This window comes from Pelmatolapia mariae, linkage group LG10_11 (genome assembly GCF_036321145.2).
Source record: "Pelmatolapia mariae isolate MD_Pm_ZW linkage group LG10_11, Pm_UMD_F_2, whole genome shotgun sequence".
Lineage (NCBI taxonomy): Eukaryota > Metazoa > Chordata > Actinopteri > Cichliformes > Cichlidae > Pelmatolapia > Pelmatolapia mariae.
This window is the reverse complement of record NC_086236.1, coordinates 36,657,910-36,796,875: the sequence shown is the minus strand read 5'-3', so window position 1 is coordinate 36,796,875 and position 138,966 is coordinate 36,657,910. Positions and strand designations below refer to the sequence as shown.

Here is a 138,966-nt window from a genome sequence, read left to right as displayed (position 1 = left end):
GTCTGGGCTTGGTATATCTAGGTCAGCTAAATTGGCTGCACCTGCTGTAATCAGCCCTTACACACACAGACACAGAGAGAGCTATGGGTTTTCTTCAGTGTATTTCTCACATTCAGGATTCCCCTCGAACAAATGGCCATAATTTCCCAACCATAGGGGCTACAACGCTCATTGTGACACCATTTTGTTCAGAAGAGATGGGGGAATCTGCAGGTCTTCTTTCTTTCAGAGATAGAATATACATTTTTGAAGATATATGACTTGTAATACACTGTAACTGAGTAGAGGCAAAGCAAAACTGCCTTGACTTGCCCTCAAACAACATTTTGTAACTCTAAATCTATTTGGAGTATCGATATCATTCTTTCACCGTAAGACACAGCAGGCTTCGGTGAACAGTCAGGAAATTTTCAGGTCTCAGGTCTAACATTTTTTTGTTCAGAAGAGATGGGGGAATCGTCAAGTGTTTTCTTTTTTTTTTTTTTTTTTTAAATATGAATAATTAATAATAATAATAATAATGCATTGGATTTATATAGTGCTTTTCAAGGCACCCAAAGCGCTTTACAATGACATTATTCATTCACGCTCACATTCACACACTGGTGGAGGCAAGCTACAGTTGTAGCCACAGCTGCCCAGGGGCAGACTGACAGAAGCGTGGCTTCCATATCGCGCCATCGGCCCCTCTGGCCAACACCAGTAGGCGGTAGGGTAAAGTGTCTTGCCCAAGGACACAACGACCAGGACAGAGAGGCCGGGGATCGAACCGGCGACCTTCCAGTTACAGGTGCCCTATGATTTAGCAGAAATGCTGTATTTATCACAAATCTCATAAAAAAGCAGAAAAAGTATGATTTAGCAGAAATGCTGTATTTAGCACAAATCTCATAAAAAAGCAGAAAAAGTATGATTTAGCAGAAATGCTGTATTTAGCACAAATCTTACAAAATAGCAGAAAAAGTATGATTTAGCAGAAATGCTGTATTTAGCACAAATCTCACAAAATAGCAGAAAAAGTATGATTTAGCAGAAATGCTGTATTTAGAACAAATCTCATAAAAAAGCAGAAAAAGTATGATTTAGCAGAAATGCTGTATTTAGCACAAATCTTACAAAATAGCAGAAAAAGTATGATTTAGCAGAAATGCTGTATTTAGCACAAATCTCACAAAATAGCAGAAAAAGTATGATTTAGCAGAACTGCTGTATTTAGCACAAATGCTGAAACATAGCAGTAGTGCTATTACTTAGCACAATAGTAATAACTGAAATAGAAAAATTGGAAAAGCAAATGGACAGCTGAACAAATGCTGAACATGCTAAGGGTCCCTCAAATGTGATTGTTAAATGAAAATAAATCTGTAAAAAAAAGTATAACAGTCACACAATCACAAAGATGGACAAATATAGAAACACACAAGCACAGAGAGGCACACACAGGATCAAATTCAGTCAACCAGTCTAAATATATTGAATTTAAATCATACAATAAGATGCTCCCATAAAAAGGCTCTCTCTCTCTCTCTCTGTGTCAAACACACACACACACACACACACACACACACACACACACACACACAGGGAGAGAAAACCAAGTTTCTAGGTCAGTCAAGCAGCCTGGGAGCTGCTAAATTTGAATCCACCAATCAGAGAGGCTCTGTGCTTTTTCCCGCCAAAACAGGTGCACCTCTTTTTACACACACGCAGCACAGAGACAGGATTTCTGCAGTCTATTTCTCATAGTCAGGACTCCCCTCAAACAAATGGCCATAATTTCCTAACCGTAGGGGCTAGAACGGTCATTCTTACACCGTTTTGTTCAGAAGAGATGGGGGAATCTTAATGTGTTGACAATTTATCATTAAAATATGAATTATTAAAGATATTTGACTTCTAATGCACCATAACTGAGTAGAGGCAAAGCCAAAACTGCATTGACTTGCCCTCAAACAACGCTTTCTAACTCAAAATCTATTTGGAGTGTCGATATCATTCTTTCACCGTAAGAGACAGCAGGCTTTGGTGAACAATCCTGGAAATTTTCAGGTCTCTGTGTAAATCCAAAAAAAAGATATGACGAGAGAAAAAAGTGCCTCATTTCCAGAGTTTGAAATCTGAAGAAATCTGAGCGAGGGACAAATTTCCTACCCTCAAACAAACCCAATTCATGGCAAAATGGTAATAGATGAGAAAAAAATTCTTGAATTGTGAGCGTCAGGAGTGTCTGAAGATATATTGGCACAAGCCTCATGTCTTAACTTCGCTTCGTTCGGGAGATATGACGATTCAAAAATGCCTCTCATTACAGAAATCAAGCGGTGATTTTGAACAAATGCTCCATTGACTTTCTATGGAGATTTTTGAGAGTTTGTGTTGCTCTGGGGAGATTTGCCAAAATTCTATAAATCCCACAACAATGACAGTGACATTTTCTGAAAGCCAGCAAAAATACCTACGTTTTGATGTATAATTTGTGTGGGTTGAGTCAAAATTGAACGAGTAACAAGAAGTTGTTCGGACATGAAGAGAAGACTGCAAAACTTACAGTGGCTCACTGAAAGCCAAGTGCATAGCAACCATAACAACGCATGTATTTTGTGAAAAATCACAAAAATGAAACTCAAAACTTAAAGAGGGATAAGATGAAAATTGTAACAGATATGAAAAAGCTGAATCATACAAGAATAGCAGAAAAATTTGTGAACATTTTAAAGTTTGAATGGTTGTTCTAGGTAAAAGTATGAGGAAGTAGTTAAGTTTCAAAAACAAGCAAGTTTTAGCAGAATTTTGGAAGTTTTCCATTCATTTCAATGGGACAAAAAAAAGCATTAAAAGCTTAATATTTTAAAAAGTATAATAGCAAAAAATACCAAAAGATATAGCACACATTAGCAGAAATAGCAGAATAGTTTAAAATTTGAATGGTGAAAATCGGCTGAAAATTGTGGAAGTAGTTAAGTGCCAAAAAACCTACAAAAATTGGCAACTAGAATAATAATAAAGTATAAAGAATAAAGAGAAACAGGAAAACAATAGTGTGGATGCATAAAGCATCCACACAATAAACATGAACATGTGCTGAAACAGATTGTGATACTGTTAATAATGGTGTGTGTTTTTTATTTTTGGCTCAAATAAGTGTAATAGAACAGACACAAAGTTTCAAACTTTCAAAGTTTTATTTTCATATGGACAATACAGAAACACATTTCCCTGTACAGTGAAATTCTCTGTATATATGTACACATATACAAAAGTCCACATTTTTCACCCCCGTTTCAAAATCCTCTGCATTTACACTTTGTGTAATCTGTTTGGGTTTAATTTTGCCAGGGTTTAAAGTTTTTGAACCTTTGGATCTCTAATTTGATATTCTAATGATGACTTTAATTCCTCGTGTCTCATCTGTTTGTCTCATGATATTCTTGTTTCTCTGTTACTTTGAAAGGTGGCTTTCTCTCATGTCTGGTGTCAGTTTTACTTCCTTCTCTGTGGTTATCGTGGTTGTCTTCACCTGTGTGGGGCTCAGAAGGACACAAAGAAAAAATGTGTATGTAAATCAGTTTAGGCACAATGGTTCTCATTCTCATTAAGCCCTCAGTGTATAAATAGTCCTGTCTCACTCTTTGTTATTGTCAGATTGTTTGTTATGATTCCCATTTGTATTTGTTACACTTCTGGACTTTGTTCATGTTTAAAGGTTATCATCAACCTACATAAAGTGGCTTGTCTTTTTTATCCAGTTTTATCCCCAGTGCTCTTAATGTGGAGAATAACTATCCAACACTCATAAACTGTGATGCTGAATACAAACACCAAAAAATTGCTTTCCAGTGCTTAGATAGTAATTTAGGCACAATATCCCGCACACACCTCGATTAACAGTCTTCCACCTTTAACATTGTTTAAAAAAAATAGATAAAATCACGTTTAAATATACAAATAAATGATGCTGTATACCTGTGTAAAAACTGCAAAAGAATTGATATAGATGGAACTTTTGTAAGTGTCAGGGACCAAGCAGTAAGGCATAAAGGACACAGGTGTTTAATTCAAAAAAGGGGTTTGAATGACCCAAAAGTATGAAAAGATATTTAACAAAGACAGAAAACTTAAACAGGCAGACCAATAAAAGAGGTCAACTCAATAAACTAAACTCAAGATAACAATTACCAAATCCTCAAACAAACATAAGACAAACTGACCTCCTGAAATGACACACGGGGGGAACTTAAATACTGGCTTAGCTAAACCAAATGACACACCAGGGGGTGTGTCACATGACCAACTAATACAAAACAATTAAACAAACTTGAAACACGCCCCAGGCAATGAAGCATGTGGTATCATCCAATTAGGCTGTTAGTGGTACTTCAGCTCTCACAGCCTTTTGCCAGACAGGAAGGAGAAGCCAGACCCCCGGTAACTCAAACAAAGAAAGATGTATTAATATATCATAAAACAGAACTTTGACCTTGCAGTGTTAAGATGTGTGCAGCCATATAAACGTTGGAAGGTGTGATGGAAAAATAAATAAATAAACAATATTCAAAAATTCAAGGAGCTTTATTGTCATTCGCATCACATGTTAATATGAGGTGGTACGAAATTATGTACACACGGTCCCGGAGTGAAAAGAAACAAAATAATGAAAAAACAGATTTTTTTTTTTAAAGTAATAAATAAACAGTTGGGTTTTTTTGTTTTGTTTTGTTTTGTTTTGTTTTGTTTAACAAAAAGACAATTGGACAATAAGTAGGATATATTTAAAGTAGTGACTGCAAAGTAAAGTGAATCAAATGGTGGTGAGGTGTGGAGCTTACCACGTGTGGCTTGCCATCACAGCAAGCTAAGATAAAGATTTAGTTTTCCGAAATTTGGGAAATTCTTTTGCAACAGCAGTTCATTTATTTATTTAAAGTTTTTGTCTAAAGTGCTTTTTTTTTTAACAAAGCAAGGGATTTTCATTGCATTTCTAAACATACCAGTTTTCTTGAAAATAAAATATTCTAAATTAGCTCTCCAAACAACGAACCTTTTTATTGAGCCATAGCAAGAACCACTGCTGTGCAATGATGTGCTTTAACTCTGGAAAGCTCAAAACTTGTAAAATAAAGTTAAACTGAAAGTTACCTTCCAATTTCCACACAGTAGAAACAAAACAAAAAACGTCACAGTTATCAGCAACAGGTTCCCTGAGCAGAAACGTTGGCAAACTTAAAATATCTCCTGAAAACGGCAGCTCTCCGTGGATACTAAACTTGAGAGCGTGGGTGGGAAACCGTCCAGAAGTGGTGGCTCATCATTTGCGACCTCTCGAAAACTCAGAAGTTGATGTTTTTGAACCGTAGCGGTGAGTGAGAGGAAGGACGCTAGCATCAACTAGCTAGCCGATCGTCACGGCAACGCTACAAGAGCGTCTCTCAGCATGGGCCCGAAAAAAGTTCTGTCAGCCGAGGAAGGTGACGATATTAAGAAGTCGCTGGAGTTTATGACAGAGGAGATTTCTACTGTCAAACTGCAGCAGAAAGCCATCCTGGACCTGGTCGAGGAAGTTAAGGCTCTCCGCATCCAGAACGCCGAGAAGGATCGGCAGCTGGCGTACCTGGAGAACAGAGTGGCGGATTTGGAGCAGTACACCCGGATGAACGATGTTATCATCACGGGGCTTCGCATCAAACCTCGGTCATACGCCCGGGCGGTCGCCGCTGACAATGTAGGAGGGCCAGGAGAGGAAGATGTCAACTCCACGGAGCATCAAGTGGTTACCTTTCTACGGTCCAAAGGTGTGGAAGTGGATTATAACAACATTGAGGCTTGCCACCCTCTACCCCGAAAAAATGACAGTGACAAACCAGCCATCATTGTGAGATTTGCAAACAGAAAACACAAAACAGCACTGTTAAAACAAGGAAGGAAACTGAAAGGATCCGATGTCTTCATGAATGAACATCTGATAAAAAGAAATGCGGACATTGCCAGGAAAGCACGTTACTTGAAGAAACAGGGAAAAATTCAAAATACATGGACCACCAACTGCAAAGTATTCATTAAACTCAATGGAACACCGGAACAAGCCAAAGTGTTGGTCATCAGAAATATGGAGGAGCTGGACAAATACTGAGGTTCAACTTACTCTGGAGGTATGAATACACATGTGACGTGACACACAACACAACACATGGCACAGTCCAAAAGAACTTCATCTGCATCCGGCAACAATATCAATATAACTCATTGGAATTCTCTTTATGATAATATGGAACTGAGAACATTTCGATACACAGACCATAATGCTCTAGACTTACAAAAGGATATAGACCCGGAAAATAATTTCTTTTACAACATCAGCAGTAACTGCTGCTACTTCACTGATGAACAGTTTAAACACACCATCAACACGGAAAATAAATTATCAATAATCCATTTTAATAGCAGAAGTCTGTATGCCAACTTCAACAATATAAAGGAATATCTAAATGAGTTGACAAATCCATTTGGAATCATTGCCATTTCTGAAACATGGATCAATGCTGAGAAAGGACTGGACTTTGGACTGGAGGGATATGATGTGAATTTTGTAAATAGAAAGAACAAGAGTGGAGGGGGAGTAGCTGTGTATGTGGATAAAAACCTAAATTACAAGGTGGTAGAAAGTATGACAACTGTAATTGATAATTTATTAGAATGTATAACAATTGAAATTTATAAGGAAAAAGAGAAAAATGTAATAATTAGCTGTATATATAGAACACCTGGCTCTAGTATTCAAGTATTTAATGATTTCATAGTGGAAATATTCTCTAAAACAAATCAAAAAGTTATGTTTATCTGTGGTGATTTTAATATTGACCTGTTGAATCCGAAAAAGCATAAAATGACCGACGAATTCCTAAACACTATGTACAGTTTGAGTTTACATCCTAAAATAACCAGGCCTAGCAGAATTACACCACATTGTGCCACCTTACTTGACAATATTTTCACTAACAATATGGAAAACAACATTGTGAGCGGAATATTAATTAATGACATCAGTGATCACCTGCCAGTTTTTGCAGTTTATGACACTAATTATAAGAAAAATCAGCATGAAGAACAACTGAGATACAGACGTGTAAGGACAGAAGAAACTATGAATGCACTTAAGAACGATCTATTAAATCAGGACTGGGACAATGTGTACAAAGAAACTGATATTGATATTGCATATGGCATATTTTTAAGAATATTCATGGAATTGCACGATAAAAACTGTCCAACAATAAAATACAACAGAAAGCACAAATATTCAGATAGACCATGGATCACTAAGGGTTTACAAAATGCATGTAAAAAGAAAAATACACTCTATAGGGAATTCCTAAAACAAAGAACAAAAGATGCTGAAAATAAATATAAAAAATACAAAAATAAGTTGACCGATATTATACGTGTATGTAGAAAGGAGTATTATAGTAAAATATTGAACAATAATAAACATAATATGAAGGGAATATGGGATGTTTTAAATGGTATCATTAAAAATAATTCTGGACAACAAAGTTATCCTCAATACTTTATCGACAATGGCAATATTATGGAAAACACTGCTGATGTGGTCAACAGCTTTAATCATTATTTTGTAAATATTGGACCAAAACTGGCAGAACAAATTCCTGAGTCACTGCCATCAGTGGACTGTAGTGAAAGCCTGATTGATAGGAACCCTAACTCAATGTTCCTCACATCAGTGGAGGAAAAAGAAATAATTGACATTGTACACATGTGTAAATATAAAACATCTACTGATTGTAATGATATTGACATGAAAATCGTCAAGAAGGTCATTGAAGGAATTGTAGGACCTCTAACATATATTTGCAACTTATCATTTCAGACGGGAAAAGTGCCAAACAAAATGAAAATAGCTAAAGTTGTGCCGCTGTATAAAACTGGGGATAGACACCACTTCACAAATTACAGGCCTGTTTCTTTACTACCACAATTCTCCAAAATACTAGAAAACCTGTTTAATAAACGATTAGACAAATTCTTAGATAAACATAAATTACTCTCTGACAGTCAATATGGATTCAGATCAAAAAGATCAACATCTCTGGCATTAATCGAATCAATTGAGGAGATTACGAATGCTATAGATCAGAAACAGTATGCAGCTGGAGTATTTCTGGATCTCAAGAAAGCATTCGACACAATCAATCATGACATATTAGTTAATAAACTGGAACGGTACGGGATCAGGGGGGTTGTACTGCAGTGGGTGAAAAATTATTTAAGTGACAGGAAACAATTTGTGAAGCTGGGTGTCCATTCCTCATCATGCTTGGACATTGCTTGTGGTGTTCCACAAGGCTCTGTACTGGGTCCAAAATTATTTATTATTTATATAAATGATATTTGTAAGGCATCTGATATATTAAAATTAGTATTATTTGCAGATGACACAAATATTTTTTGTTCTGGGGGGAATCTAAAGGAGCTGCAGGATACAATTACTTCAGAAATGTGCAAAATTAAAAAATGGCTTAACAGGAACAAACTATCGCTAAATCTAAGTAAAACTAAAATAATCTTATTTGGGAATTCCCTTAGAAATGCACAAGTGCAGATTCAGTTAGATGGTGTGGAAATTGAAAGAGTACTTGAACATAAGTTTCTTGGTGTGATTGTAGATGATAAATTAAACTGGAAGTCTCATATAAATCATATACATAACAAAATTTCAAGAAGTATCTCAATCTTGAGTAAAGTAAAACACATTCTGGACCACAAATCACTCCACATTCTCTATTGTTCCCTGATTGCACCGTATTTGAATTACTGTGCAGAGGTTTGGGGCAATACTTACAAATGTTCGCTATCATCAATCTTTATATTACAAAAAAGGGCCATAAGGATAATCCATAAAACTGGTTACAGAGATCATACAAATCCACTATTCTTAAAATCAAAAATTCTAAAGTTCACAGATCTGGTTCATTTTCTCACTGCACAAATTATATATAAAGCAATAAACAACCTGCTTCCTGACAATATTCTAAAAATGTTTTCTAAAAGGAAACGGGGATACAATTTGAGGGGGGAATTAAATTTAAAACATCCTCGTATCCGTACAACATCAAAAAGTTTTTGCATCTCTGTGTGTGGAGTGAAGCTGTGGAACAGACTAAGTAAAGATATGAAGCAATGTCCGAGCATGGCGCAGTTTAAAAAGCGGTTTAAGGATATGGTTTTTACAGGGTACAGGGAAGAGGTAGAGATTTGACAGGGTGTTCTTGTCTAATATTTTCATGTATGTGCGGGTGCACGGGTATATTGCTATGGGTATATATATATATTTGTAGGTTGTGTATCCTTCAGGTGTTAATGGGGTTAGTGAAAATGTGTATATGTGCGTATGTGTATATACGTATGTATGGATAGATAGAAACATATATGTATATATAAAAAAAAAATAAAAATAAAAAATAAAAAAAGAAAAAATACACATGACATAATGTAATTGCAAGGAGGTATTTCTGTAGTCTATTGATACTAGATAGTGGAAAAGGGGTGGGATTAAATAAGCTTATGCTTCTTCCTGCTCCTTTTTGAACATGAAAGTTATTTGGAGTTGTGGTTGCTCGTTTTCCTTTTGTTTTGCTTTGTTCATTTGTCTCTTTTAATTCTATTTTGTTGTACTTTTTCAACATGTTCAAAATAAAGATTCAATCAAATCAAATCAAATCAAATCACAGCATTTCTAAATATGAAGAACTGGAGCGAGAAGTATCGTCAGGAAATTCAAAGAGAGCCACACAGGACAGAACAAGCCTGGCAGAGGTAGGAAGATTTCAAAGACTCTGGAAAAAAAAACTAGTGTCAAGATACTGATGACTTAGCCATGCTGGGAATTGTAGTCTCGAAGAAGACAGTCACTGGAACCCTGCACAGGAATGGTCTGTGAGGTTGCAGACAAAGACAAACACTTATGTAGAAGAGACATCTTCAAGCTGAAGTATGCTAAGGACAACCTGGAGAAAGAGTATGCATACTGGAAGTGCGCCCTTTGGCCATAGAGGCGCTGTCTATATTTGGAGAACAAATGAAGTCGAGTACAACCCACAGTGAAACTCAGTGGTGGGAGTATTATGCTGGGAGGGTGCTTCTGTGTCTCTGGAATTGGGAAACTCATCGAGGTGGAAAGAATCTGTGATTCTGAAAGAAAAGCTCAAGCAGTCGGCAGCAAAACTTGGCCTGATTTGTCTTTCAACACGACAACAATCCAAAACTTACACACATGCATACATCGATCTTGGTGAAGAGCTACCTCCAGAAGACTAATGGGAATGTTACTCACGTGCACACCTGACCTCCTAACCTGACCTGGCCTGAAGAAAGCCCTGACCTGAATCCCACTGAAAATCTGTGGGGTGAACCGGAGACCAAGGTCCATGTCAGAAGACATTCTGTAAATGGTAAGGTGTTCAAGGCATTTGCATGAAAATGTAATGGTGTAGAAGCACAAAGCAGCATAATATAGAAATAGAGAGCTCTACTGAAAGCCACAGCTGAATAGTGACATTTGTCCGTACAGTACATAGACAGTGGCGAACCTTTGTCTCTTTTAAGCATATGATCAAATTAAACTAACTTATTTAGCAGCTAAAGCTGGAAAGAGCAATAACTTCTGACAACAAAAAATCAGCATTATTGTTATATCATTAATCGATCCACTTTTGATTGTGTTTCATGGTAATTAATTTCAGCTAATTATAACCGTGGGCAGCACGGTGGCACGGTGGTTAGCACTGTTACCGCACAGCAAGAAGGTCCTGAGTTCCACCATCAGGCCGGAGCCTGTCTGTGTGGAGTTTGCATGTCCTCCTCGTGTTTGCATGGGTTCCTCCCACCATCCAAAGACATGCAGTTTGTGGGGATAAGTTAATTGATTAATCCAAATTGCCCATAGGTGTGAGTGCGAATGGTTGTCTGTCTCTGTGTGTTAGCCCTGCGACAGACTGGCGACCTGTCCAGGGTGTACCCCGCCTCTCGCCCTATGACAGCTGGGATAGGCTCCAGCGACCCCCTGAAAAGGATAAGCGAAAGCGAATGGATGGATGATATAAAGGTGGTATATAAGTTGCTTACCTGCAATTCAAATGTGTGATATTTGACATAATGTGTTTTAAACAGAGCAACCAAATGCATACATCTGAAACTTGAACACTGAAATATTCATCAGGAAAGACCTGTTGTGGCAACCAAGACATCCACACTCGATCCCGGGGGAAAATAAAGGCCCTGAAAAGACATCATTTAACCAATTCAATTTTATTTGATTTTAAAGCACCAAAGCACAAAATCAGTCATCTCATGGTGCTTTGTGTTGTAAGATAAACCTGCCCTGCAATAATACAGAGAACACCCCAACAATCAGATGACCCGCTTTGTGCAAGCACTTGGTGACAGTGGGAAGGAAAAACTCCTTTTCAGCAGGAAGAACCAGTCTCAGGGAGGGGCACGCAGCACCCGCGACCAGTTGGGGTGAGGGAAGGACGACACGACAAAAAACACACTGTGGAATTAAATACAGCGTGGTGTGTAGGCACAGAGGAAGTGTAAAAAAGGTATTGTAGGATTACTGTAGGATCTACCTACAATATAAAGCGCCTGGAGGCGACTGTTGTTGTGATTTGGCGCTTTGTAAATCAAATTGAATTGAATCGAAAGTGACTGAAACCCGCCCACTGAATGAACAATGGCCTATGAGGTCAGTTTCCTGATCATTAATATGCAAATTGTCATGACCTTTGACCCTGCATCCAGATGAACAGAATTAACTTTTTGGGAAGATCTGGTGTTGTAACCCTCAGTTAAGCACATTCATATTTGGACAATAATAAAAAATCTATACTAAATATTCAAGTTACAATTGTATAATGAATACTGACTAGTCTTGATTAGTAGCTTTAACTTGACCCTTCAAATAGCAAATGACAACTGAAACCAGGCCTGACAAAACACCACAAACAGGAAAGGTAAGTAAGTAAGTAAGTAAGTAAAATTGTATTTATATAGCACATTTCTAGATAAAAAGACCACAAAGTGCTTCACAAAGTATAAAACAAAAACAGACAAAAGTTAACAAAATGCAATTCTAAAAAGATGTGTTTTTAGTTGTTTTTTAAGAGTGAGCACTGAGTCCGCAGATCTTAAGTTCTGAGGAAGAGAGTTCCACAGTCTGGCGGCCACAGTGGCAAAAGCTCTATCACCCTTGGTTTTCAGCCTTGTATGCTGAATAACAAGTAGGCCCTGATCACATGACCTCAGGGACCTCCTAGGGACATAGGGCTGTAAAAGTTCAACGATGTAGGCTGGTGCTTGTCCTTGAAGAGCTTTAAAGGTCAGAACCAGTATCTTAAAATGGACTCTGAATTCAACGGGGAGCCAGTGCAGCTGTATAAGCAACGGTGTTACATGAGAGTACTTAGATGTTTTTGTCAGAAGCCTTGCTGCAGCATTTTGGACAATCTGCAGACGCTCCAGGGAGTTTTTGTTTAGACATGTAAACAGTGAATTACAAAAGATTCTCAAGTATTAAAAAAGAAGCATTTTATTTCTGATTTAATTTGTCTGCTTTGAGCTCCTGAAAACAGAGGACTGTATAAAAAACAGTTGGGTTTGTTGCATGATTCATGTTATATTTTTGTCACCAAACTGTGTTTCTCCTTTCAGTAACATTCTTTCTTTTAATAACATCACAATTAGTAAATGTGATATCTGTTGTGGTAGCCTGCAGAATTCCTCCTTCAGCAAAATGTTGAAAATTGTATCATTGTCCAAATATTTAGAGATTTCATACTGTTAACCATGGTGTGTGTGTGTGCATAAATGCTGGTTTGCAGTCAGCAGAGCCATCCTAAATATCATTACTTATAGCCGTGCACAACTCATTTTGACTGTGCTGTTGCTAATAGTTTTGTTTTTTTGTGGCTTATGCAACAACTCTCTGTATATTTTATATATTTTATTTTATTGTTTACTCTATTTAATTTGTAAAATATGTATACACACACACACACACACACACACACGTAGAAAAACATATTTAGTATACACATCCAGTAATGCATATACTCTTATATATTGTACATATATTTATTACTCTCAGATTTAGCCATTCTTATATTTTGCTTGTTTTACGTTATTGTATTTTTGCACAACTTTGTTGCTTGTGAAGCTCGCACACAAGAATTTCACTCGCATGTACTGTACCAGTGTACCTGCACATGTGATGTGACAATAAAAGTGATTTGATTTGAAATTAAGGAATATGAGCTTAATCACAAACAGTTGTGTAAAAATTATTTTGCCCTGGAAGGACATCAGAGACCTGATCTGAGCCCATTCTGCTGCGGTTTGAATAACCACGGTGTGGTTGGGATAACTGTGGGCCAGGTTTTATCAGCCTAACATCAGTGGCTATTCTCTCTGGTGCTCTTATGCTGACTTGGAGCTGATCTCAGCCATTAAATTATAAAGCCTTGTTAAAAGTACTCCCAGGAAAGAACAGGAAAGAGGCTAAATGAAAGCAGCAGGAGAGGCAGAGCTTTTAGTGTCTGAAATGACTCAATTCCAAAAACACTGTATAGTAACCTTCTTATCAGAGCAGCTTTTATCATCCCACATCTGTCAAACTCCCTAGTGTACATCTGGCTTTTGAGGGGAAATAATAGGTTGATAAAGCAATTCCCTTCCTACAGTGAGAGAACTTTAATATATATGCTGTTAATCTTGTTCTTCTGCCTGGTGCTTCGGGGCCGCTGGGCAGCCATTAGTTTATTCACAGCTGTGGCTGCCCGCCTGCTTCTGTTCACCTGCAGCTTAAGGCAACAGATATGATCTACAGTTTGATGAATTAGGAAAACCAAAGCCAACGAGGAAAGTGCTGCTGAAGTTCTCATAGTGGATTTTACTGCACTTACATCCCTTTGGTTCCTTAGCCTGTGATTTCACTTCAGATATCAGGATTAAAGGCCAGGACCATAAAAGTACAACACATGCACCTATTTCGATTGAGCAGCGATTCAAGGAGTGATCAGACACCTAAACAGCAGACGGAACACGTTCTGCTTTTATTAGCATCAGCAAAGTCCTTGCATAAAGATCTACCATTAAATTTAGCAGCTGTCCTCTTCAAGGTTGGCTCCTTGTGAAGTGTTTATGTGTGTTTAGTTATTTAGCTAGTTAGTATATTGTATATTGCAAAGCTGGGAGAAGCTTTGTTGTAATCCTTGTTTGCTGTGACACAGAGGGTCATTTTGCTTCTTTATGCCCTAAATAAATAAAAATATAGCAAATATTATAATGGGTCAGAGAATAAAATTGCCTTTGGTGTAGCTGCTAATAATTCAGAGTAATCTGAAAGGGGACATTAAGGACCAAGAAGATGCTGTAAGGGACTCCTGCTAGGCTAGGGCCTGATCGCTAATAATGTCTGTAGATATTTGTGTTATGAAAATGCAGATCCTTTGTGCGTAAGGAATAGGAAACCTCCAGGTTCTGTTTGTTGGCCCATTAGCATTTTGTTAGCTTCTTAACATGCCCCTGCATTCAAACAGTGATTGATGGACAGACTAAGCTATCTGTTCTTCGTATTTCCTTAGCCCGAGGAAGTCATGCGTCTTCAGTAATGCGTGGTACATGTGTAAGCTTTCATATTTCTGTGTTAATGTGACCATAAACCTGAAAAGGAAGTAGTCTATGTAAAGATGAAGGTTACACTTGTACTCTATGAATATTTGTTAAAATAACCTTGATTCACTTGAGATTTAAAACCTCTCTTTTTTAATGAGTATTGGATAGTAAGTCTTAAATTATAAAGCTGTTTGTTAATAACAACACTACACACTGAGCTGATGGAGATTCCTGCACCTGAGCCCCTTTACAGATAGCGCCGCTTTTGACTCTTTTCCTGTTAAAAAGCTTTTGTCTCCTCTAAAGTCTGCCTTGGCGTTGCCTTGACACTGTATGAGCATGAAGTCAGCCATTGTGGTAAAAGGAGGTTAATGTAGTGCGGCTGTGAGAGCTGTTCCCCAGCTCTGTCGTGCTCTCTGTAATTGTGTTATTGCACTATGGAATTGTCAGCGGACTTGTACTGCCCCAGTCAAGACATCTGAGCCAAGTCTATGGAGGGAGGTTAACTTGACATATAAATTGCTATCTGCCAAGATGAATGGGGCTCGCCAGAGAGCAGATGAGGAGAGCAGTGACCTGACATTGCTTCTGACAGACTCCGTATATCCCCAGTCATCTTTCTCCCCTCCTTTCTCTGTACACGGTGCTGCTGCTGCTTCCTCTGATGTCTTACTGCAGCTGCCAGAGATTCTGTGGTAGTGCAGTCCTCCCATGCATGCTATTTATGCATGTGTGCATGCACAGCAACATACCTGCACACCTTGAAGTGACTGTGGCTTTTATATTACGAAATAACAGTTTTTTCGCACAAGTCACATGCAAAACATTAAAATTAATGGAATCTGGTCAAACTAAATTTACTTTATTCAGTTTATAACAAGCGTAATTTCCTTAATGATTAATTATTTTCAACAAATAAACCTTTAATTTTACATGTTTCTGTTGCATTTTTTCATAATTATTGCTTCATTTTATGAGGACAAAGGATCATTTTGTAGAGTGAAAAGCACCAAATATATTTACTGTGAGATATCTTGATGATATCTGTTCCCTTTAGCAAAGATGAGCTTAGTTATGACACTGGTCGAGTTGTGTTATACTTGTTGCCTGCATGCATCAATAATATTGAACATTACTCCACTGTAATACTGAAAACATAGTGGAGTAATGGGCTGATTAATGGCTTGATGGTTAAGTGCTGAGGTTGTGACTCACGCTCCTGAATTTGTGGTATTTTGAGACTTTATTGTCTGTAAAGAAAAAAAGATCAATAAATAAATAATATATAAATAATAATTTGACAGTAAATATATGGTTCACTGGGTGAATGGGTTAAATGCAGAGGAGTACTTTCCCTACAGGGACTAACACATAACACATACACATTATGGCAACTTCCATCTAGCTGGGATATTATTATCAGGTTTTTAAGACTAAATGACAGCGGGATGCTATTATTATTATTATTATTATTATTATTATTATTATTATTATTATTGAGGAAGCTCTGCTAAAATCCTGTCATGTTGTTGTGGCCAACTGTTTCCCACCTGTTTGTTTTTTGGTGTCTTTAAACTATTTTAAAGATAAAAATGTGGAGGTGAATAAAGTTTACCCTTAAACTACTGGTAATTTAAAAAAAAAAAAAGGTAGTTGCTACATGTATCCACACACCTTACATATACTACATTTTAATAAAACGTGACTGACCAAATTGTATTTACTACTTATTCTAGTAGTCTAAGGAGCTTGGAAAGAGAGGCGTCTGGACTTCTTTAAGTTGCGTGACGACGATTCACGTCTCATCCGAGAAGTTTCTTCAGTTCGAGGGTCTGAGTACTGAGTTGTGCATTCCTTTACCCAGAGATCTCCTAAAGAGTTGTAATCATTTACATCCTTCCATGTAGACATAAAAGTGAATATTATATTAAATGCAGAGCATTCAAAGACACTGGAGGACAGACCTACCCTCCTACCTTACAACAGCTTCTGTTTGTTTCGTTACTGTTTTCTTTAATGTCCAGCAGGTGGCGCTGTATGATAAGTGATGAAAGGAAGCCTGGGCCCAGCGCTGATGTATGACTGTTTTTGCAACACACTGCAAGACAAGGCAAAGACACACAGTAGATACTATGAGAGCATGTGTGTTTATGAATCCCATAAATTTCTAACTGCTTATTGAAACTCAACATTAACTACAGTAATGCCGTTTGGTCAATATGAGCATATAGTATAAGTCTCTGATGCAAGGACAGCAGATTCTTATTATGATGAGCTGTCTTGAACAAGCATCACAACACTTGGAGTGATTTACTGGTTTGCGGAGCACCTGGAGTGATTACATCCGTAATATTCGCCTGAGAGGGAGAGAGTCCTGTGCTCCCAGTACATCTCCAGTCCACGCTGGCAGCCACTAAGGTTAAAGAGTCATTCCACATTGACCTCTGCGTCACTGCTTATTCAGAACATCCACCTGTCCTCCACCTCCTCCTCTTTAGGTCTGGTAGGCACTCGCACAGCTTTGTCCCTGTGCCCGTGGCACAGCTGCACACTTTCTGTTCTGTTCCTCTTTCATCTTAATAGATGAGCTTCTGCCCAGCGACTACAGGAAAATAAATAAACAAATAAAACACCCTTATCGGCCGCGACACGGCTCCTCAATTGTCAATCTGATCGATGTGTGCAGCCCGGATCTAGGCCACTGCATTAGTTGCAGAGGCTCCTGGCCGCTCGCCGCGGATGCACATCACTGCTCACATCTTGTTGCTGTTTTGTTGTAATTGTTTTGTTATTGCGGCTCAGACTGGCTATAGCACGCTGTCCATTTAAATGTTCGAATAGCACCAGACAGCCTAATGCTCACGACCTAGTACATTTGTTCAATGTCATCGTGGAACATCCACCTACAAAGTATTTAGCTGTACTTACTGAAATGGTTTATTAACCTTTTGTAAACACCCTGTCTAACATCTATCTTCGGCCTAACATTTATCAGCTATTTATAAGCTGTCAGAGTTAAGAAAGTGACCTGAAGCAGGCATCACAATGAGCTCCAACGCAGACTAAAGCTGCTGCAGTCCTTTAAGAGGCACCATGATGTTTTCTATCAATGGCATGTAATGTCTCAGCAGAGGTCCTCCTCCTTTCTCTGTTTTTCTCGGGGGCAAAAGCCTGAGCCGCCACGCCAGTCCCAATAAATCCTCAGCTGAGAGTGGCGGCAGCAGCAGCAGCAGGCCTGCATTCTTCAGGAGCTAGCACTTCCCCTAATCTGCCCTGGAGTGTTGGAGCAACAGTTGGCCTGCCTGGCGGGGATAGAGGGAAAGGGATAGAAGAGGAGAGTGGAGGAGAGGAGGGGAGGGGGCTCCCTGGTGACAAGAGCGTGATGTGTTTGTGAAAACACTGGGAATGTTGGAATTGGATATGTTCAGACTCTCCCCTAAGTGGGCCTGGAGAGATGCAGAGGCTTATTTTTGGCAGATGTGTTCATTTACTGTCCTAAACACAGAGACAAAAAGAGCGCATTAGCCTACCTGCCACACTTTCCTTTTTTTCATGATGCGTGACACTTTGACCCCACTCTGGTGTGTGTTTGTGTTGGAGAAAGCAAAAGAAGGAAAGAGATGACGGGAAAAAAAAGGAGAGGCATTGGACTACAAAATGCCTTGCAGATGTGTGCAGCAATGGAGCCGCTTGTGTCAGCCAGGAGACTTTGTTGGCAACAGGAAGATTGTAACTCTGTGCCGTGAATGAGTTTGAAAGGTTTCGTATAAAACACGCAATTCGTGAAACGTATTTGCACGTCTTTAAGCGCATCCTTGCTGAGAAGGCGATCAACAGACTGATTGTGCGACAGACCTGGTCAATGCAAGGTTTGGATAGCTGACACAGCCCGTGCAGCCTTTATAGAGGAGAACAGGCCCCCGTGAATGAATTCCTCTCTGCTGGTCTCTAGTTTCAATTGATTGCTTTAATTTGGCCTATAATGAGTGGGAGGCCTCCCGCCTGCAATTAATGCATGAGTATATGTGTGTGAGTGTGTGAGTGTGTATACTTGTAGGTTGTGTTTAATTACTGCAGTGGATGGATGCTGTGTGTCCCAGCAGGATCCTGCAGGAATGGAAAGATCCACAACTGTGTTGGCATCCACTGACACCTCAGCCCACACTGCATCGGTGCCAGGTCTTAATGCCTTCCAGTCTGACGGAGGAAGCCAGGTTTTTTCGTTAGCGCCACGAATCCCTGTGTTTGACCTTGTCAACTGAGCTCTGAAAAATCCGGAGACAAAAATTTTTCAGAGGAACTCCGGGATAAGGTGTGTGGTCATGAAAATTCTACATGACTGACTAAAAACAAGCAATTTTGGTTTAGCAGGCAACGATCGATAGATAAAGAGCTTTTCCACAAGACTCGTTCACCCGTTCATTTATGGGTGAATAAAGTGCTTTAAATCTTGAAACTCAGGACTTAGTATCTTACCCAAAGATACTTTGGCGATTCGAGCAGCCAGGGATCAAACTATCAATACTTCGATTAGTAGACAACCTGTTCTGCCTCTGGAGTCACGGGCATCCCAAGGTCTGTAACATGTTTATCAAAGTAAAAGGGAAAGAGAAAAACTACCGAGTATTTCGAGGTACTACTCTACTACTTTAAGTGTTCGCTGTTGCCTTTCAACATTAATCCCGCAGCAAACGTTTTTGGTATGTGAAAATATAGTGGAGTAAAGGTGTGCTTGCCTCTGTGTTTGTCGTAATGCAAGCTTTTCTTTCCTATGGTTTGGTGGAGTGCATGTGAGTGAGTGCATGTGTTTCCGAAACTGTCGTCCGGGATCTAGAAAGAAACTAAGAGCGCACTATAGTGCGGGAGGTGGCGGAGGTGGTAGTACTATATTTTATTCCAGTTCACTGCGAGAGTCTGTGCTCTACATTTGCTCGTCTCTGTTTTACCATCCAAGCGTCTCGTTCAGAGACATGCGAACAGACGCGTGCAGAGCAGAGGAGAGAGATTTGAGGTGAAGACAAGTGTTCTTCAGAGTAAGACCTCTCAACGCCAAGTTTTATCATCCGTGTTTTTGAAATACAAGGCAGGAGGAAGCAGCATGTGGATCAACCTCAGCGTGTCATAGCCAATCACTGCATTTCACAGCTCTAGCAAGGGCTAATATTTGTGGCTGGGTTTGTTTTGTTGGCTCTGTACTGTACACAGCTTCTCTGGTTATAAATGAAAAGGAAGAGAAAGGACGATGAAATGGATCCCATATAACCCATTTAATACTTGTACTCTGCTACATTTTAACTGGAAATGTGCTTTGTAGGTCACAGTTTTTAATCTGAAAGCTCCGTTGAGTTTATTTTTATATTAGGATGGTTGTGTCATTGTCCCAATAATTAAGAACCTTTCTTTATGACACAACAGTGGGCGCATGATAACATTATAGAGATTAAAGCACAGCAAAAACAAATAAACACCCTTGTCACCCTCCCTCTGCCTCTCATTTGTCTCCCCATCTCTGTGTTTATGTTTTAATACAATCATGCTTGCTCATCAGCAGAGGAGGCCAGACATCTCTTCTTTCTGGGCAACAGCAGCGGCGGCGGCTCCCCTGGGGCACAGCGGGGGCGGCGGTGGGCTTGGTTTGTTGTGTGCCGCTGCTGTCAGTCTGTAGTGAATGCAAATGAGACTGCTCCCTCTGATAAATTCTCTGTGTACTCCCAGATGCTAACTCGAACTCTCACTATCACCCCTCTCCCTCCCCATTTCTCGTCCCGTCTATCTCAAGGTCCTCGGGCTGCGCACGGCGTCCTCCACCTTTGTTTAAATCACGATGACAAGATGCACTTAGCACTCAACTGTCACACACACGCATCCAGTCCACGGTGGCTTTGTTACACTAGAGGCATGCTGATTGCTAAAAGATAATTTTGAAAGTTTCTGGTTTTTGTTGCAGGTGACTCTTTAAAGCAGGGATCCCAGTATGCAGTGCACCTTTTGTTCTTATCACTATTGATTATTAGACACAAGGGGTGCTTCTGGTTCAAGGGCTGGAGGGTCCGCTTATAGATAACAGGAGTAAGACCATTACCACCACACCACGCCTCTTTACCTTCAAATGAGTCTTTGATTGGATTTGAATTTGAATTTAAATGCTCCGATTAGCTGAGAGAGAGAGTACACGTCTCAAGCACCAATATCCTGTCGTTGTATGTGGAAAATACATTCAGTTTATTTATGCTTCATTAATAACAGAGTGTAATTATTTGTCAAAATCTCCAGTAGGACTAACCTCAACCTCAGCTTAATTATGTTTGATTTGTTTCATGCTAATTTGAAGTATGAAGCAAACTTCTTAATGGTGTTTCGGGTTTGATTGTGCTCAAGCTCCTGATGGATGCCATTTGTTTTTTCCCCAAGTCATTAAGCAAATAATCTTCTGTTGATTGCCCCACGCTAATTACACTCGCCAATGCTGGAGGCTTCCGCGCAGTATTGAACAAAACAGCTGCACAGGTACGGCTGAAGAGGCTTTAGCTGAGCTGTCTGCCTCTCCATATTTTTGGCATTGTTCATAAAGGTGACTTATTGTTTCCAGCAAAAGCAGGAATCATACAGCATCTTTTATTCACGGCTCCTCAGCACTGGTGACATGACTGACCTTGCATCCTAATGTATAAGCTGATCCCAGCAGACCAGCGTGTCTGGAAAGATTTCAAAAAGAAACAGACACAACAGTATTATCAACTATTTATGGGCCGCACAGACCCCGAAATACAACGTGAGACAAGAAAACAGCGGTGGAGATGAAAAAACGTTGTTTTCCCTCAGCTGCTGGTTATTGAAAGCATACATCATAAAATTTGAAAAAGTACAGAAGCAGCGTTTTCACTGAGGCTACGCACATTTATCTGAATATATTAAATGTGGATGAATTTGAACATGTACAGTATGTCTGTGTGTCACTCTAAACGTCTGTCAGCTCTTAACTCTGAAAGCCAAGTGATTTGAACCCTTCAGTAAAGGAAAAAGATCCGCTGTGCTTCCCAAGAAGTTGAGTCAGCTTTAAAATCTGATCCTGTCCTTGTACCGAGTGTGTTCCTCCACACTGTTCTCACAGGCCTGCAAAATGATAGTATTAAGAGTGACCTCCAGTCATACCTGCAGCTGCTTCTGGAGACCTATCGCATTTGCAAATGAAACGGAGACGGAATAAAAAGAAAGGTTGTGAAGCATCAGCATTCAGGTCAGTGAAGTTGTAAACTCAGTGCTAGAAATAACTAGAGTGTCGTAGAGCTGGGGACTGCACGATAACAGTGGTGTCAAAATACTTTTCAATGCACACACAGCAGCTACTTTATTAGGTACACCTGCCCAGCTGCTTGTTAACACACATTGCACAGCATCGTCTCAGTACGTGGTCAAGACAACCTCCTGAAGCTCAACCCGAGCATCAGAATGGGGAACGGCGATTTAAAGGACTTTGAACGTGGCATGGTTGTCAGTGCCTGACAGGCTGATCTGAGTATTTCAGCAACTGCTGATCTTCTGGAATTTCCCCACACAACCATCTCTGGGGTTCACAGAGATCTGAGTGGGTAAAATGCCTCGTTGATGCCAGACAGCAGAGCAGCACGTCCTCAGTGCTTCGACTTGGTCCAATGACCGTTTTGCTGACCATCGCTTTATGAGTGTGCTCACTCACCGTGCTGTTGTCTCTCCATCGCTCCACTCATTTGCTCAGATTGAATAGTTAATTTGTTATCATGCTAGGTGGTGAGTGTGGAGCCTCTGCAACTTTAGTTGATAGAGAAAACATTTTTTCTCAGAGGCCCTAGGTTTCTAGTAGTTTTCCAGTGTACTGAAAATAATGAGTCCTTTGTGCTCAAGTTACACACCTCAGAGGGAAATCCTTCAAAGAGAGACTCGGTGACATCGAGGGAAATAATTTAGCTCGCGGTGAAATCATTTTCAGTCAGAATCAGCTGTGACGTGTCTCCTGTGTCGTCATAGCAACATCACAGTGCCTTTACATCGGGTGGTTGCCCTATTACGCCACTTTCTAAAAAATGTGGCTGTTTGCATTGAATTCTGATTGATACATATTTCATATATAACACTGGACCATTACTGTAGTGGCAACTAACATATACTGTTTACCCAGAAAGGATTTCAGGATTAAAGACAACAAAATGTAACTTGAAAGTGAAAAAACCCCCAATGAAAACAGGTCACTAACACATTTTTAGTCCATATGACACACACACAAACACTGTGTGTTTGTGTGTGTGTCATATGTTTACAAAATTCTGGATAGTGGATGCCTTATGTGGACTCTGAATCCATCTTTCTGTGTAAAACACTCAGCATCTTTTTGTGTGTCTGTGGTTATTTCAGCACACTTACTGGCAGCCAATTATCTTCTTTCATACAGTTCACACTAAAGGCAGACATATCAAACATTATACATGCACCACACATCATACATCTGTCCACTGCTCTATGGCTATAGCGTTACTTCTGTAAGAATGCTTGTTATTGCCCTTGGCCTCAGCTGTGGTGGTAGATATCAGAGATAACAGCTTTCTCTCTCTCCTCCACAGTCCTCGGGGACAAACACAGACTGATGAGCCTGGCCCTGGAGAACAGTGGCTACCAGGATAGTTAACATTCCTGTTAGTGTAGCTTACCTCTGTTTCAGATAAGCACTACTTAGTGTATTTATATTGTAAGATGAATCGCATGCACTGGAATGGATTTGGAATGCATCCCAAAGACTGAGGATAATGCCTCCATGCAGATTAACTTGTTGTGCAAAGGGATGCTGGCATCTACAGCACTCCTGCACTGCTTTATAAATAGTCCGAGGTTGTGCATATGTTTGCAAATGAGCCCGCACAGCAAAAATTGAGCAAATTAAGTGTGTGTGTGTGGTATGTGTGTATTCCAGTGAACTTGTGCCTGCACGTTTGTCTTTGCACCTGTGTGTGTGTATATGTATGCATGTGTGTGGATGATTTTTCTTGCCCGACTGGGTTTGTATAACTGAATGTTGTTGCCTCTGAGACCTGGCCCATCCAGTGCCTCCAGCTATGGGCTTTAACCCAAGCTGCTGTGAGCTGTGTGACCCACCACATCAAATGCAGCACACACACACACACACACACACACACACACACACACACACACACACACACACACACACACACACACACACACACACACACACACAGATACAGACACACACACACACACACGTATCTCTGAACACACATCCTCAGCTTTAATTTATGCAATCAGCGCGCTCGATTTACATACATTAGCGTGGATCATACATGTTGAGGCTTCTTGCAAGGTCACTGCTGCAAAGCTCCCCTGTCTGAACGGATGATACCATGTATGATAGCTGCAACAGTATATCACCGGTTTATCTCAGGAGCTGTAACGAGATTTGACACTGCACTGCGCTATATGCTACTATCCCTGCGCTGTCCCCGCTGCCTGCTGTAAACGCTCAAGACACGTGACATGCATAGACCTCATTATCATATAATTGCAGGGCACAGCAGCGAGGACATCTCTTTTTGCACAAGAGCCCTTAATGCTAAACAATAGGCCCTCTGTTTCCTCTGTGGACGTATGTAATGGCATGTGTGCTGGTGAGTGCTCGTGAGAGTGGGCTGGACCCAGTGATGTCTCTCTCATCTACCTCTCTCCTTTCCTTATCCCTCCCTCTCTCTGAAGTGGTTAATATGCATGTCCGTGGACAGGGAACCATGTTCCTTTGGCTTCTGTCTTCCACTCTCAGCACGGCTCCCTGCAGGATTGGACATAGTGATAGCAGCAGGTCCAGCCCCACTTTCCTCTTTGTATCAGGCCACTGGAAAAGCTATGGATAATTCACCTCTCCTCACTCCCCTGTCTAACTGAGATGGATGCAGATGAGCCTTTCTGTACCTCTCGGTGTGTATGTGCATGCGTGTGCAGGAGGCGGTGTGCCTTAAGCAAGAAATGGATTGGTCTGTGTCTTTAGACTGGGCCCTGGTGAGGCAGGCGGAGAGTATAATCTGATTTAAAGCATGTCAAGGATTGTGAATAATTTCCTCATTACCCCCACCCCTCCCGTCATTTTCAGGGCATATTTAATTTAACAAGAAGAGGGCGGTTTGCACTCATGTGGTTTTGTGTGTGTGTGTGTATTTGTGCGTGTGCCACATCTGCTGAAGACTCCCTCATATCTTCCTGCTCAAGGAGGAAAGAATCACTCGCTCTCTCTCTCCGTCTCTCACTTTGCCTCCCTCTCCGACCCCCTGAGAGCTACAGCTGTCACAGTGTCACTTTTCCCATCCATAATTGAGGACTGTGCACTGCACAAAGCCCATGAAACCATGTCAACCACTTCCAGTTGCTCCTGTTAAATAATCAGGCAGAACCAAAAGTGCCAGGGGGAAATATGCACATGCAGCTGCCTGTATCGCTGACTTGTGTAATCAGTTCTCAACTTACTCCTTTCCCCCAATCCACTCCCCCCCCCAAAACCAAGATTGTTCGCTCACCTCTGAGCCAAATCCTGTTCTAGACTCCAATACAAGATTGCTAAAAGTGCCTTTAATGAGCCTGAACACCAGCTTTCATTGGTTCTCAGGATTGAAGGTGGGCGTGGCTTACTCTGAGCACTGTTTTATGTAATGTGTTTCCTCGATTTACCCTCTACATGTCTACACTTTCTCTTCCTTTGCATCCAACTCACCCGTGCGTCACACCCAAGCAGCTCCCCTGCTTACATAACTGTCTGCTGCCTTACCTGCCTTTGTTGTCACCCTGCTGTGGTAAGCTATTGTTTTTTCCAGCCATTTCCGACTATTTGTATCTGGTTAAACTCTGGATTTGGATCCTCCTCCTTCTGTTTTGTTCTACACCACATGACCATGACAGAGTCTAGGTTGAGCTTGACAACAGCCTAAGAGACACTAAGAGAAAGGTTTTGTGTAAGAAACATGTGAAAAACTGAGGCTACATGCTGCTAATTAAATGCGCTCAGCCACAGATCATCAGAATTCCTGTATCAAAGCAGAAATTCTCGCATTTTGCGCATTTTGTGTCTGCACTGCCTTGTGCTGCACTACCTTGTGCTGCACTGTCTTGTGTGTCTGCACCGCCTTGTGTGTCTGCACTGCCTTGTGCTGCACTGCCTTGTGCTGCACTGTCTTGTGTGTCTGCACCATCTTGTGTCTGCACTGCCTTGTGCTGCACTGTCTTGTGTGTCTGCACTGCCTTGTGTTGCACTGCCTTGTGTGTCTGCACCATCTTGTGTCTGCACCATCTTGTGTCTGCACTGCCTTGTGTTGCACTGCCTTGTGTGTCTGCACCATCTTGTGTCTGCACCATCTTGTGTCTGCACTGCCTTGTGCTGCTCTGCCTTGTGTGTCTGCACTGCCTTGTGTCTGCACTGCCTTGTGCTGCACTGTCTTGTGTGTCTGCACCGCCTTGTGTGTCTGCACTGCCTTGTGCTGCACTGCCTTGTGTGTCTGCACTGCCTTGTGTCTGCACCATCTTGTGTCTGCACTGCCTTGTGTCTGCACCATCTTGTGTCTGCACTGTCTTGTGTGTCTGCACTGCCTTGTGCTGCACTGCCTTGTGCTGCACTGTCTTGTGTGTCTGCACCATCTTGTGTCTGCACTGCCTTGTGCTGCACTGTCTTGTGTGTCTGCACTGCCTTGTGTTGCACTGCCTTGTGTGTCTGCACCATCTTGTGTCTGCACCATCTTGTGTCTGCACTGCCTTGTGTTGCACTGCCTTGTGTGTCTGCACCATCTTGTGTCTGCACCATCTTGTGTCTGCACTGCCTTGTGCTGCTCTGCCTTGTGTGTCTGCACTGCCTTGTGTCTGCACTGCCTTGTGCTGCACTGTCTTGTGTGTCTGCACCGCCTTGTGTGTCTGCACTGCCTTGTGCTGCACTGCCTTGTGTGTCTGCACTGCCTTGTGTCTGCACCATCTTGTGTCTGCACTGCCTTGTGTCTGCACCATCTTGTGTCTGCACTGTCTTGTGTGTCTGCACTGCCTTGTGTCTGTATTGGTCTGTTCTATCAGGTGTTGCACTGTTTTGTTTTCTTTTGTTTTTTGCTCTTTATGTACTCCTGTGTTGATTGTCTTGGATGGTCTTGGAGGAACACTGTGCTCTTCCACTGCACATGGCTGAAATGACAATAAAGCCACTTGACTTGAAAATGGCTAAAAACAAAAAGGTGCTGCTGGTTAAGTCAGTTTATTGCAAACCATTTAAGACTTTCTTGGGCCAAACAACCAATACTGTCATCCCTTAAGCCATATAACCAGCACTGCTAAATATGAGCAAGGGATGGAATCTGTGTTCAACATCAAATGTCTTCACTGTGACAGCACGAACAGAAATGAAAGTGGGAGTAGATTAGATTGAATTTTCCTTCAGACTAGAGCACCAACACAGGCGTTTGTCATGTTTCAAATGAACCCTGTGATAATTAGATCACTTTCATTAGTGGCACACATGGACATGGGCTTTTTCCATTTCTTTTTTGTCTCTGTGTCTTCTCTCCCTGTCTGCATCCCTTTTGATTTCTGTGTTCCTATTTTCTCCACCACCGCCCCTCTTCTCTCACCTGACCCCTCCTCTCTTTCTGTTCTCTGATGGCAGGTTTTTCACCGGCATCTCCCAGTGTCAGGAATCAAAGCAGGCGCAAAGATCTCAGGAAGGTATACGGCATGCTGTGAAACAGGCGCCAAGCTTCCACTTCCCTAACCACCACCCATTCCTGGATTCTAGTTTAATTGAGCATCACCACCTTTACTGTGGAACTCCAGTGACTCACACAGCTCATAGGATACAGCATCCATTAGAATAACACCCACCCCGATGATTATTAGACACACACTTTACTCTCACAGTGAGGTATGTTATTGAAGTTCATGTGGAGACAGGAAGGTGTGTGTGGTAGTGATGGGAGGGGGTTGGCTAAGATGCAGTGCAGTGTAGTTTGACATGAAAGCGAAATCCCCAACCACTTCAAAACTACAGAGAACAGCTTACATTTAGAAAATAGGCAGTGCTACAGGACAGGAATTAAAATGATACCATAGCCCGCATGCAGAAATTACCCCGTAAGAGTGTGTCTGCATTGTGTGATCAAAAGAGTCATCTGGAACTGTACACCCTCTACAGCAGTATAGTAAGCCTTTGTAATAAAAGATCTGTAATTACGGTGTAGTGAAGAGTCGTGGTAACCTCCCACTCTCCAGGCTTTGACAGCTGGGAAACATGGATTTCTTTATATAACATAGCGCTTTGATTCAAGCTCTATATAGGCTGTGAGATATAGTGTGCACGGCCCAATCAAGAGTTACAATCGGTGGGCTGAACACTGGAAAAGCATGGCGTGGGGATGCCTCTTCATTGTGCCTGAGAAAACCAGTAGTCAGCCATTGGAATATTGACTATAATTGATATAATTTTCAAAAAAGTCTAAAAAAAAAAGATTACCATGCATGGCCAGTGTCTTTGGCTGCTGCTTTTACCCCTGCTGAAATATTTGTCTTTTTCAAACAGGTTTAATTTAAACCATAAACTCTATATAAAACTTAAAGGAAGCCACCATGATGGCTGCGATTGGTTAGTGAAGTCCTGCTATGAAGCACCAAGCTGAGTTTTTCCACATTTTTTTGATATCTTAGTGTTTTGAAATTGGGTATAACAAGGAAGCAGTGGCTCTAACTGGGAAACCAAGAAACACTGTAGGGACACATAGTGTGGCCACTCTACATTATACCCTGCTTTAGCCTTTTTTGATCAGTGAAGACTATAATTTACAAAATGATCATCATGTTGAATACAAGAGACTTCAAACAGGAGCTTGAGACTTGAGGTCTTAGATCAAGAGAGCCAAAGGCCGTTTTCCTATAGACTTCCATGGACCCACAGATCTTTTCACAGCCAGAAGTATCAGCATTTGCTGGCCATTAAAAAGAAAATTCATCTGCTTGTTTAACTTTTTATTAACACATTCATGTGTATCACATCTTTATGCTTAGTTCTTAAAGCCTTAAAATGTAACAACAGTCCAGGCTCACAGTTTGCCAGACACCAAATGAATGCTTCATAAACGAATCACTCTGAGGCTAACTAAGATTTGAACGGGTACATCAAGATGAGGATCAGACATGTTTTTTTTAATGGTGAGTAATCCAAACCATGCAGCAGCATATTAATGACAAACCTCATGTTGTGGAGGGGTCATCTCAGGTGGTTCCCCGACTGAAGTTTCGCCTGTTTTCAGCATCTTTTTCCTCCCGTATGATAGCATTTGTCTGTGCCACATCGAGGACCCTCACATGAACTTTCATTAAGGGGAAAAATGTTAATGTTCATCCTCAATCATCGCTCTTTTTATATTATCCTAATCACAGGTCTGTACATGGCTGCCAGGTAGCACATCATTATGTGCCAGCCAGCCAGCCTAAATAACCCTACAAATATTGTCTATTTGTTCTGTCTTCGTTTATGAAGTGACAGCAGAGCTGTACACTTCAGTTTTTTGGGGGGGGAACTCTCTCAGTCGAACATGGTATATCACCTTTCGATAGAAACTAGCAAGCTAACTTCCTGCTGACTTCAGACTCCATTAAAGTTTAGCACGGTTGCCTGGATGTTTAACTTTATTGTAACACCTGGAAGAGCAGCTACACATTTTATTGAAGACGAAAGAAACTGTGTCATTTTAAACTCAGTGTTTGTTAGAGTTTGGAATCCCAGAAATAGCTAATGAAGTCAGACTTAAGAGGTGGCTAGCACTAGCATATGGCTTCAGTTACAGCTCTGTATACTTGTTACATACAATATACAGGAAGATCCATAACATTTAATTTAATTTTAGTTCAGTTTAGTTTGGTAGTATCTCCAGTAACTACAACAGCTGAACATTCTGGGGTCCACAAAACCTTTACGTTGTACCATTGTGACAAAGTGGGTGAGAACACCATTTGCCCAGCTGCCAGAAGCTTGCTATTCTTAGTTAACATTCTTGTTCTGATTTAGCCATACCTTATTTTTATTCTGTAGTTTGCAAACATTTATTATCCCGGATTTGTTTGTTTTGCACTTTTACAGATTACGCAATATAACATCTTAGTTTAAATCAACGCTGACAAGTTTAAGTTAACCTTTTATTTATTCCAACCGTTTACTTGGTTTAAACTCACCTGACTTACCTTTGTTCCAGGAACAAAAAGAAGAAGAACCAGGTCAGTGTAGCTGAGTGCTCTTGACATTAATTTTTGTTGGTTTAAGTTCAGTTATGTTTATTTGTACCAAGTTAGCTTTGGAGTTATTGAGGGTTTTTTTGTTTTGTTTTGTTTTGTTTTTTACATTTTGTAAATATTTTTGGTCACAATGATGACAAATAAATCACTTGCTACACTGGACAGCATCTGTCTCCTTTCTTCAGCCACTTTGGTCAAGCTATCTCACAACCATAATAACTTGCAACCCCAATGCAAAAAGGTTGGGACACTGTACAATGTAAATAAAACACAGAATAAAATGATTTGAAATCCATATTCACTCATATCCATATTCTATTTACAGTAGAGGATATGAAACATACCAAATGTTTAAAAAGAGAAAATGTACCATTTTAGGAAAAATATCAGCTCATTTTGAGATGAGATGAGATATTCAACATCTTTACACTGAGAAACATTATTCTGCCATTTTTCCCTCAACTTGTAGACACAGTTTTTGGCAGATTGGTGAATCTCTGTTCTCTGAGAAAGATGCTCTTTTTATGCCCATACATGTTACTGACCTGTTGCCAGTTAGCTGTAAAACGTTTCTCTAGCTGTTTCTTTTTAATATCACTTTACACCCATGCAGGCAAGATAGGCTCTTTCCAGTACAACAATAAAAAAGAATAATAAATAGTATTTTAGTGACTTCACTTATAAGTTAGAAAATGCTCAATAAACTTAAAATGATTAATCATCAAATTAACGTTAGTATTTGTATGAACTAGGAGTTCATGAGTAGGAAAAAAAGAATTAATCTAAAGTGAAAATTAAACCTGCTTTGGGTCAGTGGCAGATTTTGTTTCACAAAATAAATCTAATATTACCTGTTATGCTTCACAAGCTTAGTATTTGTCAGTAACATGGCTGCCTTTGTTTATCAGACTCACCTGGAAGTTTCTGTCACAGCCCCACGAGGGGGAATTTTTTCAGAGCAATTGAAGGCGATGCTTTCATGCACCTTTTCTGTGAGTCATTATTCATGCACCACAGCAGCTCCTCAAAACTGAATCAGCAGACTGTTTGCTGTATGAACTTTCTTCTCTCAACCACCGGCTGCAGTAGAGAACATCTATCTGAGCTTTCCTGATGCTTTAATAACAACTTTGACCTCACTGCTTCTTTTGACATTACTAAAAGGTGCTGCTGTCCTTGTGCAGTGAATTCCTCTATGATCTACTTCAGCATGTAACCTGAATGATGATGGGCTCCTGGGTCACAGTGCCTCGCTGCCAAGCTAGTGCTTTTTCGTTGTTTGTGTTGACACATGCGGGACTGGAAAAGGTCAACGTCTTCTCCCGTAGAGAGAAACAAGCGAACCTCTGGATGATAACTCCTGCATATCTATGAGCTATAGAGAGCGGCAGCGAGTCGCTTCTGTGGATTTATTGACTAGCTTACGAGTCTAAATGGGGTGTCGTAATTGTGTGGAGATGAAGGAATCCAAGCCGGCTGTAATATGTTAATGCGGTGGGAGAGAGGCAGAAGAAAAGACTGTTGAGTAGTATTTGTGTTTTCCTGCAACTCAGTCTGCATTCTATGAAAGCAGTGAGCTTCAGGGTTTTGACTCTGTGCGTGTACTAACGAGAACCTTCCACAGCTTTGATTGCCTCTGAGCACAGCTTTGTCTGTGTGACTGATTAGCAGACTCCGCAAGCACTACGTCGTTGGACTGACTGCATTTGAGGTTCTTTTAAAGAATCTCAATTCATTCAATTTTTGCATTTCTGGAGTCACGTTTGTTCGACTCTGCAGGACAGAGGGAGCTTTCTATTAAGCTGATGAATCCGTACAGAACAGGGCCCCTTTAAAGCAGCAGGCTCCACTGAGTCAGGCTCTCTTTGTGAATGCTGCCCTACCTTCCCCGCTCAGACCTCAGAATTTTTGTTCTTTCAGCAATGGCTCGAAGGCAGCAGCTGTCTTCAAGCCTGCCAGTCTTCATTACCGGCTGAAATGGAGTAAATTGATTGGAAAGATTTTGTTATTTTTCTCCGAGTGAAAGAGCTTACTCCCTTGGAACTGATCTCAGTCTGTTCATACGTGTTTGAATGAAGTATATATTGTGTAATTGTGCATGCACATGTGCAGAGAGTGGATAAAATAATAAGACCAATTGAGAATAAAGGCCAATGCAATAAAGCAGCTCTGAAATAAAACCACCGGGCAGTTGGTACACCGTTTAGCTTTAGGCATAGCGAAAGCAACAGTAAAAAAGCCACATGTTTGTTGGTGAAAGAATATAAAAACCTCCATGGGGGTTCATATCAGAAGAAAATACGTGAATCTGGGCTTTTTGTGCAGACGCCAACCAGTATGGCCTTGTTTGAATAACCCTGGTAGCCCTGTGGGGACATATTTGTGGAGATGCTTGTGCACCCTCCTCCAAAGACATTTTTTTAACTTGATAAAGGAGGAACATATGCACACAGAGTCTGTGCAAACCTGCCAGTCCTCTTACAATACAAAACCTGTTGCTATAGTAAAAATCTGAAAAAACCCTGGAACTGAAATGTCAGTGTCGTCACCAAAGCAGCATCACATTGGCCCGTCTCTGATACACAGGTGTGTAGATTCGGTGTGGAGTCTGGTGTGCTCTGCACTGCAGGGTGGATTGAATGTAGCATTGATTAAGAGAAGCAGACTGCGTGGTGCGTCACATGCTGCGCTCAGAGACAAATATGTGCACAGAGCATGAACAAATATTCTCCTTCACCGAACATTGCTTCACAACCAAGCGATTGCCGTGTTCAGCGTGTGGGACTGCATGGAGCTGATGCTGTGGTGATGTTGCAGATCGCTGTAGATCAGGAGGCTGCGGAGCTCATACGTAAGCGTTATTTAGAGGTCAAACTGCACATCAGGAGTGGTGCCGCGGGGGCCTTGCATGGCACGATTATAATCTGACTCAAGTGTTTATTCAGACCATGGGGATAATACGTGAATATCACATAACAACGTCCAGCGCTTGCTTTTTTACAGCTTATTCTGTGCTCGTGCAGTACCCTTGGGTGAACATTTCTCATCCTAACAAGGCAGTTTATGGGGGATTATTTTGCCTCACACGGGGATGCTTTCTAGCCGTGATGTGTGTCAGGATTGTTCTTAATGACTTCCTTGTGTTTTCAATGGCCCGCCAGTCAGTGTGTCCTTGACTTTGTCAGCTGCTTAGTTGCCTGGAGCACATAAAGAGAATGGGATCGCTGGTGTGTGTGCGAGTCTGTCATGTGAGGTCTTAACAACAAATACAGAGGACAGCCTATAGGAAGTGTGTATGCATGCATAGTGTACACACAGGTCTGTTTTTGTGTGCAGTCAGTGCAGCAAGCCTGTCCTCCACCACAGCACGGGCCCCAGCTCTGTTCTTCAGACATCTTGTGCATCTCTGGTGAGTAATCAGGTAATTGATCATAGAGACAGGTAATTATTCCTGTGCCAAGCTCACTGGCAAATGAAAAGTCTGACAAAAAAAAGCATCCGTCTCTCCCAGCGCAGCCTGCAGGAAGAGGACAAGGGAAGAGTAAAAATGGGAGTCTGGGAGGATAGATGGCCAAACGAAAAGGCTTTAAATCACAAGGAAGGGCTTTTTTCCCCTTTCTTTTTTTTAAGGCCTTTTAGTTTTGGTGTATTGGAGAGGTGTGTGTTCCAGATGTTCCTGACCCACAACCCAAGATACAGTGTCAAACATGGAGATTAAAGAGGTGAATTCCAATGTGACTCAGAAGGGATTCCTTTTAGGTCAGTTGAAAATACATTTTCTTTCCAACAAGTTCCCGTGGTCACACTTTACAAGTTTGAATGGAAGCCTGAAATCGCAATGGCAGCAATCCATTTACCGCTGTGATTGGAACATTTATGTATTGTAAGTTCCTCGGGCCTGCACGCTGTGGGTTATAAAAGGTGAGCTGCTGTTGGCATGACAAAGTGCTTAGAGGCAGAATTTGATGTCCTCGCTCCCTACATCTGTGATCTAGATTGCTTGCTTCATTGGTGTCATTTAGGTTTGTTCTGGAGCAGTGAGTAAACCAATCTTCTTACATACACCCCTGTCTGCAGTTTGTCTTGATTTATGAACAGGGAATAACCCAACCGAACTTGAGGCTCATTTGTCAGCTGTCATTAAGATGTACTGGTAAGGTGTTTTCCTGTTACAAATACCCCCTCCTCAGTCACTTTGCTGCTGCTGCTGCCCGTGGGCCCGTGCTGTGGAGGAAGAAGAGCAGAAGAGTCTTGCTGGCTCTCCAGCTGCGTGTTGCTCACAAAGAAGAGAAGGCTATTATGTCCAGTTTTTCTGCCGTAATTGCATTACCGTCTACACCAGAAGATCTTGCTCCCTGCACGGCAATCACTCATTCTTATTTTTCATCTCTGCGAGTGAGCGTGCAGTGGTTCCCTGAGCCAAAACCTTGCTTCACTCCTTGCTTCCACCCCTCTAGTGCTCACAGAAGTGGTTGCGCTCTTGTGGGCTGAAACTCCCACCAGAGACAGACACCGATTTGGCTCCAGGATGAATCTCGATGTACGCGGAATTAAAATGCCAAGTCTAGCATGAAACTCTAGGGCCATGGGAGACTAATCAGTTGTTGAAAGGTAAATAAATCAATAAATCAATAAAGGCACATGTCTGACGTCTGACCGCTACTAAGAGCTTAGTTGCAAAACAGAAAAGTCCCTGAATTTTTTTGTTATGAATCTCTTTGGTTGAAGGTTGGAGAGAAGTGGAGGAAGAAACATTGCCACCAGTGAAGGGAAGGAAGCACGAATGAGGCTGACTGAGCCGGCGAGCCTGAGAGAGACACATTTGCTGGTCTGTCATTAAATATGTATTTCCTTTAGTGAAAGTCCATCTAAACACACTCCCTGAAGTGACATTTAGCTGCAGTCCTCCAAGCTGCTAGACACTAGACACATGCAGACAGAGAAGAAGAGGTGGGAGTGCATGTTTCACAGGAATAAGCAGCAGAGGCTTTGAAAAAGCTGTCCAGAGGGGAAAACCAGAGCAGACAATCCCAATGACGGAGCTCTAATTCGATGTGTTAATGTTAAATATTCAAAAAGTAAAAAATGAATGAAAACCCGAAATATGAATGAGAGCATTGTTAACCATACACAGTCTGCTTTTCCATGAAAGCAAAACTGAAAGTACTGTTTCAGTAAGTGAAGCACAGGTGACTGCTAAGACTGTGCATACCCACAAAGCTAGCTGTCATTAAAACACGAGTCTAATTATAGCATTCAAATTGAACCCATGCTCAAAAGTCAGTGTATTAGAGGCTCTTAGTGGGTTCATTTACCCTCTGAGGTCCAGTCAGAATATGTAATTTTGTTTTTTAATAAAGTGCTCTCCCACGTCTTGGCAAACAGACGTTCTTTGATGTATTTTGACAGCAGCATTTCTGAGGCCATAGAAACTCAAACTTCTTTCAGGAGTCATCATTATTCAAGAACCACGTACACGAAGCACACCATAGAAAATGCAGAGAGAAAAAAATCTCCTCCAGCATCACTCTCAGAAGCCCGGAGGGAAGAAACTAGAAGAGATGCTGTTTTGAGAAACAAGCACGACTCTGTTATCCTTGGCCCGATCCTTGTTCTGTTGCTCTCTCAAACTATGCACGAAACAGCAACAGGTTGAAATCAGCTTTTTGGGGAATTACAAAATACAAATGTTTGTTTTCTTTTGTTCATAAAACAAATATATTTCATTTTGGGGGAACATTGATTTACCAAGAAGTGCTAGAATGGTCAGCGGATAACTAGAACCAAAAGGGTTCATTAAAAAAAAGAAAAGACGTTTAATCATACTACATACCACATGATTAACCCCGATCAGTCCTTACAGTGAGGGACTGCGCCCCGTTTGGCAAATAATCTTCACTTTTAGGTCCTCGTGAGGAGAGAGGTGGAAGAACACCGTAAACCCTAAGAAGACTGAGGAATCAATCCCAGCCACTGACACATCTAATCTCTGTCTTATCTCATGTGAAGAGTGTCAGTGCTGCTGCTTAAGGCTAAAGCTAGCACAAAGAGAGCAGACAGGTTTTTGTCAGAGCAATGAGAGTCAGCATTAAGTAGTGGAATAGCACCGGGTGCCATTCAGTGCCAATAACAACAAATCACTAACACAACAGTTAGAGGACTTTGCTGGTTTTCACACTGGAGAACAGCATAGATGATTCACTATTCATTTCTTAAACTCATAGTAGCAAAAGGGAATGTCCTCCTAATATTTCAGTCGTGTCTCTTCTTGGGTATTTCAGCATTAATGAGAAGTGCACAACTATGAAAACCAGGTTTAGACACATTCCTTCATCGAACCAGCAAACGTAAAATGTTGCTTTTCTTTAAGTAACTTTAATAAACAGCTGCAGGGTATCTGAGCGTGGTTTTATGTCTTCACAGGTTTCAGTGAGATCATACATAGTCTCCCTCTCTCAGCTGATTGGTGGAGGTTTGCACCCTTCTTGTTTTTAATCATTGATGCGTGCTCAAAGTGAACCCAGCATCTTACGGAGTTTTTCTCTTACCAGAATCATAATATTTTTTTTCTTAACTGCTTATACAGTTTAAACTGTGGGGCGACTGGAGGCTTTCCCAGCTGTCACAGGGCAAGAGGCGGGGTTCACCTGGCAGCTAGCCTATCAGAGGGCTAACAGAAAGAGAGAAGGACGGTGATTAACATTACATCTACAGCCAATTTAACCCACACAATTTTAACCCTCATCACAGGAATGCCAGCGTCTACTGAACTATGAATTAAATGCAAAAATAATGAGATTATTATTATTATTAGGAATCATTTGAAATAAAAGAATCTTTCCCACTGCACTATATTTGGGTACAGGTTTGTCTGTTTTGGATGATATATTACAGTTGTTGTTGTTTATGTTGTTTCTGTTGTACAGAAATCGTACATAGATAATAAAACAATAGATTTTTCTGCTTTTCTGGCTGTTTGACTTCAATTGAACTGACAAAATTTTACTTTAATACTTTCATATCTGTGCAGAGCGTTACAAGGTGTGTAGTTGGCCAACCTGGTGAAACTTTGACCGACTAAATGTTTGTTATTAACAGTTTAGGGGCCACTGCAGTGTCATTTCCAAATGATTGTTCTTAACCTACAAAATTGCAAGTGCAAGCTGATTTTGTGCTGCAATGATTTTGAGTGTAACCCATTTAAAAGTGATTACATGCAAAATAATTGAATAATGTCCACTTGACCTAAAAAAAAAAAAAAAAAAAAAAAAGAAAGAAAGAAAGAAAGAAAGAAAGAAAGAAAGAAAGAAAGAAAAGCCTTCGTAGAGCTCCAGGAACACATGTTGTAAAATATTTAAAGCTCTCTGCTCTCACTTCTGATTCTGCTTACAGCCACACACTCCTGTAGTGTTCCTCACTTATCCCTGTCTTAATTTAATTCCTGGATATATGGGAATGGTCTGTGCACTTGTCTGGTCTGTTTAGTACATGATGTGTTGTATATGTTTGATCTAATTATGCATTTTTTTCTTCTTCCTTTTCTGAAGAATTTGGCGAAATACAGCAATTTATAATAAATCTGCCAGTATCTCAAAAAGGGGCCACAGAGGTTTTTAAATGTGGTCTCATGGTCGGGTCCTGTCTGACTCTCAGGGGGAGCGCACCTCGATGAGCACAGGCAGCAGCCGTCCACCGAGCTGCTTGCTTCCCTTCTGTGACTGACGGCTGAGAGAAACATAAAAAATTCATTTACAAATGCACAGAGCACCCATCTTTTGTCTGATCCCACAAGCTTTTCAAATATACGTAATAACAGTGTAATTAGATGATACTTAAAGCAGGTCTTTGGTGCTTTAATGTGGCACATTGTCTCCCAAAACATATCTACCTGTAATTGTGCAGTTACAACTATATTTAGATGTGTTTGTTTACTATGTACCAGCGTGAAGGATCCTGAAATTTCAGATTAGCTGAACTGACCGTAACTTACTACAAGAACAAATTACAAACATGAATCAAAACTAAAAGCAAGAACCGTGCACAGAAATCAGCTCTGAAAGAACATGAAACCAAGGCAGAAAACGAAACTCAAAGATTAATACACAAAGCCCCAACAACCGCACAACCATGACACAATGCAACCATGTTTTCTTTGTTTAATTTGTTTTGTTTTCTCTGCTGGCTGACATTAAAACTAATTTCAGCAGAGGACACTCTTGTCTTTTGAGCCCCGTGCAAAATAAATACCGAACAGGGGATGGTCTGAATGACACGCTGCATGGATGCTCTTTTATCTAAAACATAAGATGAAGAAGCTCTTTTGTTTCTTGTAGTGCTTTGATAAAAACATACAGGATATGACTTACAATCAAAGATCCTGGGGAAACCCTTCTGTGCATCGTCCTCTTTTCTGTCATTCCACAAAGGAAGGTAAAGGTCCTGTGATGTATTTAAACTCACACCTCCTACTCATGTGTCACTGGGGCCAACTCACCAGGTCACACAGCACCTTGGATCCAAGAAAAAAGGGCAAAGTGAAGGTGTGTACCTTGTGCACATGCGCAGTGGTTATTAGCTGTCTTTAGAACATCAATACAGAGTCCCTGCGGCTGTTTCTAATTAATAAGGACACAAAGTGAATACAGCAACCTTATCATCTGCCATCTATTACATGGAAACTGCAGTAAATATGCTGCTGTTGACTGCTCCACCTTTGAGGGAAGTTAACTTGCAAAGTTGGAGCAACAGAGCAGTTTTGCGTGTCAGTGGCAGTGGTTCAGTCAAAGCTGCAGTCATGATAATGAATTGAACTCAACCAGCTGCGCCCTTCCCAAGTTTTGTAAGTGGTATCATGAAAGCATTCAAACATGTAAGGGCATATCTGATTTGCAAAGCAAATACCCTCAGTCAAACAGCCGCTTTCAGTTGTTCGTAAGTAGAGTGTATTAAAAAGCATTTAACATAGAATTACGTCACTTACAATTATGTATACAGACTTTTTTTTTTTTTTTTTACAGCTACACGCTGCAGATAAACTGACAGAAAGCTAGGTTATGCATGCATGATTTGACATGCAAACCCTTAGAGAGTGTCATTACTGTAAACATGATGGAATTTTCACAACTGACTTATCCGCGCATTGAAACAATATGTTAAACTATGTTGCCAGTAAAACAGAAACATGAAAAAATGATTCCAAGCTGAGATTCAGAGCTTCTGCTGAGAAACTTCCTCTGAGTGCAGGACGTGGTGCAAGCTGATCACACACATTATGCCAAGCATATTGCCCCTCAGAACAAGACAGTCTACACAGTAAATGTAAGACGCAGATGCAAACATGCATAATGTATGAGCGCGCAAGTGTTCACTTGCAATGTGAGTGCACCATGTTGAAAGTATTTATGACATATTGCGACATGAATAATGTTCCTAGACGCACATATGTGTGCACATATTTGCATCCACATACACATGCATCTTTGCACACACACACACACACACACACACACACACACACACACACACACACACACACACACACACACACACACACAGATAGCTGTCTCTTGGCGGCTTCTAACCTGAATCTAACTACTCACTTAGGTTTCACTGAGCAAGCAAAAACACATATAGTATTATTAGCTTATTAAAAGGGGGCTCACAATAAGCTGTTGGTTTTTTGTTACTATTGTTATGCTGTTGTTAACAACTACAACAGGTTTAGTGTACTCCATCTATTGATTACTGAACAGCAGAGACTGTTTACAGAGACCATGGGTTCTGCTTTTGGTAAACTTATTGATCAGTAACTAGTATGTTCAAATAAACCAGGCTCCTGAACATCTATAAAATGTTGCCGACTGTATCATGCTGGATAGGTTGTGTACTGTTGCTTGTTACACAGGAGATTCACGCATGAGTGGAATTGTTTGAAACGTACTTGTGTGAATGCCACAGTTGTCTGTAAAAAGTCCTAAATATTTGTTTTTAAAAATAACAGTAATTGTAGCTATAATTTTGTGCATGACAAAAACTTGGTGATGTCATTTCCTGTAAAATCTGGAGTGGAACGTCAGTCTTTCAGAATTATTGTATTTATAATTTTTTCTTTATTTATGACCATATGGATTCCAAAGCTTCTCAGTTGTTTTTAAACATCATGTTTACTGATATATTGTTGCCTTTCTTAAACGTCCTTTCAGTTAAACTGCTGGTGGAAGGTTTCTTTGTATCCTAATTGTTAATTGTTAAGTCTGGAAATCTGTTACATTATAACAAATTATACACAAAAATTGACAACTTTGAAAGTATTCATAAATTTGTTACTAGTGTAAATGACAGGCATTCTTACATGTTTATACTGGATTTGATCCCATTTGTTTTATAATCTACTTGTGAGGTGACTTGATCATTTCAGACGTTGACATTTATGAGCTGGAAAATGAATTGAGACTTGGAACGTGCACATCAAGTGATTCGAACAAGTACAGGTTGCTTTTTTTTTTTTTTTTAGAAATGGAGGACGGTGATACTCATCGATTACAGCACCACTGTAATTTAACCATTTCTGCCAGTGTTTCATTTTTCCAGCACGATCAGCTAACGTAATGAGCTCAGTGCGGGAAGGTGAGGGGTGGTGAGGGTGGGGGTGTCGATGTGCTTTTGGTGTTGGGGCTGATAGGCAATGTTCCCTCTAAGCTGCGCACGTGCGCAATTGCGCACTGCTGGCACGGTCTCTGCGCACAGAAAATCTGTGTTGCGCACAAAAAAAATCTAACCTGAATTGAAATTAAAATAAATACGTTAACAATTCTGTTTTGCAGTGTTAGTCAGTAAGTCATTGGCTGCTCCTGTATGTGTTTAGAACGATGCCACCTTATCCCATAGTCCAGCCAATGATGCGATTCACATTCGTATATACGCAGCTAATCAACGTGGTTGACAGGCTATGACAGCGTCCTTATGTGCCAACACCGGTGTTTTAGCGAGCAAAGCGGCGTGGCTGATGTGGAGTGAAGCCACGTTGATGACAACGTGTACAACCATTGGAGATGTGAGCAGGACAGACGGAACAATTGACGGAAAAAAGTGTGGACTTTATACCAGTTTTTAAATTGTGTTGATAGGCCACGTAAAACCAGAGTTATGATTAAAAAAAATATATGCAATGTTTGGTTTTCATCCTGAATACTGTCGTTGTTTATATTTACTGCGGGAAGAAACGGTAAAAACGGCGTTTTATAAGGAAAACGCTCGAAAGCACTCTCCGCATGTGAGCAAAAACAAAACCAACCCCCAACCTTTCCTATTGGTCGAAAAAAGTACCATGTCGACCAATCAAAAAATGATATGGCAATGTGGCATCTAGTTGTTAAGAAACAGGGGGAAGTTTTAGGAGTGATGGCGGTGTTTTGAGATGTGAGAGATTTGCGACGTTTAGCGCAAATCTTGTGTAGTTAGTGTGTTGTGTAGTCAATAGTTTTGTTGTGTGTGTCAGAACAATGAGGCGACTGCTGAATGTTACAGGTGTTACAGGAGTGATACATCTCCTGTTGTCAGGCCTGCAGGTATCAGGCTGTTGTTCTCCTTTATCTCATAGTGGACAGAAATTATTTTTTGGAGTGGCACAAATAATTTGTGTGGCATCAAATCTGATGCAGAACAGCTGATTGTTCTGTAAATAGTTTGAAATGTTTATTTAAAAACGCCTTGGCTGCATTAAAAAAAAGCTGCAAAAAACTTTGTTGTTTGCCAAACTGAGTTACTTTTTTGAAGAAGTAACTATATAATTAATTGCCCAGCATTGGTCATTGTATCTTGTATTTTGCAGACAGAGAGTTACAGGACTCTCTCCCAGACCACAGACTCATAATACAAGTCAGAGCTTTATGAAAAAAAAGAAAGAAAGAAAGTTGTGTTTTTAAAATTGGAATTCAAGTTATTTTTACTTCCAATAGTGTTAACATACTTCACAGGTCATGAACAAGATTCTTTTACATTTTCATTGTAAGTGGGCTAAAGCAGTTAATTAAAAGTAGTCTAACATAAATGTAAATGCTGTAATCTGATTATTTTAATAAACCATGTAACTTGGATGGATTAGATGCTGGCGTGACCACAGTGCACACGTCTGATGTTGCTCACAGTGGTCCAAGGGACGCTCAGGGAGTTTGTGTGTTCGCTCAGACACATGAAAAATTAGAGGGAACATTGCTGATAGGGTGATCGGATCCTATCACGAGGACTCGAAAGCCTGCTGGGTGGTAAACGGGCCTCTATATCAATCAGCTGACTAGAAGGGGGAAACACATGGGCTCTGGAGCCTCCTCCATCCCACACACAGCATCCAATTAAACAATTATGGAATGAGGCTGCTCTAATTGGAAACATGGCCGGTCCTGCCGCACAAGAGCCTCCACTGCATCAACAGTCCTTCAGACACCCTACTCCACGCCTCTCAGCATGCCCTTGAGTTGAACTCTCCGCTCTGTCTTGCTGTCACCCTCGTGTTCCTGTTCTCTCTTTCTGTCTGCTTCTGTTTTCAGTTTTAATTGCAGTAGTCCATATGGACGCTGGGAAAACTGCAGTGTCTGCAAGCCTGTATGGACTGTATTTCCTGTGGCTGCTGTGTCCTTTATTTAACGCATAACCTTCCATAATCTGAGACTAGGAGTTCAGGATTGCACTGCAGCTAAATCTGGGTGCAATCATTTGCATGTGTCCTTCTGAAGGTTTTTGTTGCTTGTTTATAGGAGTGGCTTTTGTAAACTGGAATAATCACGACGCGTAGCGTGAATGCTTCTTCCCTGGATGCGGCCCGTCCCTCAGTGTCACGGTGGAGAAAAATGACAAAGTGACGTGTCACAGAAGAATGCTGGGCATGTTGTAGCCAGTCGCACAGGTCAGCCTCCTGACAGCGGCCAGTTTTATGGCTTTGCTGACTGCTGCTTTTAATGGTGTAATTGTGACAATGATCTCATTCTCTCCCTCTCTCCGCCTGATCTCGAGGAGCTCTGTGCTTCCCAGTGGCTGGCAGTCAGGAGGGAGAGGTGGGGGTTCACATTTCATTAGCTTTCAATTCATATTGAATTTATTAATCCCATGCTGGTTCTGCAGGCTCGAAGGCTGCTTAAAGGGGGGGGGAATATCTTCGATATAAACACCTTTTCCTCCATCTGCTTGCAATGTGTGCACAAAACTGTATGAAAGGGGGGGGGGGGGTAAAGGAGCCAAGGAAGGCGGGAATGGAGAGGCAGAATAACAACGACAGCCTCACAACAAGGACTCGTGAAAAGACTGCAGCGGCAAAAAGTGTGTCAGATCATTTACCAGCAGGGATGCACGACTTCGCCTTTTTAAAGGCAGCAGCCCTGCAGAAAGGCTCTTGTCTAGTCAGCACTGCAACAAAGGCACAGCCACGGCTTTATTTGTGTGCCTGGAATGTTCCTGTGTGCTCAGGGGCAGCACCCGAACAACTAACCCTCGGCTCCATCAAGGGAGGGAGCGCGGCGCTAACCTCAGCTAGACCTCACCCCAGATAGAGAAGCCAAGCATTGTTGCAGCAACCGAGCTGACAAGCACTTCACACTATTTAGCTCCAGAAGTGACTCAACAAAGGGCAGCTCTCTGCCTAACTGTCTCTGAGTAACGCTGTTTGACGTCGCGCTGTTTCTGAAGAGACTCTGTGTTGTATCACACGGTCCTGTTACAAAGCACAGTATAGAGCTGGAAGTGAGCAGGTGTCAGCTGACAAAAAGCAAGTTTATCCATCCCTTGTGCAAACAGTCTAAAAGCATACACTTTTCTCAGCTAAAACACTTGTAGTTCACGATCAGCTATTCATGATCCCCTCACTCAGCAAGCCTTTACACACTACTGCCCGGATAGAGGCTTTGAGGGCACGGAGCCAACTGCTCTGCATCCTCAGCACTCTGCAGCCCTTTCAAGCTAATAACAAGAAGGCTGTCTCGTGTTATCATTAAAAAAACAAAAAAAGCCTTTCAATTTAGCTTTGCTTTATGTTCTTCTGTTAGTGGGAGGGGCTGCTGGGAAGCTCCCATTCAAACTCAGGCCAAGTTTAAGTCGAGCTGTGTAGCAGCAGGATAGTGGAGTAAAGCAGTTTGGTAACATGAAACGCAATTTGTTTGTCTGTCATTCCAGAGCTTGCTGATTTGGGTGCGGCCTGATTGAGCTTGAAAATCTTCCTTGAACACCTATCAGTCAGCTCGTGCGTTACATGCTGTACTTTCTCGTTCCACACGTACCTGATCTGCAGGCCTCGAGCTCTCTCCGCCAACCATTAGTCTCACGTATTTCGTTTCATTCTTTCACTTTCCTTATGGGATCTTTCACCCCACTGAAAAGGTGCACGGCTTATTCTGCATCATGACTGCATCTTTGCAAAGATCTAAAAGAGCAAACGCACAGTGAACCCCTTTATAAAGACTGCACACTGCACACTCTGTTCACCATTGACAGGAAACTTGTTCAACAAAACTCATTTTAATAATGAATTCTAAATACGTCTGGACACAAACCAAACAAGGGCCAATTAAATGCTGCAGTGCACGATGAGTCCTCCACCTCACGGGTCAGGTTTTATGTCTTTATTTTCATTGCCTGCATCATTATGTTTTATGTTGCGGTTCGTGTTAGATTTATCCCCTTCTGTCTGTGATTCAGCCTCATCAGCACACAGTTGTAGTGTTTTAGTTTACATGCATTTACTTGTCTGTTTCCTCCTTATATGGCTAATTCTTTCAGATGAATGAAGTAACACATGCAAATGTTTTAAGCCACCTCGATTTTATGTTCTCCCTCAGTGTGGATTATGAAGAGGGTGATTACCATCTCAGAATATTAAATTTCACACACAACCTCTGCACGCCTGACGTCTTTCTTCTTCTGTGTCAATAACTTTGCAGTCGGTGCCATATGTCATCCTTTGAGTGAATGAACAGAGTTCTCACTATTTTCGAAAGTGTTTCTCTATCTAGTGGCTAATTATGAGCACTCGGGGAAGGAGCCAAGGAAGGAAGGAAGCAGGGGGAGCAAAGACAACATATATCTCCATGTGCATTAACATGGCGGCTGGGAGGGGGTGGCTTTATTTGAACGTGGCACAGTTGTTGACCCTCTTCATAACTAACCTCTGCAGAGGCTAAGAGTGGGATATTACCACTTAGCCTCCGTAAACACAAGTTACACTGTTGAACTCTGGACCTCGGAGTTGTGCTCTTAACTGCTGGGTGCCTCGGCCGTGTCTGCCCGTGAAGGGGAAAACCTCTTCCTGCCTGGGTGGTCACTTTCATTGATTTACAGAAAGCTTTTCAAATATTTCACATGACTGTTATGATCTTTCAGTAGCAGCATTGTTTGTCTTGTTTCTTGTCTCATGCCTAAGGCCATAGGACATACTCGAGAACAAGAGCAAACGCACACACACACAAAGCAGAAAGCATACCAAAGGCTTGTGTTACATTTCTGCACTCTGTTTTCTCATCTTCAGTGTTTCATGATTTATCGTTTCAGCATGTTTAATGATAATCAAGGCTATTTTTCCATCCAGTACTGTAATGTTTTTCCTGTCTTATCTGACCGCAGGCCCTCATTAAATCCAGCCAATGTTTTTCTTCTGGCTAAATTTAACAGATTTTATGTTCACTTTTTCACGCAGGATTTAGAGACACTGGGGAACTTTGACAAATGCTCCTACAGCAGACTGGCAGGGACCACAGAGCATGTCAAATCAAATGTCAAAGAAGCAGTCGGCCAAATTCAAACTATCCTAAACTCTCCTTTCCCCAATATGCTTTTGCGCTGCTGGGATAGAATATATATGACAGAAAGTCTCTGTGGGGCTCAGATAAGAGGGAGCTGGAGATAAGTGAGAGAAAACTATCGGCAGATATGATCGCAATCTGTTACCCACATTAGTTTCTCTGGTATGACAACTGTGCTCATCGACTTCACTATTAGATGGGTTTTTTTTTTCATTTCTGTTAAACAGTCTTATACAGATGGTATCATGCCACAATTGTTTTTCGTATCAAGGAGTGATGATAAAGCGTGGGAAGCTCTGGAAGTGAGATTAACATCCATTCCTATGGGGAGATTTAAGGTTTAAAAAGCTACGCAGTCCTTTAGGATCAGATGAAAGACAAAGCTGATTTTGCAGAGCTTTGGGGAGTGCACAGAACGAGCTAAAACTCATGTTATATATATTGCATCTGTAATGCATTTAAGGGCTTGAACAATTAACATAGCTTTGCTAAATGCTGGATTTTTAAAAATGACAAACAGCTCTCTAAACAGTGAACAAATATAATTTTGGTTCAGGCACAAATCAAACAGATGTGAGCAAAGTGTGAAAGATGGAAACAGAAGATATGATCAAAGAGAATGTCACTTGCTTCAAGTGTGTACAGTTTTCATGTTCTGCAGGTGATCTTAGTGAAAATTTCTCCTCATAAGGTCTTGGAACAAATCGATTTCTTCACATGTTCTCTTCAGGCTACCGCACTGTGACTCCATCAGTGTTTCAGCAGCAGCCAGCTGCTTCTGGTCTCAGGATCATCACCGCTTTTCTGTTTCCCTGTTCTCACTGTAAGTCTTGTGAACAGCAGATGTCACTTATACTTATCCTGGGCACACAGGAAATGAACTGCTGCAGGCAGTTTTCAGGTCTGAATTATGTAAGCGTATTATTGCAGGCTTATACAAAAGTCCACAAATGCTGTAATAATGTCATAAACATAGGAATTTTGGAAAAACAGAGACATGTTCTTATGTTGGGATCAAAGGAAACAATACGTGATATGATGAGATATATGATTATTCCAAAATGTGCACTTAGGAACTGCAATTCCTTGTGGATGAATCCCTGTATAACAGAAACAAAAGGGGCTGGCTACCCAACCATCGGCCATTCATTTCTTTAAAGAAATTATGACTAAAGACAGCTTACACTGTAATCTAATTAGGAACAGCCAACTGCAAAAAACGCAGTATTAGTATTCCATGAACCTACACTGCTTAGAAGGAGTAGACGACTTAAGGATTAAAAAGGAAACAAACATTACTCTGGCTGAGTTAAATTTTTTTAAGGTGACCAGTAATATGGGTTTGAATACATTTATTAAAAATTGATTGTTAAAAACATTATGTAGAGATGCAGATGACAACTACCATATACATAGTGATGCAGAAACAAAGGCTCTCTAAAAACAGATAACCTTAAGCTTGATGCACACTACAATACACATAAGACAGGGACAAATGAGTTAACTGGGTTTATTTTGCATACTGTTTGCAGCACTAATTGAAATCCTTTTAATTTGGCCCAGCACCAACTTGGATACTGGCTGGATGAGATCAGAGGTGCAGGATTTAGCAGTCTATCTAGATGTCAATCTACTCTGTACTTCAGACAATTTAAAGTGGAAGTTCTTTAAAGCTTTTCTTACAGAGAAGAATTTGAAAAGAACATACAGTAATTACCCTGGTCTGTGTACTGTAGTTGGTGGTACTCAAATGCAACTTTTACTCTCATTTGGAAGGTAAATATTTAACAGCCACACTGTGGTTCAGTATTTTGGCACTGGTGCATATCTCAGATATCACCCCCTGAACCCTATCAGGGCTCCCTGTCAGATGGTGTGATGAGTAGAGATGTGGTCATTGACTAGAAGGTCTGATTCAGGCCCCTGAGGCTACAAACATCCGTCCTGATAAGGCATCTTTGATCAACCTGTTGGCTTGTTTATGTGTGCTGCTCTCAGCCATTTGCAAAACAAAGAAATAACAGAACGGTTCAAATTGTCAGCGTTTTCCTAATCAAATGGGAACAGTTAAGGTGGAATGATTGATGCTAATAATGACACAAAACATTTAGAAATGTATTAATATTATCATATTATTATACTGCCATGAATTTATGTTTTTACCCTAAAACAATCTCTAAACAGTAAATATCTGCATGTTCTGAAGTGTGATCAGGTGCTGACACACGTGAATACTGACTCGGTGTCAAATTCACTACAAAAGCTCCTTGGCCTTTTTATAGTGAGCGATGTATTTGCTTGGATCTTACGGGTTATCTTATTTCAAATCTGATGAAACACCCTACAGTGTAACTTTACTCTCTCTTTGATTTTGAATTTGTATAAATAAACAGCATCCTTACCGACACACTTTAGGAAGACTGTGTGGAACATCCTCTGCTATATTGCAACGGCATCAACAACGATTTTTATTTCATTTATTCATGAATTGAACTTTTCCTTCTTACATTTCTTTCACGTGTTGCATTACTGCAGTTCAGCGCCTTATAAATATGAGATTTGACTGCTTTCATTTCGTCGCTTGAGCTACACAAGGTTTAACTACTGCTTTGAATAAAGTAAAAAAAGAATTCGCATCAATTCTTTTTGGTCGTGCATTTCAATTGCAAGTGCAACATCACATGCGCTAGGTGGTGCACTGTGTAAGTGAGCAAGTTTATAGGGTTTGATCATTAGTAACAAAATCTGTTGCTCAGTAGCGCCACTTGCGCTGGCCCAGCGGCAATACCTATCAGTCTTGTGTTATTACAGCCCTCATGACCACGACAGTGTCAAATCAACGGCACTAAAAGCGGACGTCGTTGTCGTGACTTTCAAAGTAAGACGTCCATGAGCGGTAAAAAAAAATTGCAGGCTCTCTTTTGACATGTTGCATGTAAAAAAACAAACAAATGCATTATTTTGGTGAATAAATATAAATCCCACATGCAATAATTATAGTGTTCAATATCTTTTTCATAACCACGTGTTTATGATATTACTGAAATTGTGAAGAGGAATAATTGCATGCTTTTATTTTTCCGGAAGTGCACCTTACTGTCTGACGCGTGTCTGCACGTGGACGGCTAACTTGCCAAAGATTTGACCACGAATGAGCCAATAGGCTGTGGAAGGCAGAGTTGTCCCTGTGGCCGCCATTAAAGAAAGGAATCCATGAATTCAAATGGAAACCAACAGGAACCGAGGCTGAAATAATGATCGAAATAATCGTTAAAATATAGGCCGGTGCCAGAATTCGAGAGGTTGTTACAGGATGTGTTTCGATTTTAGGCTAAATTTTGCGATGGAGGAGTGAGACAGGACGTTTTTATTTTTTTAAGCGGAGACCGTTTTAGGGCTAAGGGGGAGGGGGAGAGTTGCTTCTTTGCTCTCCTTTTCTTTTTGTTTTATGAACATTTTTCGCTTCCTTGAACGCGGTTTTACTGTGTGCTTTTGACATGTCGACTTAAAGACCACGCTGTCTTTTTTATCCGCTTTTATCTCCGGTGGGAGGAAACTGTAATCGGAAGGTTGTTGAATTAACTATCCTCCAGCCAAATGTTAGAAAAAATATTTCTCGCTGATTAAGCCTGTACATCTTAGAAAACACCGATCCGCAAATTGTTTTTATTTTAATTTCCCGGGAAGTGAAATGATGGAGAGTTGGATTTCGCAGTGAAGAAGGATGAGTTCTTGTTTTGTACCAAACGGGGCCAGCTTGGAGGATTGCCATTCCAATCTATTCTGTCTGGTAAGAGATTTAAAACTAAAGGAAAGCAGCCATTTTTAACTAGCTGAACGGGGGCTAAGCTAACGCTAGCCACAGAGGCATCAGTTGATAGCAGCTTAGCTAGGCTTACGGCCCTGTCGAAGCTGACATCGTTTTAGGACAACAAGGTGTCCCACTTTGCTAATATTACCGCGTACGCTTGTTTTTTTAGTAAGTTTGGCCCCAGGTGTGACCGCTTGCCTATTATAATCTTCTTTCCATTACATTTCCGTTTCCCAGTTCACAAACAACACACTTGAGGTTAACGCCAGTGGCTTGCAAAGCTTCATTTACTTTATGTCATAAGACACACACACACACATACAGAGCAACATATAGTCTTGTTAGCACATAAATAAATGTTGTGCATTTTACTGCCAGAGGCAGGACCGTGCTGCCCAGAGTGGAGTTGTAGCACTTTCTCTCCTTTCGCCTCAACACCTTGTTTATTATTAACTTGCTGCCTCGTTCTCGTTGCATTTCCACTGTGTTTTATCGAGTGTTGACCCGTAAACCAAACATTTCATGGACTTCAGTTTGTGGCGTTTAGTCAGAGTCTGACGCTGTGGTGCCTTTGAATACTATTTTCTTTCCCGTGTGTGTGTGTGTGTGTGGCACTGACAACTCCTGGATGAAAGAATGTCGTTGCCCAACTTGCAAAGCCTGTCGATAGAAACACGCCCCTTAATAAGTCTTGTCTCGAAAGCTCTTTCCTTTTAACAGGCATGTTACTGATATTACCGCCACAGTTGTCTGTTTGCAACCACTTATGTATTATGTCATCATCTTGTTTATTGGTGGATTTAATCTCCTTGGACCTCATTTTCTAGTATTCACACCAACTAGGGCACAGGCCCCAGGCTGATTATATAATCTGTGGCATTCATCCCTGGGCACTACATCACACGGGGAAGCTACACACCTCAGCTACACCTAACTTTCTACACCTACCACCATCATCAGCATCTTGCCAGTTGTGGCTAGTTGGCATCATCCTAAATAGTTGTGGTTATGCTTCTAGCCGCTCAAAGCTCCCCAGTATTCTTTTAAATCCCGTTCACTAAGAGCCAATCGTGTGGTCTACAGTCTTAGCCACAGCAGCAAATGTAAAGGTGCTGCTTGAGCAGAGCGTCTCTGGGATAATCAGGAACATGGTCTGAATGTGTTTGTTGTTGCAGTTAATTGGCTTGTCAGCAGGCTTAACTCCAGTTTCACTTGTAGGTTAGCCGAGGAGCACAATGTGCTCGTCTTCAACCGCAGGAAATTGTTAATGTGATTGTCAAGTGCTGAAATGCACCCTTTAGAAAAAGGAGACTTCTCTTATAGATTAAATGACATAGAAACCACTCTGTGGTGCAGTGGCAAGGCTGCAAAGTGCATAGGTTGTGACTCAGTTTGTTAATGTTATTATTAGAATTATCATATTATTATTACATGAAAACGTTAAACAAGAAGTGAGACTACAAGTGCATCACAAGTAATTCTGACACAGAATCTAGCATAATAACAGTTGAGTGAAATATTACACTGTTCTTACCACAAATTGACACAGCTTCCAAGCTGTCCGCCCCCTAAAGGTAACGTTTCGCTGCAGAAAATCCCCACTCTCTCGGTACTACTATGTTGGGTCGATTGTGTGTGCTGAACTCATAATTACAATGTTTACGACAGCACTTGAAGGCAGCGTTGGCTACAGTATACAGGCGAGATAGAGGCTGGTAGTTGTGGTGCTGTGCCTGTCTGGCTGACATTTTCCTGCACACTGAGACTAAGCATAACACCACTGCTGTTATGACTCACTTACTGAACAGACTCCACTTTGTGGTTTTATGGTGAAAGAATGCGAAGACTTTGTGGTAGTCTCTCCCCCCCGTTCATTTTTCCGTGGATACTCTCCTCTGGAGTATGATACTACTTGTTGCATGCTTTTTTTTTTTTCTTTTTTCTTCTTGGCATTTTTAAAGTGGGCTTACTTGGAATAACTCAGAGTGTAAGGTAAATTTATCTGTTCCTCCACTATGAAACACAATTGCGGCTGCCTTGTTGTGAAATTTATAGTTGGACCTGCGATACATTTATGAGCTGGAGAAGGCTGTAAACTCTAAAGAACCACTTGGCAGAGATCTTCCTTTCAGCGATGTGCATCAGTTGAAACTGATTGAATTTTTGCATTCTCCTGAACTCGAAATGCAAACTCACACTTGGTAGTTTCAGGTTTGTTTCCTGACAGAGTTAACTGTGGGAGAGGGGCAACAGGCAGGAAGAGGGACTTGTTATAAAAGGAGCATATGTGGTATGATTAGTGAAGCTTCACCTGTTGCTTGTCTCTTATCTTGAAAGGCATCTGCTCGAACACAGTGTTCCCATACCAAGACCCAGAACTCTTAAGTTGCTGGAGGGAAGGTGAGCAGCTGGCAAAAGCAGGGGTCATAACCTCCCCTGAGCACGCATCACCTCAGGCAAACTTCCTGCCTGTATCCACTGGCTTTTTGGCCTTAGCTTCCCTCGTAATGCAGCAGTGTGATTTTTCTGGTTTGGCATATGAAAGACAAAACTTCTCGTGACCCACATCGCTTACGCTGCTGGGACATCTGTATAAGCTGCTGCTCACATACCTGAGCATTTACTAAGACACAGACGGGTGCCTGAAATGTTCAAGGCACACTCGTGCACACAGCCGGGACAGCATGAATGTTGGAAGGAAATACAGATATCCTTGGCATCCCCTGTTCTTTTTTTCTTTTTTTTGCGCACACACACACAAGCTGCAACTAATTTATTTTGAAAGCACAGACAGAACAATTGCAGAAGGCACATTTATCCTTGATAGAGCAGTCTGCCTGTTGGATATTGTTGATGGGAGGCAAAGTACTGATGTGTCCGGCCTTCAGTCTCTTGCCTCTTGAAGCTCAGGAGAATCTAAGGACAAAGGGAAATATGTGGTACAGTTTGATTTAGTACACTGTCACATGTGTTTTGTGTCAGGTTAAAGACTGTTATGACAGCTAAAACAAAGCAGGGAAACAAACTGTAAGCAGGCTGACTGAAGGTGTCTACATTTGAACTACACGAGTTGCAAATGTAATTTAACACCAGTGTAATTCCTAACTGATGTAGCCAACTGTGCATCTGTGCACCCTGAGAGATTACTTGTTTAAGAAACAGGTTGTATAAAAGCCTTTCACATGTTGTTTAAAGGTTGCGCGCAACTCAAACGACAGAACGTCGCTGGCCAGCAGTGCTGTCGAGAACTTTATCACATGCACACAGAGACGATTTGATCATCTATAAATGCAAAGATGGACTTTTAGCATTTGATGTTGTGTTGTTTGAAGAATTATAATTTACATCAACACATTTTCATTCGTCTTCATTGAGTCCATCCGTTATGAATCAGCAGTAGAAATATTTGGCTTACTTCCCGTCTAAACAAAGCAGATTCTGCTTGACATCTTGCAGGAGGAGACTGGTTTTTATTACTAAGTGGCTTGAGACATCTTCTTATCCGATTCTTCCCAGTAAGCTTAGCGGGTACAGATGTGTCGATAAAATAGAGCTGCTTTTTGTGGTCTTTGCTTGGCAATCCTATTGTCAGTGGAATAGACCAGAGGAACTCCCCCTCTGCACCTCTCGTCGGTACAGTATTTACCCGAGTAGCTCGGTCGATGTTACGTTAGGGTTCAAGTCAAAATTTTTCGTTTATTTCTTTTGTGTAAGAAAATGTGTCCACGGACAGATATGAAGCCATAGCAGAAATGTTAAACATTTGCTAAGGGTTCACTTAACGCGTTGCATAAGTTGTCCTACACTGTGGACAAGCTTCATAAAACTCAGTCTCCTGTATTCAAGCAGCCACCGTAGTTTTTGACTAACAGCATTTCACTGTTGAACCGATTCACCATATTTTCACCTTTTAGATAAGGATGAGACTGTGATAACATTGACAGCCCTGTTAAGTTGTTGCATTGTGTAACAGGGATCATTTATTGCAAAGTAAATAAAAGAATAGAGGAGGCTGTAGCAGTTTGATAAAGTTTCTGTTAATCATAAAGTCGCATATCAAGGTTTGGAAGTGTCAGATTTAAAAAAACAAAAACATGCACTAAGGCAGGCAGTTACTTTTTCACTGAAACAATTTGTGTGTGTGGTGTTTTTAAGTTTTATTATTCTAAGTTGTAATTTGATTGCATACTGCACATTAACTGCAGTACATGAAAGTGTGTAACAAACAGCTGATGGCTGCAACTGCAGAGTAAGATGAAAATGTTCTGTTTCATTCATTCAAGCACAGAAGAAGCATTACTCAGTGTTTTAGCAGTGACTTTGGCAATAGTAGGTAAATCTCAGAGCCACACTGGATGTGGAGAGTTAAGCAACTGTTTAATCTTCTCTGCTGATCAGTTTTTATGCATTTAAGTGCAACACGGTATAGTTAAGCCTCTTTTTTTTTAAGGAACTTGTCAGAAATACATTTTCACTTAATTGACTAAATATTAATGATCTTTATTGTTTTATTATAGATTACAACCGCTTAATTGCCTGTGAATGTAATACTTATGTGAAAGAACAGAGTAAGAAGTGATTAGATAGAAGAGCCCTGTAGCCACTATGTAAATTCAGGGAAGGCTTTTATTGCTTGCTTGCTTAAGATAACTCAGCAATAGCAAAATGTCAAGGTAATGCTTATTCCAGTTGTATTTGCAGTGTTTCTCCATAGAAGGCTCGACAGTTATCTAAAAAAATATCAGATGGTGCAAGTATCTGGAAAAGATAATTATACAAACTGTATTGGCATTAATTCATTATTGCCAACAGCCTGAGAAACTTGTCTGAGTAACGGCTGATGTACTGCGACCGACTTGCAGACTGTGTGCAGCACATAATCACTTCTAAATGTGTGAAACCAATATGGATGAGTGTGAGAGGCCTGTAATAAAATCTGTAGTGCACTCAAGACCAAAACCTTTTATATGGTGAAATGCACAATGCCATCGGGGACAGGCCATGGTCAGTAAGCTGATGAGGGCTGTTCACTTGCTAATTGCCTATCTGTACTGCCTATGATCTGGTTTCACAGTTAACCGTTGTCTTCGCCCTCCCTTTGCATTGTGTGCACAGATGTTTCCGAGCGAGGTGCAGGTGTAAAGAAGCGCTCCTCGCACTCCAGCAGGAAGGAGCAGCCTAACTGCTGCAGCTCTGTTACACACAGTTGTACACAGACCCATTTCTGCTGTTTAAATCTTGGAGTTTGTCCTCAGCATGTGCAGCTGCTTTGAATTCCCCAGGAGTCTGGTTGTGCATCAGAGACCATGGTGTTTTGATCATACACATGACTATAAAGCAACCTTGGGCTTTTTTGTGTTTGACTCTCAGTTTAGTGGTCGAGCTTGTCTGTATTTGAACAAGCAGCCAGGCTGTTTGTTGCATGCTGTATCATATAGCGAGCGTTTACAGGATTCATACTTAAACTGATGTTTTTTTAATTATTCTTTTCTGCTTGTTGGTGGAAATATTCATGGTGTCTTGATCTCCTAACTTCTTGTTGTGATCCAACTCGGCCCCAGCTGACACAACACAATGCCTCCCTGTCCCAGCTAACACCATAACGCTAACGCCACTGCTTGACCACAACCGCTGGTAATCACTTGCTCTGGCTCAGCGCCTTTGCACTTGAATTAGGACGTCCCTTGAACTGTAATGGCTTAATTGGTTGAATATACAGACAGACAGCTTGCCAACTCGGCCAGAACGAAATGAAACTAAATGGCGGGAAGATGAACAGTCTGTATTGTCGAAGATTACTTAAAATGATGTGCCCCTAAGGCATATTGTGTGTGTGTGTGTGTGTGTGTGTGTGTGTATTTTTTTATGGTAGTTAGCACGTGTGCATGTGTTTAGGTAGACATGGGTAGTCAGTCAGCGCTTGGGTGATAAGCTGCAGTGCCAGCCAGCAGCAGAGCGTAATGTTCCTGTTTTAACACTTAATAACCCCACCAGTGATTTACTGCCTATGAGGCTTTTTCCTGTGTGTTTTGTTCTCTTTATAAAAGCCAGACAGTGTTTATAGAAAGCCCCCCCCCCCACACACACACACAGTACTCACCAATAATGAGGATTAAGCTGGTGAGACCACATTTACCAGCATTAGTTTTTTCCTATGAGTGTTTCCAACATGTCTTTCATGATCACTTTGAAAGCAGCTGAAACATTAAGTACAAGATCTTTTACAGAAACAGTCGAATGTCCCACTTTGTTTGCGGCTGTTTCTCGTTTGCGTCTGTAGCGAAATGTTTTCTCCTTCCCAGTCTCGACAGCATGGGGTGTTGTCAGGATAGTTAGGGGGTGAAAACCCCCATAAAAGAGGATTAATACTTACTCTTAACACTCTGCTCACCACATGTTTCCTCAGGGGTGCTGAGTGGGTCCCAAAGCAGCGACTCTGCACACTAACAGTTTCTTCCCCCCCCCTTCTCTCTTGTCTTGCAGGCTGACTTGACAGGGATCAAATGGAAGAGGTTTGTGTGGCAGGGTCCCACCTCTGCACCAATCCTCTTCCCGGTGACGGAGGAGGACCCCATCCTATGCAGCTTCAGTCGCTGCCTGAAGGCTGATATACTAAGCGTGTGGAGGAGATGCCAGCAGCAGGGTCGGAGGGAGCTTTGGCTCTTCTGGTGGGGTGACGACCCAAACTTTGCTGATCTCATCCACAATGAGCTTGCAGGTGGGAACTCTTTTGCATACACAGAAGTGCCATTAATTTGAATAAATAAGCAATGCATGTTACATTTACTGTTTAGGTGCATTGCATTTCTGCAGCTTCCTCTCTCTACGAAGGTCGGAGTCAGTTATAGAATAATAGCCAGATTAGTAACAGAGTTCAGAGGAACAGGGCTGTTTGATAAAGAGATGCCCCTTACAGTTTAAGAGCAGTTCATTTACACTACTGCAGAAAGATGAACAGATAGTGTGGCAAGTTGTTTGGTTTTTTCTTTTGGAAGATGATTGAGTACAAGTGGAATGTTTTTTTTTATTTTGTCAGAGAAATGACTCTGACAACAAAGCTATTGTAGGAATATGAAATTCTACTTCTGCTGCCTCTGTTAGACTGAGCCAAGGTTGCATAGCTAAGTGAGTAATGGCTGTAAAAGATAGCAGAAAGTGTCGAGGACTCGCAGCTTGTGTAACAGAAGCACTTGAACGTGCATCCCCCTATCAAGAAACGTTATTGGTTGTACAATGAAAAATGATACAGATGTCACCGCTTGATTGTCAGGTAGGCACAGGGGAGGTACGCTGAAATTGCGAGCCTCAGGCAAGTGTCGCTATCTGTGTAATCCAACACCTCCGTAGTGCCCCCACCCTTTGCCCTTCTCTGACTGATAACCCAGCCAGCCAGACTGGTAGTGCCAACATCTGCAGGGCTAACTCCCTCTCCCTGGAGACACTGGGCATCATGCTGTGTTATTATTACTTGTGTGTTTAAAACAGGGTTAACATGTCTGAGTGGTCCCTAGGCTGCGGCTAAGGAATCAGCAGCTTGCCTTTTGGCTCGAACAAGCAAGTTGGAAGTCACATGTCACCGTTTTGCACAGGGTTAACAAAAAAGGAAGAAGGTATAAGAAGCAGAGCAGGGGCAGCCATGCAGAAATGCGGCACATGCACCCCCACCCCTGACCCTGCTCTGCTTCTTATTTAACATTTTTTTTTAGTAATAGTACAATTACTGGTGGAAGATGGGAAAATGCCATCTTTATGCATGCTCTCTGCCATGTAGATTGCAGTTTGGAGTCTGAGCTAAATACAGCCTGTCTGTGACCCTCCCCTTATTATGGGACATTGTGCCTGAAGTAGCCTCAAAATGGGAGCTGAAGGCTGCAATGGGCAGCACATTTAACTCTTAACAGGTCCTGGTAGTAACCCAAAGTGTTTGGCTCAGGTCCTCTGATGTAGGCTGCTACATTTCAAAAGGCTGTGTTTCGAAATTGCTGGGGTCACTGCTGTGTTCTTATACTGGCTTTGGGCAGATTAAACATATTTAGTGTTTCAGGAGATGGATATTAGGTAATCAAATATTGTCTAGAAAACCTGGACTGGTATTTTTCCTTCCAGGTATTTTAACACCAAAACGATGAATCATGTTTTTGCAGTACTCTTGGCAGCTCTTCTTTTAGGTGTGGTGTTATTTGAATTTTTAATTAACCTCCATTGTGCCTTTTCCTCTTGGGACTAATCTTGACACGGACAGTCATAGAGGTTTTTTGCACCTTCCTTGTCTTTGGGTCTTTTCGTGGGGCTGGGCCTGTGACAGCTCTGTACCATTAATGCCAGTGCTGAGCATGTGAGCACTCGCAGCAGTATTCTCCTGAACAACAACTGTTGCCACTCAGACAAAACCGCCTCATTGGCACTGGTATAGGAGGAGAAGTGGAAACCAGAGGCAAATAGCACGTTCCATTTGAAGTCGGAAATCGGAATCTCCGAGTTCTCAGTCAGAATTTACAACTGGAACACCCGATCAAGTCGTACTTCCTAATGGGGAAAGTCAGAGAAGCCACATGAACCCTGACTTAAGAGTCCAAGATGGCAGCAGTGCATGTAAACATTAGTGAAATTGTAAAATCTGTACCATTACTGCTGTTTATGTCTGACTGGTTAATTAAGACACACAGAGCACTAACTAGCCTCTCTCCATCAATGTGCTGCAGTAGTGTTGTACTGCCAGCATGAATGGCTTCACCCTTCTAAGGAGCAATGCCAGTTTTCCTTGCTTTCCCGACTTTTACTATGGGAATGCACTTAAACTGAGAATGATGTCACTTCCGAGGCAAATGGATTGCTTCAAATGAAACATTTTGTCAGAAGTTTTTTTGGGGGTTGCAAATTCAACAAGTCAACCCCAAATTTATAAAGCCACATCTTTCCAAACTGTTGCAGCATCTTGCTTTTTATAACCCGTATATCTCTGTACGCTCCCGTCTTCAGCCCAGCGCACGGTTACATGAATTGCTTGAAAATTGCTGCGCAGGAAAACTTCTCAGTTCCCAGATTACAGGTTTTATTCATTTCAGCTCGCAACAGAAAGTCAATTGAATGTTAATAAAGTAGAAAATGATCATCCTGAACACCAGGACACCAGCTCGAGCTGAGTGTGGGTCTCTGGGCGGGTGTCCCAGAGGAAGCAGGGTGATGAATGAACACTTGCTTGTGTTTATGGACTCTTCTGGGTACCCTCCCTGTTGAGGTGCGAATTGACAGATACCCGCTGCCATCAGCAGGGCAACTCCAACCTGTGCATTCAACTGGAATGTCACAACTGTTGTCGCCTTTTAAGCGCCACACTCTCTCTGTTGTCGTTCTCTTTTCTTTGGTTCCTGGCATCTTGGGAATTTGAAAAAGCTTTATTTTCTTTTTGTTTTTTTCCCAGCCTCTATTTTTTTTTTTTTTGTCTTTAGTGCAATGTTGGCGGTAAACATGAAAATCCGCTCTTGTCCTTTCATTTCAGCAGCTGAAATGGCGCTTGCTCATTCCCCCACACCCTCCTTTCCACCCTCATTAGATTAGCAGCCTGTGAAAGTCTTTTAATTTTGAGCAAGTGCCATTTCTGTATACCAGTGTGCCAGTAATCCCTTCTCTCCAGGGAGATATGGGGAGAAGGAGTGAGCCAGAGAGATGGGAGTAGTGAAGGGCGGAAAACTTAAGGGATCTTTTAACGTCAGACTCTTAATCACCATTGAAGGAATGTAAGGGGAACAAACCACCAAGCCCCTTTTCCACACTGTTGGACAACCCGCGTTGCTTGCACTTACACAACGAGAAAACTAATTCTAATCTTCCCCTGGCCATGCACAGAAATTATTCCCAACAAGTGAATGCCATTGCTGAATTAAAGCCCCCCCCCCCTTCCCGCCCCAACTGGGTTAGTATAGGCATGTATTCTTATGCAAATGCAGTGCTCTCTTCATCGTGGTCTCCCCCTCAAAAGCTGGTGGAGTCTCCTGACCAGGGGCATCCAGAGCGAAAGATAAATGCCTGCCTTTTCCTCCTCTCAAAGACCCACTGATCTTTCTTCTTCTTTTTCTTCTTTTTTTTCCTGTTTTGCATAGAAATTAGGGAGTGGATGTCTGTCTGTGAGGGTAATTGCTCCATTGCACATTTGTCCTCAGTCTCCACTAGCTCGCTCAGGTCCTTTTTCTCTGCAAACTAAGTCCCACCGAGGCTTCTGCTGCCAGCAGCCTGACACCACGTTTCTCTGGGGTGATTCCAAGTTCAGTGTTCCCCCAGCTGAACGTGACCGTAGAGTTGGTGGAGCTGCACACATATATCAGATTTTACATTTTTACATTTCCATGTTACGTTTAAGCTGAAAAAAATAGAGACAAAAATTCTGAAGATTTTTATTTTTTTTTTAAAGAATAACTGAATGGTTAAGTTTAACTTCAGTGTTGCTGTATTATAATAGCTAATGTCTGCCTCCGAGTCGACAGATTTCAAATTGAAATGATCTGTTTCTGCTGTCCAGAACGGATTATCAGCGGCCCCTCTCTGCTTCGGTCATTGGTGGCCCCACATCTATTCATTACTTGGTGCTGGGTTAGATTGCTTGAAGAGAGGAAAGACGATGGGGGAGGGGAGGCGGGGAGGTTGCGTTTACAATGCCCACCTCCTCCGTCAGTTTGATGATGAACACATTGAGACGTGTTCAGCGATGGAGGGAAGAAAAGTGCAATTTAGCAGCACTCTGTGGGCTTGTTTTTGCACTGATCATCTAACAATTGTTTTGATTTTTTTGCTGTTACGCTGTAATGTGTTTCTAGCTTTGCCAAAGTTTCGGAGGATTTTCTTTTGTTGTTGTTGTCTGATGACTTTTGTCTGTGTTTGAATCAAGGATGAAATCAAAACAAGCCTGCTTTGCACCTCAGGGCAGAATCTCCAGTTCCAAAGGGCATATTTCAGTAGTCGGTGAGGGGTCTGTTAGCTGAAAGTTTCACTTTCTTACAGGTCGGCCTAACCCCACCCCCGCCCCACCCCCCTCTCTGTGAAGATCTCTCGACTGCGTATTTATTGAACTGCCCTCAGATCTGTGAGAGGTGCTCTGTTTGAAGCACTTCCCGCAGAATACAGATGCATGTTGACAATATTCACAAAATTCAAATATTAAGACTTGTGTTTGAATTACACTCCCTCATTATTTAAGTACCATTGATTCTTTAAACTCCCCATTGCGAGTTTAAAGGTTGCCTCTGCTGTTAATTTTTTGTAAGCCACATTGTAGCGAACGGCATTAATTAGGGTCTTTTTTTAAATCTTTTTTATTTCTTTACAAAGGTAAATGTGGGATGTTTCATACATGACATATCGCCACAAGACTTTGTAATCTAAAATGATTTTCTTTGAGATTAAATTACAAATGAGTCCAAACAGATGCTGTTGGTTACTGACTTGTGATTGGTTTAAAGCAGGGCTTACCCTTTTGAAATTGCTCTGTGAGCTGATTTATTCTTTGTGTAGCATGCTGATGCATTGCATGTGGTAGCCTATAAGTGGCTTTTTGCAATCTGAATTAGACAGATGTGTTTATAAAAGCAACACTTTTATTAGATTCAGTAAATTTCCATTACATTAAGCTCAGTCCCTCATCATTTTTTCCTTCCAGTTGCCTGGTTTGAAAGACGTGGTTGAGACTTGCGTCTGTCTTTATCTCCCTAACATTTGTTTCTTGGAACGATGAAACCCTAGGATCATATGCGTACGTAGCAGTCATAGTCCTAGCACAAAAATGACGAGCCATCCGTTATGTGAACGTCTGACTCTGCAGTCTAAGATTGTAACGGCATATTTTCTCACTTGGATAGTGACAGAAGTGATGACACGCAACACGACTTGTGATACAGATTCAGTCCCACGATGATGTAAGGCCAATTGTAAATGCTGTTGCGCAGTGGATGCCCCAGGCAAGGATTCAGAAAGGAGAAACGCCTTCTCACTCTTTTAGAATTTCCAAAAATTATTGAGGTCAGACTGAATTTTGAAATCTCCATGCTTTAGCTGTAAACATGAACAAAGACTCCACAGAAGCTTTGAAGTGGAGAGTGGTTGGCGTACAATTTAGAAAGGAAACATTGTTTCTTTTTCTTTTTTCTTTTTTTTGGATTGTGTGATTGAAAGTTAATGTCCTACAGATACTGTAAAAGTTGCATTTTGTATCTAATGATGCTATAAAAGAATGTTTAATGGAAATACTTCTTGATTGCTACCAAATACTTCTGCCCACACATGCGGTAGATTTGTTGAGCTATACGCTGGGGATGTATAGTGGAGATTATTAGTTACACTTGGTTAACCCTAATTTGGGCTTTTTGGTCCCCTCTTCCTTTAAAGGTGGTTCTACACTCGAGTGTGTAATGCAGAGATTGATGAATAGATAAACCCAGAGCAGGTCTTATGGAGAAAAAAGTGGAAGAGGCCGACGGCTTTTTGTGCTTGGGGATCAATTTTCCAGGGCTAATCTCCTGCCTGTGAACCACCCTCCGCTTTCCTCTTTTCCTCCTGCTCCATCTCCCTCGGCCGCGCTCTCTGATGGATCTCCTTTGGCTGGCACGGCACAGGGACTCGGCCATGCATGCAGCTCTGGCCCATGGGTGCACTCTTCCCTCTCTTCTCTCTCAATCCCTCTTTTCCCTCTCTGTTCAAGAAATATTCATTAATTAGTAATGGAGACTTTACAGAGCACTGCTGGTTCTCTCTTTCCTTGCAGATAAGGATGAATAGAGGGAGAAAGTGGAAAGAGAGGAGAGAACCTTTTGGCCAGACTTGGTAGAATACCCCTGAGCACAGTTGATCACAAGACATTAATCTTGCTGTTTAATGACTGACTGCTGCCCTAATTGCTTATATACACAGTTGAACATATGTGGGGGTGGGAGAGGGGCCTGTAAAATATATAAATAAATACCTTTGAGATTGTCTAATGCGCAGCACATTTTGGTGCTTTTTGGTTTACCGCTACTTCACCCGTTACTCTTGTTGCATCATAGTAAGGTCGTCTGTGGTTCAAAAATGGGCCAGGCCTCACTCTTTTCTTTTTTTTTTTCTTTTTTTCACCCTGCAGTTATAATTGGTAGGTTAAATAGAAGCGCGCTCTCTATAGGGACAAAGGATGAACTTAAAACTTTTCACTATGTTTAAATCATATCAGTTACATGAGACTGATCTCAGTTAATCTCAGGTGCAAATTAACATCAAAGAATGTGAAATGTTCATATTTAACCTTTAAAGCTGGCCAAACGTTTCAACCTTCAGTTTGCTTCAACTCACAATGCCCTTCTTTGTTTTTGTAAACACAGAGGACACACCTCATCATCTGTGATGGCCGAGTTTCTGCTTGTCATTAATTTATATTTCCTCTGCAGCAGTTAAAGCTCTTTCCAAAAGCCTTGACAGTCTCTGGCAGGTTACACTGAGCTGAACTAACATTTTTAGTGCTTTTTATATCTGAGAGACTCAATATAAATGGATTGCTAGCATAGCAACATTAAGACAAAAAAACAAAACAGACTTTTAATCTCCTACGTCAGCCTAAGAGTGATGGAGAATCTTCAAGTGTGTAGATGTTAATGGGCTTCGGACAGTTTGGCTCGTGGGGCAGAAAACTTTGCACCGAGCGGTTCGGCCCTTGTGTTCCAGCTTTTTTCGGTCAGCTTGTGTTTCTTTTCTATAGAAGTAGATGTGAGTATGCCTGATACTGATGAGCTGCTGTGCTTCTGCCTAAGAGCTTTTATAAAGGTCAACTCATCTGGGTCTGCTGCACAGGAGGCAGAGACATGAAAGTGTCCTAACCATCAGCTGAGCCCATAAATCTTTGTCTAAATGAGGCCACTCATCTTTCACCCCCATGTGCTGACCACCGCCCACCATGCACCACATGTACGCTCGTTGATCTGCCAGAAAGCTGGAATTTTGGACAAGTGTACATTTATCATGGTTTGGGAAATATTTAGAATATTTTTATTTATTTTCAGAGTAATTTCCAGTCAAAGATGCCAAACATTTTTCAGATGGGAGGATTTGATACTTAACTTTGTGTCCTCTAAAGTGAAGCTGATTGTCTTTGTGTTTGAGACTATTGGGCTGATGTGAAAACGAGCAAATCGGTTAAATAAATGTCGTTCATTTCATACACACTGAGGGATATTTTTATAAATAGTGATTAGTCAGTTAATTGAGAAAATATTATTGCTTGTTCCATCTGGTGTTTGCTGTTTTTGTTTATGGAACAGTTCGGTGTGTTCTGCAACTCGTCACCTTGACTGTGACCTTTGCACGGTGTGAAGTGGATGGATGTTAAGTTACTTCAAGTGTCACTTTACGCTCTTACATAGTCTCACCCACTTCTTTTAAATTAAAGGTGTGCTGTTTGCATATAATTTGTCATCTATTGGGAGTAAAAAGTGGTTACCTCATAAGCCGCTGTGTTTTTCTTTTTTAGATACTTGATGTGGATTAATGTTAATGAGAGCTGAGGCTTCTGTTCTTGCTTTTGTCCCAAAGAAGGCTAATGGCTGTCGCTCAGGGACCCAGGACGACACGTACAGAAAGGAAAGCAAACACATTTGGGGATTTGTTTAAATGTTTTTGAAATTATTTAGTATTAATCTCCCCCTTTTTCTTCTTATAGGTTGTGGCAATGCAGAGGTATATTTCATGCTCTTCTCTGCCCTGGTAGAGCCCAAGGTTGGAAGTTTGGTTTCCTTCCTTCCTTATTTTTTTTTTGTTGTTAAATGTGATTGGCTCTTTTGGTTTAGAGAGGCAGACTGGTAGATTTTGAGCAGAAAGTTTTTGTGTCTGTCTGTCTGAAGTATATTGCAGCGGGCATTGCATGATGAGCACGAGGTCGTTAAAAACACTTGAAGCAAACCAGATGTCTGTTTAAGAGCTACTTGGCGCTGGAGGGAAGGGACAGGCGACGGGGAGGAGGACGTACGGGGCAAATGTGGGTCTTGGCAGAGAAAAGCAAATGGGATAACCATGGCGGTCTTTACAGAGGAGGGCTGAAATGGGACTGGAGGTTTAAGCAGTTACTTTGATGTTTTCACGATTTTTTCGTCTTTTGAACGTTATCGGTCTCAATGATCTGTCTCTCGAATCCTTGATTTTGGCCTAAATCCTATTTTGTTTTTTCCCCCTCAAGTCCTTTCTTTTAATCTGCCATCAGTGCCTCAGTTAGTCGGCTTTCTTTTCTTGCTGACTTTTTGCCCTCTCGCCTGTAATACCTCTTTAGGATGGCCTAAAGACCAGATGCTAAATCGCTGAAAGCAGGCTTGGGTTAAGAAAAGGTCCTTTTTGTCTATGTCCACATTTTCTAGAAAGTTAATGGCTTTATGTTGTTGTTGATATATTTTTAATCCACTGTTACCGTTAATTTTTAATGGGGAAATTGCTGTTTTCCTGCCCATTTCCTGCCTTTGCCGTACTTTTCTGTGTTCCTGATCTTATCCCCGAAGATATGTGTGCACCTGATGAATTAGTTTGTTTCTCTGAAAATCGTTGGGAACATAACCCCTTTACTTGGCAGCTAGCCTGAGGTTGTTTTTCCTTTGCTCGGCTGTAATGATTTAAAGGCTAGCCGGAGCTGAAGTTGACTGGAGCTGAGGCATTTGTAGGTGGATTTGATAGTGTTGGTAATATTTTCCTTCTGAATTGGGCATCTTTTACATGGCAAGCAGATGTTTCATCCTTGCGTCCTTGCTTTTCTGGATTTTAGTAAGCTACAAGCTCTCAACATCTTAAACCTGCCAAGATGGCATAGAGCCTGTCTCATTCAAAAAAGGAAGCCAGTGTAATTTCCCATGTGAATAACCTTGCAATCATTTTAATTTAAAATGTCGTTACCTGAACTCGCATTAGAACAGCAAGCCAAGAGTTGGCTTAATAATTCAATAAAATTTTGATTAACTTGCTTCTGGGCTGACTCGTACCGCTCTGGCACGCGGCAAGCTGACGTGAAGGTAGGTAGGTCACACTTGGTGTTTGTTTCGACTGCGCTCACGCAGAGACGGCACACTCGGGGAGATGTTTGCTGCAGACTTGACTGAAAGGAGCTTAAGTGCTATAAGATGTGAGCAGTGGCTGTTAATGAGATTAGGTCGGCATTCAGGCCAACACTGAATGTGAATCACAAAGCAGCTCTGATATGGGCCTGATCGTGCATTTCTTCACCCAGCGTGGCTAGATGGAGTGTAATGGGTGTCTTGTTTTATTTCAGTTAGACATACAGACCAATTAAATACAGCCCTGTGCTTTTACGAGTAGTACAACATCAGGTGAACACTGTAGCTAGGACAATTCCTGTTTTAGGGCATTGTACTTTCCCAGTACAGTGGGCAAAAATGATGTCTCACCACTGGACAATGAAGATCTCTGATTCTGTTATCAAATTTCATTTGTAGCAGCTGTGTAAGGCCCTTCATAGAGAATAACAAGGGCAGCACTTTTCAAATTCTTTTGCTGCCTCCAGGTCTCCACAAAGCTCTAATAGGTGAAAAAACCCCACACCTGACTTTTTGTAACCGAAGCTGTGGCATTACGCTGACACGTTGCTGTTGTATCGTAATCAGCCTGGCGCACGGGTAACAGTGATGCCATTATCTCTTAAGGAATTTCCTCCCTCGTCTGTTTTCATTCCTGAGACGTCTCTTTCTTAAAAAGCTTTCTGCGATAAACATTACACCCCATCAGCAGAGTGTTTACAGCTGCGCACGTGTATCGTGTGGAATCGGCGATTACTTTTCAGGAAGAGTTTGTGAGGAGGAGACTTATTGGCAGGTGAAAGCAACGCAGGCATCATCTTATTATTATAGGTGGTTTGAAGTAATAATTCATGTCACTGAGATGTGTAGTAAATTTGTCAGGTCTGAAAGCGAATGGTGCTCTAAGTAAAAAGTGGAAGGGAAAGAATCAGAGTGCATGAAAGGACGAGGAGTCGAGAGGAGGAGGGGGATTCAGGTGCCAAATCATCATAAGGCTGATTCATCGTTTGCATGCAGGAGCGTTTCTGCCATGCAAAGGAATATCACCAGCATTTTAATAACGGTAAGAAAGTAGATGGGCGTATAAATATACTGGACCGATAGTGTTCACGTGTGCAAGCTCCATTCTGAGCAAGACAATATTTAGTAAAGTCACTTTGCAGCATGTGTGTAACATTTAAGTTGCTTTTTACTCCTTGCCTGAGACTAACTTGGGTTCCTACCTGCTGCTGTTCATGGGTGCACTGAGCGAGTGAAAAGGGTACAAAAATACCAGAACCTTTTGTTCCAGCAGAAGTTGTTGGAGTCTGGAGATCCCTGCTCACCAAGAAATGGCATTGGCATCACACAATCGCACACAAACTGTTTTATTTAAGGGGGAACTGGTGGATGTAATGGTCACAGACAGTGAATAGCTACTTGTGAATACAGCAAACATCTGCAATTTTTTTTTTTTTTTTTTTTTTTTTTTTTTTTTTTTAAACGAGAAGAAGTGAAGTCTCGGTTTTTCCCCAGTGAACTGAAAACAAAACCGGAGTACTGTTGAACTGTGAATTTTCTGTGCTCTTCCACTCCTAAACCCTGGTACTAAACACAAAACATCTGAAACCTCCACCACCTGAAAGCATGCAGCGGCAGCAGCAGCAGGTTTCCACTTAACCTCTCCCTCTCTCAGTGATCGCACTCTTGTTTGCATGTACACGGCCTGTTTGCCAGCTTTCTGACTGTTTTGCATTCCAGGAAATGTTTAATTTCTGTAGCAGAAGTGTCTCTGCGTCCAGACTGTGACAATTATCATGTTACAAGACTGTAACCCGGTCTCCTCTAGTGGTTATCCTTAAATATGAATTCACACTGCTGGATGCGTGTGATTGGTTGCCACACGTCAGTTTATTTGACAGTTTGTGATGCTGCAGGGTGTTTCATAATGACATCTATAGAATGAAAGGGCCGTTTAGTCAGCGTGAATTTTGTTGTGAAGCCGTGGACGTGGACACGGTGTGCTCGTGTTCAGTTTGTCAGAAGTTTATACATATTCAGCAGTGATGCGTTATTAAAAAATAAACACTTTCACAGCATTTATGTGTCACCCACTTTGAAGTCAAATGAGGTCATTCTGGGTGATGAAACGTTGTTAGTGTAAACCTCGGTGTTGGGTGTGATGTGACGATATGTTTAGTTATGACAGTTGGCGTTGCCATATGTAATTTTGTAAACACTGATAAATATCCTTATTAGTGACAGAGCCATCTGATCAAGTGTAAGGCTGCTTCTCCTCAGCACAGCAGCGACACGCTCTGTGCTCTCGTGATTGACATGATTGATTGTTTGCCCTGCTGAGTTCTTACTTTTTTCTCTATAAAAATGGTACGAAAGCACTCAAATCTTCACCTTTCTGATAGCTCTTTTCTGTTTTCTTTACCAGCCGAGGACGATGGGCTTTGGGAGAATGGCCCTTCCTACGAGTGTCGCACTCTGCTATTCAAAGCCATCCACAACTTGTTGGAGCGCTGCCTCATGAATCGCAGCTTTGTTCGCATTGGCAAGTGGTTTGTCAAACCCTACGAGAAAGATGAGAAGCCCATCAACAAGAGGTAAGTTGGCACTGCTTGTTCTTGTCCTTATCCTCCTCTTTTTATTTTATAACATTGCCGTTTTGAGTGAGGCTGTGATGTGTTTGGGTGCAGCTGAGTGGGATGAGCCCTCACATTAGTGGCTGTGTTCCCACTGTTCTCTTGGCATGAATACATGCATTCGTGTGCTGCTGTGGGGAGGAGCAGGTATCGGATAGTATGGATCGTACCAGGGATTTCCTGTTGTGTTTTTGCTGCAGATCCTCTCAGTAAACATTGTGTTTGGGCTGTCTTTCATGTTTGGCCCTTTTGCTGGAACCAGAGCAAACAAAGGATCTGGCTTCATATGTGTTTGTTGATGTTTTGAAGCCTGTACTGACCTCAGTCCTGATGGGGGCATTTTTGCTGGGGAGGGGAGGAGGTACCCTTGTGCCAGCACCGTCTGTTTCCTTTCTCTCCTCTTACTCTGTGTGTGTGTGTGTGTGTGTGTGTGTGTGTGTGTGTGTGTGTGTGTGTGTGTTGTGTGCAGCTGAGGTGTCCTCCACCTCCTCGTTGCTATCTGCTGAGCTGGGTTTCTTGCCGTCTGTGTCAGAGTTCATTGATAACAGACAGAGACACGGCTAGTGAGGACAAAATGACCATAGCAGTTCTTCCCCACCAGCTACCCTCCTCACTTTGTCTTCGCTCTGAACACACAGCCACTGGCTGAAAGCTCCATTGGAGGTCTTTGTAGATAATGCTTTTAAAAACTGCAATTGTAATGTTAGGTGCTGACTAAGATTAAACCATTTGGAGTTGGTGTGGTGCTTTTGGTCATATTTTCCAGACAGCTGATCACGGGGCAGTCCAGCTATTTGATCTTGTGTAGGCACAGCCACGTTTGTTTGTGTTTGCGAGACATTTGCAGCGTCCAGGTTAGAAATTGTGTAAACTGTATCTGCTGCCAGCTTGTTGTTATCACTGCCTCACTGTCGCGTACGAATACGTATACTGTTTCACTCTCCTACATCTGTAGACAGTAACTCTTGTGTGGTAGCTTCATTTAAACACTGTTATAATAATAGACAAGATGGTACTGAAGATCAAGTAGCTTCTCTCTTGAGCTGTACACATGCCCTGTTTTTAGCTCCATCGCCTCTTTACCCAGTACGCTGATTGCAGAGGGCCCCAGTCAAGGGGAAAAAAAACACAATGGTCTTTTCCTCTGCTCTGGAATTCACAGGCCACCCTCTGTCTGTGCGTCTGGCTTTGCCTCCCTCTCTCCTCCCTCTCTTTCTCTCCCCTTCCCTCCATCCCCCTCTGCTGTCACGGAGCAGACTGGGCAGGTTATAAATAGTGGTGCAACTACCCTGAATCTCAGTTGTCGTCAAAGATTTTCTTTTCCTCCTCTCCTTTGGTGTGATCTGCAGTGCCCCAGCCGTGCTGGGATTTCAAAAAACACAGCGCCACAAAAGGGTGACAGAAAAGTAACCGGGCTAGTGTCACTGCCGTGTCCCGAACCGCTTTTAATGTAATGCTGTACTGTTAGTTATTCATAAATGGCACTAGTAATGTTGAATACAGAGCAGAGTCTGACTGTCTTATCCTTCTTTGCCTCTTGTCTCCATGGCAATATTGAAGCTTGCCCTATCAGTACTGTGATAGAGAACTGAGTGTTTACCCCTCGGGAGACCTAATCGTGGTGTGTAGTATGACTCGTTATGACTTATGTCAGTGCGCATATCCAACATCCTTGTCGATGACTGGTTGATTCCACTGGGAGTGAGTGGAGTCGGAGGGAATTCCCACTCTCATTGTCTTGTGAAAACTCTACTTAACTGTACAATGTTTAACTCCCGGATGCCCCCCACCCCAACTATTGTAACACCATGTAGTTGGATTACTTGACACAGTCGATGTTTGCCAACATAAGCACCTTGCTCTCCTTTCAGTGATGAGTAGGCACCTTTAATTTAGTGTGACTTTTTCTTCTAAAACACTAACCGACTTCAGCAAGCAAAAGCTAAAATATGAGAATCAGGACATGGTAAGAAAACTGCAGGTGTGCATAGTCTTTGTAGCTGATTACTATAATCAGAGACGCTGTGTCCAGGAGATACTCATTGGATGCATTGTCTTATCTTTCATGTGGAGAGATTAATTAGGAGAACAGTAGTTTTAGAGATCTCCTCATTGAAGAGGTGTAACATAAAGTCAAAAAGTAGATTTGAAGTTTCTAGACTGAGTCCACGACATCAGTGTCCTGCAGTTATAGTGCCAGGTTTGTTCTTACTGTATCAGTCATAAAGACCTTCACATTGGCCTGCTTGTGTCGTCGTAGCATGCTGGCACCCCCAGTTTAGTGAGTGACTCTGTGATCAACGTGCACTTGGGTAGACTGAGCTCTTCTTGAATGGCTGTTGGTCTTTTTTAAAAAAGAAAAATCATCTCCAGGTTGATTATGGGGGCTGTCCTATCCTGTTTCCCCCTCCTCACAATTCAAACTGACTTTAGTAAGATTGGAAGGTGAGAATTTGAATTCCATCACAACATGACAAAACCAAGTGTTTAGACTATTACTACATATATCGTTATTATATTACCTCAGTCAATGAGGTTATATAATCATCTTGCATTAGGCACCTCGCTCGCTTATGTCTTTCCTGATCTGTCACCTATGCAGAAGCATGCACTCTAAAGAGCACATTTCTATATTCATTATTCAAGGAATAATGAATATAAAAACTGACTTAAACAGTCATGGAATTAAAAATAAAATCAATGAGAATATATTGTAAATTCTCACTGTGTGCATTTCTCAGAATTGTAACATTTACTCGTAACTGTTTTCAGATGTGATCTGACTGCAGTTGAATCCTCGCTTAAATCCAAACAGGCTTGATTGATTTTGCCCCTTCATGAGTGCTGATGCGTTATTCCAGCAGTATGTTGTTCTGGAGAATATACAAGTGTCTGTTGCAGAGAGCTCAGTCTTGTATAGCTGGACCACAGAGCAGTGGTAGCTGCAAAGGTTTACATATACTATTGCTGGATGTTCACTTGTTAAATTCTCACTGCTTTTTGATTGCTTTGTTGTTTCCTGGTTGGCACTGAGCCACGGTGTATTTACACACTGTATTAATCTGTGTTCAAAGTACTTCCATGGAATTGTTATCATGTTGCCTCTTTTCAGTATTTTTTCCCAGTTTTGGAGGAAAATGCATGTGTGTGCTTTGTATCACTTTTGTGCCTCTCATTAGTTTTATTTCTTTGTTTTATGCACCTGTAGTTCAAACGATGCTTTATAGCAGGAAATGGTTGTTTACTTTGACGTTAAATCCATAAGATGCAGACCGACTGGTTGTTTATTGCTGTTGTATGATGGGCTGGTAGATCAGTTGTGTGTAGGCTCTTTGAGAAGTGGTTCTCATCTGGGGAAATATGAAATTGTGATAGGCATATTATTTTCTGTACATACATAGGACGATAAGTATAAGTCACAGTGGATATTTAATGCAACATACAGTGTAGTGTACATGAATGTACTGCTGGGGCATACTTTTGAATTAGTCAGCAGTCCAAACTTCCAACATCATTGGAAAAAGATGTTCAAAAGCTGGAACTAATAAATACTGAAACATCTTGCTGGGTGTATAGCTAAAAATCAGATCTGCAGATGGGAAACGCTGCTCATCCCTCTGTTCAGCAGGCGGCTCCTGTGCAGCATCCAGAGTCTCCAGTTGGTGGAGGCTGGGGCCAGCTGACACTGTTCATAACCTCAACCCCAGACCTCAGCACGCCCGTGTTGAAAAGCTTACATCATCCCTGCCCCTCCTCCTCCTCTTCGCTTCTCATTATAGCATGATGTATGTGGCAAACAGTTTTTCTCAATCTAAAAATAATAATAATTAAAATAAAAAACTGCAAAACGTTGCTCCTCTAGTTATCTTTTATTAGGTGTCAGACTTGTTTCCATTTGATAAATAAATGGTTGCACGCTGATCAGTTAAATCCCTTTTGTTTAAAACGTGAGCTGCAACTGCAGCAGCATGAGTCGATCCAGCTGACAGTAATTCTCTTTGTTTGGTGAAAAGGCGGCTCCAAGTTGTGTAGCTTCTGTGAACCTTCTACTGCGAGGTACACTGGCTCCAAGAAAGAGAGGGGGGAGGGAGGTGGGGAGCGAAGGAACAAGCAAGGGAGAGCTCCTCTTGGTTGTCATGGCAGCAGGGAAATGCACCCTGGGATCGAGTGTTTCCAAGGTGAAGTGGGATGCTCGTGCTCCATTGGTCAGCTTAAGGCAGACTAACTCGTCAACTTGCTCCTAATTGGCTGTGCCACTGAAATTCAGAGCAACATTAAATCCAGCCTGCTTTGAGGTTTCAATTTGATCAGGACAAAAGGGATATTATTTCTTTATCTGCATGGCATGTGCCGTGTACTTGAAGCGGCATTTACAGCATCGACAATGTACTCCAGCTGCGCTGCAATCAGAGTGTTAGATTACCACTCCACTGTATTTAAATATGTGTGTATTTTTGTTGTGTATGCAGTTGTTGTTGTTATTGTTGAAAGCATCGTTAACAAATCAAGCTGTTATGAAATGAGGCCAGTCTGCAGCAGCTCTTTCTCTCTCTCTCACACACACACACACACACACACTAACAAACATGTCTCCCACACATGCAACTGTCTGCACTTTTCTGCATGACTGTGGCTTATGTGGATGAGCACATTCTTCCGCTATTGTTTTGGCCCGATGTTGGGAGGTGAATGCGCGAGTCCTGGTTCGCTGTGGCAGGCGGAAGCAGAGAGCAGCACTCTGTTAAGTAGGACAGTGCAGGATAAAGGGCCACTGCCTCCAGTCTGGGGCTAAAGTGCTAAATTTATCCCCTCCCTGCTCCCAGCACAACACAAACACAAACACACAGGGAGACGGGCACACAAACATGTTCGTCAACAATCAGTATGCGAGCCAGTCCACATCGAGGGCAGTCTCGGTGTTGGCACACAGTGTTTTCATTGAAGTGACTGGACATAGAACCCGCAGTCAGCGAGGAAAACGCATGCAGTGCAGTCGCACAGATATAGACATGCAGGAGAATTCAGCACCTCTGCTCGGTACCCTGCCCCCAGCACTCGACTGCCTACCCCCTGATCTTGCCCACACTTCATCAGTCTCTCTCTGCAGCAACAGGAACTCCAGGGAGACTGGGCTGAGGGACCATGTGACCTGGTGCTCTGGATATATCATGTTGCTGGAGAGATCCTGTCCAGAAGATAAATATGGCTCTTAAAGGAAAATACCGATAGCTTTCATTGGTATGGTTTGTTTGCTTAATTGCTGCTCAGTGATACAATATTAATGATTCATTTCCCTTTGGCGTTACATTAGTGTTACATTTTTAAAGCCCTTGCACCCCTCATCTTAGTGAGACTATATAATCTGTAGCTGTCACCTAAGCTTAACTATATACCAACATCAAACCTGTCAGCTGTGTTGCAGAACTTGTTACCTCGTTACTGTAAATTGGTTAAAATTGAATAATTCAATAATTTGAATATCGGAGCAGTTTCCACTGTTTAGTGCCAACCAGAATTGATCTCATTTCTGAAGTTTGCAGTAATCCGTCTCTGTTTGTACTGTACCACTGAGAAAACACATTTTAGAAGTCAGCAGTGGAATTTAAGTGCAGCAGCATGAACAGAGTTCCTTGGTCATAGTGAACGATGCATCCTTAGGTTTCCCCCCACTGCCTCTAAGTCACCCTCTTCTTCTCACCCTCTCATTTCCTCAGCAGCCGGTGACCCGCATTCCTTCCATTCCTCTCATCTTCCCATGTGACCAGGGGCTATGGTGCAGTACAGGGCCAAGCAAAGGTCTCAAAGAAGTCGTCATAGTTGATCCGTCAGGCGTCACTTCCTCTCATCTGCTCTGCTCTTTTCTAAGTAACTGTGATTTGTGTGCTACTGTCTTTAATCCAAACGTTCTGGCAGATGGTCACATTTAAAGATAATATCTTATGGTTGGGGGCATTTCACCTCATCACTGCAGACTCCTGTGCGGCTGCGTCACAGCCTGACCTAACCCTAAAATATCCAGAAAAGATGGAGGCAGATTTATGGATTGCCAGATGTGTAATCCCTTCCATAGATTACATTGCCAATTACACACACATGTTGTCAAAATAGTGACAAACCAGATGTTTGGTTTTAGGTAAATGCCATCTTATCTGGGCTATTATGATTTAAAAAAAAAAGGAAAAAAAAAAAGTAATCTGCAGCAGTACTCGCCAAGCACGCTGCTCCAAGCATCACGGAGTTGCCACAGCTCTTGTGTGGATTTATTTTACCCCCAGTATCTTTTTATTTCTTTATGTAATCCCGAGCTGACTCCATGATTTTGAAACTGGGGCTCTTTCAGGGCCATAGCGTCTGTTGCAAGAGTCCTTGTTCTTCCTTTTGCTTGAAGGTTTTAATTAATGGCTAAAACCTTTTCACCACATGTGCAGCTTGAGCTTTTAACCTGCTAGTAAAGTCTTAGGCCTCATACTTGCAGGCTTCTGATATTTATTCCGATAACACGCTAATTAAATTGTTCTGTTAATGAAAGAGATTATGCCTTTCTGTTAACCTTTCTTTGTTTCATAAAACCTGTAAATTTGGTCATGGCATTCATTTGCATATAGTGTCTTATAGATGGTAAAAGTGTTACATACTTTTCAAAAAGCATATCAGCTTATTAGAAAGAAAAGGGACAAAGCGGGCCTTGTCATTGTGGGTTCACTGCAGAAGCCCAGCTTTAATCCGGGATAAGGCTGACTAATTGCCCTTAGCTCCGAGTAATGAATCTTTATTATTACAACTGCACAACTCGCTTACTTATGTCATAATGATCTAATGACCCAGCACACTTTTAAACAGGCTTAAAATTATTTTGTCATTACATACTAGCATAGTAGATGTCGTCCCCCCCCTGACAGGTATACACTGTTTTATCCTTTTGTCTCATCCTTTAGTTTATGAGTGTCGCATGCTTTGAAGAGACTGAATATTTTAACAGATTCGTATCACACAGCAGTGACACGAGCTCCTCTTTGACATGAAAGAACATGTGCACCGTCACAGTTGTGATACAGTTGCAAAGGGATGATGTAAATGTGGTAATGTGCGTAATGTCTGGCTCACATTGAGAAAATGGCTTTTAGCTGATGGTAGGTGTAAGAGAAGGACCGTGTGTGTGTGTGTGTGTGTGTGTGTGTGTGTGTGTGTTAGTTACATGCTAAATGGGGAGGCAGCTAGAACCCGACTTGCTGTCAGGGTTATGTCAGTATTATCTTTAGTCAGCTACGGCAGTATCCGTGTGCGGTTGTGATACACTTGCAGAGGATCGGATTTCTCCTCTTTTTATGGACTTGTCGTTCTATCTCTATCCATTTTTCCTTCCCTCCCAAGTTTAATCTGACACGTATAAAGAGACTCAGCCCCCCTCTCCATTCGTGGCAGAGGGAAATCAATTCAGCGTAATAGAGCTCTGCATGTGTGAAAGTGCTGGCCTTAAGATTTTTAGTTTGGTGTTTTCCCTAGCTCTGAGCCTCCTGTGTACACCAGCTAGAGCTGGTGTGTGTCTCTGGGCCTTGTGTGTTTTTGTGTTTATGTTACTTGGCAGTAGACAGCGGTGTTGTTTTTCCCAGTGGTCAGGTGGCTAGACAGTAGGGAAGATTATATCACCCTGGAAATGTGTCCTCAAATTCACTGCTGTTTACCGCTTTAATTCTTTTTTTTCTTGGCCTTGCCCTGCTGAGCAAAATGACACAAATGAAAATCTTCTGTTTCATTTCTCAAGCCAAAAGCAACCGTGGCATTTTACATTAAAGTCAGATTTGCACCGCCTTTCTGTGTATGTCCTAGTAACAGGCATGCAAACTAAACTGTAACACTGTTAAGGAAAACAGACTGTTTTGTTCTTTGTAAGAGAAAAGCCTTTCACAACTAACCACACTTTCTTAGCATGAACATGGATAAACAGTTGTGACTGAGCAGTGACATAAAAGACACTCTCCATGTGTGATTGCTGCCAGCTCCAGAATCATTGTTTATTAATGTTGTGCCAGAATCTGTGCCTATGCCAGCATGTCTTGTCACTGCAGCAGCACATGACCAGTCAAAACATGTTTACATGCCCCAGATTGTAATAACAAGCTGCTACAATGGCAGATATCCATGTATTGGACAGCCCAGAGGTGACTGATGTTTACAGTAAAGCAAAATGACCAGAAGTGAAAGGGCCTTTGTCTTCCCCTGAGGAAGGTGCACTGGTTGTTGTGCTGAGGAAGTGTACAGCAGCTAAACGGAAGCCCACTTCTTAGAGCGGAGCAGCCGGACAAGCTCAACAAACATCTGTGGAATGTCACAGCTCTACTGTAACCTTCCTTCCTCTCTCTTCTGTCTTTTCACAACTTCCTCCCCCCAAACTCTTCTTGTCACTTCATGCTCCGTGTCTTACAATCGACTTCTGATTCTGCACAGGTCAAGTTTCATATTACCTTTATGACTCTGTGCGTCGGTGTGTCATTCCTGTGCTCAAACAATACAACAGTTCCCAGAAGACTTTTTGGCATTCTATAAACTTTGTTTTACACTTTCTCAATTAAAACTGGATTAATAACAATAATAAAATGCTTTATTATATGGTTTTATCCAACAAAAGGATGACTTATAAACAGAAACAAATGTGAAAAGCAAGAAAGAAGGTTATAACAGTGATACCACAAAAAGTGCAGTTCACATGAACTTAATGTAGCTCAGGCAGTGAATGGTTTCATTGATTTCTGGGAACCTTGGATAAAGATGATGGCAATGACAAAGGTAAACGGGTGTACTAGGACTCTGGGTGTTGAGCAAATAGAAAAGTGGCAAAAGTGCAAGGCTAATTGTGTTGTATGTGAGACTGGACACTAAGGAAGGAACAAAGGACTTGTATCAATTACCCAGGCAGAGAGATCGAGCTGGAAAGGATGTGCAGCAGGTTGGGGTGATTAAGGATATACTAACGAGGGAAGGGAATGTGCTCAGATGGTGGAAGGAGCTTTTTGAGGAGTTGGTGAATGTAGAAAATGAAAGGAGCACAGTGAATCAGGAAGTGCAGATAATTGGTAAGGAGAAGAGAGGGTAGCTGGGAAGAGGAGAAAGGTAGCTGACCCAGATGAAAGTATGAGAGAGAGATGCGTAGTTTTGCCAATTTTCAAGAGCAAGGTTTATGTGCAGAGCTGTAGTAAAAACAGGGGATTAAGCTGTTGATCCACACCAGGAAATTATGCTGAGCCGAGAGGTGATGATCATTGAGCAGCAGTATGGCTTCATGCTGAGAAAGAGCACTACAGATGTGATGTTTGCTTTGAGAGGTCAGAACGAGCTTTGCTCGGTTTTTGTGGATGTAGCAAAATGATGTGGTACAGTGCCAAGAGAGCAGCTGTGGGACTGCCTGAGGAAGTGAGACATGGTAGAGACGTATGCCAGGCTGGTGCAGAATATGTACGAGGACAGTGGTGAGGTGTGTGGTAGGAGTGACAGATGGGTTCAAGGTGGGGGTGGGATTCCACCAGGGATCAACTCTGAGCCCCTTCTTGTTTGCACTTGTAGTGATGGACAGGCTGACAGATGAGGTCAGGCAGAGTCTGTAGACAACACTGTGATCTGCAGTGAGCGTAGGGGGCACTCACTACCGGAGAGGCGGAGGTATGCTCTCCAGAGAAGGCGCAAGACAAAATAACATAACAGTGAAGCTGTAAGGAGTCGAGGTAGTGAAGGTTGATAGGTTTAATTACCTGGGGTCAACCATCTGAAGCAACAGGCAGTAGACACGAGAGGGGAAGAATAGAGTGGAGGCCGGGTGGAGTCAGGGGTGACAACAAGACGGTAGTGAGACCTGCTTTGGAGACTGTGGCACTAACAAGAAAACCAGAGGCTGGACTTGAGGTGGCAGAATTGAAAATGCTTTCTGCCTGTGTGTGTGTTGATGCATGTGAAGTGAAAAAGGCGACAGAGGAATACAAGAAACTTGCAGTTGTACAGATGACTTGTTTGTTAGTGAGACGGTCATTATCATATCATCTGTTTGTGTGCTACTTATCAAACTATCCCTGCTGAAGGTGCTCTCTGTGCTCCCAGGTCCACCTGTGCCGCCGCACAGGTCGCTGGTCTTCACCTCATTTTCATGCCAGGCCAGCTGAAGGCAAGTGTGCCCACCTGCCGCCTTTTGTATGTGGCCACGCTTCAAACCCTCACCGGATTGTCTTATTGTTTTCTTACCAAGCTGAGGGCCATTTGCATTTGAGAGGTGAAGCAGGCCTTGCCTCTGTGGACAATCAGAATGGCATGTGAGCAAGCGTCTGCTGTGTGTGACAGTGAAGAGAGTAAAAGGAAGAGAGCAGATCAGAGAGCAGCCTAAGCCATTTGCCAGTTAATAGATGAAGAGCAGAAGAGAGGGAAGTGGGAGGAAAGGTGGAGACGGATAGAAAAGATGATTAAAAGATCTCGAGGTTGCTTTTTCAGGCTACGTCAGCCTGTTTTCTTTTATAGTTGTTCTAAACATGACAGACACGGAGAGAGGCACATAAAAATGTGAAGCGAGATCCCACAAATCTAGCTAATGAACATAATACTCTGACAAGCATCACGCTGTTTTAAAGGCTGTTTAACTCAGCACTTTAGATGCACTGCAACCTGTTTCATCACATCATTCTTGAAATGATGCTTGAATTCCTTTTAATAATTTGACAGACCAGAGGAGATACACTTAGTTTTTTCTGTGTCCATTAGCTCGAGCTTTGTCTGCTGTTGACAGCTGGTGGTTTAATTGCAGGCATGCAGTCTTTTATGGTACTCAACGCTGGCCTTGACTTTTGGCCTCTTTTTCCTTTCCAAGTGCAAGCAGTGTCTCGCTGCAGGGGAGATGACATTCTGAAATCCCCGAGAAGCTGAGTCTTGAGGCAGGTTCAGCACAAAGTAACAGACACAATGCGTGCCCCAAGGGATCCCTCTGGGAATTCCTGGTGATCCTTAGGCAAAGTATAAAGCTTCTAAATGAAGCCATAATTTCATTTGGAATCAAGTTGGAATGGGACTCCTACAGGATGTCAGTGTTGCTTTTAAAGGAGCGTCGTTTGCACATGATTTTTACATTTTTGTGATTTATTTTTTTGTGTGTATTCCGTACAGACTTGAGAGCATTAAGTTTCAGCGTGAAGGTCAGTAATGATTAGAGATGGGGGTGAATTGATAGAGCATTGTATCAATGCAAATACTCAGAATACTATAAACAAGAGGGTTCATCTCACGCACGACCATCCTGGGATAAGGTCAGCCGAGCAAACTTGCATCAAATTGGTTCAACTGAGAAATCATCCAACCCTGGACACACTTAGGTTAACAAAGTTGCCTCCTAATTCAAAGCAAGCTAATGGCACAGCAACCTCCTGCCATGTCTGGCAGGTTGGTTGCCCAGAGCTTGTTGCGCATTGACAGCAACTTCTGATCGAAAGGCAATAGGAAGCAACCTTTGTGCAAACAGTTGCAGTCTGACTTGGACCGAGTGCGATCACTCTGAGAGTTTGTCAAAGTTGTGTAAATAATTGCTACCTAATATATAAATGCAGACAGATTGCCAACATGTTGCCATCAGTCTGAATTCATCTTTGTCACATGTTGTGTGGGCCCAACACCAACTTGCTGACACTTGGTTAGATTCCTACCGAACAGGAGGGTTGCTGCCCCAAACGTAATAATTAAACGCAACAGATGAGACTTTCAGTGATTTATCCCAGTTTATTGCTGTCTTATCAGAAACGGATTGCATGTAATTGCAAACTTGACCACATTTAATTTCAGACTAATAGCAGACTGACGTCTTATAGCAGCGTTTATGGCCGGTTTTAGGGACGCTGTCATTTTGCAGCCAAAAAACAACATAATTTCCTGTTTTTAAAAAAGGTGTTAAATAGCAATGCAAAATGCCATAATATAATATATCTTATTGTGATGATATCATACCATGGGGTGTCTGCTCTGGTGATTCCCACCTATAGTAACCGTGTACCAAATTCATTTACTCAGAAGTCCCAGTACTTTCACTCGACCTGCTCGACTCATCTTAGCTAGCGGAACAACCCACCATTCTTACCAGCTGCTGTTGGCCGCTGTATGTGTCTGTCTTGCACACTGTGTGTGCGCACACTGTTTTACATCCACCAGCTTGCTGTGGGTGTTTGGAGAAGGATTAAATTTGGATCAATGCTGTGTGTTTGCGAATGTCACACGCGGGGACAGGATGGTGAACACTAGTGCAGAGAGACTTGACAGTTTGTGCTACATTTAGTCACAGTGCAAGTTTTACCAAATCCTGCTCCTCGTGTGTGTGTGTGTGTGTGTGTGTGTGTGTGTGTGTGTGTGTGTGTGTGTGTGTGTGTGTGTGTGTGTGTGTGAGGCAGCAGTGAGGAAATGTATCTCATGCTGTTGATGTTGCGGTGCTTTTTAGGCCAAGCGCTGATCAAGCACCTGTTGACATTTAAAAGCATCTCTGTGCAAATTGCTGTGCAACTTCTAAAAATCACATTTAATTTGGCCGGCCTACAGGATTATCTGTTCACATGAAACACTGAAGTTACAGAAGCCAATAAAAAAAAAAAAAAAACTATTTTAAGCTGCAATTACATATTTAAACAGTTTAAAACAAGATGACAGAAGGATAACGTGACATTTGGGTGTTTAAAGTGAGATTCTCACACTGGGAAGTAATATGATAATTTAGTATGACTGTTTAAATGTCAGCAGCTGGCATGTCTAGTAATCTTTTTAACCTGTCAGCTGACACTGACACACCAATCTGTACAATCACATTTGTAAAGAAATTGATTTCTGTGTGTGTGTGTGTGTGTGTGTGTGTGTGTGTGTGTGTAAGAGAGAGAGTGTGTATTTGGTTGTACTTCTGCCTGCTGAGCCACAGATGGCAGCCCTTTACCTCAAGCTTACAAGTGCCCCACAAACACAGATGTGTGTGAATGTGTGGTGTCAGGTTTTCTTTGCATGTGAGAAGAGAATGGCGTGCTGTATTTCTGTTGATGTCTGCAGAATGTGCCGGCACATTTTTACCTCACTCCCTCCCTTCCTCTTTTTTCTCTCTCCTTGTCACTCTCGAAGCTGTTCACCTCTTTCCTTCCATGTACATAAATACACTACTATATTAGTAAGTTGGCCTTGTTGGTCAGCAACAAAGACACTGCATTCAGTGCGCGACAAGAGCAGTCTATCTAATTCTTAGAAAGCCAAGAATAGATCCTGAGGGAGGGGGGGGGACACCACTACCCCTGCAAGCCTGTACTAGTCAAAATTTGCCGCTACCTTAACAATTTGGCTCCACGCCGTGAAAGTGGGAGGGGCTTGTGTGTTCCCATTCCACTCCTTTTGTTTTGCCATTCGCCTTTCTCACACATGCTGCTGGTGGTTTGGCGACGCTTCTTGGCTCCATAACTGGAGGGTGTTTTTCACAGCACACACACCCCGTAAGATACGCACTGCAGTCAAAGAATCCTGTTGTATATGGCTGCCTGGTTACCTGAGCTGCTGCGACACACCTCCCAGACAAAGGTGTCTTTGCTCTCTCCTAGCATGTGGCCTAATTGCCCAGATGTCTCCTTGCATCAGTTAGTTAAGAAATGTCTCCTTGCCAACTTAATGGCAATAAATGTGATTTGTTATTATTTACATGTAGGTACAGACAAGGTCTGTGGTGGTTCTTTAGCTTTAGTCATTCAGATTTTTACTGTAAAATAACTGTAAAACACATGTACGTGAATCAACAGTGCACGAGAACCACATTTAGATACGATTAGGAAAATGTTCAAAGACTGGAGTTGCAAAAGCCGTCATTTTGTGATTGCACAGAGGGTGTTGGTTCAGGGTGTTCCATTGCAAATGAATGCCACAGGTACAGGACAGCTGCACTATGATGTGTGACTATTGCACATGTGACTTTGTTGTTTCTTTTTTAAAGTGTTTGGGGGTTAAAAAAAAAAGGGGGGGGGTACCCAAAATCGACACTGAGAGGAAGTGTCAAAAGTCATATTTCCTGGATTACAGTTGCTTATTGATTTAATGATAATAACGACTGATATGATCTCTCATGTTTGTCGTTGTAACCACAGGAGCGATCACTTGAAACAATTTGTCTTCTTGCTTTTTTTTTTCTTTTTTTTTTTTGTTGCTTTTTGTTAAATCACTCAGTAATTGAGTTGCATATGCAGGGGAGATCTGCAGTGTAGAATCGTGGCTGAAAAGACAGAGGCTGAGGTCACAGATTGCATTAGCGGACAAGAAAGAAATTGGACTTTGATTAACTTTATTCTAGCCAAACCTGATCCATCAGACGTGCCAAGTTCGGCCCAGGCACTGACCTTTGGGATTACGACATCTCTTAGTACAAACAATTATGTGTGGCTCATTAAAGACAAAGAAGCAATCGTGCTCTAAAAACCTCATAACAATGGAGAATGCCCACTTGATGTGTGGAATTTGATTGCCATCTGCAATAACGCTCACTTGCTCAGGCTGCTCAGACCTTAGGAGAACTTTATCAAGGCAATTTGTTTTCCTTTCACAAGACTGTGGAAGGTCTTTTTTTCCCCATGTCGATCTGCCTCGCTCTGCTCCTCTGCTCCTTTCCTTTAATCCTCTGCACAGTAGGTGTATCAGAGTGCCGGAGAGACGGGTAGAGAAGACTGATATTTGCTTAACCAAATCCTCAGAGGAGGCAACCCTCTCTGATCCACTTCCAAATTCACTTCGTCCTTACCCATTTGGTCATTCGCCACACACGTTGCCTCTTGCACTAACTGCATGTGTGCGTGCGTGTGTGTACACATGTACACGTCAGAGAGAGGAAAGCCTGCCGACAATGCTGTGCATTTTCCCCCCGGTCCCTTCTCCCTCAGTCTGCCCCGTCCTTGCTTTACTTCTTTAAGTTGTTTTTTGTTGTTTGTTGCTGCTGAGGTCAGACTGGCACAGGCAGGCTTTGTTGTGAGCACAAGAGCGCGTGTGTGTGTGTGTGTGTGTGTGTGTGTGTGTGTGTGTGTGTGTGTGTGTGTGTGTGTGTGTGTGTGTGTGTGTGTGTGTGTGTGAGAGAAAAGGTACTGTTTTGCAGTTAAGCATTTTGGCCACAATGCCAGAAGTAGTCGTGGCTCGCCTTTTTGTTTTACTCTAGATGAGATGTACAGAAGCACACTTGAACTCCAAACCACCTGTAAGCATTGCTGTGCAGACTGACTTGCATCCCGGTCTCTGCACATGCTATTGAAGTCTTTAAATACCCACTCGTGTGTCATCGATTGAAAGGATTAGGATTGAACTCTGGAAACCTTTCTTTATCATCCACTCTGTTATCGGAATAAAAAAAAAAAGTCGCGCAGGCTATCGGAGCAATTTAATAGAGGCATAGGAGGCATCTTTGAATCAGATAAGTAGCTTCTCCTCCTTTACTCCCTTGTGTCTATCTCTGGAATCATTTTTTTTTCTTTCTATCCAAAGTCTCTGTCATGTTGAAGCAGGATATAGGTGAGACGTGAGATTCCATTATATCTGACACACACACACAAAAGGGAAAAACCCACACAGGTTTCTATAATCATTTTTTCTCTCTCTACCTTTCCTCTCCCTGCCATCTCCTCTGTTTCTGTCTTTGTGAATAAGAACTTGAACTAGACTATGTGATCCGCTCATCCTTTTTTCTTTTCTTTTTCTTTATTCTACTCCAAAGTCTGCTGGAGTTATTCACTGGAAGTCTTTTCAAAGGTGCATTTGAAAGTAGTGTAATCCCAAATGACTCATCTCACTCTCTTTCTCACCCCCCTCTTCTTCCTCACAGTGAGCACTTGTCCTGCGCCTTCACCTTCTTCTTACATGGCGAGAGCAATGTGTGCACCAGCGTGGAGATCAACCAGCACCAGCCTGTCTACCATCTCACAGAGGAGCACCTTACTCTGGCTCAGCAGGCATCCAGTCCCTTCCAAGGTGGGTAACTGCTGTGTGTTACCCAGCCTTCAGTGACATGCTCAAAGGCAAACATGTGACATAACATCAAGTCACATCGTCATGTTGTTGAATTTGGTTTATAATGGTTTCAGCTGCGTGGTGATGGGCATGTCTCTCCTACTTGTTATCATAGTGCAGGCATAGATATGTGAATTAGTTCAGCAGTCTCTTTTTACATTTTTCTTGAGCAGATTAAACTAGTGCAATATAAACAATTTATATCTTCACAACTATTGAAATGAATATTTAAACTGTCTTCTCATTAAATTAGATAAAGACTTAACTGTCCAAGCATTTGTCCAGAGGTATTACTAAAGTGTCTGTAGAGTAGCAAGACTTCATTCTAGAAAGACTTTGGTGTCACCTCATAATTTCAACTTGACCTTATGAATGAAGATCTGCTGCACACGAAGTTTCCCCAAAGTCTGGTGACTGGCAAAAAACAAACACAAACAAGAAGTGTGTGTGGGGGGGGATCCCTAATAATGTGTCAGGTTGATTTGATCTGCCAGACCTCACCCTCACATATCTGTATTTTTTCAAATGGCAGTAAAATAATTTTTATGAGGGTTGTTGCTTGTTGTTTGCACAGAGATGCTTTTTTGTATCTTTAATTTTGTGCATAAAACTACATTGTAATCCAGTAAAAAATATACCAAATAGTACAGAATGATCCCAAACAAATGAAGGAAAATAAATATCGTGGTTGCTCTGTATCGGCTGCAGGACTTTATTACTTAAGACTTAAAAAACAAAACTGTGGATTCTCTGGATTTTGCTCTTAAAACAAAAGCCTTATTTTTACTCTGCTGCTTGCCATTGTAAGTTTTTCTGAACTAGATTATACAAATCATTACAACGTGTCTGCTGCTGAGGACACAAACCACAAAGTTTAGAATTAACCTGCCTTTTTTTCTTAAGTTGATGAATTATTCAGTGTGAGAAAAATGTCAGAGCTGTAAATAAAATCACATTTAAAGTTTCTGCCTGTTTAAAAGTCCAGAGCCCAAAGCTGTTCAACCCCACGGCCTCTTTAACCGTTGTTACGGTCAAATTTATTTTCTTCTTTGGATTCAAAGTAACAGGTCACTCATGCAGAGTGGCAACTTTGATCTTACAGTTACTTTAGACTGTTGAACACGCATAAATGGATTTTAATACAAATACTAAAGGTTATATGGTCAACAAAGTGTAGACCTATATATTTTTTTCTGAATGAAATAGATCAGCAGTCTCTGTGTTCGGTGCTGTTTGTAAGATAAATCATATGTAATCTTCTGTCGTGCTGTCTTTCATTACTCTTTGGCTCGCAGCCAGCTTAAAGAAAAGTCCCACCCCATCCAAATGTTAGTGTAACGACTTTAATATACATAGTTTCATACTCGTAGGAAGAAAACGGATTGCTTTATGAATACGGTCATTAGATGTAAAACTGTTATCACACACCCATCCTGTTGATTCTTCTATTAGTGGAGAGGTATGAGTGTCGTGTCATTATCTAGCTGCACTCGGCTCTTTCATTTGCATACTTTGCTGACTTGCCTCGAGTGTTCCCTCAGCAGCGTTGGACCGCACGAATGCGCTCGGCTGTGATGTAACGTGTCCCCCTGCACAGAGATGATGCAGAAATTAAAATCATGCATAGCTAAAATTAATGTTTTGTGGAAATTTGACAAACGAGCCCTCACGAGGCTTATTTTTATTTAATCTTTGTGCACCAATAAAAAAACAAAAAAACCCAGTTGGGTGAGACATTTTTGCCGCCTTTACCTTTCTCATTTATGGTTGGATAGATGTGATCCAGCTGTCCTCTTTTTCTCTGTACGCCCCCTCCAGAGTAATAATAGTGATCACTTCCTCCATTCACCACAGTAATTCCTGTACAGACGGCCCCTTTACTGTCTCTAGAGACCTCCTGAAGGGAGGTGATAATACCTCTCAGTTAAAGACTAGTACTTTAGATAAAAATAAAAAGACTATCAGAATTTAGCATGCAGATACGTATGGTGATGTTTATGGGGTTTGCCAGTTATTTAGAAGGATTATATTGCTCACCAGCTAAGAGTAACTTACGGCTGTTTTGTTAGTCTTTAAATACTTAAATCGGCGAGATATTGCTATTTTCCATCCTGGTCAGGTAATTGAGGGCTCAAGATTTTCAGAGATGCACACTGACACCTCTTCTCTTTTCACTGAGTGATAATGCTGCTGAGTACTCTCATACAAGTGATCCACAGGAGCAATTTATTAGAATGATGCATTCATTTTTGTAGCATTGGAAACACCCTCATGCACCCCAGCTATGTGAAACTGATGCGTACACCTGTCTCTACTGTGAGAGCGTGTGTGTCTGTGTGCAGGTGTGCGTTTTCACCGCCGCAGTGTGTATCCTCCTGGCTAACCAAGCATAGCACCGAGAAAGGCCTGACTTCCATCCCCCTTCATCCATCCACCCCCCGCCCCCCCACTCACCTCTGCCAGCTTGGTTTACTGCGCGGCAGAGCGCTCTGGCGGGCAGACCTCTCCAGGATGTGACCTCATAAAAGGGCGCAGAGTGAATGTAATGAACTCTCAGCCCATTACACTGATCTGAGCACATTTGACATGTCTTCAGGGAACCAGAGATGGACTCACAGCCAGAGAGAGGGGCAGGAGGGGTAGCTCGAGAGAGGGGAGGATGAGGTGCGGTGGCGATCGGGGGGAGGGGGGTAAACCATTTCCATAATTGTGCTGAATTTGATCTCTCCTCCACAATTGGCCCGAGGTCTTACGAGCGCGTGTGTGCACAGCAAGAAATGCAGAAACGAAAGGGAAAAGGAGCAGGGCTGAATTTAATCAAGGTTAATGTGATCGTCCATAGCTGGATGTTGTCGTGCATCTCAACGTAAATAACCTTTTGTTCTTCTCTCTGTTGGGTTGTTTTCGCTGAGGTAGTGCGTTCTGTAGGCTGAAGCGAAACAGTACGCCGAGGGGCGTTCAGGGCTCGCGTCTAGACGACACGTTTTCATAATTTCTTTCTTTTTTTTTTTAAAATGCTCTGAGGTTCATTTGACAGCAAAAAAACAAAATAACATTATTCCTCCAAGTCACCTGACTTTGCCTGGTGAAGCTCAACATTGCTTCCAATCTGCTGCAGTGCTACTTATCTTCCACTGCCACCTGCCAGCGGCGTCCTTGAAATATCCCGAAGTGTCGGATCTGTTTGTCACTTTTTTTTCCCTTTGTGTCCAAACCGTGTCGTTTAAAGTTGTAATCCTTAAGATTTCAGCCCTGGTCAGTTTGATAACGGGCATGGTTAGCTTGTAAAAGCAAGTGCGGTTAAATGCTGCAGAATTCCTTGAGCCCCGACTTTATCAGAAGCACAAGAGAAGAGCAGCAAGTGAATCTGTTTAAAGCTGTACCAAAAACAAACTTGGATTGCCAGTCAAAAGTGAGGATAATCAGGGTGTGACTTCAAGTTTCACTGAAACAGGAAGCAGCTGTTTATCTTGTTCAGAAGTTAGGTGTGCAGCCTGCTGCCCTCTGTGGTTGCTCCTGAGCCTTTTCCGTTTCTCCCCGCGGTATTTAAAAGGGATCCACTTGCAACCAAACCTGCCACATAATGTGATTGTCGTTGTTTCCTGTTGCTCCTTCATGATAAGTCCACAGTTGAAAGCTTTTGATGCAAAGAACTGACGTTAATGATTCATTGTAACTTCTTTTTAACCTCCTCGATCATTTTTTGCCCCTCGTGCGTTTACTCAGGTGGGTCACTTCGATCCTGCAATTAAAAGCTAACATATAGGTTTTTAAAAATTGCTTAATAGAAATGTGTTAAATGGCTGCTTCCAATAACCTACTGAACATAAATGGGACTTTATCGGCACATGCTCAAAGTGCCAGGCTCTTTCCTGGAAAGACTATTTGTGCACACAGGCTTTCTTTTTCTACCCTCTCCTTTTTTTCCATTGTCTCCTGCCATTTTCCTATCATGAAAGCTGTTCTGCGGTCCAGCCGCTCAATCAATACCTGGGGACAGAGGCCATCGAGTCTAGTAATGACATACTAGGAAGGCAGAGCAGAGAGGGACATTAACAAATGCTCACTCACACACCCACCAAGCCAGTCTGTTCGTAGAACCATTATACCCCCCTTTCCACATTTCAATGCATAATAGACAAAGAGAAAGGAGAATGGATGCATAGCAAGATGATGGGTGTGTGTGTGTGTGTGTATATGCATGTTTCCAGTTGGTTTCTGTGCTCATACGTATGCATTATGCATGTTAGTTTATGGCGCTATCTGCATTTGGCTGATGGATGTTGGTCTGTTCTGTAAGCTGACTGATGGGCTCTCTCTGCCACTCTCATATGTCTGTGAGGTCAAGTGTGTTTGCCAAGGACTGGCCCCTTTTATAAGCCTCTGTTTATGGGCTCTGAGAGGCTGCTGCTTCTCAATAATTGGCGTCTGGAAAGGTCAGAGCGCTCCTGATTCGTCCAGAGATGGCAGAATGACAATGAAAGGAAAACACATGTACAAAGAAAGACGAGATGAATGATGGGAAGAATTGAGCGACAATAAGAACAGACAAGAAAGGAATCGCAAGTGGTATGGATTTAGAGAAAAAAGGGACGAGGATTAAGGACCAGGATGTAATGGGAAAACAGGAACTAGTTTTTAAATGTAGTTGTGGAAGATGTGATGCAGATGCAGAATGGAAGATTCCCAAAGTTATGCTGACTCTTTCCTTCTTGCTGCTTTTCCTTCCTCCCCCTTTTTAGTGATCCTGAGTCCATTTGGTCTAAATGGAACACTGACTGGCCAGTCCTTTAAGATGTCAGACCCACCTACCCAGAAGCTGATTGAGGAGTGGAACCAGTTCTATCCCATCAGTCCCAGTGCCAAGGAGAATGTGTCAGAGGACAAAGTAGAGGACATGGACTGGGAGGATGAATCTCTGGCCTCTGTTGAGGTCCTTGTTGGTCAGTATTTCTTTTATTTGAATCCACAATTTTAAGAATACCTTTTTCACATGTAGAGTTTCTAGTTTAGTTTGACTGATTTGTGATCCTGAACTTTTTGCATGTTTTCGTTCAGGTGGTGTGCGTATGGTGTACCCAGCCTGCCTGGTGCTGGTACCCCAGTCAGACATCCCTGTTGTGACCCCTGTGGGGTCCTCCCACTGCACTGCCGTCTACTCTGGTGGCCACCAAGTGCCTGCTTCCCAGCGAGAGCCCGCCATGTCTTTGGTGACACTCACCCCTCCCACATCACCCGAAGAGGCGCAGACAGGTAAAGACATAAGACTCCTGCTGAGTCCTAAGTTGAGGATTTCTCTTAACATGACTGGAAGAATTTGTCATCTTTTGTCAAATGGTCTGTTAACCTTCCTCTTTCCTTCCCCAGTGGACTCTCACTCGGCTCAGAAGTGGGTTAAGATGCCTTCATCATCTGATGCGTTTAGCGTGGACAGAACAAGTCACCACGGAGGAAAGATTCCACGCCGGCTAGCCAGTCAGATGGTGGAGCGTGTCTGGCAAGAGTGCAATATCAACCGAGCCCAGAACAAGTACGTGTGACATTGTGCAGAGTGCTTAAACATAAAAACTGCCAGAAGGTATGCCGTAATGGATGCATCACCTATCGGTTACATTGGGTTTGCTCTCAATCAGACTTGATTGTCTTCACCGTATGATTATGGGAAAATATTTGACAGTAAATTCAATTTAATTTTATTTACACAGCACCAAAGGCACTTTATAATGTAAGGTAGACCCTACAATAATACATACAGAGAAAAACCCAACCATCATATGACCCCCTATGAGCAAGCACTTTGGCGACAGTGGGAAGGAAAAACTCCCTTTTAACAGGAAGAAACCTCCGGCAGAACCAGGCTCAGGGAGGGGCGGGGCCATCTGCTGCGACCGGTTGGGGTGAGAGAAGGAAGACAGGATAAAGACATGCTGTGGAAGACAGACAGAGATTAATAACAAGGATGATTCAGTGCAGAGAGGTCTATTAACACATAGTGAGTGAAGAAGAAACACCCAGTGCATCATGGGAATCCCCCAGCAGCCTACACCTATTGCAGCATAACTAAGGATTCAGGGTCACCTGATCCAGCCCTAACTATATGCTTTAGCAAAATCAATCTAGACCAGTGCATTAACTGGTACAAACATGGTCACTGATTATTCCTGGTTAAAAACATATATTATTTCAATATATGTAATGAACAGGAAGAAACCTCTGGCAGGATAAGAGGAGCAGTTACCTCTGTACAGAAATACTGAGTGTGTATTACTGCGAGTTGTGTTTATATATGTATATAAAATGTAGATAAAACTGAAGATCTGATTATTGCTTATTTTATATTAATTATAAATATCATAAATAACCATATTACTTGCACAGACATAGATGTATTATTCTGCTACATTTCTGTTTTGTCTGCTTTTTATTATTGATATAAACTCTGAGTTCTGAAGAAAACTGGACAGATATAATTGTTGGTAGTCAATTAATAGCTTAAAGTTTTAGGCCTTGGGTTGTTTTTATTATTCTACAGCAGTGACTCTGACACGTTGGGTGCACCTTGGGATCTATTGCCCCTTGACCAAGCACAAAACGTTGGCTATAGTTAGCTGTCAGCTTGTCAGCCAAACCATTACCACTCCAAGGAGGGTGATAAAATCAGCCTTGGCTCAAAGCTTTTACCAATCGCTACTGTATGTGAAAGAAAAATATTATCAAAAGTGGATGGGGCTGTTCACATAAATGCTGCTTGAAAGAATTGGGGAAATTGAAAAGTCTCAATAGAATTTCGTTTCGACTTTTTATTTATTTATTTGAACTCCCTAGGCGAAAGTTTCCAGCTGCAACCAACGGTACCTGCGAGGAGGAGCCAAGTGAGAAAGTGGGAACCTGGGATTTTGTGGAGTCTTCACAGAGGTCGTACTGCAGCTGTTCGAGGTCAGTCAATGTGCAGTACACACAGGTATTGCTCATACGTGTGCGCTCAAAGACATTTCAAAGAGGTTACATGGAGTCCACAGGGCTTTGAACACCGGTGCAGAGGGCCGTAGTCAGCAAAATATCTGCAAGTTATATCTGCGTCTAGACTTTGACAAGCATATTATTCTTCACATTTTTCAATTTATCACTATTTTGTGTAAGCGACATCCGTGGCGGGGCTGAAACTTCTGCTGGCTTGTGTGTTCCTGTAAGTCGGACATTTTTATTCCCGCACTCACTGGAGTGATTTCAGGCGGAACGAATAGTTGACTTCTGATGTAGCTGTTGAGGGTGGTAAAAGGAATGCATGTTGTTAATGTGAACAAATAAGCTCAGATCATGTGTTTGTTTAAATGCCCCTGGTGTTTTATTGGTCTGAATCAGCCCAGCTGTCCTTATAAAGTCCTCACTAAACAACCTCCTCTGTATTTATTTAGGATAAAATAACACACCCATCATATGCATTAATATCATTTTGCATACAGTAATCTAACACCTTGTAAATGCTATTCTTTGTTTGCTTATGCCTGCAGATGGTTAATATTTGTCCTCTCTGATTAATATATAGACATTCTTGTCTATCACATTTTATTTAATGACAGTTTTTAGATCATCATAAACAGCATGCTGCTATGTCTGCGTCCCACGGTCATCATCTTCTCTGCCTCCTGACAAACTGCAGATACAGGCAGCTGTTTAATCCGCTGAAACACAAGCCTGACCACTCCAGTCTGCACATCTAACCAGTATACTATATGCCTGGATGCTTGACTGGTTTTGTCAGAAGTCCAAACCAACTGAAAGAAATTTCTGCTTTGTGGTTGATAATAAAGCGCTATCTAAAGTGGATCTGTGTGCGTGTTTGGGGAATCCTCTGCACCGGGCTCGTGCACCTTGGACTGCAGATGAGCAGAGTGAATTGGGCCAGTCAGCTGGAGCATGTTAATTTGTTGGAAAGCACCCAACTCTTTGGCAACACATAAATGGGAAGCTCTGCGTTGCCAGTTTTACTGTCCATTAGCTTTGTTTTGTAGATGGAAGCCATACGTGTCTGTTTATGTTGACAGCTGAATGTGAGGTCACACACAAAGCCTGCTTATTAAAGAGGGACACTGATGTGTAAGTGTTGCTTGCAGCGTGAGTGCTGAGCCGTCAAAACAGAGGGTAAAAGGAGATGACCTCAGACTATTTTTCTTTGAAACGTGTCTGATGGGATGTAGGAGCCAGGTGATAGCAAGGTGAGGTACGGGAGAGGTGGGTGTTCTAGCAGGTCATGGCCCTGGTGAATCCTTGGTGTGTATCAGCATTACTTGATATATTGTTTCTTTTCTTCTGACAGCACTCTGTGAATGTGCTTCATTAATTTCTGTTTGGCTGTCTGAGGAAAATACAATATTGATGTTTTAGAAGATGATTATTTTTTTCATGTCATCAGTTTGACTGTGAATAATTAAAAAATGTATGACTATGCATTAGCCTTTGTGGTTTAGCTGTTACAGCTTTACTCTGGAGCTGATCCGTGAAGTGTTCTCTGCTAATTGTGTTGGGATAAATTTGGGGGGCGGTGCTGCCTTGTTGCTCGTGAGCATAATTGGGCTAATTGATGTTTTATAAGAGCAACAGATGCGACGGCTTAAAAGGAAGTTTCACATGAGCTGCACAACTTCTCGTAAAAGACTCTCTGTATGTGCGAGTGTTTTGCTCCTTGTCATCAGTACGTCACGGTCTCACTGCATTTCCCTGTTTTTGCTCTCCTGCAGATACAAATTAGTGAAGCAACGAACAGCCAATAACACGGGCCAGCCTCAGTCAGCTGGCCAGCCATCCCAACCTCCGACCAAGCACAAAACTGGAGGAGAGAAGCCAGAGAAGGGTGACAAGCAGCAGAAAAGACCCCAGACACCCTTCCATCATCGCAGCCTGGCCAGCGACGAAGCAGCCATAGACACAGAGGCAACAGCTGGACAACGGTTGGCCCTGAGGAGTCAGGATGGAGCAAGATTTCCTAGTATTCGCTCTGCAGATGTATCTGCCATCCAAAAAGCCCCCCAGCTCCACAGTGGGGGCGTTAGCACTGGGCCATCAGAACAGGCCAACTCCCCTCAGCCCCCACCACTTAGTCCCCACCCCTGTGAACGCAGTGAGGAGTCAGGGGAGGGCATGAAGAACCCTTCGACCCCCAATAGCCAACACTTTTACCAGCCGCAGCCGGAAGCTTGCCTGGTCGGGGTGAAGGGCAGCAGCGAGGAGCAAGGAGGGCCAGAGGCTCTGAATCAGCACTTCCAATCCCATCAACCCAACCCCCACCCCGGAAGCTCAGCCTACTCCGAGCCTCCTGAGCCTACCGTGTATGTGGGTGCAGCGATCAACCTGGAGGACGACAGCTCCCACGCACCATGGAGGTTATTCAACTTACCCCGAAGGAAAGAAGCCGAGCTGCCCACGCCACTGCTGCCTGGAGACAAGTTGAGAGAGGAGGCGGCCGCATCACAAGACAACCTGGTGTCGGTCACAGAGTGAGTGGCAATTACATTTCAGTCACTGTCACCGTTCAGTGGCCTCTGTTTGGGAAAGCCAGCTATCCCAGCTTTCCTACTTTGTATGAGGTGCCAGTGAGCCGCTTTGAAGCACTTTCAACAGCCCAGAAAAAAATAGTTTAAAAAAATAATAACACATCTGCCTCCTCTTTCCTCACCCTTGCTCTCTCAGATTGCTGCCCCTCCTATTCCTCCTGTTCAGTGTAACGCTTAGCTACACACAGCATGTTAATCTCCTGCTTTGTGACCTTTTGACTTCATACATCACCAATATGCAGGGCTAGCACTACTCATTGATTCCTACACACAAACACAAGAGAGCAATGAGGGAGAGAGTAATGATGGAGTTGGATAAAGATAAAACACTGCTATTGTAATAGAGGTGGAGCTGATAAAAGTACTATCTGCTGGTTATCAGTTTGGCAGGTTCTAGAGAGAGCATTTGACTGAGCTACAGCTGCTAGTGAGGTATCACAGATAGTGGCAGCATGAAGGGTCCAGGGTGAAGATGCAGGAAGACCAGGGTGGCCAGAGAGGGAATTATCAGGGAAGTTATGCAATCCCGAGTGGGGCCAGCCACTTGGATGGCCTATCCTAGCTGTAATCCCCCCCCCCAGCTACAGCTCTGAATATTGGCTAAGCTCTGACCCAGGTCACTGCACACCATCACCTTGCATCAAAGCTGGACAGGCATGACAGGAGGACAGAAAAACACATAGTTGTTGCTGGCAGGGAAGGCCAAGGATAACGCCTAAACAGAATGAGCCCCTCCTTTCTTGTTTAGCGGCCAGTGGTTTCCTTCTTCTCCATGTCGTCCCGGGCTGTTACATATGATGAACACGTAGGCCAGAGTTCGAGCTACAGAAGAGTTTTTGATGAGTGGTACCGATGCAACAGGTGATAATTCTGTGTGTCAGAAAGAGTGAAGAGTGTGAGCTGTCAGAGCCACCGTGTTTTCATAAATCCAGCAGAAATGTAATTGCCTGACAGCAAACAGGATGCTTCTTCTGCATGACGGCTGTCAGAACCAGTTGCAGTCACTGCCATTTCTGTAACTCTAGTAAAAAACACTGGTACATGATGTCAGACCAAAACAGAGCAGTTGGGGCAGTGTTCTTTTCTCACCCTGTTCACACACAATCCCAATCATTAGTTAGACTGCTACTTTATGAAGATCTTTACATTAAACACTAGGAGTCACTGCGTTTTTTTATCCCCTGTCCAGGGTGATGTCTACGTCTAAATGGCCACTCAAGGTTTCCGAAGAACGCGTGCAGATGTATCGAGCCAGGAGGAACCAGCATCTTGCTGCTGCTGTAACAGATGGAGATCACGAGCCTGAGGTCGACCCCTACGCCTTTGAGGAAGGAGATGTCAAGTTCACATTCTCCAACAAGAAGGATAAGTCAGGCGGGGAGCGGGAGCCAGGAAAGAAACACAAGGTAAGGCCAGCCAAGTGGAGGAGCGAGGAATGCTCCTCAGCTGTTAGCAGGATATCTTTCATACGACTCTGGCTTTACTGCGTGCTGTAATGGATGCATTATGCCAACCTTGCTGTAAAAATGGCCCCTTTTGCTTATTGTTCTTCTGACAAGAACATCAGACAGTAAGCTGTAAGCTCTGCCTGCTCTCTATTACATTTTCTCCTATATGTCCATTACTTTATTTAGATGCATTCAGAATAGATTTTGCAACATTTTCAGAACTGAAAAAGTGGTACGCTGCAAACCAGCTCCCAGCTCTGCCATGTGCCATTTATTGGATGTTCTTCATTCTCTGATTTAGATCATAATTGCTTATTTGTATATTTGTGTAACAGTAATCTTTACAGTTATAATTGTAACTGTTGCAATCTAGATCTAAAATAGAACCTCTAACTGTGACCAGCACGGTATCCACAGCACCCTGTTATTATCATTTACTCACTTTCTTGTGTCTTTAGCTCTGTTTGCACAGGACAGGTACACTGACAGCACGTTGTATTAATAGTTTGTAAGGTAAAAATGCAGAGGGGAATGATCATGTCCTGAACATCTTTATGATTTTGGTGTTTTTCTCCTTTTTTTCTTTTTTTTGTCGTTGTTGTCTTCACTACATTTCCCATCAGTCTCTTTTCCTTTGAGATTTATGGCCGCTGTGCTGGTGAAAAAATGAAAGTTTAAACTTACAAAGTCAGGTGGGCACAGACTGGAGATCTATTCACAGATAAAGTGTAAATGATTATGGGAGATGAGATGGGTAGCGCGCACTCTTTTCACAGGCCCAGCTTATTTAGCACAATATTATGTCTGCAGCTTGTAGTTGTTTAGCGCCAAATTTCAGACTTTGCTTATCTCCGTGAAAGTGTCGCAAAACACACAAATGTTGCTGGTAGTTTCTAAATCCCATGAAGTCTCCCAGTCGCACTAATCCCATGTAAAAAGGACTTGTTCCAAAAAAAAAAAATTCCTTGTTGATTTTAATATAAATTCATTTTATACTAAACAACTTGTAACTGCAGCTTTTAAATAAATGAGGAGTAAAAACTGCATGAAGTGACATTAAATATAAATAGTCGAGGCATGTTTGAGGATTAAATGTGCTTAGCTGCTTTCCTCTGATCATCGTAATGATTATAAACCTGAGTCAGCAGATATTCCTATCAAAGGCAGATTATCACGTGAGACTTTTATCGTGATTTATCTGTGGATTTGTCACCTTGAAGCCCAGAATAGTTTTAATGCTAGTTTACCTGCTTAGAAAACAGCTGTGCGAGGCGGTTTGGCTGCTTTTAATCGCTCTTGTAGCCGCAGTCCATCGGATATATTACAGAAAGCTGCAGTAACCGTTTGAAGAAGGCGTGTTGGTGCGAAGCCTTTTTGAGCGTCACCACTTTATTCCAAGCCGTCCTTCACTTAGTTGCCTGGGGTGAAAAAGGGACAAGAGGGCTGATTTTAAGATCCGGGAGCAGGCGAGTTAGAAAATAGGCCATCCGCATCCTCAGCAACACTGCACTAAAAATAACAGGGCAACCACTTTCTGCATGCATCCGCTTTCACTGCCAAAGTCTAAATGAGCAGGAAACCATTCCTGAATCACTATTGTTGTTTGCGCCCAAAGGAACACCAGATAGTTAGCCTCTCCAATTTCCTTTGAGTTGTTGTGTTTTTCCTATTTGATCTGCCCTATTCCTCCTTCCCCTCCTCGCTGTATTCTTCTGCTCTGCTTCCGCCTCTTTGGCTTTTAGCTTCCGTTCCAGAGAAGGGCCACCTGTTGGCTGGTACGATTTTGAAAGGGAGATTCGATGTTTGTGTGTGTCCCCGTCTCCAGTGGGACGTCACAGTGCCACAAACCTGACTCACTGAAGCGTTGAGCCTTAAAAAGCGCACTCAACTATTTTCCTTCTCTTCTGTCTGGTTACGACCCCGCTGCACGCCCCCGATGTGTGCAGAAATGTGAGGGTGAAGGCAGCTCTCGGTGGAGTGAAGAGTCTCTTAAGAGCACTGTGTGCAGTGGAGCTCTTCCTCCGTCTGTCTGCTTTACTTTGTGTGTGCACATCCACCACATGCTCTGTGTGTGAGCGTGCACTGGTTATTTCTTAAACTAATAATTTTGTTGTCTTTCAGTTTGTTTTTGTTGTTGTTGTTTTTTCCCCTTGAGAGTCATTCATCGTTGTAGCTGCAATGAATTTCACCTCCTACCTGCCACATATTTAATCTAAACCTTCAGAATCTGCCTGTGAAGGATAACTTTACTGTGTCAAATTAAATCTTAATGTGAGATTAAGTCATTATTTTTAATAACGCTTATTTGTGGAGTCAGACATATTTACTGCTCATCAGACTATTAAATCACTTACTGGCGGCTCATCTTGTGAGACGGAGAAGAAAACTGGGCTGCTTTCGAGTCTTTTGCCAGATGCTAACACACCTTCCCACCCAAGGCTATGCTATTGATAAGGGGTTAAGGTGTCTTTGTCGCCTATAGATTGCAGCCTTGGTGGGGATGTTGTGCGCTGCCGTGGATTGGGCCTCTAAGGGAGACAGATTAAAGCCTGCGTTACTCAGAGAAAACCCTGGAGCGGAATGAAATCAATGGCCGGGACATAACATTGCTGTTCCCCTCTCAAACTGCTCAGCACACAGTGTACACACAACACCCCACAAGAGCACGCTGGCACAGAAGGCCAGGCCTCCCAGATATTGATGTCTGTGTAGGAGCCTAACAGGCCATTCCTTGGACCGTGATTTCACTCTGGGCTGCGCTGGAAATCTTATTTGCCTCAGCAGACACGAGAATCTACCGCTCCCTGTTTGTCTGCCTCTCTCCAGTTTTCTCTCCCACTGTACTTTTGTTATTGATAGGTTGAATTATTTTGCACATTGATTGGATAAGGTAGCATGTGGCTTTTGAAACGGTTCTCTTTGTGTTTTTGTAGTTCATCAACTTTATTTGTACGTTTTCTGAATCACAGCTTTGGGCTTAAAAGATTTGACACGCCTGTAACCATGCAGTAGTGTGAGAATTTCATTGATGTCGGTGCAATTTAATTTGAGAATATTGTTTAATGAAGCTATGAAACAGCGTGTCAGTAACAGTTCAGTGTTTGTGTTGGTCTAAGCAGCCAATCTCTTTTCTCTCTCACAGGGTGAGGATGGAGGGACCGGTCCATCAGATGGTAAGCAGCCTGTTCCATTTTCCAGCATCACCTCAACACACTCAGTTGTACTGTTGCTCTCAGAAGACCGACATAGTAACTCCAGCGTTTTTCATTTTAGTATTCAGATGGATTTTGGCGAGCCACCACAGTGAATGAAACCTGTTAGCTACATTTTCCAATATGTCAATAGAAATTAATTTACCAAATAAGTAACATTCATTCTCAATTACTTTTAATTTAAATCTCATATAACAGATTTGTCATGCTGAAAGCATTTCACTAATTGAATTTTTGAAGAAGAAAATCTTGTTCGTGGATTGAGTCCATTCAGGGAATTCTAACTAAACAATCGCAGCTCAGAGCAACGTTGCTGCCTTCAGTGGATTCTCAAACAGCCGCCGTCTACTTATGGAAAGAGAGTATTTACAGCAGTGTTTGTGTGCTCAGATCCTCAGCGTGCAGCGCCTCACAACCGCGTGGCTTCCACCAGCCTGATCCACGAGACGGACCTGGTGGTGTCCATCAACGACCTGGACAACCTCTTCAACTCAGATGAGGATGAGCTGGCGGTCAGTAGAGATCTTGAGTGTGGTATTGTGTGTCTTTCACTTTTGTGCCAGAGCGGTGGTACCTCTGATATTTACAAGTCATTTGTGTGTGACTAATACCAGGAATGAATTAATAGCTATATTTACTGACTCTCAAAGATACAGACTTTATCAGGTGTGTTTTATTCTTTTTTGTCCCTCTCCCTCCTACAGCCGGGTTCCAGGCGACCAGTGAATGGAACGGATGGGATATTTGGCAACAAGGAATCCAAATCATCCATCTTGGATCCTGTACCCTGTATGTATCGCTCAGTCTCCCACCACTGATGTCTCTCTTGCCCCCCCCCCCGGTTAATGTGCCATGCCTCCTTAGGCTCCAAACACAGATGTAGAATCAGATTGGTCGCACCTGTGAGGCCCCTGAAAATTAAGAATTATACTCTGAGGTTTTGCCAGAAGCCACCTGAGACATAAACACAGTATTCCCCATGCTTAGTATTCAGCTGAGGTAAAAGGTCTCATATCCTTTAATCCACTAAATGAAGTTCATGTTTTACAGCTCAAACACAGTTGTTGCTCAGACTGGATTTGGCCACCTAGTGGTGAAAAGTGTGACTGTTCGCTACCGGACAGCTTAGAAACATGCTGCTGCTGGAAGTTATTGGTTTGTTAGTCTGAGGTCAGCTGCAGCCGAGATTTTCTGTTTTCTTTCTGGCAAAAACAAAATATGTTTTTGTTGCTTAGTGTTGGTTGGAGCACTGGGACACTAGAGCTTTTTAAAGATGCTGTATATTTCACTGTGAGGAAAATTGGTCTCAGATCAACCGTTGTCTTTAGTTTTATGTACAGTCCAGGGCCGTGGCCTTTACTTTAAATTGTGTGTTGTCTCCCAGATGCATCTCACAATAGCAAAAATAGTTAGTTGTTGGATATTCCCTCAGCATACTGTGGCCATCTATTTATTTAACCTCTTCACCAGGATTCTGCTGCAGACTTATCTTTATGTAAATGCAAGAAATATAAAAAGGAGCTGCTGGTTTCACTATCATCTACCTTTGCAACAGCTGAGTTTCAACAGCCCAGCTGAATTCTGAAAATAGTCTTGCATTGAATACCTAATGCAAATGCAAACTTTTCCTCACATGAGGGTGATAGTCCTGTTAGAGGAATTAAAGGAATTAAACATTCATTGGTTTGATAGTCACATAGCTATCTATAGCTGCCTGTAACACCACCATGGCTGTCATATTTGATTACAGAAACATAAAACATGCATCAGCAGGCACACTGGCAGAATGCTTAGTAACACTTAAAGCTAAAATTGAAACATTTTTTGTGAAGCTATTTCCAAAATGTGTAGTTACTATCTTACTAAATGGTTTGTGAAGTGCAGTTTAAACATAGGATATAGAACTATAATTACTTTTATCCCCAGTGTAAGCTGTGTGATAACAGCAGTAGTCTTGCAATAGACGTTTGCCTTAAACCTCCTGCATTTGTTCCTCTTCAGACACGTTATAGCCTCAGTCTGACCTACATCGTTACCCTCTTGTTCTTCTCTTCTAGGTTCAGATCATCTAATCCAGATGTTTCCCACGCCTCCCTCCCTGGAGCAGCACATCATGGGATACTCACCTATGAACATGTGCAGCAAGGAGTACTGCACCATGGAGCCCAGCACGGGCATGACAACAGTGGAAGGCCCTTCAACTCTAGGAGGGCACTTCAAGATTGAGGTGGAGGAGAGCTTCTGTAGCCCTAAGCCATCTGAGATCAAGGTGGGTGTGAGCGGTTGGTGTGTCACTTACAACTGACTGACTCTGTAGGGAGGATTTACTGTCAGAAACTGTAGATGTCAAAGCTGGTGATTATTGGTGGATTTGGTTTTTAAAACAGATTCGGAATCAAGGGCCCATACTGCAATGTAATCGGCTGGATACCAAGAGCAAGAACAGCAATTTTTTTGTTGTGATGCACAGAATTTTGAATTTCTTGTCTGTCGCGCTTCAGAGGGCTCTTCTTGTAGGGTGATTTATGTATAAACGTGCAAAAACATCTGCTAGAAAATAAGGAAAAATTATCTTTTTTAACAAAAAATGTAATTGGCCCAGTATCAAAGTAATCTAGTGATATTTGTTTGTACTTTGATGCAAATATTGCAAACGGGATCTGGCCAGCACCAGTACTGAATGTCCTGATGAACAGATGAATGCCTGTGCATGCATCTGATTTGATTTTCTGCAGCACGTCCAAACAGAACATGCAAACTGTCAATAAATAACTGTGTATCAGGTAATATCTGAATGTGAAAAGAAGCTGCTGCAGGATTTGTTTGGGATGCTTGTGATTCATCTTTTGGATGTGTTTGTTTTTGGCTACCTCGCCCCCAAAGGACCAGACACAGTGATGCCTTATTTTCTGTCCATTTTGCAGGACTATTCTTTTGTGTACAAGCCAGAGCTGTGTCAGCCATTTGTAGGGTGCTCCATGTTTGCCCCGCTGAAGACATTGCCCAGTCAGTGTCTCCCACCTATCAAAGTACCAGAGGACTGCATCTACCGACCAAGCTGGACCATGGGCAGGGACATGCTCAACCCCGTGCCTGTGATGACCTACCTTAACAAGGACAGGTATGCTGCTCTACTATTCTATGATATTATTTGGATGTTTACCTTCAGGTGTGACTCTGTAGGTCTTTTTTTCTCTCTGTCTTTTGACAGTCAGTTGAACTAATTCAGATATGTCAGCCTGTTTGAAAGAATTGTTCTGATTCAGGGCTCTAGTTGAGTGTGGTGTGCGAGGAAGTGTGTACCCTGCTCTCTGTCTGTCCACACACCCTCTGGTCTATCCCTGGACACCACCTTAGCAGTCAGCTCAATTTCCCATGCATGGCTGCCTCAGGCGGAGCAGGGATACGAGTGTAAAATGCCTTCTTGGTTGAAGGCGAGGATTATAACCGGAGTGGTGAGATGAGCCCCCACAGCGGCTCCATGCCACCTAGCTGCTCATAGCAGCGTGCCGGCTATAGTAGATCTGTCAGTGCTGCTGTTGGCTACACACATGCAGCTCTGCTATTTTCCACACAAACATGGAAACTTATTTCTGACCATTTGGTTTTTCTGCCTTTCTTCAGGGCGGTCGACCCTCACATAGCTTTGTGTTTGCTGATTGCTGTCTAGGCTCTGTTGCTCCTCTTTTACAATGATGCACTTCTTATTTCAGTATTAACCAGTGTTACTTTACTTTGTGTGTTTGACTAATACATGCATATTGATAAAATGCATAACAAACCATGTAATTTTCTATAAATAATAAAAACCCTTTAAAGCAAATGACTGGCCTGGACCAAACACTAGTTGTTAAAAATACGAGACACGTTGCTTTTTACTTACAGGAAGTGCTCTTTCTCAGCTGGAAAGGTTGAATGATTTTTTTTTAAATTTTTTTAATTTTTTTTTCCACAAGAAGTCTTTTTTTTTTTAAAAGCAGAACTAATTGCATCTGTGGGGTTATACTTTTGCCTGATGATGCAGATCGTTTAAGAACATTTCTCTCTCGAGTACACTGGAGCATGACTGCAGATGTAGAGCATAACAAGAAAAGAAGGTGGTCAGTGTTTTTGGTTTTAAATATTTGAATAACTGTAACATTAGTAAGGTTTTGGTTTAAGTTATTGGAATGCTAAGCCCAGTCGAGCCTGAGTGGGTAGACAGAGGTGTCTATAAGCACTTTGTATATTGTTGCTATGGTGCTGCCTTGCCATCTGCATCCCATGGCGACTGTGTCCTGGCTGGAGAGTGTTGTGCTGGGACTTCCTTCTAATGGGTCTGCGCCAGGAGCTGTTCCCCCGACATGCAGCTAGGGACATGATGTGCTCACCCACCCCCACCCTTCTCTGGCTCTCTCACACACTCTCTCTCCCTCTGCTTCCTCACAGTTGCTTGCAAACCCAAAAATGTCCCTTACCTCAGAGGGATGCTTGTTGAAATGTTTATTGAATGTCTTCTCCCTCTGCTGCCTTTTTTTCCCCCCCCCAATACCCGTTTCTCATTCGCTCACTCCGGCATTCTTGTTCCCTCATGTGTAAACATGTGCGCAGTCTGAACCCACTCTGCTTTCCTTATTGTACTGAATGTTGGTGTGCCCTACTGCCTTATTACTCAAATTGTCTTCGCAAATTCAGCAAGACAGGTGGATGGCAGTATGCTGTTATCTCAAGCGGTGTACTGAATGTTACTGATCTGGCACCCAAGAAGAACCATGTTTTGCATACAACTGTGTGGTGTCTCCCATATTTTTACACCGCAGTTAGATTGCCGACGACCCTCTGTTCAGAAGACTCGTATACGTGAGACGTATCTAATTTGTGTTCTTTAATTTCTCTGCGTTTCTCAGTAACATCCCCAGTGTGGGCAGCACCATGGACCAAGAGTACACCCCTCAAACCCAGACGCCTTTCATGATCAACAGCGCTCCACCAAGTAACAGTGGTGGCACCGGCATCCTGCCCTCACCCGCCACCCCCCGCTTCTCCGCCCCTACCCCACGTACGCCTCGCACCCCCCGCACGCCACGTGGCCCCTCCAGCGTCCAGGGTTCAGTCAAGTACGAGAATTCTGACCTCTGCTCCCCAGCGGCGTCAACCCCCTCCACCTGCCGACCGCTGAATTCGGTGGAGCCGGCCACGGTACCCTCCATCCCCGAAGCCCACAGCCTCTACGTCACCCTCATCCTCTCCGAGACGGTCATGAACCTCTTCAAGGACTGCAACTTTGACAGCTGCTGCATCTGCGAGTGCAACATGAACATCAAAGGAGCGGATGCGGGCGTGTACCTGAGCGACCCGGTCAGCGAGGCCCAGAAACATTGCAGCTGTGGCTTCAGCGCCGTGGTCAACAGGCGCTATGGGAACGGCTCGGGCCTCTTCCTGGAGGACGAGCTGGACATCATCGGCCGCGGCACGGACATCAGCAGAGAGGCAGAAAAGCGCTTCGAGGAGCTGCGGCTTTCCTCGCTGGAGAGAAATGGAGTTGGGAGAAGCGACCATATCTCGGATGAGCTGATTCTGCTCCTGCAGGATCAGTGCACAAACCCCTTTTCACCCATTTCAGTTCTGGAGCATGACACAGTGACTCGGGGGCCAGGCGGGGCTCCTATACCCCCATGTGTACGGGTAGAGGAGAGGGACTACCGCAGCGACTGCTACATGGCCATGGAGCACGGCAGGCAGTTCATGGACAACATGTCAGGTGGCAAGGTGGACGAGGCGCTGGTCAAGAGCACCTGTCTGCACAACTGGGCCAAACAAAATGGTGCTTTTTTAATAGTTTTTGTTTTGAGAAACAAAATAATTTTTCTTTAAACACCATGTTTAAAGTCCAGGACATCTAATCTGTGATGAAAAATATCTAATTAAATGTACTAAAAGTCTGACTTTGGAAGGAAATGCACGTTTTGTGTGTTTGTTTGTTTCCCCCCCATAATGTTGGTGTTGTGATTAATCTCTCTCCTGTGTTCACCTGTCCTCCAGCAGTGGACGTGAGTGCGCTGTGCTCTCAGGATGTGCTGCGGGTGCTGATGTCCCTGCAGCCTGTACTCCAGGATGCAATCCAGAAGAAAAGGACGGTGCGGTCATGGGGCGTTCAGGGTCCCCTCACCTGGCAGCAGTTCCACAAGATGGCTGGACGGGGCTCTTATGGTAAATCCTGTGTTAAACTCTGAGACCTCGCTGCTATTCACTTCTCTCTCACTCGACGGATATTAGCAATTGACTGTTTTCGTTTCCTGATACAGAACCTGAAGAGGTGTCAGACTGAGTGGAATAAAATTCCTGAATCTTGCTTGTCTGAGTTCAAAAGTGCTAACTGAAAAGAATTGCCGGTCAGATCCTTAATTTGTAGTATGAGGATGATTAAGAAATGTTGTGGATGACATTTGAATCTCGAGGTAGCAAAGCTCTGAAGACTGTCACATCAGTAGTGGGTGAAGCCCTCTGCTGTGGTTCTGCTGGGAGGAGCTGTCACATTGTTGGGTGACCTCACAGTGAAAGTTTGAATGTGACATCTTACCAGTTAACTATTTTTACTCTTTGGTTTCTTTCTTGTTGCTTTCGGCTTCTTTCCACCCACGCTTGGTTTTACCTTCACTCTTCTCCTGTTTCCCATCACTTCCACAGGCACAGACGAGTCCCCGGAGCCTCTACCCATCCCCACCTTCTCAGTGGGTTATGAGTATGACTTTGTGGTACTGTCTCCATTTGGTCTGCCCTACTGGGAGAAGCTGTTGCTGGATCCCTTCGGCTCCCAGCGGGACATCGGCTATCTGGTTGTTTGTCCTGACAACGAGGCTCTGCTCAGTGGCGCCAAGACCTTCTTCAGAGACCTCACCGCTGTTTATGAGGTAAGGATTAAATGTCCACCTACGATGCCCCTTTAGTTTTTCACCACACAACAACTACTCTCAGCACTTTCTTTAGCTAAATCAAACTAATGAAATTAAATTTATGTATCAATTCATACACTCACTGTTTTTCACATGGCGCCATTATCCATTTTCCTCCAGTCATGTCGTCTGGGACAGCACCGGCCCATTTCCAAAGGCTACGCTGATGGCATCGTCCTTGTTGGTGGCAACGGAGCCAAGACCCCCGTGGATCAGCCAGTCAGTGATTGGTTCCTCAAGGCTGCCAGCAGCAACAGTGACACCTTCGCTAAGCTCAAACTCTATGCACAAGTGTGCCGCCACAACCTTGGTACGTTACGCTGACATTTACTGCCACGTGCTTGATTCTGTGTGGCTGCTGGTTGTTCTGGTGGAAAATATGTGGTTCATTCAGCTCTTTGGTGCTGAATTTCCACCTTTTAACACCTCTTGGTGTAGTTATTAATATATTGCTATGTTATAAAAAGGCTAGCTGGAGAACCTTGACTGCTTGAAAGCGAGCGGAGCTTCCAAAGAAGCGTGATCAGAGTAGGAGGATGTTGAAAAGTAGTAAATGGAGTATCTTTTTTTATTTTCAGTCTGCTTTATCTTATTGATAAAAGTCCAACGATGTGTGCTTTTCTTTTCCTGTTTTGTTTCTCGATACAGCTCCATACCTCGCATCACAGGCATTAGACAGCTCTCTCCTCACGCAGCCCAGCCCCACACCCTCATCCAACCAGTCATCATCCACACAACTATCTAACTCCACCTCCAGCACAGCCAGCCAGCAGGGTTCAGTGAACGCCGCTGGCTCCACTGTTCCCAGCAACAGCGGGCCCGGAAACAGCTCTGCGCCCTCCAACAACCTTGTGACATCGTCAGGCCAGACCGGCAGCACGATACCTGCCAAGCCCGGCTCCTTTCCTCCCTTTGGGAGCATGGGCGGCCAGGGCCAGGGAGGCGGCCCCCAGAGTGGACAGCTGGGACAGCAGGCTGGTACCCAGAATACTGGTGCCTCGGGGGACAACTCCAGCAGCCAAGCCCAGGGGCCCACAGAGCCCCCCGAGAGGTATTGTCAGAACACAAAAGCCCTCATACATCCAACAGAAAAGTATTAATACTAAACACTTTACTTTCATGCAAAAAACTAAAAAGTTTAGTATTTATGATCTAAAACGAATAAGTTGGCTGAGCGTAAAATGAGTCCTTGTATTTTCTGTAGCACTTTGGAGCGAGAGAAGGTGGGAGTGCCCACAGATGGGGAGTCCCACGCTGTCACGTATCCACCTGCCATCGTTGTTTACATTGTGGACCCCTTTAGCTACGAGGAGGCCGACAGGGGCGCGGGGCCAGTGCCCGCACAATCCAGTGTGTGGACGCTGGGTCTGCTACGCTGCTACCTTGAGATGCTTCAGTCGCTGCCTCCACACATCCGCAATTCTGTTTCTGTACAAGTAAGGAGATTTCAAAGGAGAGGTCCTTTATATTGTTTTGATTTCATTCTCATCGTGGGAACTGCAGTGTTGTTACACAACCATAAAATGTGTGTTACTTCCCACTTTTCATATTGCATTTAAAGAAGCATTGGTAAAGAGTTTAGAGTTTGGTTACCTGTCATTTTAAAAACTTTGTCCTTTTCGTTCTCTTCTTTTAAACCCCAGATTATTCCATGCCAGTACCTGCTTCAGCCAGTGCGAGGTGAAGACCGTCATATCTACGCCCAGCACCTCAAATCGCTCGCATTCTCAGTGTTCACTCAGTGCAGACGGCCACTGCCCGCCTCCACCAACGTCAAATCACTGACTGGCTTCGGCCCGGGCTTGGCCATAGACACTGCATTGAAGAGCCCAGAGGTAAGTGCAACAAAAGCCAGGTTGTAGGCGTTGCCTTCTAATTGCATTGTCAAACTCACAGTGCTCTCTTTTGGCCCTGTGAGTTAGCGTTATTGTCCGGGTATCCTCCATTCTCTGATCGATCGAGAGCAAAGAGAGGATGACACTCTGACCCCAGCAGCAGTGTTTCAGACCAAACATGAACCTGACCTGATATGTTCCAGCCTCGAGCCCCAGCTGTGTTGAGTGTGCAACCAGAAAGAAATAGTTTTTAGAGTTAACCATCCCCAGAGGTGGGTTTTTTTTTTTTTTTTTTTTTTTTTTTTTTTTTGAAACTGGAACCGGACCAAAGGAACTTGTAACCCTCTGCTCCTCCAGAGTTTTCTTTCCATTATGTGCTTGGCTAGCTCCCTGAGACCTTCATAATGGGATCTTGACTCCCAGTTTAGACAAAGGGGTGCTTTAGATCAGGACCTAATTCAGCTGACTTCCTTCCTCACAGCAATGCTACCTTTTCCTTTTATACACTGGAAAGCCTTGAAGTACCTTGGAGAAACAACTGGGATATGGGTGGGACAATGGGACAGAGACAGTAGCATATTTGTCCATAAATAATATGGGAAGTCAGCCAAGATAGAAGAGATCTAGTATTTATCCTTTGGTGCAGAAGAGGTGAAAAATAAATCCTGAATCTTTTTTTTTTTTTTTTTCCCCCCATCTGCAGAGGCCAGAGTGTCTGCGTCTGTACACGCCGCCGTTCATCCTCGCACCTGTGAAGGACAAGCAGACAGAGCTGGGGGAGACGTTTGGAGAGGCATCTCAGAAGTACAACGTGCTATTTGTAGGTTACTGTTTGTCCCACGACCAACGGTGGCTTCTGGCTACCTGCACTGACCTGTATGGGGAACTCCTGGAGACCTGCATCATCAACATAGATGTACCCCACAGGTAGGACTGCATCAGCGTTACAAACCTGCCATCTTCACAGTTTGGACCGTGGCATGTTTTTATGAAACAAAACCTGGCTGTTTAATATTACTCTGCACAACAAGTGTTTAACCTTGATGTCACTCAGAGTGTCTCTGCTTCATATCTAATCTGCACGACGCTTAGCACTCAAATTTAGACAACAGGCAAGAGGTTCAGCTTATCCTGCATTAAACCCCTGCTGAGTGGCTAACGCGAGGTTTTGACGTGTTTGTGCTGTGTGTGTTCTGCAGGGCACGGAGGAAAAAGGGGTCAGTTCGGCGTCTCGGCTTACAGAAACTGTGGGATTGGTGTTTGGGACTCGTGCAGATGACATCCCTTCCCTGGAGGGTGGTGATTGGCCGACTAGGCAGGATCGGGCACGGAGAGTTGAAAGGTAAGGAGGACAGTCATGCTGAATTTTTTTATTTTGTTTTTTAAAGTTTGCCAAGGCCAAAAACCAGATTGTCGAACACTGAAGTGTTTTCGTACCAGTGTACAATTCACTCAGTCTTCCCTTTGTCTCGCCTCTGTGTTCCAGACTGGAGCATTCTGTTGAACAGGAGAAACCTGCAGTCACTGAGTCGACGTCTGAAGGACATGTGCCGAATGTGTGGCATCTCTGCCTCAGACACTCCCAGCATCCTCAGCGTGTGCTTGGTTGCCATGGAGCCACAGGGATCCTTTATCATCATGCCAGGTACAATGTGTGCGCTTGACAAAGATTCTAAATAAACGTACTGATTTAATGTACACGTCGTATCTGAGTGACATTACTTCACCCAGAATGGCAACACTGGTGTGTGTGTGTGTGTGTGTGTGTGTGTGTGTGTGTGTGTGTGTGTGTGTGTGTGTGTGTGTGTGTGGCATGATGGATGGTAGGAGCGTATCACAATGCCCCCCCCCCCTTCCCTTCCCCGTCCAGGGCAGATTGATGGCAGGGAAGATCGTGTACCTTTCGCTCATAAAGCACTACCTCTCAGATACTCATTGATCTCAATGCAGTGTGATGGAGAACCAGATCAATGGGTTTATTTTGGGAAACGAGTAGGGGGGGATTGTCAGTGCATCATACCGGGATTCTGTTGAGCTATGCCAAGCTGAGGACATCTCCTTTCTAAAAACCCCTTCAAGCTGAAAGAGATTAGCGAGGCTGTGTTAGCCTCAGATGACTATGACTAAGGGGGTTGGCACTAAATGTAACAGCTGTTCTGACATTCAGAATCTACTTTCCTCCGTGGTGTGTATATATGTGAGGACACTTTGAAATACGTTTTTGAAAACCTAATACTGCAATTTTTAGCTGCAAAAATTAACACATATGAATATTTAATCAGTTAATTCTTTCAATTTTGAATGCCATAGCTGTGTTAATCAGTTAAAGCTCTAACTCGGCTTTCACTCTAACGTTTTTCTGTTAACATAGTCAGGATGGTGCGGTGAAATTAAATCACTTTTAACGATTGGGATGGGATGAATTTGCTCAGCGAGCACCAGTTTAATCACTTTACTTGTACTAGACAAAAGGATTGTGAATGGATTCTTGTTCATATTGTGTCTCTTCACTGACCCTTTCTCTCTCCTCTGTGGGTCCTCTCAGACTCGGTGTCGACGGGCTCGGTGTTTGGCCGCAGCACCACCTTAAACATGCAGACATCGCAGCTTAGCACGCCGCAGGACACTTCCTGCACCCACATCCTGGTCTTCCCCACCTCTGCCATCGTCCAGGTCGCCAGCTCCAATTACACCAACATCGACACCAACATCGACATTCTCAATCCCACCACTGGTCAGTTGTTCTCCTTTATCTGTCTTTCACTCAGCAGCTGTTTCTTGTTTGTTTGTCTCACAGCAATCCCCCCTTTCAGTGCAGTTTGTTTCCAAATCCTCCGTGTTTACTTTTCTAGTCTGTTAAGAATGAATAGTAGTCATGGTTGCATACATGCTTTCTGCATCTATGGCAGCCTCAAGGGTCTTCAGCTTATTTCTTTTGTGAAAAATACATTTGTTGGCAGAAAAAGAAGCCATATTTACAGTCACAATTTGCATTACAGTAAGTGGCACACTCACCCTCAATCACAGATCCTATTGAGCTGTTCTCTTCTCCACAGATGGCTCTGATGCTATAGAGATCTTGGCCCTGCTCGACCAGGAGAATGATTTAGTGGATCCAGACATCATCAACATCTCACCTACCACCTCCCCGGTGCACTCCCCTGGCTCTCATTACCACCACGGAGGTGATGGCAGCAAGGTACAACATGTACATAACACACACACACACTGTGCAACATGACGCTTAGAAAGCAAAAGGTTTATCTTGAGTTTCCACCTCGTTGCAGGGTCAGAGTACCGATCGTATGGAGTCCCACGAAGAAGTTCCTAACCTCCTGCAGCAGCCTCTGGCACTTGGCTACTTTGTCTCCACGGCCAAAGCCGGCCCACTACCCGACTGGTTCTGGTCAGCCTGTCCGCAGGCTCAGAACCAGTGCCCACTCTTTCTCAAGGTACTACTTAAGGATGCTCTCGCATCTTTACTAGGGCTGTTCAATATGATGATATATTTCGGATGACGATATGAAAACATCGTTTCATATCACGCTATCATTTGTTTCGTGGTGTCGCAAAATAAACTATTTATGGCAATTTTTTAATTTATTTTATTTTGATGGCCACTGTAGCAGCTAGTGCTGGGCGATATGGAAAAAATATTTATCACGATATGAATTATTTTATATCATGATAACGATATATATCACGATATACCACCTGACCTGTGGTCATCTGGAAAGTATGCAGTCTGTAAACAGCAAGTGCCGAGGGTGCAGTCTTTGTTTTGAGTTACCGTAAAGTATGTCGCAAATCCGGGTGCACGTAAAGCAGCACCAGGTCGCAAACCACAAGATGGAGTTTCTTTGCAAAAAATATCATTTTTTTATACTTTATTTTCTCTTGCATAAAGTTAAGAGCATGTATAGTGAGAAGACAACACTAATATATTTGCCACAGGCTATTTAACCCTTTAAGACCTACCATAGAACCAAGTCCGCCAGAGCTTATGTTTACATTTTACATGCTGTAGTGCCATTTGTGGGAGCATTTAAAGTTTCCATACATCAATAGAACCGTTATAGCCCAAATTTTAATAATATGTATGCATTAAGTCCATAGTAACTACATAAATTGCAAAAAATTGTAGTGCAATAAACTACAAAAAAATTGAAAATCGTTTTTGTTTGTTTTTTTAGATATATTTCTAGTTAGAAAAATTTAAGAGGTGTATCCCTCAAAACTGTAAATACAAAAAAGTTGCACAAAATAGTTTCCAACCACGAGAAATTTATTTTGAGTGTCTTCATAGTTTTATTTTTGAGATATACTACAGGAAAGATGAAAATAAATATTATAATGCATCAAAATAAACTATTTCCAACAGTGTAATTTGAGTTCTAAGCATCTCAGAAACGATACAGAAAAGCATAAAGTCAAACATGACTTTTAAAAACAGCAACGTAGGCTTATAAGGCCCTTTCGCGAAAATGACGTCACTTCCGGTTTCGGGCAGGTAATGGCGGACATGCGATAGTTCGCGCTGACGTATATGCCAACGTAGGAAGTGTTATGACCATCGGCAAAGCGTGTTTCTGGAATATTATGTTTTTGTTGCTGCAAGTGCTTCTTATGCAATTTTTGCAAAGCTATATGTGGAAGGAAACCGTGACCTTGGACAAGCTAATGGCATTAGATGTAAGTACAACTCCTCCGGTTTCACATGCAAAAAAAATTATTGCGCTACCTTACGTGGTTCCAGTTCTACAGGGATTTAAAAATAGTTAGGTAAAACAGAGTGTGCCTGCTCCGACTGGTTGTAAAGGGTTAATTATATATTTTATGTAATAATTTATAAAATTTGGGTTAGAAACGATAGAAACGATAGAAGACAAATGGCACGATAGACACTTTTCTATCGTCCACACGATATATATCGTCATATCGCCCAGCACTAGTAGCAGCTATATTAATTTTTTAAAGTTCTCTCTTTCTCTTATATTTAAAATAACCACACTACGGACGGACAAGTGACTGTTTTTACGTGTTGTCATTAGCAACAACGACGGTAAACCCAGCGTGTGGCTCTGCCGTCTGCTTGTTTATTTTCCACATAAACCTTTCACAATAAAGCTGAAGATCCAGTTGAGATTTTTCAAAATAAACTAAAATGATAACAAACAGAAGGACCAGTCAAAACAAATCCAGGACCTTATTCCTAAAGGAGGGGCTGCCTCTGTAGCATGGACATGGGTTGGTTATGAAAAGTCTGACACGGACCAGAAAACTGTAATTATGCAGGAAACCGGCCCCCACCTCAGACTCCACACGACAAACGTCTTCTACCACCTACGCAACAATCACGTGAAAGAGTGTGGAGAGAGTTTACGGACGAGAAGCAAAAAAAGAGCCGTCAGGTGCTCCAAATAAACCTCAGACTCAAACGTTAGAGCACGCTTTTCCCCGCAGCACGCCACCTAATAAATACAAAGAATACAGCGACCTTACAACTTATGTCTGAAAATATATAGTTTCATGCATCGGTCAAAACACTCGACTCCAGGCGCACGACACCCAGCTGGAAACACTTCACGCAAGTCGAGCTGCCCGAGATTCACAGAATTTTCAGAAAGTGTAACATTTTTGTGATTTATATCGTTGTCAGGACGATAGATGTCTTATATCGGGATATGAGATGTTGGTCATATCGCACTGCCCTACTCTTTACCTTAGTGAATTTAAGTAGCCGTCCTGAACATTATCACTCAAAGCCCAACACCAGTGTCCTGTGTGGTTTGCAACCCTGACCTTTTTTATCACCTGTCGGGTGTTCTACTAAAATGCACTGACACTTTTTTATGACAGAGCTCTGCGTGGCCATTATAAACAGTGCTGGTTGTTAATCCCGGTCTCAGCTGATAGCTCTGACCGCTCTGGCGTAGACTTGGTTCACCACAGCAATAAACCACAACTATGTTGGAAATGCAGTAAATTTGTAAGACTGGTGAAGAATGTTGCTGCTTGAGCAAGTGTGATTGAAGCCTTGTGCGTAATTGCACACAATCAAAGTGTGTTGTACTTATAATAAGGTAGTTTTGTTTTGTTTGCCTTTTTATCCATTGCTTCTGGAATTGGCTGCAGACTCACTGCTGCTACCATTCTGCTGTGAAAAGAGCTATCATTATTTAAATGACATGTAATGAAAGGTTGATAACTTCATTATAATGCCTCTGACACCACCTCTTCCCCCCGTGCTTCCTCTCAGGCCTCTTTGCACCTCCATGTGTCTTCAGTGCAATCAGATGAACTGCTGCACAGCAAACACTCCCACCCCCTCGACTCCAATCAGACCTCAGATGTACTCAGGTAAACAACACCAGCACACACTCTGCATCAGGTCGAGTGCACAAATTACTATTACCACCCTGCTGACTGTGTTTCCAGGGTGAGTTTTCTATTTGTAGCCGATTTCAGACTGACGCTGGTTTGTGCACAAAGCTGGTAAAAGTTGCCGCATGTTTTAATGTTCATCGATTGAATGTTGAAGCGGTGAAAACTGAAGCGTAACCGTTTTGTATGCCTGTGTTCCTCGGCAGATTTGTGCTGGAGCAGTACAACGCCCTCTCCTGGCTGACATGTGACCCGGCTACGCAAGACCGACGATCGTGTCTACCAATTCACTTTGTGGTGCTCAACCAGATGTACAACTTCATCATGAACATGTTGTAAACATCGGGCTGTTACAGGAAGAAGGCGGCGGGGGGTCATAATGAGTGAAAACCAGTGTACGGAGCTGGATCCTGCACCAAGATGGGATTAGATGGTGTTCCAAGCCTAGCCAGTCCTTCTCCACCACGCCGCCCCCCGTGAGACTGGATATTCTGTCCCTGTGATTTAAAGACATGCACGTAGAGACAAGGGAATAAAAAAAGAGGGGAAACTAGAAGCTGAATTGCATTCAATGAACGTGAAAGAATGACAGATTGGTTGTCATGATATGTAGCATGGCAGCACAGTCACTGGCCAGTCTGTATTGATGAGACAAGTTTATCTGTAAAATTATGGGAAGAAAAGGGACATATTTGATCAAGGAAAAAAACCCAAGAATGGATCTTTGGTTTTAAGACATGAAATTCCTTTTTATTCCTTTGGATGTAATTGTATCCAAACAAAATGCCTGCATTTATCTTATTTATTGTAAGTTTTTAAATGTATAATTTGTCTTATTTCTTAACCTCTTTTATATATAAAAAATGGAGAAGGTTTATATCACCTTCCTGCTTTAAAGCAATTGGTCTAAGATATATGTAATCGTCTTAATTAATAAAAACACCAGAGGAAAAAATCCCATAAAAATGAAAGTCCCAGTAGGTTGCTTTTAGAGTATTATTTTTTGTAATGGAGACAGAATATTTGTATTGTCACAATGTACAGAAGAATTAGAGTGGAGAATTATGTTTCATGCCTTTGAGCATGAAGACCTTACAGCAAAGCTGTAGCTACAGAGGACTTGTACAGCAATGAACTTCACTGTGTTCAAATAAAGAGGTACATTGTTGTATATAGTATTTTATACCACACATTTAGACACAAAAACCAAACGGCAATATATATAAAATAATTCTATATGAATGCCATGCCAGCAGTTGGTGGTGTGGCTTCTGTTTTAGGAATAAAGTGCGTCAACTTATTTTCCTGTGCTTGTGTTTATTGCCTTGGGGAGGGGGACTGTGATGTGCAATTGGACAAGGACACCAATAGTGGAGCGGAGTGACAACTATTGGCATCTCTTGCAAGTAGCTGACCTCAGGTTTAATCTTATTTCTTTTTTAATCCGTTTATTTTTCTTCGAGAAGAAAATGAAAGCAAGACTGTGAGAAGAGACATGCAGTGTCCTTTTCAGCACATCCCTTTATTGTAGCGCACCTCTCCGTACTCCCATTGGCTGAGGTCTGCCTCCTGGCACCACTTCTGATTGGTTATGGACACATTTAGACCAGTCCCATTTCAGTGTGAAAGTAAATGTGTGGTGTAAATGAACTTTAACCTGTTATGGATGGCTGCCCGTTGGACATGCAGTGTTTGTGCAAAGAGAAACATGTTCTGTCTGGATGTTTCCTCCATCTACTGATGTTGCTCTTTATCTTTCATATTAGCCAGCGTCTGTTGGCTTGGAAAATTTGACCGTTAAAATGTATTTGGTCTTATTTTGAGTGTAGATAAATACATTCAATATTTAATAAACCTATGAAAGTTTATTTTGCCATGTTTTCTTTTTGGAAAATCATGGTTGTTTGCAGTAACCATCTGCGTCTAATATACAATATCTCTGCAAGCTTGTTACCACACTATTCACATGTGGGAAAAGGCATTGGAATAACCACGCAGAGCCATTTGAGTGGGATATCTTGCTTGTAAATTGCTGAGTTGCCCCTGGGTGGCATGTAGTAGCAGCTGGCAGTTCATTCTTTTGATAATTTTCTGCATTTCTTCTCGCTGTCAGCAACAGAGGGATAAACGGGTCCTGCTCTCTGTTCTCCTTCACTTCTCACCAACTGCTGTCTGTGTATTCTTCAAAATGTGGAATTTATACTGACACCAGAAACTGTTTGGGTAAGTACAAATCAAGATGAAATGGAGTTAGAAATGGGCAGGAATCTAAAAGCCCTAATATCTCATCCTCGGCGGTATTTGCAACACAGTGTAATCAAAATACTACATATTATTATTTTTAACATTTCCACAAGTCTGGCATAAGCTAGAACAAACCGTTTCCATTGTTGTCTGTCCGTTATAATATAGTCAAACTATAGAAAATTAAAACGTATCTAATTTAGCTGTAATTATAAAAGAATAGCACTCCCCATCATACACACGCGCCTGTGATTTATCAGAGTGCTCGCAGCACGCGCAGGCTGGAGTACAGTCTTTGTTCAGTCATTGCTGCTTCACGGCACCGACGACATTAGTGCTTTTGCTTTCACAATATCCACGGTGTTCCCTGTGGGTAACGATGAGATTTAGGGTATCTATAATGGAGTGAAATTGCCAAACAACGGCAAAGACATTTCCACAAACGTGCCGGCACAATCCAGGACAAGTTCCTCTGTTACTGACTTAGGGCTCTCCCAGATCGTGCGACCGCGGGGGCTGACGGTACAGTCTGACGTCTGAAGGCCTCCGCGGTGATAACTGTTTAAAACAGTACGTGTCATCTTAATGAGCCAGGTAAGGGCGTTCTTGTGAATTCGTGTATTTATGTTACACTTACTTTATAGCTTAGACGGACCAGTCAACTCAAGGTTGTCTTGTGACAAACTAGCCTAGCTTTTAGCTCTTAGCTTGCTAGTAGTATGCTAAAAGTCTTTCCAGAAGCGAACTGAATGAGTGTTAGCTACTGCTAGCTCATATGTAGCCTTAAAAAAAACCCAGCTAAGAGTTCGAGCGATTTTAGCCGAATTGCTGGTGCTTTAAAAAGCATATATTAAAGATTTTTGAAGGTGAGTCCAGATAATATTTTCACAAGGACCCAGAAAACACTAGTTCATGTATTCCCAGCAGTTGTTAGCATTTGCTTTAGTTAGTGGTTATAGACGGCTGTTATCTTGTTTCTTTAGTGGCGTGTAACAGCTTTTCTGTTTGTAGTGACTAAACCTATGAACAAGTTATCAAACAAAATCATTACCATCAGCGTACAAGTTACTCTCGCGTTAAAAATGTATATCGAGGAATGAATGGTCACATTATGACAACCGTTAGCTCTGCAACTTAAAGTGTATGTACTGTTGAAAACAGACTAGTAGACTGTAGAAAAAAATGCATCCAGTTTTCCTCTTTAAACCGTCAGTTTTGTCTGTTTCCCCCAAGGTGTATGCACGGAGCGATGGGAGACAGTGCAGGGCTGCAGTTTGTCAGCTCCTATGCTTTTGAAGCCATGCAGAAGGTGGATGTAATGCGCCTGGCTGCGTTAAGTGATCCGGAGCTGAGGCTGCTGCTGCCCTGCTTGGTGAGGATGGCGTTATGTGCCCCCGCTGATCAGAGCCAGTCCTGGGCACAGGACAAGAAGCTTATCCTCCGCCTGCTCTCTGGGGTTGAAGCCGTCAACTCCATTGTAGCACTTTTGTCTGTTGACTTTCATGCCTTGGAGCAGGATGCACGGAAGGAGCAGCAGCTTAGGTATGACTTATTTTCACATGGTAACACTATACTGGCACAGTAGTGGGTTACAGGGTGGGAAAAGCTGCTTATCGGGTCATACATATACAGCTATATTTGTTACTGTGTTTAAAAAAAAAACAAAAAAAAAAAACTTGGAGTTACTACTTGGAGTTCATTTTAGCATAATGTACCGTCTCCTCTGCTAGGCACAAGGCAGGTGGCTCTAATGCAGAAAGCATCCTGGTGTCACAGCTGCAGCACGGCCTAACTCTGGAGTTTGAACACAGTGATCCCCTCAGGAGACTCCGTCTGACCCTCAGTGAGCTCCTGGCTATCATGAACAAGGTACAGTCAAAGCTTCCCTTATAATTCAGTAAATCTCTGGACACTGACGATGACGATGATAACTGAGCATCCGCGTTGTAGAAATGTGGAACAAACATGTCACGTATACCTGGGACAGCTGTGTATATGTAAAGAAATGGAAGTATGAATCATATTAATGAGTGTCACCTGTGGACTACAGAAACAAGATTGTGCAGCTTTCTTTAACTTTTCATTAAATTTGAAGTTTCTATCAGAATTACTACTAAATCTCTGCCATCTGCTCTCGCTTGGAATGAAATTATCTGCGTCTCAGTGCTGCTGTTGTCCTTTAGTAGATCCATCTTCATCTAATAGGGTGAGTTGGGTGATGCGTCCCTGTGGCCTGTTTCACATTCCCGTGTTGTTTCTCAGGTGGCAGACTCAAATGGAGAGTTTTTCTTAAAGTCTTCTGAACTCTTTGAAAGTCCTGTGTACTTGGAAGAGGTTGCGGATGTCCTCTGCATTTTACAAGCAGGTAAAAAAGAAAAAACGTCGTTTTGTTTGCAGGTACATTATAATAGCATTGCATTTAATGCAGCAACATTCATAAACTAGAAAATGCATTTTCTGAAGTGTGCAGTGTGAATGCTGATAGCTGAATGTTTTGAGCTGAAATGAAACAATTGCTGAATGTTAAGTTAAAAATGTTGAATGAGCTGAAATATACTGAATAATTCACCTGAAAGATAAAGTGGAGAACTGTTGAAAGCTGAAGTTCACACAGAAGAAGTTTCAAAGTTTGAAAGTAGATGACCATGTTAAAATGTACATTAGAAAAAGCTGACTTAAAAAAAAAATAATAGAAAAACAAAACATCTGAATGAATATTGAAGGTTCATATTCAATTCAACTACAGACAGGTAAAGGGTGTCAGTTCTAATCATTCAGTCAGAAAAGATGATTCTAAACATCATCAAATGACTCCAACTGCCCAGTTTTAAACCACTTTTCTGCTGAAGATAAATCCACCAATCCAACGGAAGCCTGAATTCCATGGGCCAATCAGAATGCTCTATCCAGTTCGCCTGCACTAACTATTGACATACTATTACTGTGTGCAAAACTTTTTCAAAATCTACCTCGGCGCACCTCTTGAAAAACAGCTTCTAAATCCAAGACCCTAACTCCTGTCAAAATCAATTTCAAACCACGAGGATCCCGAGGAATTGTTCTATACAACAGTGTGTTATTTATGTTCGTGCTGTCAAAAATGTGGTCACAGGAGCAATTTAAAAAGTGGGGTCATTCCTCCTGACTGAAAATATAATGTATTTTTACATTATATGGTTAGAAGGTTATCCCTCTACTTATATCCACACAGTTTAAAAGGTTTATATCTCCTAGCTTTGAAATTCAATTCAATTTTATTTATATAGCACCAAATCACAACCCGGACAGCGGGTTTGCTTAATCAGCATCCACACTAATAAACATTTGAATAAAGAATAACATTGTTGTCATTGTTGATTTTGTGTCTTCACCCTGAGTCCATCCCCTGCCAAGCTGCACCTGTGATTCTACGGCTGCTCGCTGATGAGCTGACTGATAAGTAAATCTTTTCTTGATCAATGCCTGTGGGACTACATACGGGACTGGAATAAACAGGGTCTCCCCATAAGCGAAGTCAGGCCAATTTTAGGTCAACTCACAAATGCTCTGTCCCACCTGGCTTCTGTGGGAATGGTGCAGGCTGACCTCAAACCTGGAAACATCATGGTTGTAAACCGCCATGAGTCTCCAGTCAAAGTCAGACTTATAGACTTTGGCCTCGCATGTCCTGCGTCTGCAGTGAATCCTAGTGACTGCGTGGGGACGGTTGGTTATAGTGCAACTGAGGTTATGCTTGGCCTTCCTTATAATGAAGCAAGTGACATGTGGTCTCTGGGGCTGGTAGGTGTGGAGCTTGCTACAGGGGTGCCACTCTACCCTGCAGAGAATGAATATGATTATCTGAAATTCATCATAGAGACTCAGGGTCAGCCACCAGATCATGTTCTAGACTCTGGCATTTACACTGATGACTATTTCATTGAAGACAACTACAAGCAACAGCGCTGGACATTTAAGACTGACCAACAATTTCAGTACGAGACAGGATATCCATCCCTGGAGACTCGATACATGAAACTTAAACGTCTCGATGACCTTGAACAAATAATGAAGGTTAGACGAGGACCAGAAGATGGCCAAAGCTTATTTGTCAGCTTAATTAAAGAGATGTTGGCCTTGGATGCACACCAGCGCATAACACCCTTGGAGGTTCTCCGGCATCCCTTTTTCAACCCTGGCCTCTCTAACAGGTTCCCATGTATTGACACTGAGAGACCACACAGAATCAATCTCCAGAAGGGAGAAACAAAAGTGTGGATCATTGGGTCAAGCTACATCAGACGAGGCGAGAGTGACGCAAAAGAGAGGAGAAAATTTTGGATTTAATGCCAAAGTCCAGTGGTTTGGCAAAGGAGGGATGCGCTGAAGCGGAGTCCCTCCTCGTTTTTATGAGGCGCTATCCACACAAAGACCACCTGACATATTGGTAATCCATGCTGGGGGCAATGATTTGGGACTCATGTCTGCTTATCAACTTTCTTCTGTCATTGAGAAGGAATTGATGCAACTGCACACAGAGTTCCCCTCAATGACAATTCAATTGTATATTCATCCATCAACGAGCGTCAAGTGTGGAGCTATGGAAATCCAGGCAAAATCAATAAGGACAGGAAGATCGTGAACGCTAGCATTAGAAAGGCTGTCAACCACTTTGCTGGAGTGATTATTGAGCATCCATGCTTGAGGTTTTTCAACAACTCCATTTTTTTACCCGACGGAGTTCATTTAAAGAAGAAAGGAAATGCACTGAAAAGCATCCGCTCGGAGTCTTCAGTCACCTCACAGAAAACTGACTTGAGGGATTTCCTTCACAGTCCAGAAAACCATATGTTGTTTATTTTAGGCAATGTGAGCAACACATAGCTAAATTGTGCTCTCATTTTTCTTTTCTTTTGCCTCTCACCCCCCAACCAGTCATGATGGCCCCGCCCCTCCCTGAGCCTGGTTCTGTCAAAGGTCTCTTCCTGTTTAAAGGAAGTTTTTCCTTTCCACCGTTGCCTAGTGCTTGCTCTCATAGGGGATCATTTGATTGTTGGGCTTGAATTTAATTTAATTTAATTGGATTGAACAAAATTTTAAACATTCAGATGAGAGGTTCACATTGTAGGGAGCACCACAAAATCTATAAATAAAAAAATTGTCATTAGCGGCAAATCAAAATAAAGAAAACAATTTTTGAAAAACATCTCTTACTGCTCTGTTGGCATGGCAAAGTGTTAAAAACATGCTGAAGCTCAAACACTAATTGTTTACAGCACTTTGTCATGTAGCTGCTTTCTGCTTGAAGAGCAGTCTGCAGCCAGCCACTCCCATCTCCTCACAGCCTTCTCTTTTTCTTGTAAAAGGCAGTGACTTGCTTTTTGATAAATACAAAATAACTGAAAAATCGAAATAATAAATAATCCACTGCTCCCGAGAGTTCAGAAATAATGCAGCATATTTAAAATAACAAATATTTCTGTAAATCTGCTCTGAAAATAATCCATTTCTTTGACTTTGCCGTCTGAAGTGTTTGGATTTTCTCCGTCTTAGAGCTGCCTTCGCTCCTGCCGATCGTGGATGTGGCCGAGGCTTTGCTTCATGTCCGCAATGGTGACTGGTTTCTGTGTCTGCTGGTTGCCAATGTTCCTGACAGCTTCAATGAAGGTAATTCATCTGTCTCACAACGCTGCACATTCTGTCAGCAGATAATGGAAGATAGAGTGGCTGATTAATTGACAGGAATAGTTGGATATAGTTAGTCAGTCAGTGTGGAGGAAACAGGACTTTACCTGAGATTGGGTTTCTCGCTTTATTATAATTACACACTGATATCTACAACTATATGTGTTTTTCTTAATCCTGTTCATGGCAGTGGACCAAGAGTGCAGGCATTTGTCTTTGACTGATGATGAACATTATTATTATGTCATCCTGACTCACGGAGAGCCCTTTGAGAGGCTCTCTGGAATAAAACACTCACTGTCTCCTTATCACACAGAGTGTCAGAGCCATGTCAGGCGCAGATTTGTGCTGCGTAGCGGTGATCATCACAGATTCCTTTTGGCTTTGCTGCTGCAGTTACTCTTTCACTGACATGAAAGTGCAATGGATTCATCCTTGGATGAAGTGTTTGTAAGGTTTGCCATGTTAAACACCAGCTGGCAGCCAGACTTAACCCCGCCGCCTCATCAATGGTGTATGAATGATCCAGGAGTAGCACAGATGGAAACTAATTCAATTTCAAAGCGTTGCCATAATGCCAGCTACTAAATTTACTTTTAAACAATGTACAGTGGGAAAGTGAAGGACAAATATGCTGGCCCCTGATGCCAGAGAATTGATGTAATCATGGCTGTTGTGTATTGAAGGGCATAACTGGGATCTGGAAGTATTCAGATTATACAGTGTTGAAAGTCTGCATAGGTTTCTCCTCATTTGCTGTAAGGATATAGTAAGCAGAAAGTCCACAGTGTTTAAGCGTGCCTCTCTGTTGTTGCAGTGTGCAGAGGTCTGATTAAGAATGGAGAGCGTCAGGATGAGGAGAGCGTAGGTGGGCGGCGCAGGACTGAAGCGCTCCGGCAGCTATGTCAGATGAATCCCTCACAGGCTCTCAATATCCGGGCTATGGTGGTAGGTATACTGTTAGTATAATGGCGGGACTGAACTCACACCAAAATCACACTTTATTTACAGCATCCCAAAAGTCATTTATTTCAGATGAGAGATGAGTTCTCTCATCTAGTAGCTGCTCTTTTTCTACTCTGGATGCACATTTTCTGCAACATTCATTCTGCTGCCCTGTTTTATCCCATTAATTATGCATGTATAAAATAAAATTAATACTCGCACCAGCACATTTGGAGCATCTGCTCCTTTTTTATGAAGCGCTTTCCTGATTAAATGTTTGGATAGCACGACGGTTGTGTTTGCAGCAACATAGCCGCATTAAATATTGATTGTGATCTCAATATAATTATTTGCCGTTAAAACATATCTTCCATAATTTTGCAGTTTCTCTTAGTAACAAATTTAACGCAGCACCCCAGCAAAGCTCATCCGTTTCTCTGCCTCGCTAAACGTAGCACTGCTGGTAATGTAACAGTCATGCACAGATTTCAAGAATGAAAATCAGTTTGATAGACAAATGTTTTGCTTACACCACTTTGTTAAATGATGAATAATTTGTAAGCTGTAGACGTTTGTTTGTTTTTAGCTCCTAAACATCACTCTTTAGTTATTATAGACTTGACTAACGACTGGCTCTGTTGTGCAGGGAACTATTTTTCTCTGCTTAAATTAACTCGCCTGATAGAGGGCAGTAAAAGTGATAGGATTTTGCTGTTTAGTCATTTATGTTGTGGTACTCTTAGTGACGCTGTCCCCGAGGGGGAGAAATTAGTCTTATTTCTATCGCTCATAGAGGTTACAGCACAAGGTCGGCTATTGAACGAGGCAGAAGAAATTCATTGCCTTGCTGAATGATTCATTAGCAGAACTCGTACTTGGCTGGACTTTGTGGTCTCAAACAACAAGGTTTGGGAATTGATGGGATCCAGTGCTGAAAACAATGTCTGGAGAATGGCAGTAGAGCTCGCAACCAGCAAGGTCAAGTAACGCGTAATGTTAGAAAATAATGTCGAGAAACATTAATAGTAGGATGACGAGGAATAGTGAATTTAAACAACAATGATATTTCGTTTGCACAGAAAAAGAAGACGACACTAATAGAGCAATGCAGGTTCGTATTAGAACGACACCCATATTGCTAGTTCCCCTTTTTTTATTTCCTTTATTTTCAAACCTTGTTTTGGCTCGTAATCACTCACTTAGCAAGACCGCTTCTTTGCTCATGTTTCCCCTCAGTAAGAAAAGGAGCTATACAGGGTTCTTGAACTCCAGTCCTCGAGGGCCGCTGTCCTGCAACTTTTCCATGTGTCCCTGCTGCAACACACCTGAATACAACTAGTAGGTCATTAGCAAGACTCTATAGCACTTGACTGCATGCTGAGGTGGCAACCTCTAACCCTGCTCAAGTAAATGTGTTTGGAAGAATGTAATTCTAACAATACTTTTATTGCACCATGTTCATTCAGTCATGAGCTGCTGTAACATGAATCAAATGGCTGAATCACCACCTCTGCATGCAGTCAAGTTCTATAGTCTTGCTAATGACCTACTAATTGTATTCAGGTGTGTTGCAGCAGAGACACATGGAAAGGTTGCAGGACAGCGGCCCTCGAGGACTGGAGTTCGAGAACCCTGAGCTATACCTTGGAGACGCGTGTCTTTGCAAAGACCGGGAACACATCAGCCCATAGTGATAATCAAACAAACATAGACTAAGTCATTATGAAAGAACATGATTAATATTTGATAGAACAGGTGACACTCTGTAATTGACTGTGGGTGCTCTGTGTGTTCCAGGTGGAGGAGTGTCACCTGCCTGGTTTGGGTGTGGCTCTCACTCTGGATTATAAACCAGATGCAGCAGATGAGGCAGTCAGTCCTCTTGTGTCTTATGTCAGCGGACTGCTGCTTGGCACCAATAGCAAAGTCCGTACGTGGTTCAGTATGTTTATTCGCAATGGACAACAGGTAAGGCCCCGGTTTACTCTCGTATTTCCTGACAACACATAAACAGTCACTCCTTTAGGTGCAAGAGGTGGACCACCCAAAATGTCCTCAACATGCTGGATTGTTCCTGTGATGTTTTTAAAGAGCAGACAGTAATACAAACACTCGCTGACATTCAAAATGAGATCCTGGTGGGAGTATCATTTGTAGCCTCCATCCTTTCTTGTATTACTCGGTGTTCAGCGCTCGAGTTGGATTGCCCCAAATTTAAGCTAACATTCAAAATATCACAGCAGATATAAAGGAGATCACGAGTCTGTCTATCTGCTGGCATTTCTTGCAGTTTATGGAGCGCAGACACGCTTTAGTCAGCTTTTCACTGTAAATGTCATAATTTGTTTAAATTTCCCTTTCATAAAATGTTGGGGGGGGGGGGGGGGGTTTAGGCGATAAAGCTCCCTCTGCATTGGAGAAATGTCCTAAAATGTTCTTCCACGTTTATTTCATTTTTAATTTTTTCGTATTTATTTCCTGGCAAGTTGCTGCTCATGCAACGAGTCAGTTAATGATCATAATTATCAGATTTGTAAATGAACTTGGGCAAACTTTTACCAAGGCCCAGCGGTGGAAGCATGAAAGTTAAATGGTGTCCTCTCCTCACTCGATCCTGCCAGCGTAAGAGGGAAAGCAGCTCAGTGCTGTGGCAGATGCGCAGACAGCTGCTGCTCGAGCTCGTTGCCATCCTGCCACGTTCACGCAGCACCCATGTGCCCAATAATGGCGACGTGGAGGAGGAAGGAGGCTCGGGGTACTCTGGCCTCAGAGAGGAGCACGTGGTAAAGGCCAGCGCCCTGCTCCGACTCTACTGCGCCCTCATGGGTATTGCAGGTCTCAGGTGAGTCAAAGATCATGATAGCTTTTGTTACATTTGATTTTATAATCAATATTTTATGTACTAGTTGAATTGTAACAATGTATTTTAATCGCTGTGTTTCCTTCCAGACCTACAGATGAGGAAGCAGAGCAACTACTGCAGCTGATGACCAGCCGGCCTCCTGCCACTCCTGCTGGCGTTCGGTTTGTCTCCTTGTCTTTCTGCAAACTGCTGGCCTTTCCTACTCTAGTCAGGTACATAAAGTTTATTGACTCTTACTTTTAGATGTCTTTGTTTTATTCAGCCAACACAAACAGGCCAGGGATCACAAGCTCTTTTTAGCTGCCGGTGGTCTTGAATTTTGATTTGCTGCCGGTGCCCGCTGCTTACCAAAAAGCCCTGTCGGTGTTTTTTGGCATTAATAGTATTCTTTTTATATGTTGACTGAGCATTATCCTCTGTGTGCCTGTGCAGCACTCCAGAGCAAGAACAACTGATGGTCATGTGGCTCAGCTGGATGATCAAAGAGGAGGAATACTTTGAAAGGTAAAAAAATTATAACAATAAAAAGGCATGACTTTACGAGAACGCAAAAGATTAGAGAGTAAAATTCATCACAGGAAGCTGTCACATGTCACTGAGTTTTCTGTGACACACATGTTATTGTACCGATTTTATATGTCGTAAGCTTTAAATGTTCATCACATCAGCTGTAATAGGATGATGTCTTTACAGAATTAGTCTATAATGCAACATAAACCCATATGTGAAAGCATTTGTGGCACTTAGATCCAGTATTAGTGTATTCTATGCTGATCCTGTCTCCTGTACTGTGAAACATATTATATACACAGCTGCTGTTGGTGGTGACCTTCTGTTTTGGTCATCAGCAGATTTGTTTTTAAAAAAAAATGTAATTTAATTTTTTAAAATTAATTTCAGGAAGTAGTGCCAAGACCATTCACCGAGTTTGGTGTCGGTAAAGGAAAAAGGTGCTGAGCTCTTTACATGTCAGCTTCCTCGCCAGTTTTGATTGGTTGTAACTGGTGCTGACATCGACTGGTATATATCTGACATACGTAGATAGCTGTATGGTGTCTTTTCTACTACTGCCATCCATCTCAGGTATTATTTTTAAACAACCACAGCATACTTGTCCTAGAAATATGAATTACTAACCAGCTAAGGCTAAAACCAAAGCTGCCTGTAGGCTTATCACAGATTTCTGTTTGGGCCTGTTCAGTGTCTTTGTCATAAGATCCAGGATAGTGGACATGGACATCAGAGGGGACTTTAAAGTCAAGAACCTCATTTTGAAAATTGGACATTATTGGTTAGTTACATTAGTTATGTGCATCTCCGAGTTTGTCCCGTTGTTGTTGCTCCAGTGCTGATGATGCAAGTGTTGGTGACAAGGATCAGTGGATTCACGCTAATCGGTGTGCCGGATTTGAACATTTCTTTACATTCAGCTCTGATAGATTTCAGTGCCAGATGAAGAGGGATGAATAAGGAAAGGCAGATAATCTAAGGATGCCTATACACACTCTGTTTCCTTGCCCCCTGACCAAGTGACCGAGGAAACAAAAAACGTTCCCACAATGAACACGAAGTTGAAAGTATTAAATCATCTTTATGTATTGAACTCGTTCCTTGGAGATTTGTTTTTCCTGTATGAAGTCTATGACCTGTTTCAACACCTTCAGCATTGAATATGAATCCGTGTTTTTGTGACTCAAGTCCATAAACCATAAATCTGACAGGTTTGTCTGACTAACCTAAAGGCTGTGAGAGGAAGGTTCGGGTGTGTGTGGGTTGATGTAACGGTCATAATCACTTTTATTTAAATGCTGTCCTGCAACATGAAGGCTTAACGACAAACCTAAATGTCTTCTCTCACTTGCCTCTCCTGCATATGTGTTTGTCTTCCTCCTTACAGCGCCGCAGGCGTATCTGCTTCTTTTGGAGAGATGCTATTACTGGTTGCCATGTATTTCCATAGCAACCAGCTCAGCTCCATTATTGAGTTGGTGTGCTCTACTTTGGGGATGAAGGTAAGGTGGTAGGTGGGAGGGAGGCAGTGATCAATACATCAGTCTGGCTGACCAGCCACTGGCCCCTCTCTTCTGCTGCAGCAGTGGTGCATATAAAGACTATATCACTAATGAAACATTTGCAGCATACACGTATCTAGCTAGCTGCTCTATACCCTGCAGCCAGCTTTCAGTGTTATTACTTATTAAGTGCACTATTGTTTCTTGTCTGTGTGCTAAGTAGTTTCCCTGTCTCACTGTATTTCCCACTAAGATGTGTAATGTAATTGGATTTAGAGCCTGTTTGTTTCCACCCCTAGGGCAATCCTCTCAATTCAGTGTTGTGCTTGCCATGTAGAATTTTTCTTATGAAATATGAAAAGAGGGAATTACAAAATAGCAGCGCTGCTGCCTACAGGCTGTTTTCACTCACAGCGAGCCTGCCGCTCTGGATGTTTTTTATAGTTTTTGTGTAATTCCTGCAGATTGCCATCAAGCCCAGCTCACTGAGCAAGATGAAGACCATCTTCACACAGGAGATCTTCACTGAACAGGTGTGTATGTATATTACAAGTCCATCATTGTGTATCGTTACTGGGCAACCACTGTTTTTGTCATTGATTTGATTTAGATCTCTGACTCAACACCTCCATCTTTTCAGGTTTCACTGTTTACTATCAGACCAATGGGGGGGGGGGGTAGGCCATTGATGATGCCTTTGATGATTTGCTGCTGAAACCTTTTTCATAGCAAGCACAGAAAGTTTGTGACTTGATATCTTTAGGTTATTACTGCTTGACGTTGGCAAACTGTCACGGTGCATAACAGAGTTTTCACACCAGTATAGACTGTTAGTATCACACACATCTGTCTGTCTGTTTCATGGGGTAAGCTTCTTAAACAGTGTTATAAGAGAGATCGGACACCTCATGAGTCTTGAACCAGTAAATCCCATAATGCCAACGATGGTTGGATAGTTTTAACCCTATTTTGTAGCAAACTTTTTAAGCTGTTTTTTTTTCAGATTCAATTTGATATTAAAGTTAGGAGCTACTTTTGGCTGCTCCCTTATTTCCCAAGGATCGGCATATTTGATTTGGCACACATTTGATGCCCTTTGCCCTTTCTGATGCTGCCCTCCCATTTATCTGGCATTGGGACTAGGAGTGCACTTGGCTGGGGTTTATCTCCTAACAGAATTAAATTAACCATCATTCACATATACGGTGAATGTGTTAACCACTGCACCACAGAGCAACTATATTATTCAGATAATGATTCAAAACGTAAAAACTTGGCCAAAGATAATGGTTAGGCCCATGCTGCTGTTATAAAAGTAAATTTTCGTGTCAAGGAGCGGTACAAAAGAAATGTGGCACAAATGTTTATACAGTCTTTACATTTCTGAACTGTTAACAACAGTTGTGTGACTTTGGCTGTGCAGGTGGTTACAGCTCATGCAGTTAGGGTTGCAGTGACCAACAACCTAAGTGCCAACATCACAGGATTTCTTCCCATTCACTGCATCTACCAGCTGCTTCGGAGCCGAGCCTTCACCAAGCACAAAGTGTCTATTAAGGTAATGCACACGTTATGGCTGATTGTGACTATTGCGTAACTTTGTACTACTGCACAGTTGTTTGAAACTGTGTCGTTGTCCTTGTGTGCACCTTCTAGGACTGGATCTATCGCCAACTCTGTGAGACGACAACACCCATCCACACCCAACTTATTCCCCTAATTGATGCTTATATCAACTCCATCCTTACTCCAGCTTCCAAGGCAAACCCAGAGGCCACCAACCAGCCAATCACAGAGCAGGAAATCCTCAATGTCTTCCAGAGCTCTGCAGGAGTAAGTCGCTTCCAAAGCTAAATCTGCATCCTTACAAAATACCAGTGCAGTGCATTTGATGGGTTATTGTTAATTTTGTTTGAAACATAATTACACTTTCATAATCCATAATTTTGCTCACTTTGATCTTCGTAGTTTGGAAATAGGTTTGTAACCGTTATATCCATGTCCACGTTTGCTGGTGATCTCTTTAGCAAGCGGATGGTAGTCGAGCAGGACGGCAGCGCTACGCTATCACCACCCAACTGCTTATCCTGTACTACATCCTGTCTTATGAGGAGAACCTGTTGGCTAGCACCAAACAGCTGGGTATGTATGAGGCTGTTTCCCAACAAAAACACTGCGCTGTGTTTGGCTTCCCTTTGTGCTCTTGGCTCACCTCCCTCCTGCTTCTCATTTTCTCTTTCTGTGCCTGTCTGAATTGCATCCTTTGTCATTTTCCTCACTGAAGAATGCATTGTGTGGATGATGAAGGGAATTTGTCAGCAAGTGAGAAGAAAAAGGAACCTTTTGTCCTCTGTTAAGTTGTAGGAGATGCTCTGGATGTGCAGTCATTCATCTTTTTCTCTCTTGGCACTAAATGTTGGCTGCTTCATAGAGAATAAATGGTTGGCTGACAAAGAGCCAAGTACAATGGCTGCGGGAGCAAAGCTAACTAGGACAGCTGTAGGTTAGATTGAGCATTAGCAGTTAGCCTAGTCAGTGTTTATTCTCTCCCATGACGAGCTCTCCTCTTGCCCTTCATTAGGCCAGATTTATGTGAGAGTTTATGCCCATCTCTTTAATTGCTGTGTTTACCCAAGTGCTCTCTCAGCCTTCAAGGAAGGAGTAATGAAGCCCATCAGCAGTGGTAATGAACCCACGTCAATGAAAAATCACCTCAGCTTCTCGAACGCATCGGCACAGCAGCTCTGGTGTCCTCACACAATCAAATAAAACATTTATCCTCCATCTCGTCCTTATTTTGCTTCACATTTTCACTCTGTTTAGTATTTAATTTAGTACAGTTTCTGTGATCCACTCACTCGTCCTGTTTTCCTCTTTTTCTGTTTTTTTTTTCAAGCCCTGATGCAGAAGAAGCCAAAGTCCTACTCTGCAGCCCTGATGGACCAGATCCCAATTAAGTACTTAGTTACCCAGGCCCAAGGGCTGCAGCAGGAACTCGGGGGTGAGAGTCACTTTTGGGTTTTTCTTACTAAACACATGGAGAAAAACCCCCAAAAGGTAAAACTTATTTGATTATTGTAGACTGAACGCAGTTTCTTCACTGATCCCAGGTCTGCATTCGGCCCTACTAAGACTGCTTGCAACCAACTACCCACATTTATGCCTTGTGGAGGACTGGGTGTGTGCGGAGGAGGTGACCGGTACCCTGCCCCTGTTGAGGAAGATGATGCTTCCCAGCAACACATGTAGATACACCCAGAGACAGCTTCACCAGGGTGAGCACAGGAAATTTAAGATGTAGCTGCCTAATTTAAGTTAAAAATATTAAGAGAGAAACATTTTAAAGTAATAAAAACCCAGACAGATTATTGATGGCTTTACTAGCACCACTGACGCTAATCTAGACGTCACAGTTGGGCGAGTGAAATGCCAGATTATCTGTCTTGGGTTGGAATAAAATCATTTATCAATCTGTAATCTTTGTGGTTAATTTTTTATGCTGTGTTGATCCTACAACTGCTGAAGGATCAACAGTTTCAATAGATGTAGGTGATGTGTAGCTACATGCAGATGCTGTGTGACGCTGCACGACAAACCGCAGAGAGCTGGCGTCTCATTTATTTGGCCTCTGTGATGTGGTGGTCTTGTGTTTCTCTGATCTTCATTGTAGTAGTTTAAAAGAAAGTTGTTTGAACTGAGTGATGGTTACATACTTGAGTGTTGCGGAGCCTGTCCCTTCACCTGAACAGCTTACTCCATTTGTAGGATTTAATCTGTGATTTACATTTTTCCTCTCTGACTCTTGAAATGCATCCATGCTGCTAAAGGAGGTTGATTAACCTCAACGGACAATCGCACAATAATTCTCAAGTGTATTTATGATATTGTGCTGTGCACTTGTTGTACACTGATGGAGATGCAGCCAAAGCTTTGTACCTCAGAGATTAAAGCTTATGTTTTCCTCCCAGCCTTCCAGAAGTTGCCTTCAGGTAGTCCCAGGCTGATGCGTATCCTGGAACATTTAACACTGCTTTCACCTGGAGACCTGATCCCTTACGCGGAGGCCCTCACAGCCAGCATGGCTCTGCTGCTGGAGCCTGCTGTGCCTCGTCGTATACTACAGACCGTCAACAAGCTCTGGATGGGTCTGAACACCGTGATGCCCCGCAGGTACGTGCTCCGGACATGCAAACAGGAATTTGTGCCTTAAAGCATTAATGGAATCACTTGAGTAACTAAAATTGGTCTAAAGAATTTTCTTGTCCTCACTAATTAGAATTTGACATCACTGAAGTGAATGAACTCCCCTGCTGCTGCTGCTGGTTAAATAATAATTATACATGTTTCCAGTAAAAGGCTTACAGGGCTGTTTGACTTGTTGCTTCCTCTTCTAGGGCTGTAGACAGTTGCTGGGAGGCTCTGTAAATACGGGACATGAAACCTGTAGAGCAGGAGATGTTGCTCTTAACTTTCAGCTGTCTGCTCAGTGATTATTGTATAAACAGATCAAAGACACTGAGGTGAGCGACTGTGTCGGCCTTTGTGAACTCTGGACAGATGAGGTTAACCTCACTCTGCTGCAGGGCTCAAAGGAGCACAGCTACCAAAAGGAGCCTGTTACAAGACGAGCTCAGGCAGGAAGACTGAGGGGGGCTCTGAGAGGGAGATGTAAGGGGTTGTCGACACCCCCCCATATATTGAATCTTGCAGAGGGACAGATGACAGAGACTGGTGAATCAAGGATGAGGGCTGCAAATTCACACAGGCCCACTGATTGATGCCGGTGCACAAGCTGCACGAAGGCTTGCAACAGCAGGCTGCTGTTTAGAGTTTAAAGTGGGTTTCTTAAGGGAGATTAGGGTGAAATATGAATAAACAGAAATCTATGTCACACTATGTTTTTGTAGTATTTGAATATTAATCTTCCAAAATCAAAGTATTTAGAGTGGGCGTAATACTGTCAGTTTTACTTTGAGCAGTTTTAATGTTGTCCCTTAACAAGGCAGTGTTTCTTAGTTACATCAGAGTTCTTTAAAAGCCGGGTACAGTTGGTATTTCAGTTAACAAAACTTTGTGTGGTGGGAATGAAATTGTGTGTCTGTGTCACAGGCTGTGGGTGATGACGGTAAACGCCCTCCAACCTTCAGCGAAGCTGCTCAGGCAGCAGAGGTACACCCAGAATGACCTGATGGTCGATCCTCTCATCGTGCTGCGCTGTGATCAGAGAGTATACAGGTGACTACAAAAAGCCACGCATGGACTCGAACATACAGTCTCAGATGTGGTACAGTAGGTGGGCTTTCATGTGGTCCACATTTTCACTGAACGTAACTAAAGAATTTCTTCTTTTACAAAAGATGAACCGTTTATGACCGGTCGGCGCGGGCACGCTCCGTTTTCCGTAACTATTTTTAAAGCCCGGTAGAATTGGAACCACTTAAACTAGCGCAATAATTTTTTTTGCATATGAAACCGGAGGAGTTGTACTTACATGTTATGCCATCAGCTCGTCCTTGGTCACGGTTTCCTTCCACACATAGCTGTGCAAACCTTGCATAAAAAGCACTTGCAGCAACAAAAACATAATATTCCACAAACAGGCTCGTCCAACCCGATCAGCTGTTCATAACACTTCCTATGTTGGAATAGACGTCAGCGCGAACTGTCGCATGTCCGCCATTACCTGCCCGGAACTGGCAGTGGCATCATTTTCACAGAAAATGTATTTTTTGTCCTGTAGGACATTTACAAAGATATGCGAGTATTTTTCAAATTAATTTTGAGTTTATGCCTTTCTGTGTCGTGTCTGGGAGGCTTAAACTCAAATGAAACTGCTGGAAATAATCTGTTTTGATGCTATTTTTTTTTTGCAAATTTGCATCATAATATTTATTTTCCTTTTTCCTGCAGTATATAAAAATTAGTGTATCTCAAAAATAAAACTATGAAGACACTCAAAATAATTTTCCTGTGGTTGGAAACTATTTTGTGCAACTTTTTATTTACAGTTTTGAGGGATAAACCTCTGAAATTTCTCTAACTAGAAATATATGTAAAAAAACAAAAACAATTTTCAATTTGTAATTTATTGCACTTTTTTATATAGTTACTATGGGCTTAATGCATACATATTATTAAAATTTAGGCTATAATGGTTGTATTGATGTATAGAAACTTGGCACTACAGCATGTAAAAATATAAAGCTCTGGCAGACTTGGTTCTATGGTGGGTCTTAATTGTCAGTTAACAATATTTGTTTTTGGCAGGTGTCCTCCTTTGATGGACATTGTCCTTCACATGCTGAATGGCTACCTGCTGGCCTCGAAAGCCTACCTACAATGTCACCTGAAGGAGACGGCCGACTTTGATCGACAGAGCCAGACTGTGTCGAGCCTCGGTGTGCCGGGACAACCAGATACGCCGGAGGTCACCAGGGAGGAGCTAAAGAACGCTCTTTTATCTGCGCAGGTCATTTGAGAGTTTTATAAGAGTGCTATCCACCTGACAGCATATTCATTGATTCCTAAACCTTTTTCCTGTATCACGTTGTTTCTTCATCCCCCCAAAATATTACACTGCAAAATTTGCAAATCTTATTTTTATGTGAAATTTCTATCTTACTGGTGTTTCAGTAAAACAAAAAATGCAAAAAGACACTAAAGTGTAACGGCGGGCCTTTTATGCAAAGTCATTATAAATCCTTGTTTTTGTTCAACTGCAGGACAGCGCAGCAGTGCAGATTCTTCTGGAGGTGTGCCTGCCAACCTCTGAAGAGCAGCAGCTGGGGGCCACCACAGACAGCCTGTTGAGGAGCATTCGGGGCCCCGTGCCAGGGAAATCGAAACAGGGAAGCCTGGGGCCTGCAGCCAAGGGGGGCGTGGAGGCTGCGGAGCCAGAGGGAGGTTTGCTCAGTGATTTGAGGGAGGTGCAGTGTCTCATCTGTTGTCTGCTGCATCAAATGTTCATCGCCGACCCCAACATTGCCAAGTTGGTCCACTTTCAGGTAATATATTGTGAAAATGCTGGCAGGTTTATTGTGCCATTAGGCATAGCTGTATCTTGTAGCATCCTTCCACATTTTCCTATTGAAAGCATTACAGTCATTGATAATGGATTACACCGTAGAGCAGAAAATACCTTCAATGCGTTTTCAAGAAGATCCGAATCATATTGACCCCATTAGTCATCAGATTGTGCCATGGCGTAAGTAATAAGTGAGTGCAGCGCTCCCAGAAGCAGCAGACAGCCATATGGTGGACTTCATCAAACCGCTTCCTGTCACAGTAATCCATCCACGCTGCTGAGCAGGAGCTGCCGAGCAGGAGCTGCTGCAGTGTGCGTCGGCGCAGACGCATGTTTACGCTAGCACTCGTTTACATAGACGACTGTTTGAATAAATGAACTGCTTATTTGCGATTTCTTGCTTATGTTGCTAGATTAATTCCAAGTTTCCTGTTTCCTCTTGTCTCCCTGTCTGCCAGGGTTACCCTCAAGCTCTGCTGCCTCTAACTGTGGCAGGCATTCCCTCCATCCATATCTGTCTGGACTTCATCCCAGAGCTGCTGGCCCAGCCCCAGCTGGAAAAGCAGGTGAGGCCTCCCAACCTCCCCTCCCCTCTCTTTTCTGGCTTTCACTCCCAGACTTGCCCTGGGTTTGTGCCAGAGCCTCTCTTACACTGTTGTGCTGTTATTTATTTATTTTCTCCAACCAGCTCTGCTTGCTGCTCTGCTGAGTGTTTGCATATTTGCTACATAAATAAATGTATTAAATGTCTCACTGCTGTTATCGTGTGTCCCTGCAGATCTTTGCAATCCAGTTGCTATCATATCTGTGCACCCAGTACGCCCTACCCAAGTCCCTGAGTGTGGCCAGGTTGGCCATCAGTGTCATGGGTACACTTCTTACAGGTCAGTAAACACTCTGTCTTTACATCTCACAGGCTTATGCATGTGGTGATATACTTCTTCTTTTAGTGTGCATCTTTTCATCATACTGTCTGTCAAACATTCAATCTGCTCCCAGCAGACTGCCTGCACACTGTGCAGTTCATCTTACATAAATCAGCTGTTGGCACACAGATGTTTTTATCCCTGTGTTTAGCTGCCATCCTCTGGTGTTTAGCTGTTAGTGCAACATTATTTCTCTACACTGTATTAACTGTTTATCAGCCTTGTGTATAGTGTTAATTGTGTATTCGTGTGTGTGTGTTTTGCTTCCTAGTGCTGACTCGTCCCAAGCGTTTCCTCTTCTTCATGCCCACCCTGCCATGCCTGGTGGCTTTCTGCCAGGCGTTCCCTCCACTCTACGATGACGTGGCAGCTCTCTTAGTACAAGTGGGCCAGGTTTGTTCTTCGGATGTGGCCACCAAAGCCAGGGACATCGATCCTTTTATCGCGCGTAAGCATGATTACTCGTTTTCTTGGCAGAATAATGTAACCGTTGACACAAAAACATTTTGACCCAAATCATTTTTGTTCATCTTTTTAAAAATCCACAATCCAGATGTTGTAATTAAAGCCATCTGATCATTTCTGTCCTAAATGTCTAAGAATTATGAGAAAGATCCTTCATCATGTATTAGCTTTGATGTGTTTGAGTGAAGCCTGATGTTGCCTTACACATAAAGACCAAGTGCCAGTCTGTTCCTCAGACTGAGGATTTGAAGCTCACTGTGGCTGTACAGCTCATGTATTTCACTGGATCTAGTAAATGTGTAGTAGGAGTATACCTACCATAGACATTTAAAGGTGTTGTCCATGCATGCTACTGCAGAGAGGCTTAATCTACTTTGTTTATTCAGCATTTCTGGATGCTTCGATTGGACATAGAATAATTAGTGTAGATGAGTTTAGATCTACCAGTGCTAAAGAAAAACACTTGTTTTTTCACTCAGGCTTGCAGTATCTTAAGGAGAAACCACTGGAGGCTGTGGTCTCAGGAGGACGCCCCTGCAAGCTGACACTACCCCAGAAGACAGCAGAGGAGCTGGGTGGGGCTGACCCTGATGTCCAGCTCTGTTACTGCATAGAGGCCACCTTCATGGACATTATCAGCTGCACCCTTCACGGACTATAGAGCAAACACACAGAGACTCTGGAAGGTTCAAAGGGACTTGATTAAACCAACAACTCCAAGCACTGCCTCTGTGTTCATGTGCTCTGTGATGATTTGTAAGTATGAAAATGTTAAATGTTTTTGGGGGTTTTCTTCGACCTCTGTAAGCATATTTTTTTAACTTTAAGTGCTATGACCTTTTTTTCTCAGGCACTGAAAAAAATGTTGCCTTCAGATGTGTAGAGTTTTGTAATGTATTTGTTTGTAATAAAACAAAGGAAATATCCGTCTGAGGTTTATTCTGCAGTGGGAAGTTTGGATAGATGTGGCATCTCTTCTCAGCATAAATCTGGACTCCTGTTTCTGGGTTTTCTGCCCCTTGCATATAATTAAGATTTTATTTCTTGTTTTTACTGGAAATAGTTAACTTTTTTTTATGCAATCAAAAAAAGGCCTTTAAATCCAGTTACAGTTAAGTCTTAGGAGTTGCACAAGTTTTTGACCTTTTAACATTTTGTTTAACACAAGTTCACAAACATCAAAGAAGAAAAAGGGATGATTGGAGCAAACGAGTTGGTTCTGTTGGATATTTTTACAATAATCTTGATAAATACCTGAAATATACAGAAGAACCAATTCTTGTCAGTTACAATGTTTCCAGTAACTAAAATCATTAAAATGGTTTATTTGGTTTATAATGAAATCTTTGTACCTTTGAGCACAAACATGGTTGGTGTGGTGTCCTGCTGGCCGTACAAACTTAAAACAAGCAGCTGATTTCAAAGACTTAGATAAATAGCACTTAAGCATATTCAAACATTCACACGCTTCAGATAATAACTTTGGGTTATGATTATTAGATGACCTGCTGCTAGCGCACGTGTATAAAAATACTGTCCAACTTAAAAAAAAAAAACTCTTTGTTCAGGCTTAAGCAAAAACAGCAGTGTTTTTCTCTAATTCTTGAATTCAGGCTGGGCTCGACCCCCCCCCCCCAACCAGCCCATGCCTATTTCTTAAAAATCTACAGAAAATGCTGTTGTGTGCACTCTAATCTGTAGCTGCTATCTCACATGTACCTAGGGATGCACCATCATCAGTGGCTGATCTGTATCTGTCGTGTCACGCCGCTGTTGCAGTAGGTAAATGTCCAAAGATGTCGAGATAAAGAGCTGGGAGGCTTTCAAACTATTTTTAAATGGAATTATTTTATTTTCCTGGCACAAAGGTGTTGATTTGAACTTATCATATTCTATTGGAGATTATGTATCAGAATTTCAGGAGCAGGACCACGCTTCCAAACATGCTCCTTCCGGTTGTCATCTACATAGGTTCCCCCCAATTCTGCAAGCTGTTCATTCTCGTTTACGTGCCCCACCCTCCCTCTCTCCTTGTTCTCAATTCTTTAACTTCTTCGCTTCTATTTAGTACATGAGGATCTCCAGGCCTGGGAGCCGTCGCCAGTCCCCTTCGAGGCCTTCCCCAAACCGCAGCTCAATTCATGTCAAAGCATTCTAAAATGCTGTCAAAGCTAAAATGAGGACGTGGGCCCAGCTAGTGAATTCTATTCTACTTACTTACACTAAATGTGAAGTAACTAATAGTATGTTGTTGCTGCTGTGCTATCCTGACAGGTGTATCCTGATAATTCACCAGAGGGCAGTCTTGCCACACTAAAAACAACACGTCCACTCCATCAACAGCCATTAATTACAGAAACCTTGTGGATTTAGTGGTAAAGAGTCAGAGAGTAGTTTTCAAAGTTGATACACAAATATAAAACTGTTACTGTCAGAAGGTAAGAATGTAGCCACCCTGTGATTTACAGTAATATGCAAAACGCTGCTGGAGGATGTGCCAGTACATAATGGCGTCACCGCTGTTTAAACGACCAGAATTACTGCACATAAAATATATACCAAGGAATTTTAGACATAATTGCACCGGCAGTCGCGTGTAAATGTAATATATGAAAACAAACTGGTAGGTGATATGCATTATGTTTTGTAGCCTTTTAAGGGAAGAGATGTGAGTAAGTTGCAGCCACAGTTTCTCTGTGTTTGTGAATCTATGAAGTGCTCTGCAGCAGTTTGTTGTGCCGCTGCAGTTTCCTGGTGCTGTGAGAGATGCCTGAAGCAAGTGAGGGTGAAATCACAGAGCAGTTTTGTTTTCACTGCTGTGCTTGTAACATCGAGCGCCCAAAAATACAACATCTTGCAAACTGCAAGGAGAAGGCTGCGGCGAGGGGAGAAGTAAGAGAGATGTAGTTGCTCAGTTTAGTTTGACAGAAGCTGAAGAAAATAAAAGGAATCTTCAGGTAACATTTATTATGTTTCATGCTGATTTGGAAATACCAAACGATGGCATCTATGTTGTAATTAGAGTCTGTCAGCAAGTTGATGATAATTTAAGAGTGTGACACAGAACAAAACTGCTCCAGTTCAGACACGAAGACATTGTGTTCTGTCGCAGGGATGTAGTGCCAATCAGACCTTCACGTCTTTTAAAGAATGTTATTTAATGATTGAAGTACCAAAACTACACTTTAGTGCTGATACTGATACGTTTACAATAATCACAAGTAATTTG

At 42.4% G+C, this 138,966-nt stretch overlaps 2 protein-coding genes across 2 annotated transcripts; both read left to right on the top strand.

Moving 5' to 3' along the window:
• Positions 1–48,923: 48,923 nt before the first annotated feature.
• On the top strand, positions 48,924–115,462 carry med13a (mediator complex subunit 13a). Its single transcript, XM_063485080.1, has 30 exons — positions 48,924–49,539; positions 56,044–56,278; positions 68,008–68,176; positions 84,048–84,193; positions 88,975–89,175; positions 89,291–89,485; positions 89,600–89,762; positions 91,058–91,168; positions 92,971–93,726; positions 94,973–95,189; positions 98,374–98,404; positions 98,834–98,955; positions 99,148–99,232; positions 100,501–100,712; positions 101,368–101,564; positions 103,330–104,246; positions 104,465–104,632; positions 105,110–105,333; positions 105,496–105,685; positions 106,024–106,426; positions 106,580–106,811; positions 107,019–107,210; positions 107,914–108,137; positions 108,410–108,552; positions 108,697–108,855; positions 109,756–109,944; positions 110,267–110,409; positions 110,498–110,662; positions 113,470–113,570; positions 113,801–115,462. The coding sequence occupies exons 1-30, from the start codon at positions 49,474–49,476 to the stop codon at positions 113,931–113,933; spliced, it is 6,489 nt and encodes a 2,162-aa protein (XP_063341150.1). The 5' UTR covers positions 48,924–49,473; the 3' UTR covers positions 113,934–115,462.
• Positions 115,463–116,135: 673 nt separating this feature from the next.
• On the top strand, positions 116,136–136,663 carry ints2 (integrator complex subunit 2). The gene is made up of 25 exons (XM_063486029.1): positions 116,136–116,432; positions 117,072–117,380; positions 117,569–117,707; positions 118,101–118,203; positions 121,371–121,484; positions 122,320–122,450; positions 124,245–124,415; positions 125,069–125,289; positions 125,397–125,522; positions 125,743–125,814; positions 127,208–127,322; positions 127,787–127,855; positions 128,746–128,880; positions 128,979–129,155; positions 129,350–129,464; positions 130,219–130,323; positions 130,433–130,597; positions 131,291–131,492; positions 132,432–132,557; positions 133,590–133,791; positions 134,045–134,326; positions 134,805–134,912; positions 135,125–135,230; positions 135,544–135,720; positions 136,217–136,663. The coding sequence occupies exons 2-25, from the start codon at positions 117,076–117,078 to the stop codon at positions 136,396–136,398; spliced, it is 3,648 nt and encodes a 1,215-aa protein (XP_063342099.1). The 5' UTR covers positions 116,136–116,432; positions 117,072–117,075; the 3' UTR covers positions 136,399–136,663.
• The last annotated feature ends 2,303 nt before the right edge of the window (positions 136,664–138,966 follow it).

Coding starts and splice junctions, on each gene's coding strand:
- med13a (XM_063485080.1), top strand. CDS start 49,474: ATGAGTTCTTGTTTTGTACCAAACGGGGCCAGCTTGGAGGATTGCCAT. Junction 93,727..94,972: donor AACCTGGTGTCGGTCACAGA/GTGAGTGGCAAT, acceptor TCCCCTGTCCAG/GGTGATGTCTACGTCTAAAT. Junction 105,334..105,495: donor ACCTCACCGCTGTTTATGAG/GTAAGGATTAAA, acceptor ATTTTCCTCCAG/TCATGTCGTCTGGGACAGCA.
- ints2 (XM_063486029.1), top strand. CDS start 117,076: ATGCACGGAGCGATGGGAGACAGTGCAGGGCTGCAGTTTGTCAGCTCC. Junction 117,708..118,100: donor TCCTGGCTATCATGAACAAG/GTACAGTCAAAG, acceptor GTTGTTTCTCAG/GTGGCAGACTCAAATGGAGA. Junction 134,913..135,124: donor AGCCCCAGCTGGAAAAGCAG/GTGAGGCCTCCC, acceptor GTGTCCCTGCAG/ATCTTTGCAATCCAGTTGCT.